At 39.3% G+C, this 144,179-nt stretch overlaps 1 protein-coding gene across 1 annotated transcript; it reads right to left on the minus strand.

The window, feature by feature from the left end:
- Window positions 1–24,954: 24,954 nt before the first annotated feature.
- Window positions 24,955–89,617, minus strand: LOC128941713 (type II inositol 3,4-bisphosphate 4-phosphatase-like; the record flags this gene model as incomplete). Its single annotated transcript, XM_054283598.1, has 14 exons — window positions 24,955–25,162; window positions 47,425–47,579; window positions 49,405–49,517; window positions 53,173–53,270; window positions 55,819–55,959; window positions 57,647–57,755; window positions 58,671–58,804; window positions 59,675–59,865; window positions 67,954–68,073; window positions 72,748–72,960; window positions 77,665–77,842; window positions 83,000–83,108; window positions 86,347–86,451; window positions 89,491–89,617. Coding segments are annotated over 14 exons (1,968 nt in total), but the record flags the coding sequence as incomplete, so codon positions are not given.
- Window positions 89,618–144,179: the final 54,562 nt, after the last annotated feature.

The raw sequence follows: 144,179 nt of genomic DNA on the forward strand, positions 1-144,179 counted from the left end.
AAATAAAACTGGAGGACAATGTCAGGCCACCAGGGCTGACCCCTTCACCTGCCAGAGAGTTACGCAGCGCAGAAATGATCAGTGATCTCCAGCCAAAGCATGTCAGCTCTTTAAAAGAAGGCCTGCCAGTGCTGTTGATAGACCAGGAAAGATGAAACCTGAAAGCCATGGAATACCAGGAGTTCATTTGAGACATGCCAGGATAATCTCGGAAAGGCTACTGCATAAAAACCAAGAGGAAATCAGTAGCTCCCTAGATATTCCAAAGATATTTAGATATTTCTCTGTCGTATTTATTCCTCAGTGTCTGCTCCAGTGTCTTTCACAGAGCAAATTCTCACTGCTGAACACAGCTTGTGCCATGGCATTAACCCTGCTGCCCCAAACCCGTGGAAGATTAATGCCTTTAACGCTACAGTTTTTCCTGCCATTTCAGTAAAATTAGCCAACAGTTTCTGAGATTATTGGAGGGAAAAAACCAGACATGATTATATGAACCTTGCTCTCCTAGGAAAGCGGATTAAAACATTTTTAAAGGTGCCTGACACTCTGACCTGCAGAAAAAAATTATAGCCCAGGCATCCAATATCACCGTGAACATATTAGTAAGGCATGAAAAGCAGTGGAGAGGAGCCTCTGTCCCACCTCCCACCTTGCTTGGGATTCACTGTGTGATCCACAACTCTAAGAAATCTTGAGTGTTTCAGAGAAGGAAAATTATAAATAAAAATGCCAGAAACCAAGTTAGTATGAGAGGAAGGATTGTCTCAGGCATCTGACTGAAGTCCTGATACATGACAATTAATTGTAGCCATTATTTCAATGTGGAGACATCACTCTGCAGCCCCAAGATACTGATAGGCTCTTCTGAGATCAAACCCCCACCATTCTCCCTTGTCCTATTGTAAAATATCTCATATCTTCATAATTAAAGACATCTACCTATATTAAAACTCTCTACAGCCTTATTGACTTATCTATTGAAAAATAATACAAACGGAATTCTATAAATCCACATGGTTTGTTTTCTGCCTAATCTGTGTAGCCCTTTGTTTAAATTCCCTACTTTCTATTAAGTTCCATTTCACACAGAAACCAGAACTCAGCAGTGTTTGTCTCTAAAAATTCCATATGTGTTCATTCCAGGATGGCAACCAATGTTTTTCCCAGAGCATTGATGTGATTACCTACAATTTATTAAAAAAAAAAAAAAATCACCAAAATGCACAGCCTAAACCAGACCAAATATTTCCACACACCCTTTTGCATAGTTTAGCACTGCAGTTTTATAATCTGGTTTAAGTAATTCACGTGAGACATTCTTGTTCAGATAAGCCCTTCTCAGGACCGTGATTTCAGAACAATATAAGTGAAACAAATAACAAACTGAAGCAAGATTTAAACCTGCACAAAGGATGTCTGCTAGCACCAATCCATTTCTCACCACCAGCAGGTTCCCCTCCAAGGCAGCACACCTGATTTTCAGTTATGGAATTCTATAATCTTTACAGCACCCACCAGATTCAAATCCCACTGGAGAGCCTGAACTTTATTCTGCCATGTGTTGTACTGAAATCAATCTGTTTCCAGGACACACACTTTCAAGAAGAAAATGTATGGAAATGAAATTGAACGAATTAAATACATGTTGAATACTTTTGCATTCAACAAAGTATTTCTATATGAGAAAATTTTGTAATATTTTTAAACGTTCATTCCTCTGTTTGGAATCTATCCCAGCTACTTGCACACATTCACTGTGTCAGAATTTCTTGGCTGAGTCATTTCAAATTTCTATATATTTTCCTAGTTGCAGTCACTTGATCTTCTTGACACTTACAGTAAGTACAGCAATCCAGCTACGTGGATTTACTGTCCTAGTTGAATCTAGTTTTCTAAGAATTATCACAACCAATTAAATGTGTCTTCCCCTTAGTCTCAGGGGTTGTCCAGCTTTGGTAGCTGGAATGGAAGGCTAGAAAGAGAGGAGACTGCAAGCTGAGCTCCTTGCTGGTGGAGGGATTTCATGCAGTGAGGCCCAAGAATGTGGTAAAATACAGAGTTATGTATTTTGCTTTAGAAAATGAGGATGTACACATGCCAAATAAATAGAACAGCTCTGCTGTTACCAGTGAAAAGAATGTCTATGCAATCTGAGTTGAATATGTTGTAATAACGTAATAGAGATTTGTTAGTTCATCCAGTGCTGCATTCTCTAACTCACCCACATTCCTCTTTACCCACTTGGAAAATGCAAGTTCTAATGTCAGTGAAAATCCAATATCCTGTCTCATAAGATCATATCCCATCAAACTTTTCAGGTCTTAGTTGATTTTCCCCTTTGTGCAGTTATTTCCTATATCTTCTGTATAGTAGTAGTGATCTTATCCACAACACACAGCACTGCATTGTTAGTTCCATAACATTTCCCTCTTGATTTGGAGAGCATCTAGGGAAACCCTGAACACAGAAAATACCTTTATCTTCATTCTCACTTTTAATCCTACTCAGATCATGGTTCTGCACTGTCTCTGCACCTTCCCCCTCAGTAAAAAGAATAACTACTTAATAATAACATTTCTATATTTTTGCAATGTTAATACAAACTATAAAGACAGAAACTCGTGTAATTTGCATCACAAGAACAATTTTTGGAGTTAGTACATAACTTGCCTTTATTTTATGCTATCCACTACTACTTCCTAATTTTTACCTTTTTTATTTCCTGAATCCTTAATACCTTTTTTCAAAGATGTTATGTTTCCTATAGTCTAATAGCAAGGCTCCATTCCTGCAATTCATCAGCCTCCATCAGACACTCACGATTTGGGCTTCTGGTTTCCTCGCAGGAAGCAGTGATGAAGGAGTAAAACCTCTGAGGAGAAGGAGTAAAACCAAACCCTCGAGCAGGTGCATATAAGGCAGTGCTTCACCCATGTTTATCGAAGCAGCTTTTAAAAATTCACCTGTTGGGCTCTTGCTGTGTATCAGCTTTGACAGAGCAGGCTCTTTGGTTTCTCTGCAGTCTTGTACAATGTCTGAGGAACTTTCCCTGCCTCAGGAATGCCGTTCATCCATTATTTGTCATTTTTAAAATTGAGAAATATGTACTAGGCAATTGCTTCATTTAATTTAAAACCACAATGTTGACAAAGAAAATAAAAGAAAGAAAATAATTAGTCTTAAAAGTGTGAGGTTTTTCATTGAACACCTGTAACCACCACCCCTCCAAAAAAATAAACCTGAACATGAGATCAATCAGAACTTTATTTTATATTTAAGCCAGAGCAGTTGTAGTAGATTGAGAAATTAGTATAAGTGTTGGTTCAAGTCATGTGCAGAAAGTCGACAACAAGCCTAAACACGATTTTCTCCAGCAACATCCCCAGAGATACTCTCAAACAAATGCATTGATTAATCCTTTGTGAATTCTATATGAAAATTAACAGTGGCAGAAGCCTGAAAGAGTCCTATGTGCCACTGATTTTTCATCAAAACAAATGAAGGAATGTAGAAATAATTTCACCTGCTGCTGTGTTGTTGTTTCTCATCATAAAGGTCCAACAAGTAAAAAGAGGTTTCCTGTGAAACAATACAATGTGCAAAAAGGATAATCCACTGAGTGGACACTGCCAACAAAAGCAGTTTGCTGGAAGTAACCACAGCCTCAGGAAACCATAATTAACATAAACTGTCTAGACTTAAATACAGCCTGATCAACTCTGCATCTCCCCACAAATTTAATTTAGAGAAAATACTTGCTCGTTATATTTACTTCAGGTTATTAATTTATGCAGAGCAGCCAGCCAGGAAGTCTAAAGAGCTGCATTTCTCACAAGGAAAAATCCACCTTTTTTATTCTTTCCCCTTGAAGCTCTGTTTCCTTTTTGGTTTAGACAGGCTGGGTAGAGATGGAGGAAACTCCATGAGGAGTGTTATTTCAACCACAGAAATATCCAGAGCTGGAATTTAAACGGGATATTTTAATATCCACCATGTCTTTTCTGCTGGCATTGTCTGTGGGGTGGAAAAGCAATTATTGTTTTATAACTGGCATGGAAAGGCAGTGTTACTGGAATGAAGGCCAGCTCTGACAGCACTTACTGTCAGCTCGACATGAGGCCACAGCCAGCCCTAGGACATCTGCACTCTGACACTCTCAGAGTCTCTAATTCCTGCCTGTACTCCTTAGAGCTCATGGAAGGTCTCAAGCTGCACTCAGGCACTGCATTTTCAGCTCAGACTGAAAAGCTTATTATTTCAAGAGGATTAATTTGGTATTAGGACCACGATTACTCCTTGGATAGTTTTCCTTTTTAGTATGCTGAGTATATTTGTGGATTAACCTGATTCTTTATTATTATTGTTTGCTATGGGCAGCACTATTTAATTATTTTTATTAAGTCTCCACCTGAAAACCTCAGAGAATACTGCAATAAAGAAATGACACAATAATAGTAAATCCATATACAGTTGGGAGTACATGATACAAGTTTGGTTTATGTCAGAACAATTAGTAAGAACAATTCAATTCTGAGCTTCTTTCATAGTAGTTTCAGGAAAACTATTAAAAATGGAGTTAAATTATAAAGACAATTACCACACTTTGTGTATTTCACTTCGTACAAGTTACAGTTGGCATCTCACAGCCCAATCCTGGTTTACACAGTTTGGTGCTCTTTGATGGAGACACTCTCAAATTTATCCTGAAATCATCCTTTCCTGCACGGAAAAGTCATCACCTCACTCTGATGAAAGGACTCCTGAATTTGGTGTACTTATGTCACACCAATTCTCTGTAGTTTTTTAATCTTTTTTTACCTTTCAAAAAATTTTAAGGGAATGGGCAGGGAAAATTCAGCAGTATTAGTTATTTGGGTTATTTATGCTCTTTCTGGGAATTTTTACATCTAGTCAGTCTCTTCACTGTGGAAATCCACCCTGTAAGTGCTTTAAAAAGAAGTGGAAAGCTCTGTGATACCAAAGAAAGTGCCTGTCAAACAATTACCAATTAGTTTGGCTTGTGGCTAGACAGAAAGTCATACACAGGCAGGGTGGTGGTCTTTGCCATGGACTCATTACCATGGTTATATAAAAAAACCCCAAATTCCTTCAATTCCCAACTCACAGATTAGGGAAGCGGTTTTGAGAGGTTAAATCTAATATGTGTCACTTTCAAAACAAATGTTTTGAAAACAAAAACTTACAGAAGAATTGCAATATTTCCTTTTATCACAAAACGTCAAGGCAGACTGGAAAAGAAGATCATCCCAGTTTTGGATATTTTGACCAAACTTCAAACCTGGCCTGAAAATCCATTTTGTTTTAGTATCATTTCTGCAGGCATTTTGGTACAAGGGGTCTCTCTTCAGTGAGCTTAATTTTCATTTGGAATGCAAAGAAAGATCTTAATTTCTGAGCAGTGTCAGCAGGAGTTATCACAATACAAATTAAAGTGTCTGACTTATCTTAGGGGAAGAATGGCGGAATATTCCTCTGGAGTTCACACAATGGTTTATTGAATGCTGGCACATCTGAAACTCAGAACCAAAGAGTTTCCAGCTGGGCACTGCTCAGACCTAGCTACAGAGAGAGGGATTTTTTACAATAGTTCCCTTATGTGGATTCCACAGACACTTGTATCAAACTTGATTGACCATCGTGTAGCCAGTTATCCCATATATCTCCAGAGGTTTGGCTATGGCTTACATTAGCAGAATCTCTATGTCCACAGATTCTGTGATTTCTGAATTTGCTTATTTGACTCCTGAGAAATTACACCATACTCTCAATAAAAATCCTAGTTCCAGAAAAATAAATTAAAGGGAAAATTCTATATGGCAAATGAAAAGCCAGGATTTGCAGCTGATAAAAGACAGAAAATGCTGCCCTGAGGATTGGATGGGACTGCAAGCAGCCTGGTCTAGTAAAATAGATGTCCTTGCCCGTGGCACAGGGATTGGGAGAAGATGGTCTTTAAGGTCCCCTTCCAACCCAGAGCACTCTATGACTCAATGAAGCTGCAGCTGACACAGAACACAAAACACTGTGGGAAATCAAGTGGAGTAAAAGGTCCCAAAGACAGCACTGACATTACAAATTGTCAAAACGTGGCACCCTCACTGCACAAAAGCATTAGTTGCCCAAGTGAAAAACTTTCCCTGCTGGCAGGTGATTTCCTAAAGCACACATTAGCGTCTCATAAAGACAGAGTCCTTTTCCAATCACCTTTCTTATCTTCTTCCCTCTTACTAGAATTCTGCTAAATCACTAAGGGTGTGGGGAGGCAGGAAGAAAACAGTCAAGAGAATGCACTTGTCATATATACCCTTACCTTTCCTTTTTACCTTTGGACAGCACTAATAAAAGAAAGTTTGTCATTGCTGCAATAACAGCAGCACTGCAGAGCAGTATCCAATGGTTCTGCTTAGTCAGGTGGAATGTACTGACATTCTAAAGACTGTCTGGACACAGGTCCCCACATAATCTTTGATAATGCTCTCCATTCCATACAGGCCACTAAGACTTGATTGTTAATGCATAGAATCTTCAAAGACAGTGTTTCTTAACTAAAAATATTTAACCATTTATCTTATTGTGTGGTTTGATCTCTGCTGGTCACTCTTCCCATCCTTACTGCCAAGGAAAGTCATTGAAAGGCATGATAAGTTCACTTTTCAGCTATTAAAGTAAAAGTTTAGATCTTGTTGCCTTTACCAAATTTGTATGCAGATTTTATTCAATAAGGTCACTTATACATTTGTCCACCAGAAGAAAATCTGAAACAAGAATTAAATAGAGCAGAGGATTCCCTGTATAGAAACTCCTACTTCATTGAAAACTGTTCTGCTTTTGCCTGTTTTTTTTTTTTTTGTTTTTTTTTTTTTTTTTTTTGTTTTACTGATTTGAAACAAAAGTGGCTTATAACGAGGATCTGTCACAGCCTTTAAAAAGGCTGTCTGTGTTAGTTAAAGCACTTTTTGAATCATGTCCAGCAATACAACCTGTGCAGGAATAAATGCTTGGGAGGGCTTGTTTGACAGTGAATGTGGCACCTGAGGCCAAGAGCGTATCAGCTATCACACTTTCAGCAGCATCAGGAAGCTGGTTCTGTCTGTGAGCATGCTGAGGCTTGCACTCACATTAACAACATAACTGGTGAGGGAAGTTTTGTTCCACCAACAACTCGCTGCTCTGACAAGCTGGAAGGCTCCTATTTCGTCCTGTCCTGGGATCTGATTTCTTTTCTCTGGCATGCACGGGTGCTAAAAATGCCTTGATTGCTTTGTGCCGTGCTAGGTTTACGCACTGACCTCCCTCAGTGCAGACCAACAGGGAGGGGGAATCAGGGGCATCCACAGAAGAAGTTGCACTTGCATTCTACAAGGAAACATTGCCATTTGCTGATTATAGGGCTTATGCACTGAGGAGTAATAAAAAAACCACATAAAGAATGCAGCAGGATCACATTTAAAACAAAATCCAACTTAAATTGTTTATTCAGAAAAGCTGTCAGGAAATAAAACATTTAGCAGTGTGCACCATTAGCAGATACCTTTTCAGCAGCTCCAGCTGACAGCAGCTATAGAACACCAGGGGTATTTTTGTTGCCATTGTTTACTCCCTTTAGGGAGCCAGTAAGCTCAGAATACACCCTGGCCCAGTCTTTCTCCACTTATCCCCCAGAAAACCAGAGTTTGCAATATATTTTTTTAGCTTTGGGCATCTGTGTAGCAACATGGAATATGACCTCCAGTGATACATTTTCCCCTCCAACATCTTGCCCAGGCCATTCTGCTGTAGCTCATTTGTTTCCTGAGAGATTCGCTGTCCACAGCATTCCAGGAAAATTCAGGCAGATGATATCAGGAAAATCTTTCCAAGATTAAACACTGGAAGTCACAGGGAAAATCTGACTGGATTTTTGGGGGGCAGAGGAAGGATGCATTGTTTTCCCTTCTGTCTGACATCTCAATGGTGTGCCAGCAGGTTAAATATCACTCAGGAGTGAAAGGAGGGAGATGGGCTCTGTAAGCCCCCAGTTTTCTATGGTTCAGTATGCTCCCTCACCAAAATGAGAAGTTATTTAAGGATAATTCACAGCTGCTTAAGAAGAATAAAAATTGGTTCTATCTGCAAAACTCAGATCCACGATTCACATACTAGCAAGAGCTAGAGGTAACATGGACAAAGATTCAGAAATCTTTTCCAGGATCCTGCCCTAAGAAAACTTTGTTGGTATATAATATGAACTCCTACAAATACTGGTGTCAGTTCAGTGAAAAACCTGAAAGTTGCAGGTAGTGGATGTGTATTTATGGCTCAGAACCAAGTAGGCAGAGAAATCAAACTATTCCCAGTGCTCCTAGATATAAACAATGAATGAGCTGTACTAATTAGCTTTCACTTACAAGTGCAAAGCAGGTTAATTAAAAATAAACTTTACTACATTACAGCACTGAAGACATCCCTTACCCTAATTCAAGTACAGATGAATGGATACAGCAAATTGGATCTATATGTGTTCACTGGGTTAATTAAAAGTCACGCACGCATCTGCAGAACCAGACAGAATTTTTTATTTCTACAACGGCTGCTGGCAACTTGGGATTAAGAAAAAGATGAAGAAAAAAAGCATCTGGTATCTGTTGAAGTTGAAAGATCCTTTACAACAGGAAATCTAAAACACTGCTGACATGAGAAATGTTGACTCAAGCAAAGCCTTCCACACCCTATCCTCTGCACTGCCTTTTTTTTCCTATGGAAACTGCTGTGTCTATAGCATGATAAAAGCCTGAAGGCATGAACTCATTCTGAATTAGTTTACTGTCAGCCTCTTATTTAGAAATGTCAGCAGCACTGAAAGCAAAATGACTAAGAAAATCTCTAATCCTTAGGATGATCTTGTTGGCAGAGGCTTTAAATACACCTTCAGCAGTATCGGATTCTCCCTCACCTTTCCTGGAATATTCTTTGAAGAGATCACAAATTACGCATTCCTTAATGTGGTATATAATCTCTTCATATGGGAACCATGTGTCAGAAGAAAGTGTTGAGCAGATCCCTTCTGTGTGGGGAAGCCCATAAATGACCTCATTCATCAAGAATTCAAGCACAGCCGTGTCCCGCCCTGCCTCACAGAGGCAGCAATTTTATTGTACTTAATATTCCTCCTCCATCCCCCTTCAGTGGCACGAAATAATGATTTAGATGCAAGAAAACACAGTGTGTATGAGGAAATTATTGTCAAGAATGCTTCCTTCAAAACACTTTTGGCATACAAATGGTTGTGCTTCCACACCGGTGGCCCCCAAGGCAGCACCAAGCAGGATATTGGAATACCTGCCTTGCAGGACAAGGAGGCTGAAGGTGGGAGGACAAACATTTTTACTGCTCAGGGACCCCTCAGTCACCTTCAGTCCAAGGAACCCAATGCAGCACCAAAATGGCATTCACACACTCACACATAGTCAGTTCTTGCTGGATTTCTGCCATCATAATGTGAAAGGACCATCAATGTCCACGAGAACTGCAGGAGCTGAATCCAGCCCGAGAGTAAGAAGCGGGCACTTGTAAACTCCGTGCCAATCTTGGTTTTTCCAGTGACCTATGAAATACAGATGATGAGGCTTCTCTTCCAACAAAGCTAAAAAGTCTGTGCTGGCTTATTCATAAAGCTGAAGTAATTAAGCAGTAATTCCACTGATATTTCAGCTGCTACTTTTCCTGTAAAACCTGCTGAGAAATATAACATACCCCAGAATGAAAAAAACCCAAACCCGACAGTGAAAATGTGCTTCTTTAAAGTTGCACTCTTCACTTAAAAGAAAACTGTTGGAGAGTATAAAACTAATTCTAAGTACTATCACAAGTATAAGAGAAGAGTAAACTTTATTTATCTCACTGTTATAGTTTTCAATAAAGATTTATTAGCAATCAGTTCCAAATGACAGCAGTTTGAAATCTTCCAATGCTGAACTTAGGAAGAGGAAATATAAAATCTGTTTGATTCCAAGGGAAAGAAGATATTTTTAAACAAAACCACAGGTGCAAAATACCCAGCATAGTCACAAATTGAATCTTTCTGAAATGAAATAATAATAAAAAGGCATGTATAAAACAAAATAATCTAAATAGAGGTGTTACCTCTCAAAGTATCACCAAGGATTTTGCTATTATTAAGGCACTAGAAAAGGGTTCAATAGGATTTCAGATAGCTGGTTCGGAAAAGCAAAAGGAAATTTTTTTTTAACTCCTCCCATTACTGTCTCTTTCCCAAATGGTTTGATCTTAGTGAAATGGTTGGAGTTGTCCTCCTAAATCATATGCTGGGGGCAATGTCATAAGGTCAAATGAGAATCCTCATGGGAAAAAATCTTTCTTCCCCTCAAGTTCCTCTGTGCAGCACACAGACCCACCTGGTACCTCAGCTCTGCTGCAGCACTTGGGGGAAAGAGTGGGGTGTACTTTCAGATGGCAGAACAGCAAAGATTCAGCACAGGCCATCAGAGTGGGGTGTGCTTTCAGATGGCAGAACAGCAAAGATTCAGCACAGGCCATCAGAGTGGGCTGTGCTTTCAGATGCAGAATAGCAAAGATTCAGCACAAGCCATCAGAGTGGGCTGTGCTTTCAGATGGCAGAACAGCAAAGATTCAGCACAGGCCATCAGAGTGGGGTGTGCTTTCAGATGGCAGAACAGCAAAGATTCAGCACAGGCCATCAGAGTGGGCTGTGCTTTCAGATGCAGAATAGCAAAGATTCAGCACAGGCCATCAGAGTGGGCTGTGCTTTCAGATGGCAGAACAGCAAAGATTCAGCACAGGCCATCAGAGTGGGCTGTGCTTTCAGATGGCAGAACAGCAAAGATTCAGCACAAGCCATCCGAATTCCCCTTACAGAGCCACTGCTGGAGCAGAGAGGACAGACAGACGAGCAGCACTGCCCTCCTCTGAAAAGGAAGCAGTCAAGGAAAAGGCAGAGAACAAACAGGCAGCTTGCTTTCGAATGCTCTTTTACATTCTGCAAGTGGATTTTTAAAACAGAAAGAGAATTAAAGGTACTCCCTTTCACATGCTACTAGGTTACAAAATAAAGGATTCTGAAGTTGTGAAGGTCCTGATTTTTCCTCGCAGAGTTGCCATCCCTGGCTGTGCTGCACAAGCAGGTCTGATGCAATCCCTCTTGGAAATAGCAATTCCCTGCTGAAATGATCTATGCTCTGAGGCCATGGGCACAGCACAATCCCCTCAGGGACCCCATCCTGACCTTGCCATGGCTCTGAGGGGAGCCTGTTGTCTTCTCTCCAAATACTCACCACAGCAGTAGTGGGAAGACCCTGTGCAACAAGTTTCACTTGAGAGAGCTGATTTCTTTCCTTTTTATTTTCTTCCTTTTTTAAATGGATCTCCTGTTCAGCTCAGCCTGTCAAGATGGAGCCTTTGCTTAGTGGAGGATTTGCCTCAACTGGCTGATCAATGGCAGCTTCCTCAGGAGGAAAACCACCATCACAACACCAGCTCCTCGAGGAGAAGGCCTCACGCCTGTCTTGGCCTCACTGGGTGTCCCTAGGGCTCCTGCAGCCCCTCCACAGGCCTCTGACACAATTCGGAAGAGCGGCCTTCCTCAAAGATACTCTTCAGAGTTTCCCAAAGGACCCCCTCACACCTTCCAGAGGGTTCTGCTGTCCCTGCAGTGAGACAGCCCCGAGGAGCTGTGGCAGGAGGCTCACAGACACCTGTGCTGGCCTGCAGGGTGCCCCCACCGTGGACAGTAACACAGAACTCTGGAAAACCCTCCCTGGAAATTAACTTACCAAGATTCACCAAACATGCTGGTTTTCTGGATGTTAACAACACTCCTGCCTGCCCATGTGTGATGCTGCTGATGAAGAATGTCTCTGTGAGGAATTGAGGGAAGTGTCTCTGTGAGGAATTGAGGGAAGTGCTTCAACTGACGGTTTTTCTCCATGGTGGTGCTTCCTCTGGCCCCAGACCCAAGGAGATCTGTTGTTCCCCCTGTCAGAGGGTTTACACTCAGGGCTGCTTTCGTTAGTGGTTACACCTGAAATGTGTCTTGAAGGGCTGCCAGAGAAACAAAAACCCCAACCCTACCTCTACGAAACCCAACCCTTCTACAGTCCCAAGATGTTTAATATTCCCAAGGAGAATTGATTTTGTTTGGAATGATTGCTAGACCCGTCTGTTTGAGTAGCTAATTCTGTTGCAATGACTGAGAAGTAGGTGCCATTAAAAGACCTTTTTTGGAAGTGCTGACTATTCACTATTCCACTGACAGGCAGCAACTTCTGAAGAGAGAATCGCCCCATTTATCTTTCTTCCTTCAAGACAAAGGGAAGCCATTTTGGCAAGGAGGAGACCAAGGGGTATTTGGGGCAGCCAATGTATTGCTGTATATTTGAATGCCATTGCTTTTTATAGCCATGCAGATGTGAAAACTGCCAGCAAATTTTTTGTCAGCACTGCTGTGATTATTCTGTGATTTCAGTGCAAGTCGCAGCAACTCCTTACATTTCCTCCAAGCTCAGAGAAGCACGTCTCTGCAGAGAGGAATTCAGGATATGGTATTCAAGCTGCTGCTTTATTTGTCAGCCTAATCTCACAATCCAGATGCTTAAAGCAATGTGGCTGTTGGTTCTTTCCCTTGAAATAGCAGTCTTGCATCCCCCTTCCACTGCTGCTCCAGCCACAGGGCTGCCAGGTATTCCACTGATGGCCATACCTGCTGTGCTGTCAGCCTTGCTTTCAATAACAATGATTTCTAACCTTTCCAAGTTAAAAAGCTTGACCTTATGGCTCAGCACAGGCTTTGCTATTGAATTAGCCCAGAGAGAGAGAGAGAGCACACTAAGCCCCTACATGTAGCTGAAAAGTATTTTATTTACCTTTCATTTCAAAACTTCCTTTCACCAAGTAAAAAACTAGATAAGCAATTTGACCAATAGCCAGCTTTCAATATTACAGTCTTGTCTGCAAATAGATTGAGGGCTACAGTCATAAATTACTTACTTTTAATGTCACTGCAGAGTAAATGTTGCTGCTGGCTAAATTCAAGATGCGCTGCTTGATTATTAAAAAGGATTTTTGGTACTGAATTTTGGCAGACTGGCAACATAGTACAGACATATCGAGACAACCCCATGTTCACTTCCTTAAAACAGCATTTATCTTGCTTTTCCACACCTTGAGCATTCTTGAAAAAGCTTTTCTAACACATCTTAGGCTTCTCTGTATTTTTTTAACAACAGCTTTATTTTCCTTTCCTCAGCTGAACAACACTGACAGCTGGCAGCTGCTGTGACTAGGATTCAGAAATCCTAACTTAGGCTATAGGTGTCTAATTTAAACTGCTTTTCAGAGCTCCCTATTTAGTCCCTTCCTAACTTAGATAAAGACTAATATCTTTAGAGGACAGGTCACACATTCCTTAAAGAATTGGATTGATGATGTTTCTGGCTGTGGCCATTTTTCTCCTGGGAATGTAAATGACAATTAGACTAAATATAGACAACAGAAGTGACATATAAACCAAGTCTCCACTTTAACATAAAATCCTTGATTATATATTTCAACCTGCTGTTTTTGAATTGCCTGTCCTAAAACTAAGGACTACCTGACATGAACCTAGCATGAACTTGTGGGATTCACATTCTCTGAACAGAGAGAGACAATTATCTCTCTCAGGCTTTTTCCTGGAGAAGGACAGAGGGAAAACAGTTCTTATCTCATGTGCTGCTCCTGTTGTTTTGTGAACGTGTGGAATGTGTTGGAAGATTATTTACCTGAAGGAATGTGGTAATAGGATTCTTGTGTGAGTGTTTTGTTTTCTTTACCAATCTTTGCAAGCTGAGTCTGGATGGTTGGTCAGGAGACAGTCACAAGATTTTGCTCCGTGGAGTTCTTGTTCAGTTTCAGTTTAGATGTAGTGTAATATAGTATAGAATAATAGTATAATAAAGTAATTAATTAGCCTGCTGATATCATGGAGTCCCCCTCATCATCCCTCCTGCCAATGGGGAGAAATTTCCCTGATATGAGCTAAGCTGCACAAGTGCTCCTTCCTTTACCTAAAGGCTTCACCCATTTCCCATGCTGTATAGCTTTGGGTTCACTAGGCAGTACTGGATAAAATACCCACTTCTGGTGAAGAAGAGCCCATGAGAAGGCTTGCAGTGATTCCTCCGCATCCTCCTGAGGAGTCTGTATGCACATGTGGGTATCAGTCACAGTCACAGTCTCTGAGAAGGACTGAACATCCAATGGCCTTTGGATTTGTATTGCTCTCAGGTATATGGGGTTATTTGGCCATACTTTATGAAGCATGGAGGAGTTCATTATTTCTTCTGGTCTCAAGTCCTAGGAAACTCTATTGAATAAAGAAATAGGATCTGACATGCCATAGACCGGCACAACTAATTTTTCCCATATCCATCTATTTGGACCATTGTTTCTCTGGTTCTCTTTGTTATAGTAAGTTCAGATATAAATAACTTGTTATAAAAGTCTTTACAGGGAAAAGGAAGTGAATAAGTTATCAACTACCTATAAACATACTAAAAAATGTGAAATTATAATAAAGACCCATCTTAGTAAGAACATGTCATTTTAAAATGTGGTAGTCTTAATGATAGCTAATTTATCAATGAGAGAAATGCAAAGGTTTAATTTTCTTTTGGAAAACATTTTGATGTGGAATTTATCACAATTCCTCCAGCAGGTTAAATGAAATAAGGCAGCATTAAATTCAGATTGCAGTCTCAGAACTGTGATGGCAATGTGTTACATCTTGCATCATTTGCAAAATCTCAATGCAGTTAGCAACTCAGAAAACTGCGATCCGTTCCATTTTCACTGCTGAAGAATGTATCACTACAGTGATGGTAATTTGCTGTAGAATAAAGTAGAGAGACAAAAAGTGTTATGTCTGTATTCCCGCTGGTGCACTATATATATATATATATATATATATATATATATATATATATATATATATATATATATATTTATATATATATATACACACTCATTGTTATGAAGAGAAATACATATTACTGTGCACTACACCTTTTTCCCTTTTGTTTTATGTCCTTTTCTAGACAGTGGAAGAGGATGAAGATTATCAGCCAATAAAAACTGTAGCAAACACCAGGCAAAGAGATAGAGGAGTTTGACATACAGCCAGCATCCCAAGGTCAAACTCCTGGGACATGGATTGCTGCAGGGAAGCACAGAGTAAGAAAATAAGTATGAACATCCAGCTGCCTCAAATAAGAATAGATATAAAACTCTCCTATCTGCTTTGTGTGCTGATCTGGAATTTAAGTTGCCTTAATTGCTATTAGTCTTCATTTTGCTGTTTCAATAACACACTAGAGAAATGGGAGATATTATGACACATTTTCTGTCAAACCTAGTCATGAACTGAGCAGTACACTGGGAGAAAATGATTGAGGAAACTGTTGAAGTGGAATAAAGCTTTTAGTACCATGCAAGAGGGCTGCAACTTCTCAAGTTACCAGATGAGCAATGAAAGCAGGAAGCTAGATTGTAAAACAAAATTCTGGCAGAGGAAAACTAAGTACTAGAAGCTTCCTGTGGTGTCATAGATCTATATTGCTGGTAGTGGCAGGGATTTATTGACACAGAGATGATTCAGATCGAGACTCACCAGAGTATTTAAGCCATAGAAGGAACTTCTCATGTGTCTGGTTATCTTTTGTAGTATCTTCTTTGAGGACATGAACTCATATCTACTTATGTAGGTTATTCATTAAATCATGAATTGCTAATTAGATCATAACTTAAAAAGGAGATAGGAGGTGCTAGAGCAAAACAAAAGGCCAGCATATTTAGTAGGTCACAGGATTATGACAGTATTTATGATCCATGAGAGTGCAATCACAAACCATGAAAATATCTGAAGGCCATTTGATCCACACAGTTCCCTTCTTAGCTAAGGTGCATCCACCCTTCTCCCTAACACTAAGCAGTGCTCAGCTGAAAAAAGAATCCGTAATTCGGAAATGTGCCTTTCAGAACACTAATCATAGAAAAGAGTTTTGAATTAATGTCATATTGTAATGAAAAGAAAAATCAATTTACTCAGCCCCAAAATGTTCCATTTAAAACCTGTCACATCATAGCAGTCTTCTTCTCCAGACACCTAACAGGTATGGGGGCTGCACCTCAAGCACAGAAATTAGTGGGAGTATTCTGTAATGCTGGCTTTGCAAAAGTCAGGATCCTGTGTTTTGTGCGCTTCATGCTCTTGAACATAGCAGCGATATTTTCTTAACTCTACAATTTTCCCTTGTGCAAATGGCTGTTTGCGTGTCTGTTTGTGTGTGTGAGTGCAGACAATTAATAACTTGACAGGAATTTCAGTGCCTTAGTAGCACTAGAAGTTGTCATATTTTCATTTTAATGGTGTCCAAACAAATTATCTGTTAAAAATAAACTGCATGGTAGCACAATGGGAAGCAGAATTTAGCAGGCGGAAGATCAAAAGGAATTAAGTTCCAGAACTCTAGCCTATGTGCTTGTAAAAATTGATTTGACTTAATAAGTTTAATGCAAAAGGGAATTGCATAGTGTGCACTGCTTTCCTGTTGATTTTTAAAAAGTGTGGGATCACATCTCCCCTGCTGATGTCCATTAACCGTGCCATTGAATATGTGAATATAAACTGGGTGCTCCACTTTTTTGTTTTTTGAACTCTTACTCAGTATTTTATACCTAAGTACACTAACTGGATTCACACACAAAAAACCTGCTAACACCTACTACTTCCCACCCATGAAATGATCACTTCTATTTCCCATACTGATATTAAAAAAGCAAAAACCCTGATTTAATTTTTTTTAATTAATTCTTTCTTTCAACAAAGCATGGAGGTGGTGTATCATGAGGAGGTAAAGGTAGTCATTAAAAGTATTCATTTATACTAGATGATGTTATTTTGTGAGTTTGGGAGTTGTTTTTAATTCCTGCTGAAAATTACCTTGATGTGTATCAAATATTCCCGTTGAACAGTGTAAATAATTAACCTATTTAAACTTAATTAAAAGTACTTAGAAGCAAGTAATTTATATTTACATTAGGACTTGCAATCAACCTCTAAAATTCTCTTTATCTTTTCTTTATCTAAAATGCTTTGTAACCTTTGGATGTGACTACAATTTTTATCTATCATAAAAAAAGCATTAAACCTTGATGCATTGTTACACTCCTTACCTCCTCAGCTGAGCACTGTCCTCTTCCCTTGCTGTTGGCAGAATGTGCAAAGTGGAACAACCATTTTTCCCTCAAAATCAAGCTCTTGCCTAGCAGAAGCAGCATTTGTGAACACATTCTGTTACAGGCAGCAATGGTCAGCCCAGTGTGGAACCCTGCAGACTGTGGTTCAGAAATATTATGTCACATACTCAAGCATGCTCTGAAGTAACACTGGAAAGGGAATCAGTGAAAACATATTTTTGCTATCATATTATTCTATCATCTCACTTCAGCTGTAGGTTCTTTCTCCTTTTCTGTCTTACATCGTTGTGAGAAGAAAGCGGCTCCCAGTTTACGAGGAAAATAAAATCCATAAACATGCAAAGTGAGACAAAGTAATTTAAAAATACTTTCACTTTTATTACTAAGAGACAAAACTCCTAGGCTCCTGTTAGCTGAATGCTAACAGCTTTTTAATTTATTTCCAAAGAAGCACCAATTCCCAGTGTTTTCTAAAGGTTATCAAGAACTCTGCAAGTAGTTAAAATCTCACTAAATATATTTTAGTAAAACTAAAAATGCTAACATATAAACAGAGATACTAAATTATGCAACCACCTTCTACTCGTAGTACTGACAGTACAGATGAGCCACATTTTATCATATACCCGAACAGAAGATCTGTTTGCTACATTTCAGCCAGCCATGGGGAACTTACCTTTCATTGTGGTGAGAGATCATATAATAAATCCGGATTCCAACAGAAACTCAAGAAAACAGCACAGAAGCAATCCATAATTATTTCCCAAGGAAATAATTTGCTGAGATGGTGAAGATGTGATACCAGACAAAGCATGACACATCACCTTTTTAAAAGTCTTCATTACGAAAAGCCTTGATCCCACCTGAATTAAAGATCAACAGTTATGTGAAAGGGATCTCCTTATGGGCATTTGAATGTTTTGTTTGCTTTGAACTAGAAAACGCATGACCCACCTGGTTCTGAGATGAAAGTTATGGTAAGACTAAGAAGAATATGAACTATAAATTTTTGCCCATTGCCGGCTTTTAAATGTTATTTCAGAACTTTTCTTAAATCCTTGCTCCTAGAGGTGATGAGACCTGTGAGTGGGCTTCCCCCAACTGCTTCAGGAGGGAACACACTCTCATCAGCATGGACAATCCTCCCTCTGGGCAACGCCACCGCAATGACAATGAAAAATGAATAACGAACAGAAAAGTCAGAAACATAAAAAATAAACATTAAATTTATTTAAATAAAAATATACACATAGTGTACAATGGACATGGCTTACAGACAGCAATGAAACAAAACTGATAAACCCTGAAATATAAAAAGCATTGAATTCCTATAGTTGTGCTTTGTTTCTCTGGACACACACATGCTGCGGACTGAGGTCCTGTTAATGTTACTGATACACAGCCCTGTGTGCTCCAGAATGTAAGACAGGAACATCACAAGGAACAGCTACACAAAAGGAAAACAAGTACCAAAGTAATTTGGGATTTTAGAAGTTTTAAAGTCAGGCCATTCATAAACAGAAGTGCTGAACACTTTCAAGGCATTTTGCATGCAAGGAAGGAGTAACCAAACACCACTGCAGCGTGGTTGAATTCTCACTGCTCTGAACCTGGCATGGCCAGGGCACTCTGTTAGCACAGACTCCAACTGTAACCTTTTTTCCCAGCCAGCACACAAATCCTGTGCCTTATGTTTCAGCTCTTTGGAATAGGGAGACGCTGGTTCACAAGTGTCTTACAGTTCATTTATCCTGAAGTATTTGCTCATATCTGAGCAAATGTAAGTTTTTAACTTGGATCGTGAGTATCATGCTGATAGTCACGGCTGTTATATTACTTATTCAGCAGATGCTATGAAAGAAAGAGAAAATAAATGTTTGAGTCCTGCAGAGTGCAAGCCAAATGCTTGGCAGCACAACAGTTGAGGTGTTGTACGGCTAAGGGAAAACCCCAGTGTTTTAAGGACTGAAATCTGTGATTTTTTTCTCTCTAAAAAAGCATTTGTATGATTTTTTTTTTGTAAACACACAATATACAAGGTAAGTTTGTGTTTTCGAGAACAGCAAATTACTTTAAAGCATTTCCACTGTAAACATCTGCTTTTAAGCTGCAAGGAAGTGAAAAGCAAGATGCAAACATGCCTCATGGCACTACCTATACAGCGCAGTTCTTTATAATAAAAAAGAGCATAAATATAAATATCAATAGTTTCAAGTTTACAACATAACCAACTGGCACAATGTACGTATAAGATTGTTAAGTGATTACATACATTAACTCACACAAGTAATTTTGCTGCATAGTTTTCAATGCAATTCCTTTCTTTATTACACTGGTGGATGTTCAGTGCATTTCATGCTTTTTTTTAAATGGACCAAAGGATTTCTTGGAACTTGTGTTTAATCTAGAAATAAAAATAATTTTTTCCTGAAACTTTTAATAGGCATATTATAGAGTAGGCTTCAGAACGGAGTGTTGCACTTCTTTATACCAAAATTACTAATGAAGATTTAGAATATCATTACAAGTTATTCCACTGCAACTAAGTGAATTTTCATCAGAAGAGATTGATTTAGACACAAAATTGTTTGTTAATTTCCTCATTTCACTTACGTAATGGCAAAATTCAGACAGAAAAAAATTAAAATTGCATTGCAAAGGGCTTCCTTAAGGCTACTTCCCAGTTAATATTTTGTTTCAGCTGTCCTCCTAAATTATTTTTTTTTATAACACAGACATTGCTAGGATTCCATCAAAATACATAGCTTCACATAGACAAAAATCACACAACATGATTAAAAATTTTTCCTTTCTAATTGCTCCATAAAAGCCAAAGTATGAACATTAATCAGAATGCATTTTAAATTCCTCAGAAGACTTCAAAAAAAATACCCTGCCTGCTTAATGTCAGTCATAAACATGTATTATAAACAATAGATAATATAATGTCACTCATAGACATGTATTATAACAATATTACAATCATTTCTGGGGAAAAATACTTTAACATTCCTTTCCTTATGTTTTTAGTTATTTTAGGCTAGCTCTCTATTTAGTCACTACTCTGTGGCACAAAACCCCCATGGAAGTGTGTGATGCATTGTACAAATATTGAAAGCTAGAAGCCCTTATTTCAGGATTCCTCGAGACAGATCCTGATTAGATTTCTACAAATAATATCATCTCTAAGACAAGATTTGGCTTTAGATGCCAGATGTATTTTTGAATTTTCATCTTCTAGCCCTTAAGAACTGCCCTCCTCTAAAAGCAGATTATTTTATACCTTACAAAAGTTTTAAGACAGCAGTTATGGAACAGTTTTTGTGGAGCCACCATCAAAATCACTCTGCTTATGTTATCCCTCTGCAAGACAAAAAATGTAGTTTGCTCATAAAAATTAAGTAGTGCACTGAAATGCACAGTGAGCTAGAAGATAATGTGCAAGACCCCAGGGATGATTTAACTCCTCTGTCAGACACTCAAACAACCCACAGGGCTGGGAGCAGCTGCTACAAAGAGTAAATGTACTCCATGTAACACAACCATCAACCTGCAGCAAGCCCCTCTTTGTTTCTCCATAAAAGGCAAACCAGAAAACCCCAAAATTTTGAATCCATGGCCAGCTGACGGCACAGCCTTTGCCCACAGGGACCACAGTAGCCCCAGCAGGCACTGACCAAACAACAAAATCTTTGGGCCTGTTTTGCTACTGAAGCAACGAGGTTTTTCCAGGACACTTGGAGCACTTGTGCAGGTTTTACAAAGCTCTCCAGACCTACAACAAGATGTTCCAATCCAAATATCAGTGAGAAAAATTTCAGCACTATTTAGCACAGAGCTCAGGCAACTCTTCTGTAATGGCCCAAGTACGAGGCTTCACAGCAGCTGACTGATGTATTTGTGGTTTTGTCTAATTATCTTTAGCAAATAAGGGATTTATTTAATTTCACAAGAACATACTGTGAATGGTTGCTAAAACAAAAAGGATAGCAATCCAGTGCCATTTTTTCTTTCTCCTCATCAAATCCATGGCTTCAGCGTGAAAAACAATTTCAACGCAAAAATAACATGGTAGTGATAACAGCAATTTAGAGCCTGGGCAGGGCTAAAATGCTGAGGCACAATCTTGAAATACTATTTTCCTGGCAAGAAAATCTAGAATAATTTCATATTTTAATGTGACAGAATGCCAATGGGACTCAGATAAAGAAGTCTAGGTACCTATAGCACCCAGCAAAGAGCACCATCTCCACTGAGATTTTTACAGACAGTTTCAGAATTACTGTGCAATGGTTGGCATTCTCTACTGCATGCCTGGAGGTTATTTCAGAGACCCATAAGGAATTTATCACTATCTCTAAACTGCATATGTAGGGGTTCTTTAAGCTAATAATAAACATGTATATAGTGAGCGTTAGTGCAGCAGCCTGACACAAGAAAAATTACTTTTCTAGGAAAGATTATGTTCCATAAATTCAGAAGAAAGTTTCACACAGATCAGCTACATTATATTAATAGACAAACACTAATTTATGCACATATCCAGCCACCCAATGAGTATTGTCCCCTTCTACTGGTACATGACAAGAAGAAATCAAGGCATTATGTTCTCATGAGTCTGAGCTTATCTGTGATGCATTGTCAACTCTTCTAACATATACTGAATACATTCCAAGAAAAAGGAAGCAATTAATGACAGCATATTATATAATAGAAATAAAAAACTAATGCACCAAAACACTACTTACATTATCTACTTTTCTTGGAAAAAATAGTTCCAATTAGCTAATGTATTGTATAGGTGAATTTCTCGCTCCACTGAAGTCAATGAGTATTAGAACAAGAATCTCTTTCTGATGTTTTCCTACAAACTCCAAAGCCTGATCTTGCAAATACACAAGATGGATTTAATTTTAGGCAAATGATAGATCAGTTCCATGGATCACCCAAATAGAATTTGCAGAATCAGGCTCTTAAATTCTATTATAGTTACAGATTTATACCCAGTAATGAATATTAATGGATTAAAAAGAACTAATTAAAAGTCACGGTGTATAGAGATTTCTTTGACTTCCATAGGAGTAAGCAAACGTTTACTTCTTTATCCATGGCAATTACAATTTCCTACAGATGCTCAAATTCCCAGGGTAGTTTCATTAGGCTACATTTCTCATACTTCTGCTCTAGATATAAAAAGAAGGCATTGCATAAAGGTCAGTAACCAGTGAATACTTGGGAATTTTAAATTGTATTCCTCTCTGGGAGGCAGAAGAAGGTAAATAGAAGTAAATAGACACAATTAGAAAACACAAATGTTCTTTGCAAGACAAATTTCAGGATTAACACCAGCTGGCAGAACATTAACATTCATTTTTAAAGCTGATAGCTCTTCATCCTAGAGTGTCTACCTGCAGCATTACAAATTTGATATAAATCAGCTGCTGTGGCTAACTAGTCCTAGTACAGCAGTTTACTCATAACATTTATTTTAGGCTTTCTAATAACATACAAGTTTTCAGAGTCTAAAGATACATTAACTCCTGTATATACAACTTATTTTCCCTAGCACTAAAGAAAATTTGCTTTTAAGGGTTTACACTAAAGAGGAGGTGAAATTCAAGTCACATGACTTGTGGAATTAATCGCCCTGATTTCAGTGTGATCTATGTGAAAGTGAAATAAGTGGTATTTGGCTGAGGTGCAGAAAACCAAGAGTGATACATCCAAATGAACCGCAGGGAATCAAAATGGAATTACTGAAATTACAGTCTGCAATTACTAAAAACACATTATGAAGTTACCACGCTTATGTAAAGAAGCTAATTGTAATTACCAAAATTATATTTAGCCCAGGTATTATCATTAGCATCTTTCATAAACATTTCTGTGAAGGGTTTAATCCTTAGTGATCAAGACCTCAGTGCTCTGCTGGTTACAGAAAACACCTTTTCCAGCAGTAAGATACCCCTTAAATCAAATCTCAGGGTTTGGTTTGGAGTCAGAATGCCACCTTCCAGATTACTAATCTCTGTTCGTACAGCAAATGCCATTTCCCTTTTTAATCTTCAATCAAATGACCCCAGAAACTAATTCCAGCTGGCTTATGAGTCATACTAAGCTTCAATTTCACAAAGATAAGTTGAGTATATTTGATTTTCAGAATATCCAGTCCATTGCTTTTTCATGGTTTTATTTCATAATGACTAATCAGATTCATTTCAGTGTAAAGTGATAAAACCTGCTAAAAATAACACCTCCACTGGTCATACATTCCCAATTCATATGTCATAAACAGCAGTTGTTATATTCACTAATTAGCATGATACATGCTCCTGATTACACTTTTGTTAAACTTAGGTGTCAGCTTTTCCATATGTCCCCTCTGGAGGTCTGTAGTACTTTGGGAAAGCCATCAGCTGCATCATGTTGAATGCATACTTTCTGCATTTGACATTCTTCAGAACATTCTCTATGCGGCATCCTTCTCTAGTGAAAGGGGGAAAAAGTACAACTTCATGAAACATAGAATAAATAAATATGCTTTATTTGTTCATTGCAGAGTTTCAGCAACAGTTGAAGTAAAAATAACAAGGATTCAACTCTACATTTTTGTTTTCCATGAGTGATGATACATCTTACAGAATTAAATCCAAGGCCAGGCCCAGTACACTTATTGCCCTCAGAAATAGGTGATAAGATTTTCCATCCCCCTAATATATCTGCCCTTGAGGTTTAAAGTTCAGTAAAAAAATTTAATAACTTTAATGATACATTTTGTTCTAATTCCAGAAATATATTTGCCTTTTAAACCTTTTCATACCTTTCTTTTTCAAGTGATTTGCTATATATGTGTGAGTATACATTGCCCTAAAATGCGCATTCTAGGAATAAGGAATTTTATTAAGTCTGGCCCTAGAGATTCGTGAAGGAAAGTTTCATCTCTGCTTCATTTGCTGTATGTTCAGCTTTGCAATGAAAAAAAGAGAGAATGGCTTTTCAAACAGCCCAATCCACCTCTCTGCTTTATAAAGGAAGGATGTTCGTTCACATACAGTACAAAAGTCACAAGTGCCAAAGTGGTGCATCAAGACATAAACAGGACTTTGTTAAAAAGAATATAAAAGTGTACTGAAAGCAAAAGCAACTAAAGCAACAATTACAAACAGGCTAATTTCATTACAAAACAGAACTTAGTATATTCTATTTACTCTACAGAAAAGGGTTAGTTGTAGCAAAGTAATAATAATTTATTAAACAAAAACAATCCCGTCAGCTAGTTACAATGAAAAAACACAACGGAAGGTAAGTCTCACAAACCATTGCCCTGCCATATTTGTCTAGGGGTTAGTTTGTGTTGTGCAAATTTTTATTTTATTTTTTTTTTTTTGGTCAGACTAATTACTCTGGAAAGAGGGATTCAAGCATTCAGGATTCCACAACTTCTATACAGTGACAGCATTGTAAGTGGGCTTTCTTTGCGCTAATTACAGTGGGAAAGTTTTACCATGAACAGAAAGAGCAAATCAATTCACTCAATGCATAGTATACTTCTCGGAGTTCAGAAAAAAAGAATGAAAACACAGTACATTTCAGACATGGGAATCTTAAAGATGAATCCTTGGGGTCTGAGACTGTAGAAATATTACAACATGATTCTTTTTTCTAGAGTTAGTTCGTTGCTGTTTGTAGAAAAGAAAGGAACACAAGTAAAGTTTATTGATATTTGGCTAATAGCAAAGCAAGACTTAAAATAAGCCACACAACCAGCAGGTGTGAGCTGACAAGCAGCAAGGCGACAGGATAGAAGTGTCGAGCAGTTGGCTTGTTATCAGTTAGACAGCCTGTTTCGGGATCATCCGAGTCAGTCAGTGCTCCCTGGGTCTGTCTGCTGTTAAACAGGGAAGTTAGGAACAGATAGAACAGCATTTCAGCAGCAAAGAAAGCCAACACGCAGGCATTTTGACAAAATGAAAGTACAGAGCCATTTTGAGGAAATAGATTTATCTAAGTACTTCCAGTATAACTTTTGTGTTCTACAGCTGACACAGGAAGCACCATCACTGGGCGGCTACTAGCATACTAATGCTACTAGGTGCCTTGGAGTAGTATTCACAAGTGAACATTAAATCACTTCCGCAATGAACTACACCATCACTAAAATCAACACACACACTGAACAGAAATGAAATAAGGAGGTTGAAAAAAAAAGTTAAGGAAGCAAAGAAAAAAAGATCATGAGTACGTCATAATGCAACACTGAACAAATGATGTCTCCATGGTGCTCACAGGCTTTTCAGTCCTGCTTCAGTATCTATTAGGAAGTTTATTGGCAGAAATGAAAAGGCCACACACTAACAGCTATTCTAAAATAGTATTAAATGATGGTAAACTGACTTCAAAAATTCATCACTGCTGGTGACTCAAAGTCCATAGCAGTTCTTTTTATTCAAAGGCTCGCACCTGCATTCCTGTAAGTAAATCACCTTGTATCTTTATCAGTCAACACAGGGAGGAGCTAATCTACTTAGAAGGAAGTTCTACTGAATCACGCTGGATTGTGTGGTCCTTGTCCTACCAGAGCAACAGGGACACTTCCACTGCCAGGCTTGCCTTTTGTATTCTTGACAGATTCTCTGTAAGTACAATTACTCACACTGCAACCACACTTCTTCAATTCCTCTGAAGCTTACTTGCATACACTCAGGAGTCCTGTTTATAGACTTCCTTTGGGCAGCAAGGACTGGCAAGATTTTTTTTTTTTTTTCTATTTACTATGAATATCCTGTGATGAAAAGATAACTTGCCATTTTTTAATGTGGACTTGAGAATATCCAAATATATCAGATGACAATGCAGTGCCCTTTCAGAAGGACAGGTCACAAGTATGCTCTTGCTTTCAAGAGAGAAAAAGCTGGCAGACATTATCTTTACTGTCCCACAGCTGCAGGTAAGATGAAGAGGATACTCTGAAAACAGCAGCAGCCACATCACCTTACAGAAAGCCTGCCTTCTGACTCGTGTGTTACATTTCCTAAGCTTGGATAGCAAGAGAGGTGCAAGAGCTGCGTTTGCAGGTGGAACCCTAGGCAAGGGGGGGTTGATCAAAACCTTTCCTTGCCCAATTTCTCTTTTGAACAAGCCTTCCATAATAAGTTCTTAGTCTTAGTCTTTGCTTTGAACTTCAGTCTGTATGTTACACTAATAAAGGGATCAATACATACTATTTTGAATAGCAAAATAAGAGATAAAAAAATAAAACCCCTGCTATTTTCATCTAGGTCAAAGTAATTGCTGGTGGCAGGGTGTTTGCTGCTTTTGTTCTACAGATCTCAAGTGTCCATGGATGGAACTTGGGCAGAACTGAGACTTTGCTGTAGACATTATCTCAGAAACTATCAAGAAATTAAGCTGATTGCATGGTTTATTGGCCTTGTCAGCACTGAAATAAGTAATTCTGTGTTTCTCTATCAGACTGCTCCAGCTATGCCTCTGTCCTAGGGCCCACCTACAGAACTGCCTTCCTCTTCTGCTCACAGTGACATTACTATTTGTGATCAGCTGGGAGGACTAACTTTATTGTTCCCAGTTAATGTTGTCCTCCATTATGTATTTCTATATACTTTTTTAAGAACCTGCTGCTTGCTGGTTTTCCTTTTCTTTTTTTAATCTCCACAGCATCCCACAGGTTTGTCCCTTTGACCCTGTCCCCTTACTCCCTTCCAACTCCTCAAGGTGAGCCTGCAGGTTTCAGCTTACTCCCCTTATGCCCACAACTCATGAGAAGTCCAGCTCAACCCTCCCAGTCCCATCTCTTCCTTCCCAGTCACAGAGTCCAGGTGATTTTTGTTTGCCCTGCATCCCTTCCATCACAGACATCACGTGTGCTCCTATGCACACACCAAACTTTTTTCTTCTGGAGAAATCCATCTGGGCAGCAGTGAAGTTGAGCATTCAGTAGGGTGCACAGCCACTGCATTAATCAGATTGATTGTTTACACCAATCTGGAGAGCCCTGGCTTTGCACACCAATGGTTCATTCCAAGCAGGCTGAGTCACACACTTGCAGGTTGTTCCTACAGGGATGAACCCTCCTGCTTCTGTGGTGTGCCTTGCTCTGTTGGACTCCACATCTCAACAGTGTCTGGCTTTCATCTGCACTGCTACAAGTCACATTAGCTTCAGTGAGATTTATGCGGGAGTAATGATGGAAATACAGATAAAAGCCATTTGTTCTCTTTTTTTTTTTTTTTTTTTCAACAGAAAAGCCTACAGTACATTTGTTCTTTGATATGCTGAAAAGAATGATCGGTGTCTTTTAACATAAAAAGTTTATCTTCCCCCCAGGAAAGCAACCGTGAACAGCTGATGCACAGGCACTCTGTTCCACAAATTAGTCACATCATTCAATGCATGATTCAATAAGATGTCCCCAAAATAGAGCAAGAGGATCCAAGTCCATTATTAGCTTCCTAAGAACAAGCTGAGCAGAATAGCTACGCATGCTTTTAATTGAGGAGGAATATTTGATCAGGGTCAGATGCCTTGCTATAGCGTGTGCCAACATTTCTCAGTGCAGTGCAGTGACAGTGCCTTCCAACACACCCCAAAGTGTCCTCTGCAGTGACTATTGAACAAAGCAAAGACCTACACCCAGCTGTCAGCACCATAACATTGCTTCCCCTGGCTCACCCCACCCTGGAGGAGTTTCACTGCAAACAGCAGAAATCCCACTAGTGCCCTGTCAGCTGGATTCATGTGGCTTCTGACTGACAGCACAACCAGAACAGAGCGCTAAGGGTACTACATGCTCAGGTGTGAAGGTACAGCCATAGTTTCAGACGTTATCTCCATCACAAATTGAACTTTAACAGCAAAAGGAAGGAAGAAAACTTGAAAAATAACCAGCAAGTTTCTATTTTACAAATAATTTAAACAGAAGTAGTGAAACCACCTAAGTTCGCAACATCTGGAGTCATGAACACCCCACTAACCTATCATACAATTTTTATTCATTTACTCTCAAATTGTTCATTTGAGACCTCCGGCACAGCACAAACACATTGTAGCAGCCAAGGGTTCTGTAAGTTAATGACAATATAACCATTTCAGCCTGCCTTCTATCTCATTTGATGTTTTATCATCCTAAACTCCTGTTAGGAGTTGCTACATGCTTATCAAATGAGGCAAAGGCAAAACAGCAGGTATTTTTTGTTCTTTTCAAATTCAGCTGATAAATTATTTGGACCTCAAAGTAGTGAAGCAGAGATGATGAAAATGGTGTGAGGAAAAAGCCTCTCAAGTCCTTAAGAGAGTCAAGCACACACATGAGGGCACATTCTGGCTTTCGATTATCAGTCACACTGATGTCCCTGAGCAACGTTTTTGGAGGAGATGATTTTCACATTTTGGGATGTATGCTTCTTTTTTGGAACTTTTCCAGCTACAGTTATTAGAAACGTTGAACTCTTCTACACGATTTCTTCAGGTGGAATAAACAGGCAGCTTTCTATTAACAGGTGTCCCACGTGCTAGTGGTGACTACCGTTTGAATTCATGTCCTACTGCACTTGTACTTTATGGGAATTTCCCTTTTTTTTTTTGTAGACAGATTCAAGCAAGGTTTTTCTGGTCCTGATGTGTTTTTCTTCTTAAACTTCGGTGCTGACACAGAAAATAGCAAAAGTAAGTTGCTTCTCTAGAGTGCCATCTGGTAATAGTAGAGACATTTCTTCAAATAGAAAGGATGGCTAACAGTTCTCAGTCTTACACAATTTTGATAACTAACCTATTCCTTTTATTTCAAGACAGTCAAGTTCATAAGCAGCTTTCAAGAAGCAGCTTCTCTTAAGAAGTTTTTGGAACGAAAGCATCCTAATTTCTACATGATACATGTTACTGGGATTGACTGAAACACTTCAGAGAATAATCACCTGTATCAATGTACAGCACTACAGTTCAAGAAGGCAGCCTTAACTTTTTCAAAGAGAAAATGTGGGATCCTTGTGAACATCTCCTAGCCATTACCAAGCTGCTGCACTAGCACATCTAGAAGAATAAAACATCATGCAGAAGGAAATAAACAGGTATCAGCCTAGTCCTGAAGGATTTCAGTATCAGAGCAGAACTCAGATAAAACATATAAAGGAATATCGGGAAACAAAATTTTATTTTGAAATATGAAGTTGATGCAATAAACCTCCAACAATTTTTAAGAACAAAAAATGGTTCTGCATTGTTTCAAAATGGAAGCTAAGGGAGGGGAATCAGCAGAGACATCTTTTGTATCAATGATCTTTAAAATTATTCTTTTTCTGATACGCATTTAATAACTTAAATTTTTTCCCTCAAATCCACATGGCACTAAATAAAGTAGAAGATGCTAGAAATCAATTTTTGCTGCTTACATGATCCTATAATCTCAGCTCAAAACAACGAGAATTGCTGAAACTGATAAGCAGTCTTAGATCCAAGAATACTGAGAAATTCAGTCAGTGATTTAGGAAGCTGCTATTTAAACATACACAAAAACCCCAGACTGTTTATCAAATCTGTTTTATCAAATTGTCACACTAAACTCCCTCCTCCTGTTTTAACCTTTTGTAATGCAAGTTTTTCCCTACTCTTGTTGCTAGAATAGAAATCCTCTATTTCCCCACTCCTTTCTTCTCTCCTTGCTTGGTTATAACACACGACTTTTCTAATGCAATATTTAGGAAATAGAAAGGAAAGTAGATCATACAATATGAGGCTTGACCACTGAGTTGGACCATGCAGCAGATTCATGGTGCAGTCATGATGATAGGACACCTAGATCTTGAAAATCAGCTATTGTGAAGTAACTGTGGGGTTTGGGCTCAAAACCATTACGGAGTTTCAGTCTGTACAGAGCTAAAAATTCAATTTTGAGGAGGTGGTCAGAGACAGCAAGCTACTGGAGGCTCAGTGCTGGACAGGGTACAGGTTTTCAGCACTATTATGAACAGGCCTTAACAGTTCAGTACAGAGCAAGAGATTAATAAAGAAACCCTCTTGCAGCAATATTTAATAACAGGCAAGGAGACACTTGGTCCCACAGCCACACAACCACATCCGGGAAAACCCTGTTGTCTTATGTGCTGACATGGACAGGGATCCTTTGGAAGGAATGCTGAAGTCAAAACTCAATTTACACAGTTGCTCTTTTGCTCTGCTGTGTATGTGTTCTCCTTGAAGTCAAAATAATTATAAATGTGCAAATTTATGACCTATTTTATCAGCTTAGCTGTGTTTGGATTTCCCAGAGCAAGTGAAAGAGGCACACACCCTGCACTGCAGGCAACAAAACAGCACAACTCACTCCAGCTTTGGGCCATGGAAACATCTCCCGAATTGCTGGTTCACACAGAGCAACACCCCTATATTTGTCTATGTTTACTTTTTAACATACAATTAACTCCAAAGAATAGACGGGAAAAGGGCAGATTCAAGCTTGATATCTAATATGCATAAAACATGCTACTGGGTAATATACATCTCTACCAGTGTTCATCTTAGCACTTTAGAAATCTCTGCTGATTGCAGAAGAATTAATATTTTCCTTTTTGACTGATACAGAATGCCTTCAAGAATGGTTTTCCCTCAATGTTAAAGAGTATCTATGTGGTAAAAAAGTAACATTGACAAACTTATTATAGTGAAAATACAAGAAACATTAAGAAAAAATTCCAGTTAGAATCACAATTTTTGTCACTGGTGCATTTAGGACACCTCCATTAGCGGCTAAATTCACCCTCAGCATCTGAACAGCAAAGCCAAGTTGACTTTCTGTGCCTGTGTCCCTTAATCTGCCAAAATGGACAGCAGATGCTGCCCCATGGGCACAGTATCCTGGTCATGCCAACTCCCAAAGTGCCCTGGAATCACTTGAGAGCACACTTAATCTGCCAAAACTGCATCCGGAAACATTTAATAATTTCACTGTATAAAATGACTGAGATCATGTTCTAGCATCTGTCCCCAGAGGTTTTCAATTTACAGCTGTGGCCAGAAGCTTCAAGTCCTGCAAAGTCATTGTGGTGACTGTGTGAGAGATTAGCTTCAGAACTGGAAAGTGATGGGTTTGCAGAGGAGATTCTTCTTTACCTGTCGAGACAGCAGAGCAGTTTCTGAAACATGATTTTCACCTCTACTGTACTCCAAGGAAAGGATTTGCTATTTCATTCTGCTTTTTACTGATAGTCCTCTGTAGTATTACACATCAATTTTACAAAGGTTTCTCTGTCTATCAAAAAGTATGGTTCTAATAATCTTCCTAGACACTCTTCTATAAAGTATTAGGATTACATGTGTATGGGAATTTCTCAGGTCAAAGTTGCGAAATCTTTCCTGACAAATTTCTCTTACAAGGTGTCAAATTCAGTCTAATGTACGACCAACACTAAAGCCAATGTGGTCTGCATCTCTGTGCAGGAAAACAACCAAGCAAAACCCCACGGGTTTGACATTCACTTGAGCTCTGAACAGATCCAACATTTCCCTTCCGTAAGGGTAGGGCACTGGCATAATTGGTTAGCGAGTCACACTTGTTTCCAGACTGTTTCTGTCACAGCAAGAGAGTTTTACTGAAGATGTAGTTATACATTTAGCTCACATAGCACAGTGAAACATAAATCCATGATAAATTCTTTCATATGTCTAATCAGGTTTAAATACTTTCTGTTGGCCATGAAAATAAATCTTTGTGAGTCATCCCTTTTCTTTTGGCAAAAATTTTTTTAGTCTTTTTCCCCATGCTGAGGACAAAGTAGCAAAGCTGATTTAAGAGGCAGAAAGGGCTTCCTACACTAGTTAACAGACACGTGTGAAAGATGAAGCTTAAAATCTGTTATTCATTTCGAGATGTCCAAATCTATGGGTAGGATGACAGAATTAAGGTCAGAGAACTGCTGGTGTAAACAGAACATCATTTAATCTATGTTGCATCCCTAATTTAGGTATTTTAAGGGAGGAGGGTGCTGAACAGAAGGAATTCTAAATTTGAATGTTGTGACTTGCTGGGTTTTCACTTTGAGATATATGAAAGGAGGAATGCAACTCCTTTTCATTAATGACACCAAGAGACATAGTCTCTTCATGGGATTAACCAAAGTGTGAGTCATAAACTGCAGACAACTGCTAGTCTCTAAGTAATTCAGCTAAATAATGTCAGTTCATTAAAAAAACTTTCACCTAACACACTGATACATTTTTTAAAAACCACAAAACCAGTTTGAGATTTTATCTGTTCTGATCCCAGCTGTTCTTTCAGCAGCACACAGTCTGGGGGTATATTTATACAAGGTGAATTTGTGCACATATAGATTCCCCAGCCACAAAGAAAAATGCATCTAAATCTGATTTTAGCTGCCACCAGGAAAAAAAATGCAGCCCTGTTTTGGTTAGGTAGGGAGCTAACCAAAACAACCTATCCAAAAAATGCATAGGCTGGGATGCACACTGCAGCAACCTGAAAATTGTGTCCCAACATTACTACCAATAAACCATCTTCTCCTCTCTTCAGCAGGTAGATTGTTAGAGAACTTTGGAAAATGCAAGGAAAACTCCATTTGAATCAGAAACACACAATTTTTCCATGTACTTCCTTCAGGGCAAATGACAAGGCTGGATAAAATTCTAATTTAAATGCCTTGAATGCATTTGTCATCTTTTCTGTTAATAGGTACAATGTGGAGACTTAGAGAAATAAACCTTTCTATGAGAAATTAGGAGTGAATGTAATTCTTTCATCTTACTTGTTTTGTTTCAGTATCTTTTTAGAAGATGGCTGAAATTTTGGAGTCTGTTCTTCACTCAAGTACCAAGGAGGAGAACTGAAACTGAAATCTTTTAAACAATATTGAATACAAGCATTTTCTCTTTGGTTGTTAAGCTGCATTTGTAAGGAAATCTTTATTTGAATGCTACTGCAGATTTGTTAAGAAGTTCATTGTATCTCACAAAGACAATATTAGCACAGATTCACTTTTTAAGCAAAAATACCACTGCACTGAAAGGGAAAATAAAGAGATGAAAGCCCATACTATTTTTCCCCCAGTATCAAGAAAAAAAAAAAGACTTTCAGAAGATTTGAGATCACTAAAGACTAAAAATTCAATAAGCCATTTATTTACCTTCTGCATTTCTAAATCTTTGCTGGCAGAAAGGAGTAAATAATTTATAACACAGGTGCAAATACCTTCCTCTCTGCAATAACACTACATTTTTCTCACTGTTACAAAGAGCTGAAGGACGTGGTTTTGCTCAGTGCAGTAACAGTAATTGTCAGTTTGCCAAAGATCAAAGACGCAGTTCTCAGGATAAGCTCTATGAACTATGCTCAAGACTCCCTGAGCACAAGAGGAGTGCACTGCACTGTCAGCAGCACTTAACCATGAGCTAAGTCTCTGACAGATGAAAAAAATGGCAATTTATTTCCTGACCTGGACTGAACTATCAGATACATATGAAGTTTCTTATAAAGTCAGTCTTTCCTGCGTTGCAGACTGTGTTCCCTCAAGCGCATGACCAGTGGTGCTGAAACATTATCACCAGAGTTTAAACTACAATGCCTTGGGACCTTCTACAGAACCTGCCAATTCCTGAAACTTTGGAGTCTCTGGGTTTGAGATATTTTAAGTATGAATGTTCCCAAGCACATGTTTAGCAAGCCACATATGCAACTGCCAAGCAGAACAGCAATGGGGCTTTCCACATTTGGTGGCAATTGCAATCACGGGGAAAAGAGGGTGTTTTCCTGTGAGAAATCCAAAACATTAAAAAAAAAAAAAAGGAACCATCCAAGATTTTGTGGGAAACATTCATCCATTATTATTTTCTTCTGAAGAAGCAGCATGCCAATAGCAATGTTGGAGTATTCCTTCCTTCCTTCCTTCCTTCCCCAGGATGGGACACAGAAGGTAGCAAGTGGGTACAAATGTCTCACTGGGATGGTGGAGAGTGACCTTTGTCTGCAGTGCATTTTTCTACTCTATTATATGCACTGCTTATTATGTGCACTGGAAGGAAAACAGCTCAAGGTACATTTCAGAGTTTCATCATCTCACGGTGCTCCGACTTTAGCTAAACACTGCTCCAATTTTCCAGAAAAACCCTGTATTTTGAAATAACTACAAAATATTAGACTACACAGATTGAGGTTGTGCTGGAGGCAATGCCAGTGCCTCTGATTTTACACTCTCTTTATAAGAATACAGTTCTCAACTATATTCTTATACGTATATAAGATTACATTCTTATTACATTTGTATTACATTCATATATTCTGGTATGCTTATGTTTCTGGCCATGCCTTCTTCAGTCACTAGGAAAACCAATAACACTTATTCATATGCTTCAGGTGTTTGGATCAAATAAATATGAGCCAGAGGCCAGGTGTTCATACAGAAAAACCTACAGTGCAGCCAAAAAGCACACAGGTTGTTAATGAGAAACATTTCATCCTCTCCAAATGCCTGTAATGTCAGGCCTTAAGGAATTCCGCTTTCTTTTCAATTTCTAATAAATGCTAATGTCCTTCAATTATATTGCAACTCACTCCACATTAACCTCATTAGGAATAATGCTGCCTTTCCAGGTGAGTGAGGGATGTCAGCACTCACAGTCCTCTCTAGCACTTGCTCGTGGCCAGGGGACTACGAAAAAGGGCAGCCACCCTCCAAAAACATCTGAGCAGGCTGATTCTGTCCCTGGTTTTTAGATAATCCTGAGCTTCTATGTCTGTTGGACAGCACTTACAGGCTTCTGGTAACTAAACAATTTCGGTTTGGTTATTTTTTAAAGATCTCAACAATTCTTATAGCTTTATTCTCAATTACCCTTTATTAAAAACTTATTATCAGTTAACATCATCTTGTCAGAGCCTGGTTTACACATGGAAATTAGTCCACTTGTCCCTTTTTATTAATATTCAATTCTGTGTTAAATGCACTATTAATGTACAGCTACTGATAGCTTAAATAAAATCTATAAAACACAAAAGCTGCAATTAAACAGCAAAAGCAATTTTAAAAAAATTATCTTTGCAGAGCTACAGGCATCTCTTGTTATCTCATTAATGTACACATGGGACAGGGCTTGTGCTCTCTTTGTTGTTCATAATATCCTTGCTACTCTCTTAGAACACTGGAGTTGGTTAAAGCAAGCACTCTGGATTCCTTGAACTATTTCCTTTGCTTTTCCTGCTTGCATGAATAGCTAATGATGGCAGATATGAGATTCAAATAAAGCTAAAGATATGTGAGTGCAGGCCAGCAGCTGCACTTGTCAGACAAGAAGGCTCATCAATGCAGACAGAGTATTTTGATGTATGAAATAATAAATGACATTTTCCCATGTATGGTGCACAGTAATGAAGCACATGCAGAACACTACAGAATATGAGAAATATTATAATCCTCCCCAAGATGGAATTGCTCACAGATAATGGAAATTTCAATGGAAAAGTAATGGGTTTAGATTTGACCAATAATGTTCTCTCGAGTGCAGAGGAATTCAACAACTGAAGAAGCAACAGACAACCTGAGGGCAAGGAAAGAGCTCTCTACCAAACACTTGCTTCCATAAACAGGACATACTTTATTTAGAAAGCTTCCTCACCCTCCCATTCATTCAAATTATTAGCTGCATATTTTTATTAAGGAACACTGATTATAAGTTCTTTTTCAAAAATAAACACATCAAATCACAATGGTAGAAAAACTAGAGCAACATCTAACGAAATACTGAAAAAGTGTTCTTCAGTATAGAAGTATAACTTCTGCACATGTATCTACTCAAAATGGCTAAATATCTGCAGAATTTGTAATGTTGCTGAAGTTATGCAAGCTAAAGTAACTTTGTCTGGAAGAGTTATCAAATAAAGTTTTTCTATGAAAATAAACAAGAATTTAGCATAAGGGCACTATAACTACATCACTTGATGGCTACTGCTCTCTATGTAAACAAGGAAAGTAACCAAAGTGGACTTCTACCCTTATTGCAAAGCATGCAGTAGTTATCATATGAATTGAGCAAACAAGCAGCCTATATCTTGTAGCAGCTAAAGTTTAAAGAGTAACTTAACAGTACACATTTCGTTTCTTACCCATTTCTTCTTTCTAATAACTCCTGGCTTCCTTGACCTCATGATAATAAATAAATTAGTGTCTAGTGACAAGCATATGTTTAAAAGCCCATCAGGTTCTGATGTCAGCAAAATTTTCCTCAAGCTAAGTTTTGCCCTCATACCTTTATTTCACCTTCAGGTATTTACCATGACAACTACAGAATACACTTCTGAGACCTGATCCAACTCCTTTAAAAGGCAACATTCCCTAACCATGAGTGGCAAGTCTTTGGGTGCCAAATTTAACAGCCCAGGCTTCCTCTAGTTCTACAGAGCATCCCCAGGATGATTCAGGGCCCCTAAATCAGGCTACTAACCATCCTCCCCAGGACAGTATTGGGAACCTGAGTCCTTAGCTGGGATACAATAGCTATCTAAAGTTTTATGATAGAAATAGCTTGATTATAAGTGTTGCACTGAATTCAGTGGTCTTTGGAAATAACTTCTCCAATGCCAATCGCCCAAATGTTTTTTCCCTCTCATCTTCAAAGAGCTTCATAATCTCCAGTCCATACTTGCACTGCCACTGTATCCCCTAAAAAATGAAGCTCACAAGCCTAGATTTTATCTCCAGCACCATAAACATAGTCAAACATGATGGATAAAAACATAAACTTTCAAGCTCACTTGACGACAGAGTACTTTTGAAGGACAGACTTGATTTTTGTCTGTAGTGTAAATAAAAGAAAAACCAAGAGATTTATGAGCCAGGAATTGTCAGGTTTGGGCTACATTATGATGTGGTACAGAACATTAGGCTTTGCAACAAGATGAAATGTATTATTTCTCTTTTGGCATTCCATACCCAATGGAGTATGGATAGCGAGCTTCAAGTTTTTATTTTTGCCATATAAGATCATTTGACTTTTTCCACTCCATTGTAGTATATTTTTAATTTAATAAAACTTATAATTAAAAAACCCCTTCTAGTTTATTCAAGGATTACAATTCAGAGGGGGTTCATTTAATTCCAATAGTTTTAACATCTGTGGTTTAAGTTGCAGAAAGCTTCAAAAGTAGCTATTGAAGTAATGTATTGCTTCATTTACAAAGGAAATTGGATGCCTAATGCATTTTGTGGTGCAATAATAACGAAGCTGTAGTATTTGCATAAAGCAGCCCACAGTAGTACCAGGTGTAGGTCCTGTCTGAAGAAAGGCTTTTAGACTTTTCCTAGCCCAGTGTGGACACATTATTCCATCGGGTTACACATTAGCATAGAGTTTTGCTTTCCAAATGGCTTTGATTGGTCTGATCAGAGGATCAGCCTCTTCATCTCAACAACCTGTTATTTGCTACAAGGATCTCATCCTGATAATCATGAGCCATACTTCTTCTGGGTATGAATTTATGTAGACCTAATTCAAACCTAGGAGGTGAACTCCAAACGGTGTTACCGTATTCGCTGCAACAACAAGCAAAGCAGAAAATGTCAGGGTTTAATCTGCTCAAGAGAGAAACACTGTCAGAAGAGAACTATGTCTCAAAAATATCTGTCTTGTGTTTGAACATCTGTGTAAGCATGCAGGAGGTAATCTGTACTAAGTTCAAGTTCATTACCACCTCATTGCAAGTTTTTCAGATTGGAATTAAGTTAAGACTGAAATGAGGTTTTTTTAATCCCTATTGTGCTGCACCAAAGAAGATGCTTTGTGATAGCAGGAAGAACGATTGCCTTTAGGATAGAAAATATAAAATTTGAGATACATCTGTCACAAAAAGATTTTTAAATAGTCTGCTAAGCCTACAAATACTTTTCTACACTACTGTACCCAGCATTGTCTTGCCAGTGAATACCCTTGGTGTAAAAGTAAGAAAATGTGTCTGATTTGAAAAATGTTACTGCACTCAAGTTTCTCTGAAAACCAAGAACAAGAGCTTGATCACATTGTATGAAATGCCTACATTTTCCTAGAGGTTCTATCCCACCAAAATTTTCATTTACAAACAAAGATCATCACATGAAGATAATAAATCTGGCAGCACATCTTGGGCTCCTTGCACGGCACAGGAGAGAAAATAAACAGCATCATAGTCGTCTGATATGTGCCAAATTACTTGAAAAATAAATTCAAAAAGCGTCTTCACACGGCAAATGAACGTCAAACTAACTTTAATGTGGTTATCTACAAATTTGCTGATAATATCACTGTGATAGCAAATTTTTACAGAGAAAGGTGACATAGGGAGCAGCCTTCTCCCTGAGGCTACCACACAGCAGGAAAGCCAGAGAGGATTTTATTCAGGATGATGTTGAGGGAAGATTATCCATCAGCACTCAAAAGCTTAAACACCAGTTCAGCAGTGTCCAGAAGGCAGAGAGCCTTGAATTGTGCAGCCAGCATTGCTGCATTTGCTATGTCAGCATGAACCCAAGTAGCAAGGAGGAGTGTGAAAACAGAATTAGTACTATGCAGAAAAGTGAATGTCAGTAAGGTAATGAACATTATTTACAAGCTTTGCTATTGCACACTCAAGTACAGCAACAGGACTCTTATTTAAAGCAAAACAGTCTATGAGAAGAGGCCCTTTTAAAGAAAAAGTAGATTCAAATGAAATTTCAAACAAAGGAAGGACTATGATGTCATAAAGGACTTGGCACCTCTGTACTAGTTTTCTCCCACTTTAAAATTGAAAGAGATCCAAGAGCATTTCTTTCTCTTGCCCTTTGGTTGTCAATTATAAGCTTTTTAAATCAAAAAACATTTGACTTTAAAAAGTGCAAGTGGAATAAATACTCAAACCAGTTATAGCCAATATTATCAAAGCAGTCTCTTGTGGATTTTAAGAATAATTTAATGGATCTTTGAGAATGAGATATTGTTGTAGCTGCTTGCCTCTGCCTGATGCTACTTTGATCACTTCAAAACCAGCCAATAATGCCTCTGCCACAGTGCCAGTTTACCCATTTTCATTTGCTTTCCTGAGGCTTTCAATGTAACAACCATTTAGGAGAAATAAACTTAGAACAGAGACCATGCCAGTCTTGGTTAAACACCATGAGCTAAAACCCTAAAGAAACCAAACCAAAACCATGTGAAAAACACTCCACAACAAACTACTCTGGACCCTCACATATTTTACCTACTACACACCACAAGGCAGTTTGTTGGAAGCTGCAAACCTTTCTGAGCTGATTACTTTGTATTCTGTAGATGCTCTGCTATCAACAGTTATGAAAGAATTATAAAGGAATTTAAATTAAAAAACCACCAACTTTGGAACGATGGTTGCAAATCAAATATAAAAGCCAACACTATTTTGACAGGAATTATGTATTTTCATCAGATTTTCAGTTCACCCAGGACACAAACTATTAACCAGATGATCCTACAACGGGGTTTTATAAAATACATGACTGTGTGATCAGATTGCACCTCAGTCTTTTCAATGTTTCAGTAATCTAAACAAGTTCCTCAAATCAGAAAAATGCTGAGTGGAGAGGGGCTGAAGAGTAAATATATATATTTTTTAAAGTCAGGTGTATCTCAGTGATCTATTGCAGATAATATGATGCCTTTTTAGCCTGTCTTTCTCTAGAAGCAAAGGGCACATGCTAGCTCTCGGTGTGAGGGGAAGGAACAGCAATGTGTACATATTATCCTCTTTGGGCACAAGGACTGAGTTCAGCTAAACTGAAATGTGGGATAAGAAGGCTCACACATTACAGTGTTCCCACAAGGGTAAGGAGACGTGCAGCCAAGGGGAGGCTGTAGCATGAAATTAAAGCTGATGATACATCAGAAAACCCATAGGATGAATGAGAGGGACACAAAGGAAGGTTTCTTATCTATGTACTACACAACAATTTCACGGAGCAGTAAGTGAAGTTCCTGAGCAGCACACACAGAGGCATTGTCTCCCTCAGCAAGAGGCAACCTAACAAAAGAGGCTGGTTCACATACCAAAGGATGTCATCCCTTAACAGAAGAGAGAGGGAGCAGTGATTCCCTTCCCACGCGCTGATCTCCGTGGTCTAAGGGACTGTAGATCTTGGCTAAGCCTTGTCTGGAATCACAAGACTCTGCAGAGGCAGAAATGCGCTCTGGCACCTTCCTGGGGCATTAGGAGCATCTCCAACAGAGCAGAAAAGCCAAGGGCTTTTCCCACTGCTGGAAGACAACACACACATGGCAACTTGCAGGCTGGGGAGAGGAGACAGGCTGGCAGGGAAGTAAACCCAGACCAGGGCACGGGAACAGCACTGCAGATGCACAGCCAAACCAGTGCCCAGGGATTGTGGCATTAGGGGTTTGGTTAGACCCACAGGACAACTGCAGCACCACTAAGTCCCAGGGCTGCAGAAACTACTTTAACTGTTCTATCATTAGGAGTCAGCTGTGGAGCGGGCTGTGCACTTTGGCAGGACTCCAACATTTCCTTTGCATTAACTTCCTTACAAACATGTGCTTTCTATTCATACAAATTATAGCAGAGACCTCCACTACTAAGAATGCAAATTCCCCAAACTATCTCCCAGCTTTATCTCTGGATGATCTAGAGAATAGGATAGCAATATAATACTGCTGTCTCCATTCCTGGGTTTAGTTCCAGCTGACTGCAGACAACATCATGAAAGTAGGAAATACATAATAGGTACATAATGATCCAAATGGAAACTCCTCTGGTCACTGCACTGCAAACAGCTACCAGGACTTGTATTGCAGGTTAATACTGAGAAACAACTTGTTGCTGCCAGGGATTCCAGTGAAAGGTCACCAGTGGCTGCTGTAATGGTAAGGACACGCTTACAAAATGTCACTCACCAAACCAGAGCTGCCACAGAAAGCAACAAGTAGAAACTACTGCTAAAACTAAGCTGAGAAAAGCCACTGTCAGAAGAGTTTCTATAAAAATACCACACACTAAGATGTTACTGCAAGAGAGTAAGAAACAGGGAAATGCTCATTGGAAAAAGAAAAAGCAGCAGGCTGAAGGGAGAAAACCCCCATACATCAAAGACAGTTCCTCAAATTATGGTTATAAAATACGGGGGCTGATGATGACACACAATTACATCTCTCCTTTTATTTTGGTATCCAATATGATTTTAGATTCCTTCCCTAAAGAACCTGAGATAGAAAAATTCAGATCCAGTGTCTGAAGCTGAATAGGACCCTAATTATTTGAAAGCACAATTGTATAACAGAATGTGCCTGGTCACCTTATGAATGCATCATAATAAAAAATGGAAAAAGATAATGTGGAGATTGAATGCTGAATTCTCTCATGTCATGTACATCTTAAGCACTAGGCTAGCCCCCAGAGATGGTGGCTGGCCCTGAGCCAGTGTTCCATCCCAAAGGATGGGACTCAGGGAAAAAAAACCTGAAACCAGGCTGCTGGACAAGAAAAGATGATTATCTGAGCCAGAGAGCATTCCTACAATAGGAAACTAAGTTTATGAAGGGATCAAGGGAGTCTAAAATGAGAGGAAAGATAAACCTAGAAATGTATTTAGCTGCTTCCTTTACAAGGCAGCCAGAGCTATAGCCTGACACTCCGTCACCTTTCTCCTGAAGGAATGCAGGATCTGCTATCACAAAACCACCTTGTCTGGAAGAGCAGCTGGTTGCTTCATCCTTGTGTGCCCCCTCCCACCTTTGGACAGTCTGTAGGTTGCTGGGACTGCAGACAGGAAGTTATGAGCCCTCCCTGTCCAAGTTATATCACTCTGAGAAGAACACTGGTTTAGAGGCCAGTAACTTCTAGAAGAAATTTCATGTTTGATAGCTTTAACTCGCTGTTGTATGCTACTACTGCCCTCTTACTCTCATTTCCTGCTTCTTTCTTATCTACATTTTAGACTTGGCAGTGTTGTTCTTCCTGAGATTTAGCTGAACATGGCCAAAGCCATGGTAATTCAGCTGTAGGAACTGGATTTTCAATAGATAATGAACATGCATACAGGACTTTTCCCACACACTCTTCCAGGAAATCTTAATCAAAGTGAAATATAACAGGAAGAAACCTGGTATTACTCAGTCTGGTGATTATAAACATCTGGTTGTTGATTTCTGCTAAGACCGAGTTTTTCATGGAAGCTCTTAATAAGCAATAAAGCACTAGATGAATGAGAAAATTAATGAAGTTTTCCATAAGCAACTAGAAAAACCTCAAAAGTGAACACCAAACAATATTTTACAATAATCTAACTACTTGCATGCTAGCTTTGTCTAATCACAACAGGTGAATTAACTTTTAGAAAACAAGATGGATGGCAGTTCAAAGCACCAAAACTGGACCTTACTGTTACTTAATGCCCAGGCTCCTATCAGCACATCAGGTGATGCAAATCATCTACAGCTTCCACCTCCAAATAGAGATGTTAAGTTTCTAAAGAGCCATAGAATGATGTAAAAATCTATACTGGAAGTCAGGCTTGCCTTTCGAAAGTTTTGTTTGCACTGTGCTTATACTTTTAAAAGAAAAAAGAAAAGGTGGTGGAGGTCAGATATTCCTCCTCCTCAACTCACTCATTTTTAATGTCCTCAAACAGCTCTTTAAAAAAGGAGATATTTTCTTTATAATTGGCTCATCAAAAGCCCAATACTTGTTGTCCAGATCATTCATTCTTTGAACTCGTGCTTCAGGGAGATTTTTGATAGGCACTTTATCTAAGACACCCTGAAATATCCTTAACCGTTTCAAGTGGAAACAGTGTGTGCCACACTGAGTCAAATTTTGTATTCAATGTCAGAAACACGTGACAGGTGTTGTGCCCAGCTCAGAACGATGATAAGGCTGACAGCATGGAGGATTCACCATAGACAGTGGATTTGTCATGGCCTTTGTTACTGCTTTGAGGCTTTATTGGAAACATGCCCAATGACAGGAGATCCTGAGGTTATTCATGACCCACAGCCTCCAAAAGGGATCCTGTCACTGAAACAATAAAGCTAAATAGAGTCAGAAAAGAAATAAATTTTAAAAAGGGAAAAAAATCTATTTTTTTTTACAGAGCTACTTCATTATGCATTGCCCACCAGTCCATCCTCCCTTAACAGCAGTCAGCTCTAAAGACCAAAAAAATAGAACCATGTGACAGATACTGCAATGAACTCAGGTAAACCAGTTTTGTGCCTCTCTGTCTCTTGGAATAGACTTAACACTGAATGATAGGAAACATTCAGGTATGGGTGAAGGGAAAAATAAGAATATTGATGCCTGCAAAAAGAGACTTGGAAGTGGCAGAGACATTATAAACAGGGTTTTAATACGATGTGAATTACAAGCACTTGATACAGAGGGGATGATATATTGATTTTCCTCATTCTGAACTATGCCTGTCACTAAGATCAATGGAAGTCACAAACCTATATCAAGGAAATTATAATATGTGGAATTATTTATAGAATGGCTGCTCCAGGTACACATCAATTGCAGCATCATAATGGCCCGACTTATGACTGAGGACAAAGCCATCTATTACATATTGTAAATGAGAAAGTGTGCATTGCCATCATTGCTTCATTTTCCACATTTTTCATAAGTGAAAGGAAGAACTAATAGAAGCATTCTTGTACAGCCTTTTTTTATAAAGAAGCAACAAACATTGTAGAGTTTATCACTAAACGACAACAATTCCACTTACAAACTAAGTCATTAAAAGAACAGCTACAGGCAGTATTTTCCAAAACAGAGTTATGCAATGTACACCAAGGCAAATACGCTGAAACTTTGGGAATCACTTCTGGATTGCTCAAAATTCTGGGCACCCTGAAGAAGCTGAAAAGCAGCAGCACACAGGAGGGCAGCATCTCCAAGCTGCTGGTGGCAAGGAAGCATGAACCTGTAAACGCATGCTTCCTTTTTCCACTGCAAAAGCTCTGTCACCACTGGCAGACAAAGAAAAAGTCTAATGGCTACACAGGCAGGCACCTTTATAATTTTCATATCTCAAAATTATGGCATTTCCAATAAAGTCTGCTTTTGAATCACCATTTACTTCTACAGTTCACTTAGTTTCACAGCAGTCTCTACCTCCCACTGTTAACTCTTAAAAGAAGCCTTTCAAAGGTCAACCCAAACTGTTAGGATTCTAGATGGTAAAACTGAATTTTTCATGTCTACTTGTTCTTCTGAAAGGCTTAAAAGCAATTTGTGGCAATCAGCACAAAGGGATTTGATTGACAAACTTTAACAAAGTGATCTAGAGAAGATTCATTGGGAAAAAAACTGCTAAAATTGCAAATTAAATGGCAAATAGTTTTTCTCTGTCTGCCCTTGAAGGAAAATAGGTTCTCTTCTTAGACGTGAAAATTTTGAATTCGGGAGGGAAAAAGAGGAATTTGGCTGGGTTTTTTTTGTATTTTATTTTTAAACCTCTAGTATTGTGTTAGACTGATAGCAACCAGCATAGTTAGAAGATTTATTTCTTTACTATCCTGATGGTGCAAATTATTTTGTATGCTACTGCCACTACTGCAAAGCCTTTGCTTTAGTCCTCAGACAATCCTATTACCCAAGTCAAAGTAACTCATTTTTCACCTACTTTAATTCAGTTCTGAAATTCATATACAGGGCAAGAGCAGGATAAAGCTTTTGTCTGTTTGAAAGTACAGCATAACTGATAGATTTTACATTTTTGTAATGGTGCTTCAACCTCATATACCCATTTGCTTGTTTAATTTTTAAGTATTATTCTGATTTTTTTGCCTTTACAACATTCTTCTGTGACTTCAAATTACTGTTGCCTGCAAATATAACTAATGTGTTAATCTTCTCAACTTTCAAATCACTCACATGACATAAACCCACTCAAAACCATTTATATTTTGATCTACAAAAACCTACTACATTTTTTTACTAACAAGTTCAGGTTTTTTAAAATTATATTTATGTCTGTGAAAATTTTCCAATCTCCTACTCTACTCAAAGCTATTCTAACATTATGGCGATTTTATGTAATTAAATTATTTTCCTGTCTGGTAACTTACTGTAGTTTACATACTTTTGTATTTATTGGAGACATAACAGAAAAAAAAAAAAAAAGCATTTGAAATGCCAAAAAACAAAATTTAACACAGAAAACTCAGAATTCATTAATGATAAAATATGTAGTTATGAAAGACTGCACAAAACTCATTCACTCACTGAATCACTACAGAGACTGAGGGATTTATGCAAGGTGCAATACATCCAAAACAATACAGCTCAGTTCAACACACCACATCTCACTGCATTAGTAGCACTTGTCAACTAAACCTACAGCTAAGCCATCTCAGCTCATTTACTCTTTATAAAATTACCTTTTCTCTTCAGAGCAGCTATCTTTGCCAAAGGACAAAGGGTTTATGTGGGCAAACCTACAGTATTAGTCTACACATTAAGCACCTATTCTGGCAATAATAAATATGAAGGTCCAGAATTACCCATTACAGACCGTAAACATGCTTGTTTACTTATTAGGATCTTTATAAAGCCACCATACAAACAATTTGTGTTTAAGAAAAGTCCAAGATATGATTCAGTTACTTCTTTGCAGGCTGACCAAAATATTTTCTATTAGTTTTGCAGTGACCTTTGTTATATGTTATTCTAGTGTCAGGGATACACATTTTAAAACTCCTCTTGACAATGTGATTAGAACTGTTACTATATGATTAAAACTATATGATTAAGCTCATTAAAACCAATGATGAAAGTTTCTTTAGATAATCTAGCATGTGGATTAATTTTATGATTGACATTTGTTTGCTCAAGAAGGTTTTTTTATTCATCAAAGACTCAGGTAATGAAAAATCTTTACATCTTTTAATTACACATTCCTGATAATATCAGCCTCAATTTCTGCATAGTTGCAATTTAGAATAAAACATGTTTTAATTCACTTCTTCTAAAGCGCAGTAAAGATTTCATCAGGTATTAGTGGCAAACACCACCAGTCCAAACCTACTTGGATGTTTCTTTTCAATAACGTGACTAGTAAGAATTGCCATGCGTAACAAATTTTTCTTTTGCTTTCTCAGTGTTTGTGTAGATGTCGAACAAAAAATTTAATGACTGCGCAAATGGTTTTTAAAATACCCTCAAAATTGAAAGATAACTTTTTTTAAAAGCAACTGCTGCTCAGACTACTGCTCATATTCTACAGTCGGTGAGCTGACCCTTGCAAGATTTCACATATCTGTCTCACAAACTGTTAATGACAGATAAAACACACCGCTGCAAAGAGCCTGCCCTGAGGTGACCCAGCAGCAGTCAGGCTGCTGCTCAGGCAGGCCTGGGCTCTGCTGGGCACTCAGAACCAGCCTCAGACCCTGTGCAGGCAGGCCTGGGCTCTGCTGGACACTCAGAACCAGCCTCAGACCCTGTGCAGGCAGGCCTGGGCTCTGCTGGGCACTCAGCACCAGTCTGGGCTCTGCTGGGCACTCAGAACCAGCCTCAGACCCTGTGCAGGCAGGCCTGGGCTCTGCTGGGCCCTCAGAACCAGCCTCAGACCCTGTGTGCCCGTGGCCCTGGGCTCTGCTGGGCACTCAGCACCAGTCTGGGCTCTGCTGGGCACTCAGAACCAGCCTCAGACCCTGTGTGCCCGTGGCCCTGGGCACTCAGCACCAGCCTGGGCTCTGCTGGGCACTCAGAACCAGCCTCAGACCCTGTGTGCCCGTGGCCCTGGGCTCTGCTGGGCACTCAGCACCAGTCTGGGCTCTGCTGGGCCCTCAGAACCAGCCTCAGACCCTGTGTGCCCGTGGCCCTGGGCTCTGCTGGGCACTCAGCACCAGCCTGGGCTCTGCTGGGCACTCAAAACCAGCCTGGGCTCTGCTGGGCACTCAGAACCAGCCTCAGACCCTGTGTGCCCGTGGCCCTGGGCTCTGCTGGGCACTCAGAACCAGCCTCAGGCTCTGCTGGGCACTCAGAACCAGCCTCAGACCCTGTGTGCCCGTGGCCCTGGGCTCTGCTGGGCACTCAGAACCTGCCTCAGGCTCTGCTGGGCCCTCAGAACCAGCCTCAGGCCCTGTTCGCTGGCAGCCCTGGCCTGGCTCAGAGTTCCATGGAGCCCCACGTACCTCCTCATGCAATCCAGCGCCCGGATGAAGAAGTCTTTGTGCAGCTGGTGCTCGTCCCTCAGGATGGAGCACTGCTCCAGCGTCACTGACATGGATGTCCTGTCTTTGGCACTCTTGCAGCAGGTGAAGCGCACTCCGTTCAGCTTGCGGCAAATCTGAAACACGGGCAGGCCCCACAGGTCAGCCCTTCCTTCCTACCAGGCTGCGCAGCCCTACAGCTCTGCAAGCCCAGCGAGGGCTTCCAGACAGCTACAGCACTTCTCAAGAAGAAAACATCTTCTGGAAGTTAGTACCAGTACACTGAATTCCTGAATTTGACATGAGACTTTCATAACTATAAAAGAAACAGTTCCTTCACCGTTTCCTCACTGAATGCAGCAGCTGCCCTGTTCAATGAAAGCTAAATTGTCTGAATATCTGATGAATGAAGATATGGTGAGTCTTAACTCACAAACATGAATGTAGCAGACTAACTTCTTGTGAAGGTATGGAGTCAGACACATCTAACTTACATAGTTTTTATTTTCAACAGGTGAACTGTTCAATGTATGGCTCACAATTAATAAAGTTTAACAAATTGCTGCCATGGATTGTCTACTTTCACTTATACTTTGAAAAAGTTATAACACATAAAGGAAACATGACATTTTGGAGGATGATTCCTCCTCTTAGGAATCAATCTGTGGTTGTATCATTCCATTAGTTTATACTATGGTTTCAAATGATATTTTACTAGAAAAAGAAAAATTGAAGGAGAGCTTCTGTGCCCAAATCTACCATTTCCCAGATATAACCTGTCCTGAGAAAAGGTAATACTTTGCTTACACCTATCCCTGGGGAATCACAGCTGTAATGGTACAAAACCTCAAAATGTTTGTGAGAATGCAGCAAGGCAATAAACTACAGCAGGAATCACAAAAAGAAACTTCCCGCATTGGCTATCATGGGAGAGCTTGCAGGATGAACTGGAACATGAACTGAAACATGACCAGTGTCAGTCCAGCAAATAAGTGTTTCTTCATCTAATGCTAATTGCATTCTTAGAAATTCTATTAAACAATAAATACTATTAAATTCTATAAAAATCAGAAAATACTTAGAGCCTTTAAGTTCTTTGTGATACCATGGTGAGGACAATCTCAAAAGTTTAATTTAGGGAACCAATTAAGGGAATCTTACTTAGAATCCAAAGAGGTACAGGATAGTGAAGGAGAACCTATGAGTGTTTCTTCCATCATATAATTGAAAATTTTAAAAGTTAAATCTGTTTAAAAATTTGAACAGTTGCACTGGGATTTAAAACAAGTACTATATGATAATCTGCTTAAATAATTATGTGAAAGAACTGTTTCATTGAAGAGATTAATTCTCTTTGCACTAGTATCTTTGGAAGCCCCCGATTCGTTGGGGCTATTCGATGTGAATGAGTCCTAAAAAAATTTTAAAATATTAAAAAATCATTTATAAAATAAAGTAAAAAAATCCCAGGTAATTATTCTGGATGAGTGATGGGCTCATATGTGGAATCTTGTACTTCCACTGCAATAAAAAAGTGATATTGCACAGCTACTGCACTGACAAAGTTTTCTTCTTACATCTTTTTCAATAAATAAATGGAATATAGAATAACAGTGTGTAGATCACTAGGACCAGAAATACACATTTCAGAAAGTTAAAGTAAGGGAACCAAGCAATCGTGTCCCACATCATACCTCAAGGACACTAAAAAATTATTTTGAGTAATTTTATATTATCAAAGAATGGATATCAAACAAATCACTCAAATTCTAGCAGGTTCTACCAGTTAAAAAAGTGAGAAAAAGAAATTGTCTGCAAAAAACTATTACAGCACATCTGCCTCCTTTAACCAGTGAGTTTTCCAGTCATTTCCTTAAAATCCATTGCAGTTACAAAGTCAGCAAGCTTATGAAAATGAGTTTATGGTTAGTTCATCAATTTCTTTGAAACAAGAGAGCTCACCGTTGCAGCCAGCCACATGATTTCTACATTCTTTCTCTTTTTGGCCTGGATATTTTGATGAAGACTTTCTAGCAATCCCTTTAAATCATTTTGTTCTTGAAAATGTGGTAAACCTGGGAAAAAAGGACGAAAAAAGTTGCTCATTTTGATAAGGTTGGTCATATGATTGTCCCGACTAAAGAATGCTCATGGTAAAGAACAGGTCTATTATTTACAGCCTTGTTTTGGAACACAGGATAGAAAATACCAGCTAAATATTTAAGGAATAAGCAAACCTTATGTCTTTTGAGTATTGCCTTGTCCTCCCTAAGATCTTCACGTGGAAATTTGAAGTATCTTCAACCTTTATCTTATAAATGGATGGTGAAAAACAAAACCAAATCTCTGCTGTAGTTCTGTTCATCAGCTATTACAGACATTCAAAAGAAATCAGAAAAATAAAAAAAAAACTGAGTGTATTACAACCTGCTTTGATGGGATGATTATTTTTTAAAATTAAAGTAAAAAATTAGGGTTTTGTTTTCAAATTGAAACATCTAGTTTTTGTTTTAAAATATGCCTTAGATTTTTCTATAATGTAAGATAAGGGTTAAACAGCACTTAGTATCCCCTCTAAAAAGTAACAAAGTATATTTCTCCTGAAATTAAGTGGGGCTTTATTTTGAAGTAGAAAATAATTTCAAGTTTGCTTAAAATCCAAAAATTTACGCTTGTTCTGGGTATGGAATTTAAGTTGAAGTTTAATTTATCCTACATCTCCAGCAAAAATTCAAGAGTAGGCAATTTAATTTCCCCCTCTGTTTCATATGTATATAGAGGAGGGATTTTTCTAATGTTGCATTTATCCTTGCTAGTTCTGAAAATCAATAAAAACATGCAGAATCTGTTTTTTGAAATTATTTCTTCTCATGGTGGCAAAGTAAAAAGAATTTAAATCATAGTTATCACCAAATAAAGGGGCCAGAATCAAGTGGAACAAAGTGAAACTAAATTGATCAATGGATTTCTTCAAGCAGAGAAAGTAAATTATCCATCCAGTGAGGGGAAAAAACCCCACAACCCAAGCCCCAAACCCAAGCCCAAAAACTTATACTCAATTGGAAGAAAAAAAATGAGGGAAGTATTAATGAAGGTCAATATCCATTCTCCTAACGTGATCCAAGTTGGAATGATCCCTCTCATCAACAGGCTTTTACCTTTTACATCTAATAAATTCTGTAGTTTCCCTTATCCATGATTCATAGGAAGAAGTACTTTAAATCTATCCAAAAAGAAGTAAGTTGCTCCAGTCATACTGTGCTGTCTAAAAAAACTCACAAACAAACAAGAAAAAAAGAAAAAGGGAGGAAAACGTACATCCAGAATCTGTTTTGCAATAATTTTAATGTGGATTGTTTTACCTCTGTATCACAAGCTCTGATTGTACATTAGATAATGTAGAGCACATAAAACCACATCACACTCTGCTAGACTATTACACTTATGGGTGCATCTGTTTCTTTAAAACAGAGAGCACAAAATGGCAAAGATGCTTTGAGAAGATGCAAATGTATCACTAAACATTCTATTGCTCCCAGTAGCTTTCCTTTGGGTCACAGCAGAAAACGTGACATCTCAGAGGGATGACTTCAGCACAGGTACAGCAAGAGTCTCCTAATTCACAGTACTGCCAAAGGGGTTGCACCTTGACTGGAAATGATCAATGGCCTAAACTCCTTGGGTCCCCCACAGTACCAAACCACCAAATCAGGCTGATAAGGGGGAGAAGCCTGGAAATACCAAACAGCCTTTTTGTTTTCAGGTACTTACGTACTACTAAACAACTATCTTACGTTTTTGGACCCTTACTGTCTTAGTATTTCTATAAAAGCAGTACCATTTTGAGCTATATTTGGTCAGCATTTTTGGTAGGAACCTTGCTGGAAACATGCTCTTATTTTCAGTTTCTGCTAAAAGAATTTAAGAAGTTAACAAATGGGTAAATGACGAAGTGTATGTTCATCCTAAAGACAGAAAGTCAGTGGATGCTTAGTTACAAGCAAGACTATTATTGCCAAGGAGAAATACAGACACAAGAGGAAAACTAACAGCGAAGGTGGCAATACCTTTCAGGGAGTGGGAAATTGAATTCTTTGAAAGGGAATATATGAATGAGGCAGCAGGCCAGGGAGGCTACCAAGGGTGGATCCAACAGCCTGGCAAATAGGGCTGCAAATGCTCAAATTCTGTTGGGCTTTTTGAGCACTGTTTGGAACTGACAGCTTTGGGAACACAGTCCTGCATTGATTTTGTAGCACAGATTTGGCATTATAGGAAATTATCTGGATAGGTGGGACAAAACCATCAAAAAGCCATCAATATTGAATGCCTCTCACGTGGCCCCAGCACCAGGGTTGCTGCCAGCCTTGTATGGAGGTTTGTCTTCCAGACGAGGGGGAACAGGAGTGGGATTAAGTCCTGCCACAAATGAACAAGTTTGAGAGCTTCCCTTTTTTCCCAGGGGGCTGGTTTAAAAGGCACATTTCTCCAAGGCAAAAGACTGACTCTGTATACTGGCAGGAAGCTACTGGGAAGGGCAGTGGAACCAAAAGATGCTTTATGTTCCACAAAAAATTGTATAAAGAAGAGACTGAGTTCTTAAAGGTAAAGAAAAAAAGCAAGAAAGTTATAATAACCAGAAAATACACGATGAACTAGACACAATTAGTTCTCAAAAGCCTTCACAGTCTGAAAGAAGTCCAGGAACTGTGTGGCTCACTAATAATCCTTCAGGAAGGCAGTACAAGTTTAAATTGTGTTAATGAAAAGCAGGCAATACTGTCTGCATGCAGTATTTTATAAAATAAAATCCATTTATGAGGTAGCAGATCTACCTTAGTCCTAACCTGCATGAGGTTAGTTTTTCGAGGATGTTTTCTTAGCAACATTCCCCTCAATTAATCACCCAACTTATTGTATGAGTTTCTCTGTAGACATCCTGGAAATAAATACTAGGTCTGTGGGGGGATGGATGGGCATCCTGCCCATCATTTAGGAAGGGCTTTTGTTTCTGTCAAAATGATTAACAAATTAAAATCATCCTGATATAAGAGATAAACATGTATACATACGCATGTGATGTATTAAAGTTTTACATAGCATTTAAACATCAGGCAGTTAAATCTCCCACATTTGGGACTATAGTTTGGGCATTAAAACTAACAGGATTCGATTGATGCAGATGTTTTCTTCAGTCCTTGCTTCTGGCAATCAGAGTAACAGCATAGTAATGCTTATGTTTATAATACAGAAGTTCTACAGAAGCGGAATACAGGGCCTATTCCAATGAAACCTTGTCGTTCATATAATGATGATGTGGCTCATTGCTTGTATTTGATCTGCAGATTTCTCCATGGTTCACCAAACCTCAACATATTTTCAGAATAAGAACAGAGGGTATGACTGAAGCTGATGAAATTGCCCACCAAGTATTTATGTAAAAATACAGTAGGTACAGACTGTCCTCTACATGAAATATTAACAAACTTATTATTTTAATAACTTAAAATAGCTGTTCAGTTCATCATTCCTCTGTTTCATTTTCTCTGTAGTTTCTGCTGTGGCACAAGGCCTGCAATCACTCCTGAGACCAGCAGGGTCATGTACAGGTACAAAATGTTTAAATTTATGGAACAAGTTATGGGATTCTGCTAATATTACTGTCTTATAACCTTCTACCTACTCAAAGCTTTTCAAACCGATTTGGACATTGCATTATTTTGTACTCACAATCAGGAGGCATTTTTTCTGTAAATAACTTGTAATATTCTTTGAGAAGCTCTAAGTTTTCCTGGTTAATGTTTTCCTGCAAAGTGGTATCTCCAAACCTATGAAAATACACAATAAATTATGAAAAAAACCCAAAACCCACAAACAACAACAAAAGATAAATTATCCTTCATAGTTATTTCTTTGCATAAAGAAATAACTTTGGTGCTAAATGCATTAGATTTTGTCAAACATGCAGTAGTTAAGTTCTTGTATGCTTTGGAATTAATTTTTGGAAACGAGATCATCGCTGATGCATACTTCTTCCAAAAGTTTATTAACAAAGCAATCTATTTACAAACATGCAATAAGGCACTTATTCTTTTCCCCTCACAAATCGTGAATAAATGGAAAGGCACTTTGGGGGAATTCCAATTCCAAAAATTGGGTACCACAGGCAGAGAACACCAACTCTCCATCTCTTAGTGCTGCTACTGCTTAAGCATACCAATTTCTGTAAGAGCTGGATAATATGGAAGTGACACAAGATGGAAGAGAAGCTTATCTACAAAATAACTGTAGCTATAAAAACAAATATCTTTCTCTCTGAGACCAAGATTTCTACAACAGCCACATTTCACATGCCAAGAAACTAAATCTCACGGTACTACAAGAGATATGATTGTAAAGACACGAATGTCCCCATGACAATTAGGGCCAAAGTTTTGAAATTCATCTTCAGAATAGATTTGAAACGGGAATGGAGGAGTACAGGAAGAGAGGCATGGGCAGCTAAGTGAGAAACTCAGAGAGAAGGGGACACAGATCAGAAGATACCAAATATGCTGCTAAATTGGGAACAAGGGAAGCAAATATTTCAACAGGCCACAGGGAGAAGATGTAACTACTTCCTTAGTAGCCATTGCTGCACTGTCACATGAGAACATTTCTTTTAAATCGGAAACATTCTCAAGTGTATTCTATCAAAAAACAAATTAAAAGATTTTTTTTCTAATACAGTAACATTTCCTAGAAATTTGCCACGAAAGTGTTTTTATATTCTCAGGTTCTTTATCCCACAAACCCCTCCATGTTTTTAGCCATAAATCGTGTGTGGTGTTTTCAGTCTCAAAAACAAATGTACAACTTTAGGAGTTAAGCAGCATTTTGAATTAAGACAAAAGCAGACTGTAACTGCATGCATTAAAGCTGCTTCTGCATTGAACTTATTTTCTTGGCAGATATTAGTACATATCCATATTTATAAATATGCAGTTATTTTGTTTTCTCCTATGGCTTTCTTTGCACACAATGTAAAATGACCACTGGGAACAACACTTCCTGCCACTTCACTTGCAAGCCAGGCATCTTTTCATACCAACTCCTCTACAAGCCCCCAGGTAATCAGGCTATTTCTAAATGTTGTCAAATTTTTCCTCAGACTATTCATAACTCAGTCCTTCCTGCCTATCTCACTCGTGTAAGCTCCCACCAGCCTGCTTCTTGCTTACCACATCATGTCTTACCTCTTATTTTTTGAGTGTCCCACTCAGAACTGTCATGACTGATTTTGTTGGTTTTGCACATTATGAGTTTGGCCACGTCACTCCTCTCAGCACTTTTCTCTTTATGTCATCAGAATAACCTATTTTCATTTTCAAGAAGTTTCCAAGTTCTCTAACCAGCTATCCAGCTCTTTCACAGTAAAATGCCAGATTTTACTGTCTTTAGATTCAGTCTATGTCTCCCATTTCAACTTTCTGCCTAAATTTTCTCACATACCACCACTCAACTTGGAGAAGTGTCCCATAAACATTCACAAAGCTACCTGATGACATTCTTTAGTAGACTTCTTTAAAAGACTGGGTTTACTTGGCTGTCTACAGTGAACAGGAGATAAAATCCTGTGGTGTTTAACTTCTTGCCTATTACCCAGGTTAAGGATTTTCACTGTCTCCCTCCATTACTCCAGCTACAGCTTTGCTATAAGCTTTTGGCTTAGAGCAAATGCAACCTCAAGATAAGCATTAGGTATTTTGGACGCTCTGTTAATAAAAGCAGCTAAAAGAAAAGAAGTTTTAACAAAGTAGCTGTCTGTATTGACATCTTGACTTCTACTTTGCAGTTTTAGCCCTGCACAAATGTGGTAATTTAACATGACTGACAGATACCCTTCTCTTGGAAGAGAAAATTAATACGTTGGTGAATCCATGACTATTTTTATACTAATTAATTAGTTTCCAGCAATCTGTTGCAGAGGAGTACTAATTTCTCTAGCTTATCACTTGTTTGGTCTCTTCAAACCCATCTTCAAGATGTAAGAATTTTGAATTTTCAAACTTGTGTGAGAATTTCAGAGTACTGCATACAACCAAAATTCTGCATCTGAAATAGAAATCCATTTTGCACCTGTATCCAAGAGAAACATGGCACCAACTCTGTGAAACGGAGCCCTGCTTATGATCTTATCTTCATCTGGACTTTTTCACTGTTCTACATTGCTTCATAGCTTGTGTTTATTTCCTTTAATACCTTTGAAAATACACACTGAGTCAATGTGAGATTGTCTAAGAGCAAATAACAAAGAAGATTTGTTTCTAATCCTGAGAGACAGCCTGTACCAGCATGGAGTACTTGGACAGAAAATGCAACGTGACTTTTCCTTACCTCTCTGCCAGTGTTTGCTGCTCATTGATTCCAACATTAAAGAGCACTGGATACATGCGAAGCAGCTTTCCCTCTTTAATCTCTTGTGGCAGCAGCTCAAACATCTTTGCTGGGAGCTGGACCTCTATAATGTAATGTTCACTAGCAACAATGAAAACAAGAGTGAGGATGGGGTTCTTGAATGTCAGGAAAAGTTTCTTCAGCCAGAGAATGGTTGAGCAGGTTGAACTGGCTCCCCTGGGAAGTGTCACAGCACCAAGCCTCACAGAGTTCAAGAAGCATCTGAACTCTCAGGCACGGGGTGTGATTCTTGGGAAGCCCTGTGCAAGGCCAGGAGTTGCACTTGATGATGCATATGGGTCCCTTCTAACTCAAAATATTCTGTGATTCTGTAAAGAATGTTCCAAAAGCGCCTCTAATAAAAGAATGGCCTCTAATAAAAGCATGTGAGCTCCTGAACAGAATTTCACCTCCCCTGGGTGGCTGGTGTCTACCACCCACACCAGATGATCAGTGCACTGCTAGACAGTGCCACACACTTTGGATTGATTTGTTTGTGCACACAGAATGTCAGGTTTAAGCACTTTCCTAGAAAAAACAATTACAAGTAAATATGCTGACTCTTCAAGATAAGAATTTGTAGTTTGATTTTTCTGTCTTGCATTTCTACAGTCTTTCACTCTCATTTATTGAGCCATACCATATAACAACCAAAATAAAAATGGAGGGTTTCTAAAAAAATTATTAGAAAATAACTAGATTTTCACCTTTTCATCTTTTCTTTTTACGGTTCACTTCCAATGCTGTTTGATAGGAGCAGTCTTATCACAGCTCTAAGAGGAATGGCACTCCTCCACATAAACCTTGTAGATTTTATTTTTAAAATTTTTTTAATTTTAATTATTCCCATTGTATTGCCTATCATATTCCAGCCTTCCTGTTATTTATTCAATCCCTTCTCAGAAAGCCCATATGATGAGAGTGAATCATCCAGATTAATTAAGTAAATCAGTGGTGAAAGCCCCCTTCAGAGGAAACATATATTTTCTAAAAGTTCCTGCTTTTAGCTGAATTTAATTTACAGTCATCTTAAGAGCAATGATACTATTAAGGAAGTGATTTTTGCAAAATAAAACTATTTGGAGCTTCAGACTAGAATAATAATAAAGATGAAAAATCCATTCCAATCTTGTTAACCCTCAAATAGCCAAAATAAACGGAGTATTGCAGTATATGTCCTGACATTCAGCAGTACTCACGTGAGATTCATAAAGGATAAGTGATTTTGTGCAAGGATTTCTGAGACTGCCTATGTCCTGTGTGATTTTCAGCAGCTAAAAAAGGCTTCCATTTTTAAAAGTGACTACTAAGTTTTTAATACTAAGTGGCATCGGAGTTTTTTGGTTTCCATCTTAAAAACAATCAAGGCCTAACTCTTGGAACTGCAGTTTCATTTCTCATGCTGAAATACAAATTCAGGACATTCAAAAGCAAAGTTTCTCAGTTAGAGACCACATTTGTAAACAATGGCCTTGTCACTTGTCCAGGGTTCAGTATCCATGTGTGAATAATGCACCAGCAGCTCTGCACAACACAGACGCTGCTCAGATTAATCTGTATTAGTAACTGGAACTTCAGCTTTTTATCAGGAGAGTAACCCAGAGCCTACTGGCTTTTAGAATCCCTACTAACTCACCTTCTAAAAAGGAAAACAATGCACTTTCAATAAAACAGAACTCAGCAACAAGAAAACCATTAGACGGGTTTCATGGGCTACAGATTAAAACTGCAGCTCAGTTTCCTGGGCTCCAAGAAACAAAGTTCTTACCGCCTTCCACTTATAATAGGCAAAAAATCTTCTGACTTGGCTTCAATTACTCTAAACATTACTTTCTGCAAATCTGAAATGCCCACGGCCATGTCTTCGAGCATCCCTGCTTCTTCACGTACATGAAAAGATTAAAGAGACTATTAACAGAGTTGGCAGATCAGTCACTGTATAGGTCAGGGCAAAGCAATATATTTTCCAGTCTGTGCATCTAAAAATCACAGTTCTAAATCCACATTACAGTAACCTACATAAAACCAGACTCATTTCTTGAACTGCTGACAATTCTGTGCCCTAAATGGTAACCATGAGTATTAAGCAATTCTGAAAATCAGCCTGCTCTATATAGACATAAAATAACCTCAGAAAAGCCATTTTTGTCTATTCTGAAAATTTTCAAAAGGCTTTCCTGCTGATGGAGGACAAAGGTTTTGAGAATAAAAACAAGCATCATGTAAAATGAAGAAGACAGCTATCTCCAAATGAGCAACTGCATAATAAAGCTGCACAAATGCTAAATTCCTCTACTTTAGTCAAAGTCTCTGATTCAGGGAATGATTCCAATAGATCTAGTTCAAAGTTTGAAAGATAAGGCAATTTCTCCCTCCAAATTTCCTTTTTAATACATATCAAATAATGGCATGTGTAACAAACTATGAAACTGTTTTCAGGCTATCTTCACATTATCAGCACTGGGGATCAGGGCCGAGGCTGATAAAAGCAGTAAGTGTTTAAATCTTCCGTTTGCATTAGTTTTATAAACCTGCTATTTTGGGTCAGGTCTGCATGGAACAATAAGCAGGCCGTGTTCTCTGAGGAACTCAGAATGAAACAGATTAATAACTTTTGCTGCAGAATTAACAACACAGTGTCAATGACTTCAGCTGTGCTATTATGTGCAAGTCTACTGTCTTGTAAGGACAAGATTTGATTCAGCAAGCCAAATAAGAGGCTTGCTGAGGTTAAAATAAGAACTTCCTGGGTAACTTCTGGGCAGGGAACATAAGGAACTTTGTCCAAGAGCAATACTTACTGTATGTGCTAAGGAGTCCTTCATACTGCACCAGCAATCCAACAGTGTGAAGCTGTTGTAAAAATCCTTGATCATGTAAACCTGTGTGCAATTTGATTGCAAAACCACAGACCAATCCAGCGAGTTGTAAAGATAATTAAAACATGTGCAAGAGTGTTACAAGACAAACAGATACAAGACATTTCAACTGTTACAAGACAAACAGTTAAAATGAGGCTTGCCATCATTATACACAACAGAGGTAGCACCTACATATTTGAGAAATCAGCATAGGTATTTCTGTTTAGTGACTAAGTACATGATTTCATAATAATGTATTTTGATGGGTTTTTTGGGGGTGTATAAAGTAGTGAAATATTCTGTTAAGGTATATTAGATAAGCTTAATTTGTTTTGTATCATTGTGTGTTATTTACACTGACATAAATAAGACCAGAACCTCACTTGTCAGGCTTCAAACATGCAAGACTGTGAATTAAACATGTGAATTCTGATGGATTTGAAAGTGGTTCAACATCTAATGTAACTGAATCTCCTAGGCAGCTGCCAACTTAAGAGAGAAATTAAGTGAAATGTTTAGAAAAAAATCTATCTGAAAAAAACATGATATACAGGAGAAGACATAAAGAGCTTCAGTTATTTGCCAAGAAAAGACAGTTCTAAGGAAAGACATGCTAATAGTATTTAAACACTTAAAACACTGCCACAAACTGAAAACAAATTGTCTTCTCCCTATTTCCAAGGTGACCAGGAGAAAAAAATCTCCCTGGCTTGGATGCTGCCTAGCCAGTACCATGGATTTCTACTTCCTATTTAATTTCTTACCACATTATAAATTATTTAGGTGAATATAATGGAAAATAAATGAAAAAGCTGTATCAAATTGTAAGGGAAAAAAAAAAAAACCAATGAGAAAGAAACCCACAAACACTGGCATGAAGAGTATGCTTATAATTAGAGCAAGAGAAGGAAGTGAGCGACACAAGACAACCTACTGCTTGGCTGAAGACGATGTCTCTCCTCAGGGTCAGCATCAGGCACTGGGGCAAGCCACAGGCAAGTTCCTGGAGCAGGACAAAGGCCATGGACTGCTTGGCCCTGGTCACCACCTCTGCCATGCAGTCCTTCAGCGTGACTACCAGTGGGTACAGCTGCTCGTACCAGTCACCTACAACACGACAGGTCATCTGCTCCAGACTGGAAAACTCGCAGTGAAAAACCCTTCTTCACTAGGAAGGATGGCAGGAGCAGCTGTGCACATCACCCTTCCCTTTAAAACAACCCCTGCAGCTCTCCCCAGACCACTGTGGGACCACAAATGCCACTGGAGAACATACTTATAAGCAGGATTCCATCTTACCACTGGGAATGGGGTTAAATCCCTGGCCTGAATCCAACTGCACTCTGAAACAATGGCCTTTTCCAACAGTCCCAGCATCCCTGTAAAACTGGTATTCAAGTGTCACAAACAGAGTACACAGGGAAACACATAAAACCTCATTTAGCACACAGAGATTAATACAGTGGCGATGGAGTCTCCTTTCAGGACTCAGAACTGGCTATGTAAGAAATGAAATAGCATCAAAAATGCAAAACCAGAGAGAATAACCAAATATTTAAGAAAAGGTGGGTGCTGGAGGGTAAAACACAATAACAAATAGGTATCTGGAAGGGTATCACCTACTTAATCTACAGGCTGGAAATATAAAAAGCTTCAGACCATATTCCTTTTTTTTTAGATTCTATGTTGTTCTCTTTAAACATTTAGAGATTTTGAACTCATTTTAGCTATTTCTATCAGAGAGATGCAGAGTATTTTGAAACATGTTTTTCTCTATGAAAATACACGCTAGGCATATTAAAAAAAACACTCATGAAATGATTGAAAAATGTGATTCCTTAATACATTACAAATGAAACAGTGATAACTAGGAATGGAGGAGAATTGGAACACCTTACACAAACTTGCCCAATAATCCCAGCTACTCCTGAATTTTATATGATTTAATAAAATCAGACCTGCCTGGTAGTTGCATATGGCTTTGCCTACCCCTAAGTTGAGCAAATAATAAAAACAAATAAATAAATCCCCCTCCTTCAGAATCTACATCTCAGTTTGATTGTACAGTTTGAAATGAGGGAAATCAACACTCTAGAAGAATCTATATAAAAGTTGGGAATGCAACTGACAATGCAACAGTCTATAATTGGCTCATATTTTCTGTAGGTCAGTGTAATTAAGAATCAATGATAATTAAAATCTGTTGTAATTAGGTGCAAGACAGCAGCGTGTTGTTTCAGGTAACATTCTGAGTCAGGCCAGTAAAACCTCATTAGAACTGAGGAAGTTCTTGAGGCAGAAGACAGCTGCCTGTTGCCAGTCAATTTGGCTGAGCTCCAGAAAAACACACAAATTAATAAAACTGCAGCCAAGAAGACTGCAGAGAGCTTTGAAAGCTGGGAGAAATTAGAGAAAGCAAGGAGCAGGAAAGGGGAACAAGGACAGAGCATGCACAGAGAATCGGATGAGCTCTTTGTTAACTTTGTGGTCAGACAACATGAGTTTTACCACAGTCATACATATTTAACCATGAGTAAGTAACACAGACTGAGGAAGCATTCCCTGGAAAAAAGCAGTTCTGAAGCGAGTGTCATCCTGACAAAACAGACCATGAGCCACCCCCAGGCACAAGCTCCAGGTGATTTTATACATGTCATTGGCTAACAGAGTGATGACACGCTGTGTGCCAAACGCTGGTGTACACGTTTTAGAGAGGCTGCTGGAAAAATGGAGAGCTTGCAGCGCAGAGCTACCAAGATTTAATCTCCTTAAGCTGATGAAAAAGACTGAGCAGCAACTTGATTTCCCCTCTTCCTGAGGAGAAAATAACAAGAACTAACTGTGGTGTTTATTCCAGGGAATAAAAGCAAAAGAACAACCAGAGGCTGCTGCAAAACACAGACGAGTTTAGAAATAAGGTAGACAAAAAAGTGTAATGTACTGGAAGCCAGTGTAGACAGATCAGGCAATCTAAAGTCTCAGTCAAATTGCAATCCTTTATTAATTTAAGCAATATACATATGCCAATAAAAGCATCAGCAGCAAAGTAAGCTCAAAGTCTAAAGTCTAAGAGTTCTCTTAGAGTGACTCAGTAAATCATATTGTATACATTTTAGAATAAGATATTTTTCAGAATACCTTTGTAGAATCACTTCAGGAAAGGAATAATACAAATTATTGCTTTTAACACATTCATGGACTCACACACATTGAGCCTTCGGATCTCAACTTTCTTTTAAATTAAAATCACAGCGGAAAATTGTTTGAAGAAGGGGTGAAGAATTAACTGAATGAGTGACCATCTAAAAAAAGGAGATTAGAAGCAAGAACAGAAGCGACAAGGAGACTCCGGGATGACTGGCAGGTTGCTAAAATGACATGGGCAGCCTGTCAGTTTGGAGCACTTAGCATCCAGAAGAACTGTCAGAGTCTCCGGATAAAGCAAAGAAACTCAGCACAAAAATAGAGCTAGTCAGCCACGGGAAACTAAAACAAGGCATGAAAACCAAACATATTAAATTAAAAAATTAAAGGATGAAACTAAAAGGACAGTACCACCGCTATGCAGTTAGAATGAGATTAAAACAAAAGTGCATGTTCCACAAAGCACTGAGTAAATATTCCATGTTCATTGCCAAGAGAGTGATGGCAGCTCAGTCTGTGACAGGATTTGCCCTTTGGTTACTGGAAAACGCCCTTCAGCCCCATGTTCCTGTAATCAACAGGCTGTGCAGGCAAATGACCTGCTTAGCACCCAGCTAGTCAGTTCTGCGTGCTCATATCCAAGTTGCAATATGTCAAACCACATGTTAAATTTTATAAACTTTGGCAGAAAAGCAAGCTTCTGGTCTTTTCAAAGTCAGGCCCACTGAAATGCTCATTAAAATATGCTGGTAACCAAAAAGGATGCTTCAGCATAGTACTCCTATCTCCTTTAGCCCTAGCAACAGATTAAAAAAGCCAATTTTGTCACTGCTATTTGTGCCACCTAAAATCCATAAATTGCTTTAAGTCACTTCAAAACTTGAATGGTATGAAGTTAAAAAACCAAACCTTAAAGAAAAAGCAGAAGAATGCATAATGTTGTGCCCTTAAAGCAAAGGGGGGCACTACAGCCACACAAATGTAAGAAATACAAATATAAATGTGACGTATAAATGTAACAGCAGATACCCACGAGGTAACGTTTCACTTAAATTAATCACTCGCTACCTGATCATAAAAATATTCCATGACAGAATTGAAATAATTAGAGGTAAAAAAACATAAATGAGTTGTCTTTATATCACAAAGTGATCATTAGACAAACTCTGTTTTAATGAAAAAGGCAGGCAAATCAAACCAACCAACCAACACAGCAGCAGTAAATCCCTAAAATCAGCATGAAATAATTAACCCAGAATTTGATTTTACTGACTTAGGAAAGGAACAGTCTTTGAATTAATGGTTTTTTTTTTTTAAAAGGGAGGTTTAAAAAGACAGAAGATTGCACATATTCAACTTTGCACCATAAAAAGGTCAGTGCCTTATTTCTTTATTTTGCCACGCAGCTCTTGGAGCTCAGCTGAACTGCAGCTGAGGGCTAAGCTCTTTGAAAAAGGAGGAGGCTTTGTACTCATAATGCTGCAGCAGTTCTTGCAGGAACAATAAAAACCTGAATAAGATTTCCTGGTGTTCCTGCACTTGAAGGTAGCAGTTTGCTTTGCACAGTTTGGGTGTCCAGAAATTTGGAATTCTTGGGATTTATTATTCCACTGCAACCATCCAAGATTTTCTCCACTGTCACATGGATTAATAGCTAAACCCAAAACCATCCAATAATACCTACATGAGCATCTCAGCATGCTTAGTCAGAGTGAAAACAGAAAGAGAGGACAAAGGTAATAAAAGACAAAGCTAAGAAAATCTAATACACTTTAAGCATAGGAAGGTTCTGTGAATGCTGTGCAACTAAATATTCTTATATCTTGTTTTAGTTTGTTGATTCAGTTAAACAGTCTTTCCCTTACATATTTTTCAGCTTCTGTTTTTAGCCAAAGTACTTAGAGAAAGTACTGCTGAAGGGGATTGTCTTGTATTCCTGGGCTACATTCAGCCCAGATAAGGATCCTATCAAAAAGAAAAGGATGACACAGAAGAGAGGGGAAAAGGGGAAAAAAAAGCATAAGTAAAACTTTTGTAAATACAAGCTTCAAAGAAAAGGAAGGAAAAATGTGAGGAAGAGGAAGGAAAGAGAAAGCTTTTCACATGTGACTGCTCTAAATAAATTATGTCTGCTGCTCAAGGACACAGACCACAGAAAAATTTTTCATCTTCATGACTAAACAATATTTTATAATAAAAGCTTTTCTGAAGATTCCAATAAAACTAGAGCACGGCTTTATTTCCCACAGAACATAGCTTTATTTCCCACTTCTACCAGCCTGCATTGGAAGGGATGCAACGAAAGATGTAGTCCCCATCCCCAGGGCAATGAAAGTCCAAAATTTTGAATCTAAACTTATATAGTCCCCAACAGGTATGAGATAATACAAGAAAAATAAACCCACATGTGTCTGTAGCAATGTGAGTATGAACAGAGGTCTCCTGTAATTCCAGCTAGGAAATGTGGCAATGTTCCCCAGGTGCTCTTTGCAAACCTATGCTGAAGGTTATCAAGGGCCAGTTCACGGAGCTCATGATTCCATAATTCACTTAAAGGCAAAATCCAGGTGCAATCACACTGGCAACTCAAATTGTTTGTGATGCTAGGTGGATCCTGTGTGTATCAAATGGGGGAGTCCTCACGCAGAGGCAGCGAGGGAACGGCTGGGTGGGAGCTCTGACAGGAGGCACGAGCAGCAGACAGAAACAGCAGCCACATGCAGCAGCCAAGCACAGACATCTGTCGGGGCTGTGCCAGCACCAGAGCCAACGCTGTGTTCCACTGGCACCTCTAATGCTGCAGGACAGGCTTTCACATCACAACTCTCACGGAAAACGAAAAGGCAAAAGTGAAAAGAATTTAATGTTGTCACATATTTCTCCAAGGCAAACCAGACTAGAGTCAGAAGAACAACAAAAAAGCCCTCTCCTTAAAAATCCTTCTACTCTTCCTGATTTATCCTGCAGAGGATTCATAATCCTGCGACTGATGAAACCATAGCATGTTACCTTGGTAACTGTAACTCAAATTCAGTCTTTAGAATACACTCAAAGGTCAGACTGCATGAAAAGTTAAGGCTAAGGAAGGTATAATTCACATTGAAAGGCAGAGTACAGCAAAAAAAAGTGCTCCAGTATCTCCAATTACAAAGATTCCAAACAACAAATATAAACATGTTTGAAAAAAGAGAGTAAGATCACACAATGCCATAGTCACTGAGACTGCAAATATCAACCTACTTTAGGAAACTCTGAATATATGTTACAACAATATCTAAATTTATATGAAAATGCTATTGCATCAAAATATTGTCATAATATTTTCTATCATCTAAAATGAACAGATGTGCATTTTTTGAAAGGTCTTTCATTGCTATATGCTACAAAAAACCAGTCAGGTTCACTAAATAAGCAAAAATTTAATCTCATACTTCAAGGCTTATTTGTTATTATTTTGTTCAAAACTCTGCATTCTTTTTCTTACAAAAGCAGCCCAATTTCTCTGAGTATCAACTAAAGCAGTTTCAGACTTAAAGATCAACCTGTGCCATATATTTGCAGTATTAATGAAATACATTATGCTCAAATATGCTCAAATTATGTATAATATATAAGCAAGATGTGGCAAGCTTTTCATTTATGTCACGTTTGTGAATTTTAAGTAGTGCAAAAGTCTGTTATTTTAGAAATGTATCTATGGGCGTACACAGTGTGATTTTGTATCTAGGAAAATGCTGTGAACTCATAATCAGGCTTCAAGTTTAAAATGAAGCAGAATTAAAGCCAAATTTGTAACTGTAAACTTGGAATCTCAACCTCTGTGTAGTTGCTTCACAGTGCAGCCTTAGGGTTTCACGTTAAATTTCAGAGAGGGAGATGCAGAGAAAAACAAACATCTACACCCACACTCTCATAGAGAAGTCAAGCATGAAAAATTCTGGCCCCAAAGTTTTGAAAATCATTAGGGAACCAACTTTGGCACACACCTGGAAAGCTCTTCGGAAAGCTCCATCTTTCAAGTTAGTCCTATAAAAGAAAGCAATTTTAAAACGTCTCCATCTCTATGTGACCTTGAAAGTCCTATAAACTGTCCAAGGCATTCCTAAAACGATGTCTTACTCAAAAAGGACATGAAAACACAGCAGTTTGCCCCACAGATCTCTGCAGCTCTCATGTGAGGGAGTGTTAGAGAACTTTCAGGACAGCTCAACAAAAGCACTGCTCTCACTGAAGGACACCTGTACTTATTCAAGAGAAATAGGGATAGCTCTGAAATGAAGAAAAAAGCAAGGATTTATTCCAGCATCATAGCAGTTGGATATTTTTTGTGTCTTTGGCCCACCAGCTCCAGAAGACAACCTCTCAGCTGGATGAAGCTCATCTAAAATTTTCTAACCATCACTATTATCATTATTGCTAAGCAAGAGCTACCTTTCATTCTACTTGATGACTTGATGGCTGCCTTATTACAGTACTTTAAATGATGCAACTTTGCTTTTTCCTTTTTTGTTTTTGGCTTGTGACCTAAAAGTTGTAACCAATATTTCATTTGCCTGTGCTGGTTAAATCCATAACACGGCGTATAGCAGAGGAGATACTCAGGGGGTTGAAGAGAGTGAAGGAAATTAGGGAAAAGTCTGTAAAAGTCTGTAAAAGGCCCACCATCTAAGGATTCTCCCAAGTTCAAAACTACACCTACCTAGCTGTTGAATATTTGTACTTTCTCTGAGGAAGGCGGGAAAGGTGTAGAAAGCTGTGTTGATATTTTTCACCTGCAAGCCTTCACTAGAGAGCAGAGATTATATCACCCTCCTGTCTAACATTACATGCCTGGTAGACAGAAACTTAGAGAACCAAACAGATAAGGAATAAGCTGCTCTCTGAACAAATCACACAAAATCAAGTCCAACACATCTTGCACTGAAAACAAGGATGCCAGGACTCCAGCATAAACCTCTCACACTGGTAAAATGCAGATGTTACAGCTGCATTAAAAATCAATACTACAACCAGAATTCACAGATCTCACCAGTACTACACAAATGACATAAAACTTTAAAAGTGATTTTAATTCTTGTTGTGTAAGAAATAAATTACAAGTGAGTACTGATAACTTTAAAAGTCTTTATATAAAATGATGTAATTAAATTCCGTGGAGAACATGTAAGGGAAGACACAGGATAAAATGCACAATGAAAAAAAAGAAAATTGAAACTATACAAAACTGTACAAAATAAAGCAGTTGTGTTGGTTTGTTGTTTTGTATGGGGAGTTGATTTATTTAGCCAAAGAGTGGCACAAAGGTTGGCTCTGATGTCCTTCCATTAGGACTACTACCACCATCACTAAGGATCTGTTTCATTTATTGCAACACACTTTCAGACTAGAAAATCCCATTAGACTTATTAAGCAGATATAATCTATGCATCAAGAATGCAAACATGAATCATAGGAGAAGATCAGAAGAAGATCAGAAGATGAGAAGGAGAAGATCAGAAGGTGACAAGGACCCTTGTCACAAAATTTTCTTTACATCATCCCACTGAATTATTCCATTTGACCTTTTGACACAGGCTGACAGGTATATCCAGGTAAACATGAATTTTATCAAATCAGAAAATAAAACTCAGTATATCACCTCAGAAAAGCAGAAGCATTTGCAGGAGAATGACACTGATTCAGAATGTTCACCTTTCCTTACAAATTTTCTATGGGGTAAGACACAGTCCAATTTTTTTTTTCCTCAAAATACTACAAGCAAGTAAAATCTAGAGTAAATTAAATTACATCAGCCTACAAAAAGAAAAGACTGTAGTTTCAAAAGGTTTACACTCTAGCACAAACAACTGCACATGGCAAGCAGTCTGAGCACACATTAAAGCTGTACTTTGATAAATAACCTCCCACAAATGTGTAAACCTTGCCATTAGCACTCTCATCAAAGATACTATGGAGTCTTCTCTAGATGACTTTTCTGTAGCTGTGCAAATTTTTCTTTACTCTTGTCAATGACTAAAAAAAAAAAAATTAGGGGAGGTTGCTTACCGCCTGTATGCAACACCTTGCAATCTTCTGCTGAAGGCTCATTTTCACCCTCTTTGATGTTGCTGATGTTGTCCTTTTCAAGCAGCCTGTCCACCATGGCAATAAGGCAGTTCAAACTCTTTGCCACGTTGGCCCAGACCCTGTCCTGAAAAGACCAGAATTATCACTGCATGTTACTGCAGAAAAAAAACCAAAAAGGGACAATAGTAAGTTATTCATGATGTTAGCATACGACTGCTCCTCTCATCCTTCAGCCTATTACCAACCTGAGCCTTTTTCATGGAGATTCTCTTGCAGCGTAAATGAACCCAAACTTTTATGGTTTTAGACACTGTGCACAAGCGCTTCAAACTCGACATAATGCAGACAAAGTTTCAGGTCTAATAGCAAGGAACTGAGCAGCTTGTCTATTTAAATGATACCTTAAGAGTACAGACACACTCAAAGCTTGACAAATGAAACCTTGTGTGGGCCAGTTTTGTCACAGTGTTTAATAACCTCTTTTTGATAATTTAACATATCCTGTATTTTATCACATCAGTTACTCTGCTGAAGAAAATGTTAATTCAAGGACTAAAATGAGAAACTTGCTGTCATGGCATATTTATTAGCTAACACAATTTCAGTTTTGTTCCTCACCTCTCACACAAACTGCAACCATCACACTTAACTGAGTTTACAATAGGAGAATTAGGGAAGTAATAGACAGGTACAAAAAGTTCTGTACAAGCAGAGAGGAAAAGAAATCATGTGGAGCATAAGAAAGAGCTGTTATGGATCAGAGATATAGGGAGGGTCCTTCAGGTGCTGGATGCTGCAGAAATCAAAGCTTTTGCACCTACTTTTGCAGCACTGAATAAGAAGGAAGAAACCAAGCCATACAAGTAATGAGGCTGTTCACAAGACAAGCAATCAGACTAAAACCAAACCATAACAAACCCACAGAAACCACCCTTCCCTCTCCAAGTATATGTTTCAATGCTGAGTCATTCTGAAAGTATTGCAGAGCAACCAGAGTTTGCTTGAGGGTTAAAAATGGGAATTTAACATCACTGCTTTGTTTTGTATTTTACAGAGCCAGAAGCATTATGTATTTGTCAGGTCTTCAGGCAGAAAAATGAAGTTGCAAAAATACCAAGAGAGAAGGTTAAAGAAAACTGAGAACTCAGAGAAATAGCATAGTTCCATTTAAATGGCAACCCTTGGATTTTGAGTGGAGGCAAATCTAGAGCCACTGCTAAGGCAAACATTTAAATCTAATGTCGCTTTTCAACTATATGCCTCACTTCAGCCTGACTAGAGGGATCTTATCTTATGCCCTGCTCCCTCCTCCTGAGGACACAAAAGACTGAGGGCAGGTATAGATTCCTTCAAAAGTTTCCTCCTCTATGCACTTCAAGCAATCCTGAAAAAACATTTACAATATGTGTGAAACTACTGATTTTTACCGCCCACAAGCATAATTCTGGGGAGAAGGATTCTATGAAGAATCCTCCAGAGTATAAGGGAGCTTCAGAGCTTTCAGTCACTGAAGTTGCTGAGGAATATGCAAGTGAGGTTGCTCAGAGAAGTTGGAGCAATCTAATTTCCCTTTTCTTTTGTGTGATGGGGGAACTTAATTCCTGCACAAAAAAAGCATTAAGCTCTTAAAGAGCATCTGGAGTTATTGCACAAGCAACACAAATATGAGCCCTTGTTTCACATCGGAAAGAGCACTTTTTTCAAACCAACTATTAACCCAGCATTGAGATGATTTCTATACAATATTCCCACAAACGTTCCCTGAGGGTTTAGAAGCGAAATTCATAAACATCTGTTGACAGAAAGCTCACTCTTATTATCATGTATCTGGCTTTTTTATATACAAGCAACTGAGAGGGAGCAAGGGCCTGTTTCACAGCCCCTTTTCTCCACACAGGAGGCTCCTGGGATTGTGGGCAGATAGAAAATGTAGAGGCATCTATTTATCATTCATTGAGATGTTATTCTGTCTGCACCAAAGGCAGTCACGTTTATCTAAGAAGGCTGTTGAAATTCTGCAGTTTGGCAGGAACAATTTTCAAGTAAAACTGCAGTTTCCCATCACTGAAAATCAAGTGGCTTCTATGATTCTCCATGAGAAGAAATTAATCCGTTTCTTTGTTGGAGAATTTTGCTCAGACATGGCTTGAAGGAAAAAAGGCCATGAAAATATACAGCTGATTGAAAAGTAAAAGGCAGCTGTAAACAGCAAAGTTCTCAGGCTTGTTTTTAATAACAAGTAAATACCTTGTCCTTGGGTAGTGATGGGAAAGCAGTGACAAACATGGAGGCCTTGAGAACAGTTAATAACAGGATGAGAAACACAAGTTTTGGTCTCAATAACAAACCACAGGTATTGAAAACAAGAGGAGGGGTTGCTGTGTAATCTGTAGCCAATGATGAGCTCGGGTTTTGCAATATGTATGAACTTAATTAACACGGTTATAAAAATGTGCATGTTAGATCAATAAATTGGAGTTCGATGCTGATCAATTAAGATGGGCCGTCTCCCTTCACTTCGTCACTTCTTATTGTCATCTTTTACTACTTCCAGAATATTTTCCTGTAGCCTAGCACTGACCTTTCATCTTCTTAAGCAGATGAAAAGATGGAAAGGCAGGCCTTGGCATCAGTGAAAGCTGGGCACCTCTCCTAGGACAATTAAAAATGAGCCTGTAAAATAATTCTCTTTCATTCATCCAACTGAAAAAATTGTAATTAAGTTCCATCTGATCAGAAAGTATCATTAAAAACTAAGACACCTTCCTCATTTCAGAGAGCAGGAATGGACACTCCTTTCTGTCACTGCACCTGACTGGATGTCTTCCTTCTAAACAATGCCAGACAGTGGAGTCCCAGAGGCTGTTTCTGTTTTTAAAGGATTCTCAGCCTTTCCGAATTCACCACAGAGCTCCTCAGTCACTTCTTGTCCCTCCATACACACCACTTCAGCTGTGTGCTTTGCTTGTGCCATGTATGGCACAGCATCTGCACGTCCAAGCACTCTGAAGATGCTGTGTCGCCTTCATTTCAGTGGATATTCAGATAATTCCTTAAGGCCTTTTTGAGCTCTGCTCAGAGATTAACACCCTCGTGGGCTGCTTCAAGGGTCAGCTTAAAGAGTTGTTTAAGGATGTAGATTTCAGGCAAAACTAAAGTTCCAACTGCAAAATGTAACACTAGTACTTATAATAGTACTTATAACACTTAGTACTGATAATAGTGAGGAAAAAACCTACAACAGCAAAGGAGGATAGAGCATTGTGCATACAAAGCAACATATATTAAAGTTTTTCCCTTTATAGTTGTGTTTCACAGTGGATTAAGTGTTTTTTCAAATTTTACATGCCTTTATTCTTTCTCTTTCCATCGTGCTAATCACAATTTGATTATTAAAACTCATATCACCTCTACTGACAGAAATAACTGAAAAGTTTAACCATTCAAATCCAGAAAAAATCACAAAATTTCTCCAAAATTTATACTGTCTCAAGTTTGACAATGACTCTGACTCAGCTCAATTCAGAAAACAGTGAAAGATACATTTAATTTGAATCAAGATTACTAATTCAGCAGAAAAAAATGAATGCTGTTTAAAATGACCCACTTATGCAGTTTAATAGGTGAGGACCAAGCACCTGGCGGCTTTTAGTTATGAATTACAGCAAAGCTATCTTCTCTTCAGAGATGCTGAACTGCAGTACTAAATTAAAATGCAGCTTTCACAAATGCCACTTTTTCCAGTGCAAAATTTATCTCTTTTACAAAAACTATTGTGTTATTTATATCTCTAAATGTTTCAACAGCTAAAAACAAACATTTTGGCTTTAGTTCAAGCAAAGAGCACCATTCCAGCCCCTCAGGTTGTTGAGAAAACAAGAAAAAGTGAATTAAAGGCTCTAAAACTGGAGGACAAATGAAATAATGAGTTATTTATTGTTTAAATCTCACGAATACTTAATGCATGGGGCTGGAAATAATTGCCTTTCTTCTAGAAGAAATATATTCTTCTTCCTTTATTTTTGGTGTGGAAAAAATTACAGGTTAGGTGGAATACCATAGCTCACACAAGTTATTAATTATTTACAATAGAGATGAATATGCTGACATCCTTTACGTCTATGAGAATACAGTGATGAACTCAAAGCATGAGCCTGGACTGAATAAAAATAGCTTGAGTACGTATGTAATAAAGTAACAGACCTATTAAAGAAGACATCCACCAAAATAATTGATTTATAACATTTCAGCCATATAAATAATACATATCTTTGAAAGATATGCTAAGAATGTTAAAATCCAAACACTGTATTTAATTCTTTTACAGAACCTCAGACAGTTTCTAAGAACAGAGTCTAGGGGCAATGGGCTGAGGGTTAATTCAGTGTATTTAAAATGATTACAGCCTGAGGGCTGGAGAGGGGTGTTGCAGGGGGTGGGGAAGAAAAAAACCATTTCCCTGTGAACAGCATATACTGTTCCAGTCCTTAAATCTGCCCAACTAGCAAAACCAACCCAAGTAAGAACAAAGACTATTCTTGTGTCTGGGCAAGAATACACTCAACACCTTCACTGTTCTATGCACAACTAGGCAGTCTCAGAGCAGCACACTGTACTTAGGCAAAGCCTTGCAATTTAGCTTCAAAATCTGCATATCTGCGATGCATCTGAGAAGCACAATTTTACAGTTTTGCACCCCTTTGCCCCCTGCAACGGCATGTGACAAGGACACTGAGGGCTTGAGGTGGCTTATGCTAATTTTTAGGGTTTCACTGGCCAAGGGTTTCTGTCCACTTACCCACTCCTCCTCATCATACTCAGAATGATGGGGTATGGAGTCCTGCCTTTTGACGTGAGCAGGATGGTCCTGGTGCTGTGCATCAGCCCCTTCCTCTGCACTGCTCCTGGGCACAGCTGGTTTCTTGAGCACACAGCCAGGCCGGGCCGTGTACAGCGCTAGAAGGGCACTTCTCACCAGCTGGTCCTTGAACGTGTGCACAAATAACTCCGTCTAGGGAAAAAACCAAACCAATGGAAAGGTTAGAGCAAAGAATGTGGTATGGCAGCAAAGCTGTGTAACACTGAATTATCCTTAGGCAGAGCGGCTATTTGTTTCAGGCCTGCCTGGGAGGCAGAAAACAAAGTAGGCCAACAAATAATGAGGAAAATTTCAAGAGTTTTAGAGATCACATTCTACAATCCCAGTGTTCTAAGCATTAACACAGGAGCACATTATCTGTCAGAGATCACAATCTTTTCACATTTTATTTGAATTCCAAATTTCACCTCAGAGGCAAGCCTTAACAAGAACCACTTCCAAGAGTAACCAACCACAGCACAATGATTTCTGAATAAGTGTAAGATAAAACACAATTAACCAGTTCAATAATCTCTCTAAATAAAACCCACCACTCTACAATGCTGAAATAGCAGTATCTGCAAAAGCAGTATTTCCACAGATAAATTTTACTACTGGTAGGTGTCAACCCAGATATCATGGTAGGTGACACCTGATTTCAAGCTTGATTTTTTTGTATATTTTAAAGAAAGGAAACTCTGAAGTTGTCTTCTCGGGTCTTCTGAAGATGCTATTCAATCTCTGCATCATTTTTCTATGTTGACTGTTACAGCTGGCATTTTACCGTATTTTTTAAATCCTTCAACCTCCCTGCATTATTCATCTCCCTTCCACCTCAACAAGGAAAGTATGCCTTTGTGCAGACAATCTTAATTAAACAGGGATGTGGGAAGGTATGTAGATAAGAGTCAGAGGATCCAGCCTCAACCAGCAGGAAATGCCAAAAATGAGGGCTGCCCAGCCAAGCTCTCTTCAGCCCTTATGTGCTGCTTATGCAAAAACTGGAGGGAAAAGTAGCCAAAAAAACCCCAAAACAAACAAGTGCCAAGTGCCAGCACCTCCCTGGAACTCCTGAGAAGATTCCTGGAAGTCTTTTCTCCCAGTTTCTGCATTTCTTATCCTATCCCTTTCTTCATGCTACCTGTTCCTCTTTTGCACCCACTCCTACTCAACTTCTTTTTCTTGCCTTCCTGTCTCAAGACCCTCTCAAAAGTTTACAGATATTTAAGACAGAAAGGCTCTAAAAAATTAATGGTTTTCTTAAGGCTCCAGCTGCTAGGTGAGGTACTTAAATGAGAAGTTTCTGTCTTTCCCATTTTCATTATGTTTACCAAAAAAATGCTTTCTGAATTGTTTCACATGGACGGGCTGAAAATTTTACTCCAAATAAATCTCTACAGTTCTAAAAATAAGAACTGCAGGCACATCTAAGAAAAATTATTGATTTTTTAAAACCAAAATCAGACCTGACTTGGGATTCTTTAGACTTGGCAACGCTACTCATCTCCCTGGCGATATTACCAGACCCATTCCTTCTCCTCATTACCAACTTGGTGCCTGAGGGAAAGGCCATTTTTTAACAGTTTTCTCAGGACTGTCTCCTCGTTGTCCTGAATTGCTCTGCAGGACAATTGCAGTTTTCTACATTTCCAACCCAGATGGTGCATGCCTGGAGAATGACTTAGTCTCTGGGGAATAGTGCTATCACACCCCACCATTCTTTGCCTTACCATGGCACAATGAGATTTGAGGGGTTGTGTGGTAACAGCAAAGCTCCTCTTCAACACTTCTACAGTTCCATAGCAAGAGAGTTGAAACTCCATTACTTGTCTACCCTTAAAAACAGCAATATCATGGTTTTGCTGAGGTTTAATATCTACCTTCCCCACAATGTCTGTTTGAGAAAATTTCACGTTTCTGGTTCAGAATAACGCTCAAAAAAACTTTACATTTCAAAAAATTAGGAGAATTGGATAGCTTGATGTAAATAATGCCCACTAGGACTGCAAAGTTTAAGTAATATAATTGAATAGAAATATTTTATAGGGAAATTTAGTTTTTAAAAGAAAATCAGTACAGAAGTGTGACTCCATTTTTCATGCAGCAACTCAAATAATTCTGTAATTAAATTCCATTCAGAGATCCCATTGGTTTTACAGCAGTCTATGTTTTAACTTCACTTTTTAACAGCTCAGTACAGCTAAATTTGCAGAACATCACTATTTATGAAACTGCACTGAAATCACAAAACCAGTCTATACAAAGAAATAAAAACTCTGCAAATTCTTTCAGATACTCTACTAAAGAGTATTTCTGCAAACAAAGATAGGCATAGCTGGAAAATTAATTTATCAAGCCTGCTGCAAGCTGCAAATGCTGATACACTTGTCGATAGCTAAAGGCTTCCTTAATCAACTAACAAAAAGGGATGATAAAAGGTTAGTCTCAGGAAAACACTACAGGAAACTGTAAATTATATATGGAGATGCTTAACAGGAGAAAATAAGCTCCTTTTAAGAAGCAGCAGTGGAATTATTTGATTTAATTTTCCACTTTCAATCCATGCAGCCAGTCCTTCCATTTCCAACATGAACACTTTAATGTAATTCACATTATTGATAATTCAGATTTACTCACTGCTACCTAATAATTATAGAAAGAATTCTTATATATACCAAGTGATATGTTTTTTAATAAACTTGCAGAATTTAATCACCAGGCAAATAATTTTTATGGCTTCAAACAGATGTTTACTTTCTAAATATCTATCCAGTTAAAACATCAGAGCATTTATTTTTTACATACAAAAAGTGCAGGAAAGATGGAATAGCAAAGCACTACATATGCCTCAGGAGCACAAGCAGATATCATGTCATTATACTCAGCAGAGCATGTGCTACTCTGTGTTAAATGCAAGCAGGAACACTCTGGTAGTCTTGGTTCTCCAGTACTGTACCAGACTATACAGACAGAATATTTCAAGACAGCAATATAAGGCTTTGAATTAACCATGAGGGATCTAATTTCAGTATTGTGTGGGTTCACTGAGTTTAGGGCTTTGAAATTGTATTTCTCTTTCCTGAAGCTGTTTCTTGGTCTCTCTTCCCCATCTCTCCTCCCCTCTTTACAAGCAGCTGTCCCAGCACACTTGCTTCCTCAGCAATCCACCCTATTTCTCTATTGTCCACCTTTTCCTAGGAGTGCATTTGGTAATAGACAGGGAAGCAGGTATTGAACCACTCCTGCTGCAGTTGTTCAGACAACTGGATTTGTCTCTTCCAAGCAAAAGGTGGAGGCTAGACAGACATCCAAGGAGTACATGGGGTGAGACTCCTTCTTCTGGGAACCTGAGCTCATGCACTAACAGCAATTTAATCCTGGTCCTGAAAAGCTGATATGAACACACTCAACTAAGCCACCAGCTATAAATGTAAAATACCTAAGGCTTTAGCAAACTGAATGAATTGTCTTTTTTGTCCCCTTTTTATAGCCAGAGTCTCTAGCGAGCCATGGTTCAAGCAGTACTTTAGTACCATGGCTCCTGCCTCTGAAATCATCCCCTCCTCCTGTCCAGAGGCCAATGGCAGAGAAAATGCACATTGCTCAGCAACCACCCCTTGGATCTTCAGAACAAACCCTTCTTTGCCTGATTGGCTTTGCCTGTGCATACAGATTTCTTTGAACTAACCTCTAACAGAGCAGCTTCACTCTTCTATGCACAGCTAAAAATGCCCTCCTGCATCCAGAGGTACACCATAATCACTACAGTCCCCCTCCTTAAATTCCTCTGTTTCATTTCCAGGCTGAATTCTGCCTTCTTCCATCACCCCTGACGCTCAGAGCGACTCCACATTCTCAGAGCGAGTGTGGATTCACACATCTGCCGCTGAGAGCGATGTTCCTCTCCCTAGTGCTCTTCTGGAATGCCTTCCCAGCAAGTGGCCAAGCTCAATATCAATATTTGAAACCCTCCTATGGCACGAGGAGCTGCTGGGGTAATGGTGCTCAACAGACCAACAGGGCTGTCACTTCCCAATAGCTGAAGATGCATGGAAATGGTTACTGATCGTGTTATTGAGCCATACTGGGATCATACTGCTGAAGGGATGGCCCGTGGAGAAATGGGAAACTCTTCACAAGCTCTCGGGTCACAGGGTTCATATTGTTATTCATATAAGGGCTCATATTTTTATAGGGTAACATATGCTGGGAAGCACTACAGGCTTCAGCTAATCTCCATTATCAGTCTGTGAGACCAGCGGCGAACATTATCTTCTCTAATTTAGAACTAAAGGAACTAAAATGAGGAAGAGGTTACAGCTACAGACAGATATAATAGGAAAAAGAGAAATAAACTTTGAGATCTCCTAGAGCAAATTTCCCAGCTTCTCCTTCCAGGCTGCATCACCATTTCTGATCATGCTGTTATTCTAAACCTTATACACCAACCTGGCTTGAACTACCTCCCATAACCAGCAGCTTGAAATATCATAGAAAGAGAATGAAAAAAAAAGACTTCTCATACTACAAAATTATTTATAATTGTTGATATTTTCATAAACTCCACTATGTAGCCACTAGAGGATGAAGAAGCTACATGAAATTAAATTAATTACACTTTTTAATAAAGCAATCTTTATAGATTTCATTAATTTTCTATACGGAAGGCCTACAGAAATGCTAAATAACATTATTTTTCTAATAACAACATTTTGATGCTTATTTTAGCTGAGTTTATTTAACATTTCCTGATGCTGTGAAAGTCAAATGATGCAGAAACCCCCCCCCCCTTCCTCCCCAGCAGTTAGAGAGACTTGGTTACTCCATTTTCCATTGCAGTGAGGATTTGAATCTTACTTTTTCTGAAAGCATCTTTAAAGAGTTCTTCAAGCTGTCTGGAGAACGCTGGCTTGCAGAACTGAGCAGCAGGTCTGCATGGCTTGATATGAGAGGCTGCAGATGACTGATGTTGCTGAGAACTTCTTTTGCCTTGGCTGTGTTTTCAGGTGAATAGTAAATACACTGGTATCCAGTGCTGTGATAACAGAGAGTCACATCATGTCAAATTCATTTCTGCCATTAACAGCAATGCTTATGGTGCTAAAAATCTTACCACTACTTTTGCAAAAAAAAAAAAAAGCCAGATGCCTGAACTTCACAGACACCACTGATCCTGCATTTAAGGGTAAAAACAAACCTTTCCTTGAACAGTAAAAGCATAAACGGCATGAAACAGCCCACCACCACATGCTCCAAGTAATACAGTGCAAAATTCCTTTGAGTGGGTGATCTGAACATAAACCCCCATGTTTTTATGTGTTTCTTTTAAACACTGTAATTCTAGAGACAGAAAATATTTGACAAAGTCAGGTAATAATATCAAAGAGCATAAGGCTCCTTATTCTTCCAACTGAGCTCCCCAAAAGAGAATTGACTGCCTCACCGAGTCTTTCCAAGTGGGCCATTAAGGTTGAATTGATCAGTGGCCCGCACTGTGTTTTGATTGGCCTCAATGATGTCCAGGAAGAGACGATAAACAGAGTTATCTCCAATAAAGAACAGGCATCTGATTTGCAAGAAGAGACCCAGCAATGGGTGCGGAAGTGAATTACTTCAAAACCACACAAATGCACACTGCAAACTTCCTACTGTCCACTGTTCAAACTACTGCAATTATTTTGCAGGACTTCTCCTATCCCTCTTTCTTCTTTTCCTCCCTACAAATTATGCAATATCCTCTTACACCACTGTTCTCAAACACCACTTCAGACAGCATGCACACACCCACTGGCTCTTGCCTGCAGCCCACAGCTCCTCACCTGAACCTCTGGTACGTAACCCTTCCTTTTATAAAGCCCTGGTTTAGTCTTTCAGAGAAACTAACCAAAATCTTCTGCAGCTTCAGATTAAAACAGGAAAAAAAGAACCCAAGCCCCTCCTGGCACATCACCAATGCCAGAGGAATGTACATGCTACTCCCAGCTGGTACTGTTTGTATCTCCCTTCTCTCCTTTTTGTCTGAAGTATTTCAGTCCCTTCAGCCATTTCACCACTTTCTTTCTTTCTTAATTTGGCATACCAAGACCAAATACTGACACTTGTTCAATCCTCTGAACTTTATGCATTCGCTTTCATTTCAGTCTTTGTCCAGATCTCTTCCCTACCCCCAGTTCCCCTTTGTGCCTTTTATTGAGTGAATTCTAGTTCCTTCTCTTTAGTTTTCTACAAATTAGAAACTAAATCTTGATCAGTCCCTTCCAATTCAGCATTTTCTATGATTCTGGCAAATAAGGATAGCTTCAAGCAGTTTTAAAATGAAGGCTCTTGCTTACATATTTTGCTGAGGTATACTCTCAATACCCAATTCTAATTTTCTATTCCCCAATATCCATTCTATTTTTCTGTCTTTCACCAATGTCTTCATTCCTAGATACAATTCTTTGTAGAAGCAATCAGGATTAATGGCATATAGCTGCCATTACTACCAGCCACATCTAAATTACGACGCATCTCCAACTTACATGCGCTACTCATGTCTACTAGACCCATGTCTAGTAGAAGTCATAATTCTGAGTATTTCAGCAAAGTGAATAATATAAACTGTCCCTCCTAATGAATTAGGAAAAACAAGCAAACCTCTGTCCCTCTGAGTAATCAAGAAACTGCCACAGTTCTGCCTTTGAGGTGGAGAGCCTGTTAGTGAGATGACTTCCAGAGTCAGATCTGGCACTACATCCACTGGAACCCTCAAGCAGCAGGCTCAGTGGATAGGGCAGGGACAAAGAGCAACAGTCTATGTTAATTGCAGTGAAGACATAGTCTTAAAAGTCTTGACACTTCTCTAATTCCCCATCAGGCTTTTCCCTCCCTTTATCAAAAAGTCCTTTTTGCAGGCTGAATCTGGCTAATGCTGTTATCAAGTTCACTCCTTTCTGGGATTTCCCTCAGTCTTTAAATCCTAGATAGTTTTCACTGATCTCCCACAGCTCTAGGCTTCACTGAATATTGCAGCAGAAAAGCTACAGACACCACTTGTAAGAAAGAGGGCAGTGACACCAAAGGTGTGGGCAGTTCTCATTGCAATTAAGTAAATCATAGCTTTTAAGTAAAGGAATTAGTGAAGAGAGAATGACTCTTCAGAATGAAGTGCACTACCAGACTGGTAATTATTTGGACAATTTAAACATTTTCAGAACCCTAGAAAGCACGACACAACTTCAAATATTTAGTTCCTCTCATAATTTGAGAGCAACTTTCTCAATCCCCCTAGAAGAATGTGTAATTATTTTTCAGAAACAACACGTTTGAAGTTTCTAACTGTTGTGTTCACACTGCTGCATGTATGACTAGCTGAGGTTTTCTCTGGCCTTAGCCTTCACAAACAGATATTCCCACTCACAAGTAAGCGACATTCCCTCCTCTGCAGCTACTTTTAAAGCTTAGTGCTGCATGCAGCTCTGGTATGTAAGCACTGTTAGGCAGAAGAGAAACTTTTCACAGGTGTCCTAAGGCACAAACTGCATGAAACTTCTGCATTAGGGTAAAGGCCGCATGGGTAGGTCCAGTGCAGAATAGCAGCAGCATAATGAAAACATACCTCTCATATGTAAATTATGACTCAGGTACCTTTTGAAAACTGTATTATAATGCTTTCTGGGAAAAGTTTGAAAGCTTTCACTAAGCATATAAAACCACACTTGACCATTTCCATATATTGGCGCCATCATTAACCATAACCACATGACTGTCAGCGGTCATTTCAGTCCTAAACTTGCTTTATGGACATTCTTCAGATCACATACCAGAAACTTTTCACTTAAAAGAAAAGCCTTTCTTGCTCTCATTTCAGGTCCTATTTTTTTTTTATAATGTGCCTTTTATAAAAATTGGATATGACATTCCTGATGGTAATAAATGAGAGAAGAATTGCAAAGCCACTGTATTTTTGTAAATATTATTATACAGGACTTTCCCTTTGTGTCTGCACAAAGATTGATATTCTGTGTAATAGAAAAGACGCCAGAACTATCTTCACATACACATTTTCCACATTCTTCTGCTTGATAAACTTTCACAAAACATATGTCTCAGTCTTGTTTTTGTTTTGCAACTGCAAATGCTACCAGATAACTGTTTCTCTTTGTCTGCAAATTCCACAAGTCTAAGACTGCGCAAGAAATATATTGCAATATGCTGACACTGTTGAATATTTTGATAAACTGCTCTAATAATCAGACTGAAGGTCAAAAACACGCAAGGCAATTCTGTCACATCTAGACAGCTGCTAGGATTGGCTGAGAACTAGTCTCTTCCCACGTCCTGCATTAGGTCTTCAGCTCAGTTAGCCTAGAGAAAACGGCTGCTGAATCTGCATTTTTCCTGTTCGTTCTGTATTCTGACTGACATCGCAAGGTGTCACTTCTTCCTTCAACAAAATCTTCAGAAAATCTAGCCCCATCATAAAACAGGAAATTCAAATTGCAGAAGGTGCCCCGGGGGACACAAGGTGTCCTCAAAACACCTTTATCCAGCAAAATAAACAGGTGCATGCAAAGTAGCACTGTTGTCGCCAGAGTGAAATAAATTTGTCCATTATAAGATTGAGAATGTAGTAAGAAATGGTTCATTTTCTGAAAGGTGAGCACTGTGAGAACTGTAATGCTACTTTATATCATATAACTTTAAAGGATTATGTCTATTATATTATTTATATCTAGCGGCTTCAGTTATAAATTTTTATGATAAAAACCCACAAATCACTATTGCAACTGCATTAATCAGATAGTAAAGGAGAAAATACTTTAAGAAGTGTCTTCAGACATTTTCTTCAACAGAAAACATGTACTTTGTAGGCCCTCATATGATGGGGATGAGGCTGCCCATACCAGTTTGCTGACAGCAGAATATTAACACCGAGTTTCTCGATGCGTCTTATGTGATCAACATGATGTACGTGTTTCATTGGCAGGTTTCAGCATCAGAGGTGGTCAGGGAAATGAAAGCTTTTTGAAGATTTAACAGGGTTTTTATACTGTGTAGGGCAAGCAAGACCCCCTCAATAATACAGCTTTCAAAGCAACTAGATCTGCTGGGTTTTGTTTGATGTTAATATTAATGCCAGCTCCTATTCAACCTAGAAGTCAACAGAAGAATTGAATAATTTCCCTTTTATTCTCTATGATATTTTATCCATGAAACTTTTTTGAGCATTGACTATAATGGAATTAATTTGCTGTGGACTGTCATGGTAATTTAGATCAGAGCACTCCCTCCCTGCTTTCCCTTTGGAATGCTGTAACACTGCAGTTGGCACCATCAGCTGGAGCACTGAGCAGTCACAACTACTGAAAAAATCTGAACAGCCACAGCAACAAACACAAATACATCCAATTCTTAGGAAAAGATGTGACTAACACTTTGGCGCATGTTCAACAGTGAACAAAGCATTTGAGCTCCACAATAAACTGAAACCTTTATTTTTGATTAGTCTTATTTTGGCTTTCTGAAGAATAAGAGTAGTTTGTTTTTTCACAGCGTACTAAAAATACTTCTACCTTAGCATACACCCAGGCCTGTCAGAAATAAAGCTGCTACCTTAAGTTACAATTTCTGTATTTAAAAATTGTCTACAGATACATTCCTCTTAGCACAAGAATTGCCAAAGAGATCGCTCATTCTGAACAGCAGGTTTTCAAGTACTGATATACCTCCAGCTTCCTAAAATACAAGGAAAAAAAATCATAATTTTGAACCATTAAGGTTGCAGAGGACCTCCAAGATCATCGAGTCCAACCTTTGACAGAACAACCCCCATATCAACTAAACCGCAGCACCGAGTGCCGAGTCCTGCCTTTTCTTGAGCACTTCCAGGGATGATGACTCCACCACAAGTCCCAATGCACAAAAACCCTTTACATGAAGAAATCCTCCCAACCTGAACACCCTGCAGCACAGCTTGAGGTAATTTCCTGTGTTTACTCAAAATTGGTCTTAACACAAGAAGTAGAGCGTGTTTCAATTTTCATCAAAGCAGGGGAAAAAAGGGGAATATTTTATGAATGCAGTGTTCAATCCTACCAGATTTTAATCTTCCATTCATTCAGCAGGATAAACTGTTTTGTTATTCAGTGACCTTATAGCATTTTAATGCAACCTTAATGGTATTTTCCCAGCTGCTGGAAAGAATACTTACTTTCGTCTTTCAGCCTCAAATTTACTCAGCAGTTTCCGGAGACCACCATTCTTAAATCCTTGGAAATGTGCTTCTGGGGCTCCCACAGTGATAACATCATACAGAGCATCTGGAATGGGAACAGAGGAACACAGACATCTGAATGCTTCTATCCCTAAATCATGGAAACACTATGACATCTATTCCACAAAAAGTAAGGACAAGTCTATATAATTTCCAGGGAATAATTGATAATCCATGTCCCAAGAAGGCCCAAGAGCTAATCAATCTTTCTATACAGCCACTGCACACTTTAAAAAGTTCATTTGATTTATGGCTATATGTAAATTATGTGCCACTGAATAGAAGAATATTCCAGCTCTGCAGTTTACAAAGCTGACAAGTAAATTGGCCCATTGCGTATTCCACTCTATTGCCCCTTTCATTATTTAACTTGTAGTCATGTTCAAGCATTTTAGAGTCAAAAGAGACCATTTTGATGGAATAGTCTGACTGAATAATAGAGACTACTGAATCACAGCTAATAATTCCTGCATCAAGCTTGTCTCTTGGTTGAGTGAAGGCATCTCTTTGTTTAGGCATCTAATCTTGATTAAAAGATTTCAAATGACAACAAACTCACTGCATTCCCAGAGAAGTCAATTAGGCTAGTAAAAATCCCTATTCCTTTTCTAGCTTGAATTTGTTCGGATGTAATGCTACTGTACTTTCAGATATAATGGTGTTTAATGCTGAATTGGTGAGCCCTGCTCTAGGATATACACTTCTTATATATGTTTATAAACACAAAGTCAGTTGAGAAGCTACCAGAATAGGAAATAAATCATACTAATGAAATGCTTGCTGAGAAAACAATCTGTTGTCTCTTTCTGTATATACCTGGTGCCTTATGACATAGGGGATGAATTCTTTTTGTGGATATATGCTTACAGAACTGGAGGTGAAACATCATTTTTCAAAGAGCTCGTGATTGATTCTCAGGGTGGAGATGAAGATTTAATTACATCCCACACCACATAACTATTTTTTTCTAAGTTTAAAAATTTACATTTACAGTAAGTACCTGTTTTGTACCTGAACTTACTGGAGGTACAAAAGTGCAGTTCCGAATGCCTCATCTTTAAAATGCATTTCTAAAGGAAACGTTACAGGATGTTTTTTGAGAACTGTTTTATTCCTCAAAGAAGTTTCCCATGTAAATTAAAATCTAGACCTCTCCTAAAATAGAACTTGCATTGTGATGATAAATATGCCCAGAAGCATGAGCACTGTACAAATGATTCACATTTTGGCACATTCACATATGCCTTACTTCCTGAGCTGAATCTCAGAACACATTTGCTCAAATTGATTTGAGCTCTAATGAGTTGGTGACTCTTCAATATCCACTTAAAAGGAGAAGTGACATAATTTCATTTGCCTAAGGTGAGCCTCAAGGTTCTTAAATAGCCCATTCTTTTAGGTCTTTATACAGATTATCACTAATACATATTCTTCAGCTATTAGGACTCCACTGATACTTGACAATAAGGAGGAGGAGGAGGCAGTCAGTGTCTTAAACTGGCCAGATGCAAAACAAAAACCACTTCAGTTCACCAAATCTATTTAAAACAAGCACATATTGCAAACAGAAACAAAAGCAAAGCTATGTCAATATACAGATTTAAGTTCTCTAGTATGATGAACAGAGCACAATGTGGGGTTTATCAAATGGATAAGGATACCATTGACCCATAGGAAAACAGTATTTTTCCTCAAAGCTACTCCTACTGAAAACTTAAGCACACTTTCTCTTCCATTTCAGTACTCAATGACAACCCAAACAAAAGTTCAGGAAAAGCAAACCTATTATTATACATGTCAAACACAAAAAAACCCACATACCAATGTGTATATACAATAGATGGGATAAAAACCTATCTTGCATTCCCAAAATTAAGATATCTGATAGTGTAAGGGCTAATGACACCTCCATGGATCATTAGCTTGTTTAAATGCCACCTCCATGAATTTTTATTCTTCCCCTTCCAGTATCATTCTCCTGGTTATATTCCAGGTGTCCTTTGATATATGCCAAGCAAAGCATGAGCTGAGAAAGACCAACTTCATATCGAAGTGCTGCCTATTCCAGATCAATTAGCAATTGCTGCAAACTGCTTAGCCTGCATATATCTAATACAAGACACAGGGAAGAACATCAGTTAACTAACAGAGGCAGAGTTTTATAATTTGAAGATCCAAATTTGGAAGACAACTAGAACAATTCTAACATTTATCTCTTCCTGTACTCTTTTTGATTATCAATTAATGATGTGTGCAAAGCAAAATGGTTTTGGAGAAGAAGGGAGAAAATTCATTAAAAAGCAAAACAAAACTCCAGTACTGTAAAAGTTGTGGGTGCTTAAGTAAGTCACAGATTTCACTCAAATTCTCTTTTTATTTAGCAAATAGAACAGTGTCCTGTTCATAAAGAGGTTTTGTTGAAAAGACAACGTTAAGCTTCTGGCCCCCATTACAAACCTAAAAATCCTTTTCAGTTAATTAATTAACTTGAAAACATTAAATTAAAATCTGTGTTATCACATTATGTCACTATAAATCCCCATCTTGTTGAAATATTTGGAGGCACAGTTTTTTAGTAAAACAAATAACAAAATATTGAACCAACAAGTATCTAACAGATAATTGGAAGCCCCTGTGTCCCAATTTAGAAGTGGATGTATACTCACACAGTACAAAACAGAAAATTTACCACTGTTTTTATTTCCTGTTTTACAATCTTAGATGCAGAGTGTATTAATAAGGCAAAAACCGTATCAGAATGTAATATCTGTGTTTGTAGTTACAGCAAATTTATCAGATCTCAATTGATCAACAAATTATTCACTGTGCCATTTGGTCATATATATGTATCAATATGATCTTTGATCTGTAAAGGAAGCTGCTAAAATCATATGCAAGTGGCAACAACAGAATTCTGTGTTAAAAAGAACCACAGACCATGTTAGAGAAAGTTATCCCCCTTTCCAGGAGATGTTGGAAGCTTGCAGTATTTTCACTCAACACTGAGCCAAAATAGCACATATTCTCCATTTACTTATTTGCTTGAAGTGTCATAGGAACAACATGAGCACATTCTTGGAATCTGTTTTTAGAAAAGAACTTGGAAGAAATTTAGTTAACCAGCCCCTAGTTTTCCAAGATGTGCAGTAATTGTCCAAAACTTGTGCCATCAGAAGACGAGGCAGGGAAATTCCTTGCAGAGCTTTGACTTTGGATGTGATTTCTAGATTTCAGTGAAACTGTGTTTCAAAGCACACTTAGTCATACTTGGGGAATTTCTTTACCTTTCAATCGAGGACTATGCACATGCATTCTTTGCAGATGAAGATTTATTGGGATGAATTCTAGTGTTTTTTCTCCTTTGCTACAGCTTGATTTAAAGGAAGAACCTGAAAAACAAAAGTTTAAAGAATCATTGTCTTAACCACCCAGATGTTTTTGTATTCCTTTTAAAGGGAGACAATACTTGTATGTGAGGAGTTGTCTTTAATTTACCTTCAATGGATAATTATATATTAGGAGATGAAATGTTCACTGAGTCTCAGCATGTATCCATACTGGAAGCAGCAAAGCAGCATTTAATTCACAGAGCAATCTAACTGTTTTATTCTGGGAGACAGATACTCTTCCCTGCTGTCTGAAATCAGTCTGTAGTCTGCTGGAGACAACGCAGCAGTTAATGTGCATTGTGTATATTCTGTGCTAAAACTGCGAGGTTACAGAGCTATGATGGCACTGCATTTTTCCAAGTAAGATTATTTTCTTTGAAGAAAAGTATTGTATTGAATAGGCTATGCGTTCTTCCTAGAAAGGTCAAATAAAGAAACACAAACTATCTTAAGAAAAGCTATATATTTGTTCAGAGGAGGCATGATGCCTTGGAAAAACAAAACAAAACAAATTAATATGGCTGTATATTTCCAAAACATTAGAATTTGAGTAGTTTTTTGGTAGCGTAAAGAAAAATAATTAAAGTCCGACAGCATTAAAATATAATTTACCTGAACACATTTAATACAGAATCTGTATAAAATAAAAGGGTGTAGATTAGGAAAGAGAGGTGGCCTTGTCTTCTAACTCAGGCAGCCCAACGTTCACCTAGGCCACTTTTCCAACATTCTATCATTTCGCCAACTATTAATTACTAGAACTAAAATTCCTCTCGCTCAGATGGAATTTTTAAATAAGTTTTGCCAAGGTTCAGCCTTTTTTTGAAGCAAACACATAAAAAGATAAAGAAAATATTTTAAATTGTTTTTTGCTTGCCCAATCAAGACTTGCTAGTGTTTATCTGTTGAAACTGCCACAGGACTGAGCACTGAGCCTCCCAATATAAACCACTCTGCCAGAGGGCACCAACGATGCTCCAGACCAGCCAAGCATGCTCAGGCTGCTCCCTAAGTTAGGAACTTAAAATTATAATTTAATACAGATGAAGAGCACAGCCAGGAGTCAAAATTTTAGATTAGACAGGAAATCCCATGATGCAGATTGAAACAAACAAATAATTTTCAAAGTTCCACTCCCTCCCAATATCACCAAATCTGTGCTTTAGAGTTACCTGAAATTACTGGGCTTTTTGTTTCCTAACACTTATATCTTCCTGGTATATTTCCTTACAATAAAATGCTTTACATTCTCTCAAATTCTCCCATAACTGAGGATAAAAGTGTTTGCCAAAACAACTCAAATCTGAAATAGTTTTAACTTTCTTAAACATCCATTTTCAATAAATATGCTGGTAAACCAAAATTGCTGTCTAGCACTAATGTGGCTTCCTCATACTTCCACAGCAATCTCTCAACTTCAAAAAGAAATTAGGTGGTCTCCTAACAGCCTTCTCCACTAAATTCCCAAATAGTTTGGTTGAGTTCAAGTGGGTATCACTCAAAAAGCCCAACGTGAGATTATTGTGCTGGGGAAGCATGAGCATATTTTGGAGAAATTTTATTTGCAGGTGCCATCTGCCCTTCTGAACAATTCAACACAAACTCAGGCGATGTTTTAGGATGAAGAAAGACACCTGCACTGGCTACACTGAACAGCAAAATGGTTTTTGGCATGCCTTGAAATATGTTGACCTGAAAAGTCTGAATTAAAATTGTACTCACATCCCTAATCTTAGCAATTTCTACTTCAGAAGTACTTGAATTTCAACGTGCTCCCAACGTAACTATTTGTTCAACTACAGTATTAAATCAAATCTATGTCTGGCTCGCTTTTCTGATCTTGTATACAATCTTGTATTAGACTGCTTTGTTTTCTGATTAATGTCCCTTTCTCTTTTACATGTGCTGATTTGCTCCTCCCGGATGACCTCAGTTTCCCAGGACCACATTATTTCTCTCAAGACCCAATTAAGATGGGTCCTTTAACATTATAAACCCTTTAGAAAGCCACTTTGCACAACACAGGTCTTGCAGGGTTTATGTTTAAGAGATTATATTGTCTGTTTTTTAAAATCTCAAAATGTCCCCTCAATATCTTCCTGAATGTTATAATTATTACATTGGATCTGTCATTATCTGTATTTATTGGCTTGTTTACGACACTTTATGGAGCGCTTTCAAGATTAATTAGGCAAAGATTGAAAATACATATAGATACTATTTAAAACAGAATCAGGAAGTGCCATACTGGGCTAGACAGTAGATGCCAAAATTGGAACTGGGATATTCTGATGATGGCAAACAATCATAAATACAAGAAACATCACTTCTGCCAACAAAATGGAAATAATTATACAACATTTAGTGCAACACAAGAGCTTTTTCCCCCACCAAATATTTAAGCAGCTGACCGACTGCTTTCAAAAAGGTGACTTTCAGTTAGAGACTGGTTTTTTTTAATACACTCAAATCGGATTTCTCCTTTTCTGTGACCAAGATCTCTGCATCCAGCTCTGGGCTCCCAGCGCAGGAGGGACACACACCTGCTCGAGTGAGTCCAGAGGAGGCCACAGAGATGCTGATTGGAACAGTTCAGCTTGGGAAAGAGATTTCAGGCTGATGCAATTGCAACCTTACTGCCTCAGTACCTGAAGGGAGCTTACAATAAAAGCTGGAGCGGGACTTTCTACAAGATCATGTGATGACAGGACAAGGGGATTCAAACTTAAACGAGGAGATCTGGATTAGACATTAGGAAGAAATTCTTTAATGTGGAGGGAGGTGAGACACTGGAACAGGCTGCCCAGAGGAGCTGGGGATGCCCCATTGCTGGAAGTATTCAAGGCCAGGCTGGATGGGAGTTTGAGTAACCTGGTCCAGGTGAGCTAGAACTTGATAATCTTTAAGGTCCCTTCCAATCCAAACCATCCTTTGATTCTAAGATTTTTATGTATTTTATTCCCACTGAATATGCCAGTATTTTATAGCTAACAATCTAGTAAGCTCTGAAAGGTTCCAGATAAAATCACAGATTCCCACCTGTATGCTTCCCAAGCTCTGCCAGAGTGTCCTGGTACATGCTCAGCAACTGATCACAGTGAGCAATTACACTTTTGCGCATGTTGTCCCAGCGAGGAGCAAGCTCTCCCAGGTCTTTAAGCTCCTGATTCCTGTACCAAAAAGCAAAAAGGGAAGGCGCTAATTAACTCATTAATCTATCAAGGTTCATCCAAATTAATCTAAAACAAGTTTGCTACAAAACATCAGAAAGATTTCTAATTGAAATAAAATCCGTTTTCGGACTGCTTGTGAGATCTGCTTTTCATCTCTCTTTTACAAGTAAACAATAAATTATGTCAGTAGATAATGCAGTAACTTTTGTGCTCAAAACTCATCTGGTATAAATGCAGTAACCTTCAAAATGAAATACCACTTCTTTCATGAAGGAAAGAAGGCTTCCAGGCTCCAGAGAGTTGTGCTCAGAACAAGTAACTTTATGTCAAGAGATATTAAACAACATTGGAAAGAATATAAAGTTTCTTTTTCCTGCAAAACTTTCAGTATGGTTGTTTTGATGCACTACTCTTTGTATACTTTCATAAACATTTCATAAGCACATATTTCTAGCAGTGTTTCTACAAATTCAGTTTAATCAACACATCAGCTCTCACCACATTTCTTCAGGATTCAAAACAAAATATACACAAAAAATCCCAACACCTGCTCCCTAAAATGTCATGTCCAGTGTTCATCAGGTCAAAAAAGTACTGCTGTGGTAACCAAACAGGTCACTGGAAATCCAAAAGGAAATCCTTTAGTAAATTATCAGTTTTCCTGTACACTCCTGAGAGCTGACCTGAGTGAAATAGAGATCATCTGAATTTCCTGCACAAACAAGCTTAGTATTTTGGGCTTTCTGTTTGGTTTTTCCTCTTGCAGAGGAAGTTTCTCCTGTATCTCTCCCAAAGCCATTTTGTGGGACCTGCTTTTAAGGAAAATAAAAGATCTTCAGTCAGTCTTCAAACACCTGGAATTTAACAGGAGAAAATGTTTGCAACACAACCAGTTTTCATTATTTTCCTTGGAGCATCAAGAGTGTTCCACTGTAATTCTTGGAAGTCTCCAAAAAGTCTTCCAGAAGACAGTTCTTGCATACAGAAAAATTATGTAAGAAAAAGCAAAAATGCGGTAGAAGAGGTGGAAAGAGGGAGGAAAGGACCAGTGAGCTTGCAGCGCAGGAACACAGAGCTCACTTATGTGAGCAGCAGATCTGACCATTAGTCAAAAAAGCCTTAAAATGACTTCTTAAATGGAACAGCAACACACTGGTGGTGCTTTCCCCATCATTATTAGCTTTGCATTAGTGTGAGCAGTGCAGTCAGAACAAGCTCCATAGGCAGACCTCTGCTCCTGGTGTAGGTGACAATCAAAACCAGAGAGACTGCACTGGAAGCGGAATTAAAGCATTGCATTTGTACATGTTCTTGAAAATATCAACATGGAAACAAAGACACAACACGTGGACTTGCTGACAGTCTATGTTAACGATATTATTACTTTCTGCCATTTAATTGCTCCTGAAGCTGAACCAATTAAACTTTCCTCCAGCAATACAAACTGGTAATGCTGTAGCATAAGAACAATCTGTCACGAAGGGATTTGAGAGGATAAACCAAACATTCTCGGGGACCATTTTCTTTGCCAGTTTTTAGCAGTATAACATGAGGTTCCCTTTCAATTAAAATCTTAGGGCTTCCTTCTCAGCAAAGTGTGTAAAATTTGTCAAGGTATGCAATTTTGTTTATGTGCAGCGATAATGTTTTGGCCCTTAATATTTATGGTGTCTGATTTAATAGTTTTAGCAACAATGTTTGGACCTGGCTGGCTTCCAAAACTTCACTACTCCTTCTGTATAGGAATAGAGTATTCTATCCAAGAACTACATCCCTGCCTCCATCTAAGCTCATGCCTGGAGCTGCTGGTCTCAAACTGAAGTTTGAGAGTTAACTCCACTGACATCAATAGCAATGGGAATATTAATTTTAATAGGTCTTCAAGAAATATCAAATCCTGTCCCCATTACTGGTGACAAGGTTGGTATTTGTTTCTCCTCAGAAACATGTACAAATCAATGAAGTAAAAATTCAGTCTTCAATATGTGGCAAAAAAAGACACATCAACAATGCTTAAAGTGAGAGTACAGCGCTATAGCAATCTAGAGCATACACAGCGTGGAAATTTTAAAGACTACGATTTCTCAATTTATTTGCATTTTAAACTCCAGCAAAATCAAAACCATTAGAAAACAGGATTATATGGCAGACACTTCCATAGAAAACAGTCTCATAGCCTCACTTTATATCTATTTCTTTTTCTAATGAAATTATAGAAGACAGAGCATTTAAATTGGATTTATGTCTCGTGGTCTTTTTACAGTTTATCACTGCTGTTGTTGACTCCATAAAATTCTGAGTTATGAATGAAAAAAGAGTTGTCTTTTCTATATCTAAACTCCATCAACAATACTCCACAGTACCAAGCTTTATTATTATTACATGAAAGGCTTTTTCTAAAAGTACACAGAGTGGAAAAACCATAATATTTTCCATTTTTGAAAAAGTTTACAGTTCACACTAATACAATTGTTGAAATTTTTAATAATATTCTAATACTTTAATGTTAACTTATTTCATTGAATAACTTTAAAAATCCACTTCAACCAGTAACTGTGTCAAACAACAATTGTGCTATTAAAAAGCACATAAGCTGAAAATGCTGTATGAAGGCCAAGTAGCAATTTTTTATACATACAGCTTCAAAAATCTAATGATGTGTTTCCTAGTAAAGCAAACATGACAAATTCAAAACCTAGAAGACTAAGTGATTTTGGCCTCCGCTAAGCAAAATGAGCTTCTGAAATCTACTTTTGCAAAACATCAGTGCGCGAGGGCGTACACGGCCCTAAGTCCGGCTAGCTGAAGGGGTAAAGCGGCCGACGCCCCTGCGCATCTGAGGCCAGCCCCCCTTGGCGTCCTGGCCTCGGGCTGGGCTGGATTGCGGACTTGGGTTCGCGCTGGACGAGACGAGAGAGGAGGCGACCACTTGCTGGGGGTAAAACGTCGGTTTATTGAAGAGCCCACAGGCAGCACAGGGCAAACCAACAGGTGGAAAAACCCACAGCAAAATGACCCCGAACACGGGGGGAGACAGAGTTTTACAGGGAAGGGGTGGAGACGGGAGGGGAAGCCCAGCTAACCAATAGGGGAACATGTGGGGAGGTACATAAGAAAACTGACACAAGAACTTATCCAATAAACATAGAACAAAGGAGGGGCCCTGGGACACCAGCCAACTATGACCCCCAGAGAGAAGAATGTTCTCGAAAGCAGGGAGGAGTGGGGGGTGATTGACTGGGCCCAGGGAGGAGGAAAACTTTACTTATATGGTGGGATAAGGGAGGAGCAGTTATGTAACTTGAGAGATTGACAAATAAGGGGGGCAGGGGTAACCGTGGTAACATAACTGCCAAAGACTCTGTGGCGGGAAAACTGGAGGGGGAAGAACCATCTTACAAAGAACAGGGAGAGAATAATACCTAAAATGGGGGAACAAAACAAGAAACTTAAAAACACACTACAACATCTCCCCGTTTCTTAACAAATAAAATAAAAAGAACGGGAAGTCCACAGAAACTTAAAATTCAGGATCTTGCGGCTGGTCCGGCCAGGCCTCGCTTTCTTCGAGCTGGAATCCGCCCGCCCCTGGGTGGTCGAAGGACGGTGCGGTCGCCCCTTCCTCATCTGTAGCTTCTTCGGCCTCCGAGGAGAGGTCTTCCAGCTCGATGGGCTTGTCCGACGGGACTGCGGCATGGTTGACAGATACTGAGGTATCTCTGACCATTAGTCTCTGGACCAAACCGCGGATCAAAATAATGAAAACTAAAAGTACTAATTAACTCAGAACAACCTTGCAAACAGATTCTATTATGGAACCGGCCCACCCGCTGAGGCCCCAACCCTTGAAAATGTCCCCCAGCCAGTCAGAGGTTTCTTGCTTGACCTGATGGACAAGGTCTTGCAGCCTCTTGATGGAATGTCTGGCGTCCTCGGCTCGAGAGGATAGGTTCAGGCAGCAGAGGCCCTCAAACTCCTCACAGTGATGATGATGGAGCAGCAATAGAAAATCTATTGCTGCTGTTTTGGAGTGTCGCCTTCCTTGTTATTTCCTCGTCTGTGAGGAGGTCGTAGAGCGCGGCCGAAGTAAAATTTGCTTGTTTAGCCACCCAACACTCTAGACAGCCCAATTCACCTAGAGCCTTCGCCACCGATACCCAAGGCAACAAGATGGTAAAGGCGATGGATTTTGAGTGTGACTAATGAGTAATTTCATCATCACAATCCTCAGTGAGATCCTTGAGATCTCTTTTAGGTCTAGCCAATTTAGATGTGATGTTTGTCTTCTTCCAATTGATAATTTGAGTGACGTTGGCGGTAAACAGTGTCAGCCGGCCAAAAGTGCACGGCCCTTCCGACCAGGCCAGAGGGGATGCCTGCCCACGCCCGGTCGCCACAATTAAAAACACGCCTCGGGGAAGGGAGTAAGGGGTCCGTCTGGTAGTGGTGGGGCCGAGGATCTTTAGGACAGCCTTACACCACTGCTTAGCTTGGTATTCTAACTTGGACTGTAGCACTACCTCACTACCCCTCTCGACGGGGGTGATTGTATAATCAAACTGAAAGCAAATTGATGCATTGGTCGAGCCGAGGAGATGTAACTCTGTGGGCTCGGAGGGTGCAGGATCTAGCCTGCTCACTCCGTCTCTCCAGGCGTTGGAGGAATCAAAACTGGGGAGGATAGTGAGGCTCTGGGCTAGGATAGCATTAAAGGCACTTTAGAAGGCAGGGAGAAACTCGCCTGGAGAGAAAGGGATCCCCACAAGGCGACATCGGGTTCTCTGCTGCGCCGGTGTCTAGGCATACACTGTCCTGTCCTAACGATTGAGCCAAGGCACGCCAGACGTTGACTTTCGGCTGGGGGATGACCCACGGCTCCGAAGGTGGCAAAAGGAGTCCGCAGGTTGTCATGATCGCCATTAGCAGGCTAGGGTTGGGAGTCAGCGATGTTGAAACGGGGGCCATGGGGGAGATGTAACTGAAATGAGATAAGATAGTAAAAGTATGACGAATTCACAAAAATGGTTCTTCTCCAAACAACCAGTTTAAGTAAAACATACAGGGGGTAAGAGCTGGAGCAGGGGGTGAATGGGAGGAAACATGACATAGGAGGTCAAGGGGTGGAGGAGAAGCTGGAGGAGAGGGCTCTTCTGTAACTGGGAGAAGATCCGGAAAGAAAGACAAAGATTGATGATGTGGTTTCCTCCGCCAACGCCAACAAGCTTGCCGGACTTGTGGTACTGCCTCCTTCTTAGTCCTCTGTTTCGGGACGAAGGGCCTGACCCACTTAGATGGAATCCACCTGGGGCCTGAGGGAGTGGACACGCAGGCATATCCCCTCCCCCAGGTCACCAGGTCAAAGGGGCCCTCCGTCCGCCAGGTCTCCGGATCTTTTACAAGAACCGGTGGCCTGGCTTTAGGCTGCAGCTGCTGGTGACTGCCAAAGTGCCGGACCACTGGAGGATTTTGGCTGTCAAAAGAGCAATTTAGAAAGTTAAGCGTGTACAATGCCCTTGACAGCCGGACGTGGGGGGTTCTCCACCTTCATCGCCGGTTGTTGCCGGGATAAGATCTTCTTAAAGCTCTGGTGGGCCCTCTCCACCATGGCTTGGCCTGTTGGGGAATAAGGGATGCCAGTCGTATGGACTACTCCCCATTGCTGCAGGAAGCTCTGCAGCTCCTTGGAGGTATACGCAGGGCCATTATCTGTTTTTAGGGCCCTAGGGATGCCCAAGACAGCGAATGCCTGAAGCAGATGCTTCTGCACATCCGCTGCCTTTTCACCTGTGTGGGCAGAAGCATAGATAGCCCCAGAGAAGGTATCAACTGAGACATGGACGTAACACAATCGACCAAAAGATGGGACATGCGTCACATCCATCTGCCACACTTCGCAGCTCGCCAAACCTCGGGGATTGGCCCCTGAGGCCACAGTAGGCATCTGATCTTGTTGGCATTGGAGACATGTGGCCACTATCGCCTTGGCCTGATCCTGTGTCAGACTGAACTGCCGGACCAGGCCAGGCGCATTCTGATGGAAAAGTTGGTGACTGATCTTAGCCTGGCCGAACACGTCTGGGAGAGGGGCCTGCGTAACAGCAGCCGCGGCCAGAGAGTCGGCACAACGGTTGCCTTCCGCAATAAACCCGGGCAGATCAGTATGTGATCTCACATGCATAACATAAAAAGGGTGCTCGCGGTGGGAGACTAGCTCGACGAGCCTGTTAAGCAACTCAAATAATCTTTTGCTGGTGACCTCTCGAAGAACCGCAGACTCAGCTTGAGACACTACACCTGCGACATATGCAGAATCTGTAACCAAATTAGAAGGCCCAGGGAACCTCTGGAATGCCCTGACGACTGCGTCCAACTCAGCAACTTGTGGAGAGCCCTCCACAACAACAACATCAGTCTCCCACTGCTGAGTCTGAGGATCTTTCCAAGTCATTACTGACTTGTGGGATGCTCCAGACGCGTCTGTGAAAACTGTCAAGGCATCCAGCAGCTTCCTGCTCTGAACCTTTTTCAGCGATAATTTAAACTCCGAATTGAATAATTTGTGGGCCGGCCGATCTACTGCCATGCGCCCGGTGTAGCTGTCGAGTGCAAACTGAAGATATTCATTAGTTTGCAGCAGTTCTTCAAAGGTCTTTAATTTGAGTTGTCCTGATTCTAATTTAATTGGGATATGTATGCATGTGAAATCACACCCCGCCAGCTCCCTGATCCTCGATCTTGCTTTGAGGATCAGTTCGGCTACCAACTCCTGTGGCCGTGTCATTCTTTTGGACCGATGGTGGCTGAGAAACACCCACTCTATAATTAAGAGGGGGTCACCCAGCCCCTGGTCCTTTACACTGGTGTCCCACTGGTGTATCATGCCATGGAGATGTGGCAATTTTCTCAGTATAATGAATTTGAAGGGCAGGCCCGGATGGTAACGGTGGGCCTGCCTGGCCAAAATAACTTTCTGTATCTTCTCCAAAGCCACCCCTGCCTCTGGGGTGAGAGCCCTAGGGGAACTCAGCCCCTCTCCCCCTTTCAACAAATTGAAAAGGGGGGCTAGGTCTTCAGTTGAAATGCCTAGCCAGGGTCTCACCCAATTTAAAGACCCACACAGCTGATAGACATCTGCTAGGGTCTGGACTTTTGTCCTAATAGCCAATTCCTGCGGAACAATGGTCCGCTTTGTGATTTCGAGGCCCAGGTATTTCCAAGGTGGCATCCGCTGAATTTTGTCCTGCTGGAGCTCGAACCCTGCAGCAATCAACGCATTGGTTGTCAGGTCAAGCGCATGGGCAAGCAGACTGTGGTCGGGTGCACACACGAGGATGTCGTCCATGTAATGGTGAATGATGACGGCATCCCCGAGGGCTGTACGTATGGGTGACAGCAGCAAAGCGACATACCATTGGCAGATCACAGGGCTGTTCTTTAGGCCTTGCGGAAGCATTCGCCAATGATAGCGCTTGGCTGGGGACTCACGGTTGATGGATGGAACCGTGAACGCAAAGCGCGGGGCATCGTCTGGGTGCAAGGGAATCTGGAAAAAACCATCTTTTATATCTATAACTGCCAAATTCCAGTTTTGGGGGAGCATTGCTGGGGAAGGCATCCCTGGCTGAAGAGGACCCATGTCCATTATTTGTTCGTTAATTTGGCGGAGGTCGGTCAGGAGCCCCCACTTGTCCTTATTAGGCTTCTTAATGACAAACACTGGGGAGTTCCAAGGTGACATTGTCTCCACCAGGTGGCCTTTCAGTAACTGCTCCTGAACGAGCTCATTGAGCGCTTTTAATTTTTGCTTGTTGAGTGGCCACTGCAAGACCGGTACTGGTTTATCTGACAGCCAATTCAGCTTCCAGGTCTGGCGCTCCTCAGTGGCCACTGCCCGAAAAACCTGGGGAGCCTTTGGGAGGTCAATTCTGGCTCCCCACTGGGCTAGTAGGTCCCTTCCCCAGAGAGGCTCGGTGTAATCTAAAACGAACAGGCGTATAGAGGCCAATTGCCCGTCGGGCCCCTTAATTTGCACAATGCTCTTAGATTGATTGGCCAATTGAAGGCCCCCAACACCTGAGATTGTGCCCGCAGCGCTTTGCAAGTCCCAATGTGACGGCCACTCCCGAGAGGGAATGATCGTCACATCCGCACCTGTGTCCAAAAGACCCCTCACGATCTTTCTGTCCCCTCCCAACGAGAGCTGACAAGTCAGGCGGGGCTTCTCCCTCCCCACCAGCTGTGCCCAGGCTACTGTCGGAGGCGATCTCCTCTCCACGGAGTTCTTCCAATTATCTTTATCTGGAACCGGAATAGCCTGGGCAATGATCTGTCCCTTAGGGAGGAAGAGTGGGGGTCGGACACAGTACAGCCCTACCGCGAAACGGTCCCGGTCGGTAGTTACTAGACCAGGGACGATGTGAATGTCTCGCGGTGTGTGCTTTGTGTCCCCGACGACTGTCCACCTGCAACGTCCAAGTTTCCTCCAGCGACCCGGGTGTTGCAGGTCGACAGACACCAGCTGGATGTCACTACTAGGGAAATAGAAGTCCCTAGTTAGCTGCAGCCTGTAGGGACAGAGGACATGGTGTCAAGCGCAGGTGTAGGCTGAATACCACAGGTATGTATCAAGTCTGGTACTAAGTAAGACAAATCCGGCAGTGTGTACGGCAGCTCTCTGTCGTCTCCTCCCTCCCCGCTTGTTGTTAAGTGGCCTGCCGCATTTTTGTCTTCGCGCAGGGAGGGGCTGCGCTCCAGGCCTAGTTTTTTGTGCCCTTACTCTCCTCCTTTTCCCGCTTCCTTCTATACTCCAAATAATCTAATCGCATCTGGCATTGAGGCATCCAATGCCCTGTCTTGCCACAGAGGTGGCAGGGGTGGGTGGCTGTTGATCTTCTGCCGGACCCGGGTGTTGGGGGCCCGGCAACGGGGGCAGCTTCTATATCAAAGAAGTCCGGTTCGGGGTCCTCCGCAAAAGCCACTGAGGCTCTTTTAGGCCGCGATGGTAAGGATACCTGGCCTACCACGGCCTCTATCATGGCCTCCACCGTGGGCCGGGGACTTCGAGGGAGCCTCCTGATGGCCTTCCGACACTCTAGGTTGGCTGGCGTTGCTATACGCCATCCTCCAGAGCATCTTCTCCCTGTCGTCGTCCCCGGTCGCCTGCGCCTCCACGTATCTGTAGAGGCGCTCGATAAAAACCATGTAAGGCTCTTGCGGCCCCTGCCGGACTTCATCGTCCTCCCATTGGGAGGTCATCACCTCTAGCTTATAAAAGGCCCGCTCTGCTGCCTTAGCGGTCTCTACAAGCTAAGACGAGAACAAGGTCTTTGCTTGAGCTATCCCCTCTGCCCACTGTCCCTCGCCTAAAAGATATTCTTGGGAAATTGCCAAACCGTCCGCGTCATGAGACACTGAAGAATTCCCCCAAAGAATCGGGAGAACCTCCACTATCTCCCTCCTCCATTCCCCCACCCAGACCCTAAACTCCATGGGTCTTGTTAAACTAGAGAAAAGGGCCCTCAGGTCCGCCGGCACCAGATCTCCCTGTGCAAGGGCATTCCGGAGCATACCCCGGAAGTATTCAGACCCGCGGGAGTAGTCCTTCTGCGCCTTGCACAGTTTCTTAATCCGGGCCTGTGCTAAAGGCACCCACTGGGCCTGAGAGCTCCCCTCCCCGCTGAGGTGGTACGTAACCGGAGCGGCTTCCAATAAAGGCGCCTGCCCCGGCTTCCAGTCATCCATCCCCCCCCACCCCGAACACAAGGCGTGAGAACCGGAAGGGGGAGCGTGGGAACCGGAGTTGGAGGAGGTTGAGGCGGAGTCTGGCAATGGGGCAGGGCGAGGGAGTGGGCGCGGCACACCGCCCCTCTCCGCCCCCTGGGTGGAGTTCGGAGGCGGAGCAGAGTATGAAGGTGGAGCAGGGGAGGAGTAAACAGGGGGCTGAACTGGGGGAGGAACCTGGGGAGGAGCCGACGGAGGATCGGAGGGCGGAGAAATGGAAGGAGCAGAGGAAAGAGATGGGGGAGGGACAACCGAAAAAGAGGTTCGGTCCAGGGGAAGGAAAGGGTTAGCATTAGGGAGGAAAGGGTTAGGAGGAGAAGAAAGAGCCCTGGCGGGAGCGGCCGCGTGGCCGCCGCCATCTCGGGCACCAAGGGACCCCTTTTGAGGGTCGTCGCAAAACCGAACAACTTTGGGGTTTGGAACTGGGGACTTGGGGACCGGGGTAGAGGGTAAGGGAAGAGAAGGAGCCTGGCCAGGGCTCCTCGAAGGGGGAGGCCGAGCCGGTCGAGGGGGAGCAGGGGCAGGATGGACCCCCTGCCTCTGGTCGGCCCTCAAAATCCCCCTCGAGGGCTCATGCCTACGGGACGAGGGAAAGGTTTGGGGGACAAGGGCAACTGAACGAGGAGAACGAGGGGACAAACCAGAAACCGCGGGACATTTCTTAGGCTCCACAGGCGCGCCGAGTGTCGCATGAACGCTGCGCGCGCAATACGCCACGGTGGCTAGTTTTGTCTCCCCGGAATTTATGGCCTCTTCTAATTTTGCCACAACGGCTGCCCAAAACCGCGGCTCTTTTACGCGTTCCGGGGAGACCTCGGGAAACCTAGAAAATACCCACTTAACTAAACATTTTAACTCCTGCTCGCGGGCTTTTTGACCACCCCCAAGCAACAAACCCTTCACAACATAATAAACCTCCTTCTGGGATTTTCCCAAGCCGGCACCCATTGCGCCTTTCTAGAGCAGAAACTGCTACCGCTAGAAAGCGGGAAAATCCTCTGATGACGCAACCGCACGCCTGGGAAACAACGAGAACTTAAACAATGAGCCGCCCGCCGCCGGCCCCTGCCCCCCCCACAGCCCCAAAGTCTGGGTAAACAGCCGGAGGGAAAAAGAGATTGGGTGATGGGTGCGGCCCCACGTCTGGGGAAATCCGGCACCCAAAGGCAAGAGAAAACAAAAACGGCGCGGGGGCCAGGAAAAACCTCAAGGAGAGAAGGCGGGGGGGTAGGTCCCCAACGCAGGGCATATACCCCTAGGGAAAGTTAAAAAGGCAGAGGGGAAGCCGGAGAGTCCCCAGGACGGGGCCCGAACTCACCAATCCTGCTGCGGCGACAAAGAAAAAACCAGGCGAAGGTCACTCGTCTCGGGGAGTCGTCCTCTGAGGGTGCGAGGAGTCCCGACTCCCTTCCGCCGGGGAGCGCTGCTTCTAAAACGAAGCCTGCTACTACCCGGGGTAGTCTGGCGTCCAGAGGGTAAGTAAATCCCAACTCCGCAGGGTCCAGTCCGTGGTCAAAAGTCCACTTCGTCGGCCCCCACGTTGGACGGCAAACTGCGCGAGGGCGTACACGGCCCTAAGTCCGGCTAGCTGAAGGGGTAAAGCGGCCGACGCCCCTGCGCATCTGAGGCCAGCCCCCCTTGGCGTCCTGGCCTCGGGCTGGGCTGGATTGCGGACTTGGGTTCGCGCTGGACGAGACGAGAGAGGAGGCGACCACTTGCTGGGGGTAAAACGTCGGTTTATTGAAGAGCCCACAGGCAGCACAGGGCAAACCAACAGGTGGAAAAACCCACAGCAAAATGGCCCCGAACACGGTGGGAGACAGAGTTTTACAGGGAAGGGGTGGAGACGGGAGGGGAAGCCCAGCTAACCAATAGGGGAACATGTGGGGAGGTACATAAGAAAACTGACACAAGAACTTATCCAATAAACATAGAACAAAGGAGGGGCCCTGGGACGCCAGCCAACTATGACCCCCAGAGAGAAGAATGTTCTCGAAAGCAGGGAGGAGTGGGGGGTGATTGACTGGGCCCAGGGAGGAGGAAAACTTTACTTATATGGTGGGATAAGGGAGGAGCAGTTATGTAACTTGGGAGATTGACAAATAAGGGGGGCAGGGGTAACCGTGGTAACATAACTGCCAAAGACTCTGTGGCGGGAAAACTGGAGGGGGAAGAACCATCTTACAAAGAACAGGGGGAGAATAATACCTAAAATGGGGAACAAAACAAGAAACTTAAAAACACACTACAACACATCAGAAGCAAAGAGCTTAGCAGGATTCAAAACAAGAGGGGACATTTCTGCAGATTATATTTGCAAAACTTCTGTAATATTGTAACAGCTTAAAAATTCTGAATATTTATCAAACAGGAGCTTTGGAGTAAATATAAACTATAGCTTTGGGATATGACTCAATCATTCATACATAATGGAAGTTTAGAAGCTTCTAAGGAAAGGAGCACAGGAATTATTCTTCCTAACAAAGTTCACTTTAAAATGTATGGATAACCGCTTCAATTTTTTTTTTTTTTTTTAAAGAACAGAATCAGATAAAATTACTCTCATTTTTCTTTGCTACAAGATATGCTTCTGTGATATATAGGCAATAAACTCCAGACAAACAATATAACATTCCCTCCAGAAATAAAATACTCATAGCTTTTTCACTCTGTTGTTTCCAAACCAGGCAAATAATTATTACGGAGGAGTCAATAAGGAAAAAAAAAGAAAAAAAAGAAAAAAAAAAAGGCATGTTTTTCTTTCTCTACTAATAATCTCATTTTAGACTCTCTTGAAAACAGTTGCAATTTTTGTCTCCTTACAGAATTTTCCAAAATTATTTCAAGTTTTGGTGAGCCTGACCCGACAGGCAACTAAAAACTTCAATGTGAGTTGTGCTTACCTTTGCGTGCCCTGAACAGTTGTTTAGAAACAGAAAAAGAGAAAACAAAGCAGAAAAAAGAGACAAAAGAAACCCCACCAGAACCCCATGAGCAAACTACCCACCCCAAAAATGGCAACAAATACATTTAAAATTATTTTAAAGCCTCTTTTCCTATGCATGTGAGGAGAATAGACTGGGGTTTGCAAAGCCATGATACGATTTTATATGGTTCCTAAGAGATGAAAACTTTAAGTTCCTTTTAAATTTCTATCCACTACACTTTTTATTACACAAAAGTGTAGACAATTATAAGCTAAATTTAACTTGTTTCTCCCTTCCTACTTTAAGATCATTTTGCTTCCATTCCTGCTTTAAATTCTTTCCCTTAAAGTTAAAATAAAGTCAAATACTGTTAGAAGTTACAAATTTCAAAGCATCATGTCAATAAATGAAAGGGTTTGGTTAACAATGAACACTGAAGTTTTATCAAGAGACAATCAATCTCAAGATGGCGAGAAAAGGGAATTTAAACTACAATTTTTAATGAATACTGAATAGCATTAACACTTACTGGCACATTTTTATAGGTAATTGCTTCAGGCCTGACTATATTGAAGCCACAATAAAAAAAATGAAACAGGCTGAGTATGATAAGTGGCTTCTGAGACAGAAATATTTATCCTTTTATACTAACAGAGGGGAAAAGACACAGAGAAGAATACTTGAGCCCACACCGAATATAGCAGCATCCTCCTCACACGTTCTACTAGACTACAAGTGTAAGGACTCCACAAGAACACACATCTCCACAATTGCTTTTCTTGAAAAAGAAAGGCCAGACAAAGCAGAAGCTCCAACCCACACTCTTATATGATGGTAGATGACACAGATGCTCCTGTTCCCACCATCTGCTGGTATTCTACATAGTGTTGCTCATTTTGGTTAGTCTTATCTCCTCCTCCAGACTGCATCAATCACTTGGTCTCTTTCTTTCACACCCACACTTTCAACTAGGCTTGAACAGCTCAACCACACCGGCAGTCAGGAAAATCAGAGGCACTTATCTCAATCTTTGTGCCACTGTTACTTCTGTTTCTTTTTCAAATCTTTATTTTGGTGAAGAGAAAACCCCACCATGGTGAATTCTTACTAGGAGTTTGTCCAGGGAGGTGAATTCTATAATATGATACAACAACAAGGGCTATTACTTGTATTATGCCTTTGGAGAGAATAATGCAGAAGTAGTAAAAGTGGTTCAAGTAATCCTCTAACATTTAAAAGGCACTTACCCATGAGGCAAATGAAAATATGGGAAGTGCATGAACTGTGAGACTCAGTATAATCTATTTTTATTGCTTACTGCAAAAACCTTGCCCATAAGTATTCTCAAACAAGATGAGGCCATAAATGCCTAAACACAGTACTAAATGAATAAAATAAACTATTATAACAATTCATAGGAATTTTATAACCCATCATCACCATGCATAAGGATGTATCAGTCCAGTGACTTTATTAAAATCAAGATTCCAGCCTCCCACATGCTGTTCTATTGGCATATAAACATCACAGGGAAGCAACAGATGGGGTAAATAAAAAAAGGAAAAGAAGCTTGATACTGCAGAACAAACAGCCACAACAGGTTGTTTTGGGATGTGACACAACAGGAAGGAATTGCCTCAAAGCGCACAGGATGGCTTTGGAATGCAGCACTGGGTCCCAGCATCACTCTTACACATGAGACCAGCTGCCCATCTATGTGTTAAGTAACTTGCATGAGGAAGGAGGCAATATCTTCTACATCATCCATTATCGCTGGAAGAAGAAGGAGGCACTGTCTTCAGGGTAGCCCTGGGTTACTTAAAAAGATGTTTCCCCAAATTTTATCAGCACAGCTTACAAGGGTTCAAGGACAGGCTCCATTTTAATCACTGCAATGGCAAATTGGACATTCAAAGGCTTTTGGGACACCTGTGTTCTCTATTCTCCTTTTTCTCCAGGCCATACACATTGTTATGATTCTCAGATATCTCTCTGGGTTATGAGGCCAAACGTTAGGGTTTCAAACAAACATTACTTTGGAATCCTTTTCTTATGCCAACTAATTTAGATTAGCTAAAGGAATGTCCATTTTATCCTCATTGCTCCTTTATTCACTATAAACTTGTCATTTTTCATGGCATAATGTTTGTCTATGTTATTAACTCTACCCAGACACATAGCCAAACACAGCACAATGTTGCTCAGCCCCCTGTCATTTTCTGATCCTTTATAAAATGCTAATGTTCCAGAATATTTAAATTGTTAATCAAACGGTGGTGCTAACAGGTTTAAAGCCATGACTGCACTTTAGCACAGTTCATTGCTCAGAACTTATGAGGTCACTGGAGTCCTATTGAGCAATCAATTCTGTTCAGTTACAGCTGTAAATTCTTAGCAGCTATAAAAGTGCCCATTTCATACTACAAATAAATATATTTTAGCTCCTCGTCTGCATGATTCAAAGTCAGAAAAATATAATTTATATTGCTGCCTCTTCCTTACCTTCTCATGTCCTCCTTTATGTGCAGATTTATTAGTTCTTTAGGAACGTGGAAGGAGAGGGTGGTCTCAGCCATCTGCTCCCGGATCCGCATCCACTTGTTGTCAGAAGTAGGGAATCTATACAACTTACAAACAGGGTTTCTCAACACTGCAAAGAGCAAAAATAATATCATTGCTTTCATGTGCTTATATGAGTCCAAACATTTATGACAATAACCTGCATAATTATTATATTATTTCCCCCTAGCTTACAAAATTAATTTTAGTATCATTAAAATTCCACTAAAAACATTTAATATCTATTTCATTTTTATACCAGCATGTGGAGGGCAAAGTATTACTAGTACATCAATAAATCGCATTTTACCAGCAGAGTAGCTAACTTTTGAATTTAGGTCTTCAAAGTAGTGAGAATGTCAATCAGACTCTCTTTTCTTGCATTTCAGCTGAAGTTAGGAAAACCAGAGAGCACAAATGAACAATGAACTCAGTACAGCCACCACCACAGCTTGCCAGCACCACTCACAATTCCAATAAATTGCACAGGACTCAGGGTTCAGCTGCATCTTCCCCTGGACATGCACACACAAATCATTAATGCAAATTGGAGGTGTGCTTCTGCATTAAAGGAAACTTGAACATATTAGAGTTACCTGGAACTTTGATGGGGTCAAGACACTGCCACTACATAGAAATAAATATAACAGCCCTGTCGATATGTTACACACACAGTTTTCAGATCACTATTGCAATGTGACATAAGAAAATCACATTTCTTTGTATTTTGGAAGATTATGCTTAAAACCCATCACATTTTTTATTTTACAGTTTTCACGTGTTGGCTACATTTCCATTCAGATCTTAAAACGATGCCATACAATCTACTCTCTCCTTTCCATCTTTTTATTTTCTTTTTTTACCCCGCTCTTATTTTCCAGAAAGATCAAAAAGGGGAAAAGCTGAGGAAGAAAAAGTTCTGTTTCACTAGTTTGGTAAGTTTACTTGGAGACAAATGATTGCCATTTAACACACACATCCACAATATCTTGACTTGGAATGAGTGACAGCTACTAACAGTGACAGCTACTAACAGACATTTCACAGACACCATTAATGTTTATGTAGTCTGATTTATAGAGAATTAAAAATAAAAGGTACCCAAACTGCCTTGTCTATCTAAGCAATCAGGATTTTTAACAAATATCCTTTAGGAAAGGCCTAAAAGAAGACCAGAGATTTAAATACACTGATAATAAACCCACTGCTTGCAACCCGAAGAAAGGAGCAATGTTTAAGTGGTCGCACTGCTCTATATTCCCATCACTCCACTGAGATGTCTTTCATCAGCAATCTTGGATGAAAAACTGTTGTTGGATTATGCCCTTTTCTGATCCAGAGATGGAGCAACCGAGTCTTAAAAAACTTTTATTCTATTTTCAATCTCTTGGGAAGGGTAAGACAATACAGATGTTATAATTTACGCCTTTACAATCAGAAGCCAACTATTTCTTAATTACAGTACATTATAAGCACTTCTTGCCATTTTATTGTCATTTTATGAGCCTTTTTAGAGTAATTTTGCCTTTAGTTCTTAGTGATTTTACTTTCAAAAACTAAATTTTCACTCAGTATTGTGAAATAAGCGAAAGAGATGCTTAATTTCTCTGACATATTAAAAAGAGCAATTTTTCTTTACTATCAATACCCAAAATATCTCAATGTTCAAACCTCAGGAAACTAAGGGCTAATTCAAGGGCTAATTCAAGTCTGGCCTTAAACAGAAAACTGCCAAACCAGATGATAATTTTGAGTTGGTACTGTTTTTTCTGTTGTGCCCCCCGATCAGCATATTACCTGGACATTTTAAATGATGATGCCCCTGACACAAAAGATTCTTTATTTTACCTTTTTATATCTACTTCCTAAGGAGTTTATCAAGGGATTTTTTCCAAGAGCAGCCCTTAAATTCACACTCAGAATCGACTACACTGAAAAATGCACATTAATCTGTGAGAACCTAATGCAAATATGTATCTGAAAAATTTCTTTCCTCCCATCTCCCCAATGTTGCCACCATCACAAAGTAAAACAAAGCCCAGAAAACCCATCACAACTGCACCAAGGGACAAAGAACACTAAAAATATGGATTCAAAGTTGTGACTTTTATTGTGGCTAGAATTATTAAACTCCTCTCCAGGTACTGGCTTCATCTTCAGGTCTTTGATTCAGGTCTGAATTTTCAGATGGGGATAATCTCAAGTGTGTTGTAAGTTTTTTAAATGGTCAAATCCATGGGTTTAAGAAGAAAATTTCATTTACAAAGTCAAAAAAAGCCTGGGCATTTTTCCCAAATAATCCCAATATGCAGTATTGCTAAAGCTTAAGATTTAAGGCCAATAAAAGCTGCATAAGTACTTGATGTTTTTTCCTTATAAACAGAACTACTGAAGGCATGCAACTCCATAAAAATCTCAGAAGTATCTTCCCCTCCAACTGCAACAATAATTAATTTCTACCTGTAACAAGTTGTCTAGAACCAAATTCTAGAGGGCATGTACAATAAGAAGGGTGAGACTAGAATTGGTTTTCATAAAAAGTAGTGATTAAAATGAGTGGAAGTTTCATAAAGATAATCCTTGCTGTACTCAGACAGTGATCATGAGAGGCATTGAAGAAAACCCAAAATCCACATGAACTGCAGTGGTTAAAAAAGAGAAAACTCTGTTTTAAAAGCTTTTCTCCACAGCATCAAGCCTGAAAGCCAATGCCATATATTTACCCATGAATATTTTTGGACATTGTCATTTTTAATATGAAGAACCTCTGTGCTTTTTATTCCATGCAATATCCTTCACATTGCTTCCCCTGAAAGTACAATAAAAATAATAAAAGATTGAATACTCTGGTTTTATTTTCATTCCCTATTGAACACAGATCAAAGCATATCTTTGCCATATATTAATTTGCTAACAGTGTTCCTATTTATATCTTTCTTTGTAGCATAGGAATATGATGTGTATTACCTCAGGAATAATAATTAAAGCTTTCCTAATTTTGCTTAATTTCAATTACTTTTCTTATCTTTCTTTTTTAATTTAGAATGCAATTTGTTTACATGTAAACAACTGGCAAACTCTCCAGCATTATAAATAAGTAACTGAATTTTGAGACGTAAATTCAGTCTCTGGAGGTATAGAAGCAATAGTGATAAGGCTCTGAAACACACTGCTTATTCCCACTCGCTCAACAAGCATCTCATAACTCACTGGAGGGCTGAGAGTTCCCTATCCTAGGATTTAAATTTCACAAGAATGCCAGCATGCTTCTATGCCTACAAGCTTAAGGATTCACAGAGGCAGCTTTTTTTTTCAGTTTCATCATTTTGAAGGCCTGATAAACAACAAGAAAATACCAGAAAGCTTTACAGCAGCATACACGTCAACTAAATATGAATGTATATGGAAAACATACTGTTCTGGGGGCAGTTCTGTATGAGCACAGCATGTCAGCAGGAAAGTGGAGGTGATGCTGCACGAGAAGAGAAAGTCACAAATACAGGAAACAGACTGAAGACTAATTATTTATCTGAGAAAAACTTCCTGTGAGTGCAAACTCTTCCCAATAGCCTGCATGCTGTCATTTCTTGCATATGCACCTCTTTCCCCTCAATTCTTTAAAAAAAGCCTGACAACCCAAAAAATGACAAAAAAAAAAAAAAAAAAAAAGCTCTTCAAGGTGTGTTTGACTTTATAACTTTATAAACCCGAGTAGTGTTGGGTGGGCTTTGGTTTTATATGGTGTTTGTATATGACAATAACAAATGTGAAAACGCTGCCTAGATACACTGTAGAATCACATGGAAATATTCTTGACAAATTGATCGAGACTTCAATATTCCTAAAACTGACATCTACCTTGGAAGTTCCAACAAAACATATTCACAACCTACAGCATTTTCCTATACAAAAGAAGTCAACAAAAAACCCCAATCAGACCTATACAAGGGAGGCAACAAACAGAAAACAATCTGTTGTGAATCAGCATCGTTCTCTGGCAGAAATGTCATTTCTTCAAGTCTCACTAATCTGGATGACATACAGAATCACAACCAAAGAACTGCACTGGGCTAGATGAAATCCTTCACCTGGCCTCTGTATCTTGTGCCCAAGAAAAGCCATAAATACACACCTGGAGACACAGGATACCCTCCATGCCTCCAGCTATTTCCAGTTCAGGAATTTCTGGAGCCGGATGTAGCTCCGGCACATTCAGAAATTCTCAATTAACATCTTTCTCACTTTGAATTGATGAAAATAAATGGTATTTCTCTAGAACATATTTTTTCTGATTCTGATCTAATCTCAACAACTCACAGAAAAAAAATGCAATATTCACACACATATGGAAGAACTTAATTTTTGGCAGTTTTTAGGGCTTCCTTCAGACTGCAAAGCAGATTCAGAAAGTCTGCCCTATCAGAGAAATCAGATTAAAAAGTTTCAAGAAAGATTTTAAAAAGTTGTAAAAGTTTGGTAACATTCCTCCTCAACGGTATGTAGCAAACACAGAATTCTTGACAGTGCTGTGGTTTTAGATGACCCATATAACTTATTTGTGACATTGTTATTGCCGAGTAATGGAGATTCATAAACTCGGGCTAATAAAGGTTTTATGGCACAGCACATCAGCATGTAATACTCCTCAGATAATGAAAGAAAAACAGATCTAGTTTAACACCATGCACTCAAGCCCAAGCTGGCCTAGAATTGAGAATGCCTTGCCAACAGCTCCCTTCATTCTAGGACAGACAGTTTCCAGATCAATCTGAAACTGCCACTTCACCAGTTATGAATGAGAGAGATTGATTGTCCTGGGTATTCACTTACAAATAATGCAGAATTATTTTACAGAATGCCGTGCAATGACACAACAGAAACTAATGATGGTAATTCCATGCCCATGGAAGTCACTGACAGTGATTTTTAGTCACTGAAAATCACTGAACAGTAAAGATGCAGGAGATGGAGATTTCAGCACTGCTTCAGAAAGCGCAATTGACACACACTTATTCAAACTTCTCCGTGAAATGATAATGCCAAACATGTATAAAACACTAAAATATTGAACTTGAACATCTGTGCAGCATTTGAAGAGACATTGATGAGCTCTGCCACGAATCTGTGTGATTTCTACAGGACCAGAGGTGGAGTTGCAAGAGCTGTCTCTTACAGATATTGGAATTCTTACCTGCATTTAAGGAAGGCAGGTTGTCCTTCCCACTTATGCCCTCAGTGGCTGTACACTCACGAACCAATGCACACTGCAAAAAAATACAATACAGATGTGACACATTCAGGGGGTCTGAGATAAATCCATGGCAGTTTATAAAAGGTAGGCTGAAAACCATGAGTGATAATAATACAAACTTCCAAAGTCTTACTTAGAATTTACATTTTTCTTTATATTTCTGTTCCAAGATACTGAAACACAATCAGAATTATAGCCAAGAAAATGAAAAAAATATGATCAGCTGTTCCATAACAAAACAGAAATGTTTCCTACCAGTATTATGGCAGAAATGTTGAGAGATAGTAATAGTTTAGCTTAATACGTTTTACTATAAAAATAAGGCACTTTAGTTTAAAACCATTTTTGACAAGTTCCATACTTTCGAAGAGGTTTCTTTAGACAAAGCAGTTTTCACATGCACAGTGCAAGAAAACCCTTCATTAATTTTTAAACAAGGGAAAAGCAGGAAGCACAAAAAAGTCCTTAAAATGTGCTCAGATTTTGTGATTCACCAGTTCAAAACTTATTTATTTTTTATTAATTCAATGACTCACCATTCTCACAATTGCATCCTCACTATCAACATATAATCCAAGACTGTGTTGCCACTGATTTGTACAAACCAAGGACTCCTTTAAAGACCATACATTGGTCATGAGTCTGGTCTCTCTTTACAAGTATTAGAAACCCCTAGAAAGCTGCTATTAAAGCCTTCTGTGTCCCCCAGGCCCAACAGAGCTCAGTAACTACATCTCCAATAACTGCAAGGAGTCTCATTCCACATTCTGCAGTGGAAGAAAAGCCAAATAAAAGAGAAGGCTGAAAAAAACAGCTCATGTTGCCTATATTGTGCAAGTTTTACGGGTCAAAGTCAGGAAGATTTCACAGCATTTGTTGCTTTTTTGGAACTGGTCACACTCATCTAAGGCATTGAAGTTCTCTGAGATAAGCAGTGAAAAAAAAGTGTGAAATTTACCCTCAGACTGATTTTGCTATGCAGAAAAGATACTGAAAATAATGTCCTCTGCTCAAAAAATAGTTTTATATGTAACTTCCAAACAAAAAAATCCTGCATTCCCTGTAGCAATATTTCCTTTTATTCAGGAAGAACAGGATACACCACAGTGTTAAGCAGTGAACTGTTGTATTCTGGCTGCAAAAATTGTGTGCTCCCATTTAATGCAGATGAACCTGCCCCTTTGCAAGGGAATTTACCTCTTCTTTGCTTTGCCTGTCTGTCATTCTTCCAGCTTTTCAGTATTGTGGGCACAGATTGCACATAAAAATCAACATAAACAGGACTTCAAGGGCAGAAACCAGACCAGCTGTCCAAGGAAAAAAGAAGCTGTATTTATGGCATCGCTCTGGACAGTTTTTATCAGAAGTGATCAAATATATTCAGTTGAGATAAAAATAAGCTATTTTTTTCTTCAAGAAGGAAAGGGCCTAGGAAACTCAGGTTAGGATATTACTCTGTACATCTTCATGAATTTGGTTTTTTTGGATGAGGGAGATAAGTTTACACAGCACTTGCGCCACAAATTTTGTTTTAAGTTCTTAACCCAATTTGGTAATTAGTATTTTAGACATCTGGTACAACAGATCATTCTAATTAACTTGGTGCAATAAACTGAGTTTCTACCTTTTGATCCTGAGCATCTGCTGTGATGTGGTCTGTTTCCCCCTCATCCAGCTCTCCCATCTTCATAAGATTGACTTCAATGGTACCAACTGTCTTTCCACCATCAGATGTCCTGGGAAAAAAACCAACCCATGACACCGGGTCACTTGCAGCATCAAATCCTTTCAATTAGAATAACATCAGTAAATATTTAGTGCCCTCTCCATTCTGTAAAGTGCAGCCACCGCTACTGAGCTGGCTATTTACCATCACAAACCAAATGTTAACAACAATGAGGCAACTTCTTCAGGACAATGAAAGCTCTCATCACAACACTGAGGACAGTTAAGTGCTATGAATGGTGCATGAATCCATGAACACTGCCAGGTTCTCATTCTAGACCTTATCCTCTTTGTGGACCATTGGATAAAGGGCTGTAACACTGCACCAATATTCCACTTAGGATCTGCAATCCCAATGCAGAGTACATGGCTTTGTTTCCTAACAATCTGCAAAGAAAGGACAGAGTGTATTAACAGAATCCCTGCAAAACCAAAACAGTGAAGCTAATCTGAATATCACGTTTCCCTTTGTAATCCCTCCACAGAGAAATTATTCAGAATCCATCCCATTTCTTGAACTATATGGGAATGGTAGTATAGTTACAGGTGAATTCCTTCATTATCATCCCCATAAATAGTTTACTTTCAATTAATCAAAAACAAATAATTTAGATGTACATCACCGAGAGAAGAGCATTGCTGACTTCCTTTAGGAAGAAACAAGGATTTAAACTCCTGAAAGATACCAAATGCTTTTTCAGCTTTCACTGGCAGCACAGCACCAAGTTTATCTCACTGGCTTCTTCTGAACAGCTAGATTTTTTTTTTTAAAGGAAGGAAAGAAGAGTAACTGATAGTTTCATAATAATGAGGAAAGGGTAACAAAAGGCACCAAGCAAAAATAGGCAAAAAGGAAATGACGAGAATAAGTTCAGCACAATTACAAAAACACAGCGAGGAAGGAGAATCAAAACAAATACGTGTGGGGCAATACTGTATCTTTTCTGAGCAGTGGAAATGAAGAGTGATGAATCAAGAAAAAAGAATACATAGAAAACTTCAATGTCATAAAATCATTAAACCACAGAATTATTGAATATGCTGAGTTGGAAGGGACCCATTAAACAAGTTCAGCTCGTACAGTAAAGTCTCAAAAAATAGTTACCCCCAAGCTTTCAAATTAAATAATTATCTTCCTTGAAAACCATTAGGCTTTACTATGCACTCAGTAGAATACACTCATCTTGCAACTACACAAATCTGGTCTTCTATAAAACCTTGCAAAATAAACATAATTCTTCATATTTTACATGTGTAAAACTTCATCTGCTCTAAGCCAAATTAATTACTGACAATAAAGAGACTATTAAAAATGAACCAGTTCCAGATATTTTTGCAATTGAAGAAGCCTGTATTAATTTAAGAAGTATCCAGAAGAAAAGCAGTAAGGGTTCAGTGTCCAAATTATGAGCAGAAATACATAATAATATTGAAAGGGCCTTCTGAATGAAGAACTTTCCCTGGAGTTGCTACAGCCGTGTGGCTTGACTGTTCCTTCTTGTGTCAAACCAGCACCCAAACTAGGCTCTGTCAACAAATGCACTGCAGCATCCCCAGCAGAAAGGGAATACAGCAGATGTCATCAAATCACATATCTTTAGAAGCCAAAGTGTGTGGTTATGAGACTGACAATTTTTCAGGAGCTTAAGGTGTTCCGATCAAAGTGCCAAGCAAATGAACTGATCCAAACCAACAGGGCCTGTTGCTCCAGTAAAATGGAAATGCTAACTACACTTTCTCATCCTTGTCTCCTGTTCTTTAGAATCCTCAATATTTCCCTTGGTGCTATTATTAAAAGCTTGGCCTCAGTATGATAGCGAGCATTGCACTGTTTGCCTGCACAAGGAGCAATATGTATTTTGTATGGGTTTAAAAACAGTGATTGATATAATTCCACTTTTATATATTTTTTAATTATTATTTTCTTCTCAAAATCACTCCTGTTCTGGTCTAATACATATTTAATACTACAATCTGTTACAGGTGTTACCTGTAAGAGAAGGTAATGCAACACAATAAAACTAAACAGTGGGACTTGTTGCACTGTAGTTGCACTCCTTTCTCCAGTTCTTATCTTCCCACACAGAAATACGAAGACACATTTTAACGAAAAAGGCAACAACAACAAAATCAACAAATCCCAAACCCAAAGTTTCTTTTGAATGCTACAGGCATACAAATCAACAAAGAGCTCTGTAAATGCCCAGGGTAAAACTGTCAGACTGATTTTAAAACACCAGCAGTGCTTGAGAGTCTTCAGCTACTTGAAAACACGCATTTCAAACTTTCCAGCAATACCATGAGATTAAAATTTCATTTGAAAGAAAATTTAAAAAGAGAAACAGAAGTGACGGAGTGGGAAAAAAAAAAAAAAAGCTTAGTGATCATACCTTAGTAGGATAAAACCCTGCATAATTTTACTTTGCACTAACAGTATTGAGCACACACACACATTATGTATACACCTCATGTCCTTTGCTTGTAGAGATGTAAAAAGTCTCACACAGACACACTGTTCAACACAGCACCAGATAAGGAATCAATTGGTTTTAGGATACTTCACAATGCATTAGAATGAGATCAGCTTATTTGCTGTAGTTTAATAAAGCTGAGAAGGGCACTCTGCACTCACACGGTGCAGTGAAGACGGTCCCTGCACCAAATTGCTTTCAGTCATGAGTGAGGAGACACATCCCCACAAAACAAAGGACTGCACCTTGACAACCTGCTTAGGGCGAGTTGGGATGGGGAATCTGGCCAAGAGAATAAACTCAGCATCAACATAAGAAGCCCATACACGGGACAAAACCCACCTGGCTTATGGAGATGGAAAATTGCTGATATTTTTTGGCACCCTGGGACAAGGATCAGCACTCATCTGATACCTGTCAGCAGAGCACCTGCATTTGAAACAGATTTCTCTACTATCCCAGGTCCTTAAGGATCCCCAGGTCAGTATTAGTTCCCCCAAATGTGAGGGAAGGAGATAGCCAGTAACACCACGAGCAGCAGGAATCTGTGCCCACCTTACTCCTTCTGGCCATAAAATGCTGACCAAGGCATCCAGGGAGAAAAAAGGTAACAAGCTAGTGATGGAAAAGTAAGTGAACAAGATGGACTGAGAACAGCAGGCATTTGCCTCCAATCTTCTAAAAAAAAAATAAATAAAAAAAATCAGCTTTTATTGCTAAATTAGCAACCAGTATACCTAGCTCTTATTTAGAAAGGAAAAAAAAAAGTGTGATTTTATTTTTTTCATCAGACACACTGTATCATACACTCAATATTAAGAAACATTCTCCTACTGAAAAATACTTCTGTTGCATTCAACAGCCCATTTTTTGCCATTCATCATCACAACTGTATGAGAAAGCTGGAAGCAAGTGACATTGCGTTATCACTGCAAAATGAAACATGCAAGTCTATAGAAAACCTCTCTCTTCTTATAAATTCCATATTGAAAACTGCAATCCCAAATCTCTAATAACTAAATTCCTCTCCCAACACCTGTTGTGTACACTGAAGTAATTCTGCAAATCAATCTTTTTGTGTTTTGATGATTACTGCATAGATCTACCAGAAACACTCAGCCACCAGTTTAGGACACCTTTATGGAGAAGAAAGGACAATCAAAATAAAAACTTCTTTTGCAGAGGTTTTGTAACTTGTGTCCCTAATCACTATTAGGGCACAATGGTAGGAAAACAGAGAAGTAGAGCACTGTGTGTCAGCAGTAAGAATTTGTAGACACGAGCCAGCTCTCCACAAAATAACAGAAAAACACAAGAATGCTCCTTTGAAAACACTTTTATATTGTTCCATTGTACCTCAGAAAGATAAAGGAAAAACATAACTAAAAAAAAGGAAAAGAAAAAGAAAACTCAGTTAAAAATTAAGCAGATTCTATAATTACACCAATCTTTACAGGGCACACCACAGAGCTATTTCTGGGTCCTTAAATCTCTACTTTAAATCTAACAAAGGAGTATCTCAATCACAGGCATGCCCTGATAAACTCCTATCCAAAGAATATCAACAAGAATTAAATAGAATTTATTGCTCTGACAAGTCCCTTGATATATCCTCTATCCTCCTGAGAGGTACTAATATTGCAGGGTAATTAGAGGAAAGCAAGCTTAAATAAGTAGACTGCTCTGGTTAAATTGCCATCAAAGAAATGTGGATCATTTCTACTGACATTCTGCTGCCCAATAGTCATAACCAGAAAACAAACCCACTTTTGAAAGGTTAGGATGTTTTTCTTAAAAAATATCCAACTGACTAAACCCTACCATTTAATGTGTCTGCAAATTAAATTTCATTGGTACATTTGTATTTTAGTGTTAGCTGAACAAAGAGGGCAACCAAGACTAAAAATATTAATGAAAAACAATTTTTTCATCTATTTCTTATGAGTTTTCCATCTTAACTTTTTGCTTACAAATTGGATGGCTGAGATACAAAATATTTACTCTGAAACCGAAGCTTTCCGTTCTGTCAATTACTGTGCCACCTGTTGGAGACAATCTTCCAGATCAAATTTTCAATATGTCAGTTAGGGAAACCAAATTTATCCCAAAGAGCTGAAGACAACTTGAATTCCTGTAAGAACAGATTCTTACGATCACTAAGCTGGAGTTCATCAACCTAGGTCTGTACCCTGTCACTGATTAGAGTTCTGTATCACACCCCCTGCAGTCTCAGTGTAGCTGCATACAACGAGTTCAGGAGACCACAAGCATTTTCATGTGGGAGACACCTTCAATAATTAGGACCACCTTCTTTAAACGTGCCTAAAAAAACCTGTACACTGCTAATTCTTTAAACCACACACACCAAACAAAACTGACAATTTTATGCTCCTTTCTAAAGGAAACTTTGAATGAATATTCCCTATGCCAAGTTCTCTACAATTCTTCCATAGGTTATCATGGTATAAAATGACCTTTTCTAATCTGGCACATGGGAAGCTCACTTGCTACCTCTTGGGAGAAGAGACCAACCTGCATTTCTCAACATGGCCTTTCAGTTAACTGTGGAGGGTGACAGGGTCTGGCTGAGCCTCCTTTTCTGCAGGATGAACATGCCAGCTCCCTCAGCCATTCCTTGTTCGACTCGTGCTGCAGACCCTTCCCTATCTCTGCTGCCATTCTTTGGATGAGAAATGCCAAAGGTTAGTACTTAGAAAAACCCTGATTTACAACACTTACCTGAGGGTGAGGGTCAACTGCTGCTCCTTTGACTTTACCAGATCACCCACTCTAAAAGTTGCACAGCCCAGGAAGCTTCGCTACAAATCAAAGCAGAAAGAAAAGATAACATATTCATTCATTTTTGTTATTTCTTTTGCTCACACACTTGAAAATCTTTCTTTGCTACAAAGAAAAATATTGCATTTCAATATAACAGTTTGATACTTAATCCTCTAGAATTTTTTTTGTGCAGCATGATTATCAGTAAACTGTTAAAAACTTTGGTTTTATGGGCAGGAACCTTTCTCATTTCCATTAAGAACAGTCTAACAACCTGACAAAATAACAGGTTGTAAGATGTACAGCCACAGGAAGATTTTCATTCAGTACCAGTATTTGCATTTTGCATCTGTTCCTTCCTATTTTTCTAATTTCTGGATTACAAGAAGTGCTAAGTTTTCAGTGTTTTACCAAAGTTGTTCTTGTTATGGTTTTTCCTCAAGCCATTGGCACTACCATCCACGTATTCAAAATATGAATGTATGTGCTAGGAAGGCATTCTTAAATTGAGTTCAGCACAAGTTTATTAATAGAAATGTTTTATTTCTCTAGTTCTTGGCAATGTTTTAAGTAGTGTTTTCCTCTATTTCCATTGTAAGGTGAACTTATTTACTGCATTAAAATTGCAGAGAAATGTGGTAATGTAACTAGAATGCCTAAAGTTAAATTAGGCTACACCACTGTATCTTTTTCTTCTATAAAAATCACTCTTCACGCATAACAAAGTACAAAGAGGAAAAAGGGTTAAATCTTCTCTTGCACTTGGGCTATTTTTTAACCTCTGCTCATATCCTGCTGAGATCCCATTTTGTCAATTTGGCCAGCAGTAGTATTCTTGCCTTGGGAACAATGGGCAAGAAACTAACAGCCATCTTCTACCAATTTATCTTTCAAATGTACAACACAACATCACTTGCTCTAAATAAATTGTAAGAAGATCATGACATTATGTTTAATTTTTAGCAAAAAAACAATAAGAAGGGCACAAAGTTTGGTTTTTCTTACATAACACTAAGTTTACTGTTGGAATGGCAAATTAGAATTCCAGGCTAAATTATATACATTCTTGGCTATACAAATGAAAGAAGAATCAAGTTGCTCTGAGTCAACAGAGGCTGCCTACAGAGAGCAATGTTCTCTTCAAGGAAAACAGAAAAGAATTTGTCACTGCTGAGAAGAGTTACTTCTCTGGTAAAAAAAAAAACAAACCTTCAGCCTGCTTTCTTTCAGGAAAGCCAGCAGGATGTTGTGTGCTTGAATGCAAACAATAAAGCTTTACACTAAGATAAGTTTTCTTCCATACACAACGTACAGTTCAAACACCAACTCTGAAATTGGGCAAGCACCCACAGTGCAGTTAGTAAACTGCAAACTGCATGTCTGCAGTTCAATAAACTGAGTCATGAGGTAAGGCTTGTTCCCATAAATGGCACAGCCTTAGATTTCCTAAGCAGCATGTAAGCAGCAATGGAACAAGGACACGAGTGTCTAGGGCAGGCTGGAAAAACATTGAATTTGGGAAGCGATGAACAGGAAGAAAGGAAGAAAAATAACACAGCCACACAAGCAAAGAGCACAGTTAGTTTTCAATGCCAAAATTAAAGGCACTTCTACAAAAAAAGACATCCAGGTGCAACACATGGTGATGCACAGCCTTGCTGGAGTGAACACACAGGTGGTTCTGTCTTCCTTTGGATGAGTCAGTGTGAGAGTGTTTCCGCACTAAAACTCTGTGGTCACACACACTTAGCCCAGATTATTCATCTTCTTCCAAGAGCATATCCTTCTCCATGCTGCAAGAACGCATTCCACAGCACTGTCTCTCCACAGCAGCCTTTATTCTGGCATTTCATGACATTTGAGTGTTTGTATTTGAAACCTGACCGCTTGGAAAGGGGAAGAGGGCTATTTGGAATGAAACTGATATAAGGTTTGGTCACCTGGGGCTTCTTTCTGCAGCAAAATAGAACCATAAATATATTTAAGAATCCTAAGTCAGAATCCTCAAGTGACCAGGGCCAAGAGACAACTACACTGCTCTCTCATAAAGCCAAAGAGCTTTGGTCATTGTACCCACTAAACATGTCTGAGCATCAGATCTACTTCTTCTGTGTCATGAAATTAAAGGTGAATGATTTTATCGGCTTAAAATGTTCTACTTAGTTCTCTGTTTCATATTCATATGCTTATTTAGAAAAAAAGAAATTCTTTGCTTGACAGCACAGAGCTATGTGCAAAATCAAATAAAATTTCAAATGATCCCATGACCCAAATTAAGAGAGTTATGCTAATGTTCAAGGGGTCTAATATCAAACTGGAGAATACTTTTTCTATACTGATTCAGATACCAATAGTCCACCCTGGGGCCTGAACTGGCAGTCTACAAACCAATTTAACTTTGCCCACATGACTTGGAAAGGCTTGAAAAGTAGGCTTTAGAACAAAATTTGTGCTGTAATCCTAATCGCAGAGTAATGCTCCTTCGGAATTTTGCTAGTGTTCCAGACACAAATCTAAAGACACTCGCCTTGAGTAGTTTGATGAATAATCTCAACTAGTCAAAGAGAAAAGTCTCTATAATAGCTATATGGAAAGCTAAAACACACTGATTATTTCACTAAGATTGAACTTGCTGCCAAGCTACAGGTTTTTCAAACACTAGCTGAAGTCTTGAAAACCATGCCAAGGAAGCCCTTGTAAGGCAGGAAAGTCAAACCCTTAGGCTAAAAAATTGAAGCCTCCAGGCATTTTCCATATTTGCAGACAGATCTGACACCTGCACCAGGTGAGCTTTGTTCTTCTACTCAGCTCGAGCAGGACCAACCTTTCCCACTCCCACCAGGGGCCCATAATATCCATGAGGTTTTAGCCCTCTCAGAAAATGACTTCCCATCCAGACTGCTTGCTTGATATTAGCAAGGACTTTACAGGGTTATGCTGGTCTCAGGATAGCTTCAGTTGAAAGAGGTTTTCAAAAAGATGTGAATGGGATTACATCAATCCATGAGACTGCCACTCCTGCCTTGATTATTTTATTCATTCCACCAAAAACTTTCGCTATTAAAAAAGCTTTTCAGCTCCTGTTGAGCACTGAGTGTTAGTGCCTTCCAATGAGATGGAAAAAAAAAAAATCAATTACTGAAAATGATTTCTTACCCCAACATCTGCTCTTGGTTCCTTGTGGTCAGGTAGGACACTGGTGTGGACCTGAGAGAAGGGAGGGGGAAAAAAGGCAAGAAATAATCAAACTCCTTCTGTAAATCTCTCTGCAAAAGACTCATTTTTTTTCCCATGCCCTCAAAAGTGACCCTCAATTCTTCTATTCTAGCTGCAACTTAGTGCACAAAAAGAAACACTCCTTTAATGTAAAGATAATTTAATTGTCTGTTTGTTATTCTAAATACATGTTGTTATAAAGCACCAATATAAAGGCTACCACAAAGACTTGACAAAGCAGAACCACAGCTTTTCTCAGCCAGCTCTTATCCCTTGATTTCCTACAGTGAGAACTTTGATTTTTCCACAAAAGCCTGGAGATAGTAAAAAAAAATGCTATAATTAATTTATTAAGGGACAGCATACTTTAGAAATCTGTGGGAGTCCTCATATGGATGCAATTTTACATTTCGATTTTCCACACTAATACATTAGCAACTCCAAAGCATTTGGAAATCTACAGAAAGCTAGTATAAAATGTTCAATCATGATATTTTTATCTAAAATTAACCTTTAAATGCTTCACGCCCTGAATGAAAATGAAATTACTGGCATTTTCTTGTTGGTGATACCCGTCTTTCCCTTTTGAAGCTGAGGAAATAACTTAGAGCAATCTGTTTCTTAAAAGAAAGATGGAGTATCAACACCAAACCAAAAATGCTGTGTCATTTTAAGATGCTAAAAAGCTGCTCTATGTGCCAGCCTCAAAGAAGTGACATCTGGCCCAACAACTGAGGTATTTATATTTTCTAATTATTATTATGGCTGTTTATTCAAGAGAAATAAACTAATAATGTAAGAATTAACACTCCTTTTCATAATTTACTTACGTATTTGTAACCCAACAGCAGTTCATATTTTTAACAGTGTATGCGTTTTTATATGATACTATGTTGTATTTCACAGCAAGAGAAAGCTAATGTTTCTTTTACACATACTGAAATCAAGGAAATTCAACCTTAATTTAGAATCAAAGAATATTAATTCCTTCTTTTGCTGGATAAAATATCAATTCAGGAGAACATATTTCACCTTTTCTGACCCAACACAGGAGCAGAAAGGGATGTCAACACCTGACTAACCTAGAGTCTTCCATATAATAAAAGCATATTCCCAAATTTCAAATGGACTTAAAATACAGAAAAAACTTCTGCTGCATTTTGCAATACTTTTTGGTTCAGCTATGTTTATTTGTTTTCATTGGGTTTTAACCCCTTTAAATTAGACTGTACATTAGACCGTACCTCTCTTCTTCCCAAAGTATATTTTGTTTGAAATTAAATCTAGTGCCTTGATCCAAGTGTGTGCAAATATCTGCAATTTCAGAAGCAGTTTTACTATTTGACATTTATCAAAAGAGAAGCCACATATGTGTATGTAAATACATACATGGGTGGTACAGGCTGAACACTATCAGGCTGTCTGTTGGTTGAGTTCCCGAACAAACTCTCTGAATGCTGCAATTACTGGGGTATCATTATGGGGTGTTCACACAGGCCTCATTATAAACATCAGGTCAGCTCATAAAAACTTATAAAACATAAGAAACGAGTCAGTTTTAGTCCCAGTCCACAAAATGGAAGAGAAAAAATGGGAGATAAATACAGAGGATTTGACAGGTCAAATATCCTCCCAGCGCATTTCTTGATTAAACAAACTGCCACACTTTTTAAAACCACGTCATAAATCAACTTTTCCCCTCTGGCCCCATCCAGAACAACTATAAAATCTAAAAGCAAACAGAAAGTCAGATTTTATTCCCAAACCTCCACTACTCTGTTAGAATTTCAGTTTTCCCATTACTCTCTCTAGGTTTTCCTGTGCAAAATGCAAACCTCTGAGTGGGGAGGTCATTCACAACCGGGGTAAGCCCATGCCTGCAGGGAATAGCACCACTACTGCTTTACCTTTGTGACACAAAGAGATCACAAAGGCACACAAGAAACACAGCTTGTGACCTGGACTAAATGCAGCAAAGGTTTTGGCATCTATCCATTCCTGTAATTTTGTGTGTAGAACAACACAGTTACCTTTTTACACCACAGTGGAGGCCTGTGAACCCACTGGGAAAAGGGCAGTGTGATGAAGGTTCGTGCAAGTGAAAGATGCACAAGAGTAGAGTTAGTTTTCAATGCCAAACACATCAGAGTCCAGGAGTTACGACTCCCTGGAATTTCCCAGTCAAACAAATTGCAGCTTTGTGTGTTTGTGCTGGGTGAGCCTAAAATGCCAAAACTGTTATGGGGTTCTGCCACAAAACCAATCAGTTTTTCCTACAGTCCATATAAAACAAAAGAGAAAATCTTTTCAAAATGGACATGCACGTGGTATTGCGGGATTCTACAGTTCCAATGGAAAACCTGATAGGCAGCGAAACTAATAAATGTTAAAACTTCATTAAAGATGAAAACTAATAAAGGGAATATAAGATTTATCAAATTACTGCAACATTGCATAATAACTGCATGATTTTTATTATATATTAATTAGTTTAAACTTACAAAATATTTATATATATATGTGCCTGTGTGTGTATATATATATATATATATATATTTCCTACTACAGATAGTAGGGAAAATATGTATGCCCCTATCACTTGCTGTATAGCAACTGATATGGCACGAGAGAAGAATCACGAGATCCCCCAAGCAAAGACTGAGTTTAACATAAATCTAAATAATTTTAATATGTTTTTAGTATATGCAACGAAAAAAATGGAAGGAAGGAAGAGTTTATTTACCTTCTTAACACAGCACACAGCGTGAGACTGGATTCAATTTTTTTAACCAATTTGAAACAGCATTTTTTCTGCAGAGAAAGCTTTGTCACGTAAGGTTATGCCACAGATAAAAAGTGACAAAGAAAAACGTGTATAACTGTGACAGGGACACTCAGGCATCCCAGTGCCCCACAGTGATGAGTGCTGACTGGCACAGACCCACTGGGGTTTTTTTAAGCAGTTGAATTTTTGCAATCCATGACCACTGGTAGCAAGCTAATGAGCCACAGGCTTTTTCTGCCATTTTTCAGGCTTTTTTGAACAAAGCCCAATGATGCAAAGTAGCCTTCTAAAGTCTTAATAGGTACTGAATATTCTAAGCATTTGGTCAGTTATAATTTTAATGAAATAGAGCAGAAAATCACATTTAAGTCTGTAGCTGTTACAATCAGCCAGTTAGCCTTGCCTCCTCCCCATAATAATTCCCAGGAATGAACCTGTTGAAGTCTGTTTTATGCTAGGAACAATCTGCAAAATTTGAAGAGTAAAAATACCCTTCAAAGTGCTTGCGGTGCCTCCTCTTTCCAGCTTTCTTCCACTGTGAAATAAAATTCACAAAAAGCAAATTCTGGCTTCTGTCAGCAAGCTACAGCTGGAGCATTCCTAAGCTCTTCTGGCTCTTCATTTACATGGAGCAGGCAATGGGGACCTGTGTTCCCAGATCCAAACACCTCAGCCTAGTCACTGCAATGGCACTATTCAAAAATCCCCGAGACAGACTCCACAGTCCAAACAAGGCAGCAGCTAATGGCAGCCAAAGAAATCCAGATGTTCTGACAAATTATATCCCAAAAAATACTCACTCTAGTGCGATGAAGGAAATAGGAAACTTGAGAGGATGCAAGCCCAAGCTGGTAAAAAGCTCCTACAGTTGTCTGATGAACACTCAGGTCAGCTCCACCTCGCTTCAGTGTATGGCAGACAACATGAATTAAAGCAAGTATTACTGGAGTGATCAGATGAGCTCAATGGCATAACAAAATTTCCAGAACATGATCTTCTGCCTCAAAACTTCAGCAAAATTTAAAATTTGACTGTGAATATCTGACAAAATAAACTGAAATCCTATATTTTGATTTACCGAATAAACAGCCTTTTTTGAATATGCTAAAGTCCACGTTTCATAATTTGCATCTATTACCATAGAAGCTGCAGTAAGAAATCTTAGTATAAATTAAGCATGATGCCATTTCCACTGACGAACCAGTTACAAGAAACAAGATTGATTTTATTCATTTTTTAGAGGTATATCCAAGTGTTCCAGTTCCTTACCAGATTGCAACATCTACTCAAGTGACAAAAGATTATTCACATATTAAACACAGAAAAAAAGTCTTGCTGCCTTAAACAAGTCCAGACCCTTCAAGACTCCACACAAAATACCCCTGTCTTCTGACTCATGGCAGAAGCTGAAATGAAGAACTCAGAATTTAACTTGCTGGAGCAGTCCATGAACCTCCAAAGTTCCCTTGAGGAGCTTGTATTATCCCTCTGCCAAGAAGACCTAAGTGCATTTCCAGCTGGGGGCCTTGAGTTCAATATTTTGAAAGAGTTATTTTCATGTGAGGTACCAAACTAACCAAATATAGAAGCAAACAGTGGTTTTAAGATCACCCCCAAAAAACAGTGAAGATTTTATCCCCCACTCCATGTTTTATGGTAACTTTTTAACATAAATTTTTAGATTCTAAAGTGAACACTTTCTAACTACACATTGAAATTATTTTAATTTCCTATTTCCTCTGCCTCTCTTCTGACTGGAAGGTCATTCAAAACACAGGATTGCAATGATAGCTCAGAGTCCTTTCCTAATCTACAGCCCATCATTATTCATGGCAAGTTTATACTCCTTTGCTCTTCTGCCAACATGGTGTCTTAGATAAGTAATTCTTTTCTGTTCCTCATACTGGTCTCCTGATGAATCAATGAGAAAGGAATCATATGCCCTCTTGTACTTCATTTTGTTAGGATAATAAGCCAATCTTTTCCAGTACACTGTCATACCATAAGCTCTGCATTCCCCAAATCACATCATCTGCTCCAGTCCTATGTCACACTTTGAACAACTAATTTACCTTTTTTTTTCCTTCACACCATTTGTTTCTGATGTATTAAGTCTTTGTTCACCCAAAAAACTTCATGTTATTAGAAAAGCACAGAGGCATGTACTGAGAGTCTACTTTATTTCATCCTGTTTGCATTGTTCCAGCTGGCAAACGCTTTTTTTTTAGGAGAACTAAGGGAAATTTCTGCACACACCAAACTTTTCTCTAACACATAGAAGCTGAAGGACTCTCGCACAAACATCCACAAAAGCAAAGAAAATTATATTTGCCAAGAAGGATTTTTCTTTTCTTCTCCTGACAGTTTGTGATAATGTTTAAAAAACAGCTGAGGCTGAGGTCTGGTGCTAGCATTACCTAATGGATAGGATTTCACTTCTCCTTTACAGAATTAGGGGTAAAATTGCTCATCAGATTTACTGTGGCAGAAGGTGTATTTTAGACAGATGAGAGGGAGTAGGAAAATATTCGGGGCTTCCTAGAAGCTCTGGTTTTTTTTGCCTTCATAGACAGGATCTATTTATTCACAAAAGTCTGTTCTAGCAAGATTATAGCTGCACTTCCATAGTGAATGTCCCTTCCAGCCTGTGGAACTGCAGCATGAGAATTCATGAGAATTACTGCTCTGTCCAGGGCTCCCACATGCTCCGTCCACATTTCTAACAATCCGCGCTCGAGGGGAGCAAGGAATTTTCTCTAAAGAGCCTCCAGAAGATCCTGGGAAAATAAATGTTGCCAGCTATCCAAATATAAACACTCCCAACTACCCAAATATAAACATTTCTAAAGCTATCTAAAAAGAAAAAATGTACAATTGTTTTTTTTCATTTGAGAAAGCATTTTTTCTTGGGTTAAAACAGTTAAACCTGCATAGCAAGAATTAAATTCTTAAGTACACAAACACTAAAACCCATAACCTCCTGATCAGCTATCTTTAAATAGTTTTTGCTAGTGCTCTGCCCTTTGCTCCCTGTCTTCTGAGATGAGAAACTGAAAGGAGTTTTATTTATTTATTTATCAAATAAATTCACTGCTGGCTTTGGAAGAAGTTTCCAGACAAATGTGTCATCTGTCCCACAATCTAAATTAGTTTCTGCTTTAAAGGAAGGAGGAGGTATCACTGGGAACAAGTATCTCTGTGGGACTATTTCACTATGCAGCAACCCAAAAGAAACTTTGTGCCTACAAGCGAAGGTAAAAAGCAGTTTTCACACAGCACCTTCTCTCTCCTGTACCAGACACAGGTTTGTGTGAAGAGAAGTTCATTTTCCCATCAGTGATACTGTATTCATGGCTACATCCCCATTAAACACACGTGATTTTGCTCTCCAAACCATTTCACAGGAAGAGCAGCTTTCCTCACCAGAGTGTGCGTCATTGTGCCTGACTGCCACACAAAGATAAACCCTTTCCCTCCTCTACAGCGTCAATTCTACTTTTTTTAAAGCACAACTGCAATCTGCAAGACATGGTAATCCTCTTCTGCAAGCATGATCAAGCTCTTGCAGAGATGTTACTTAAAACCAGGTAAGAAATGAGCTCCCTACTTTCAGACTGATAAGCAGGCTCAGGAAAGTTCATAGTCACAGCTGCCTGAGATAAGTAATTAAACTCTGATTCTTACGAAGCACAAGGTGTGAATAAAGACATTAGGTGTATGTTTTTAAGCAATCATTTTGCCTCTTTCAGAATTAATGCAGAAAGATGCTAAGGCTCAGAGAGCCAAATATATTTCAATATTTTCACTGCTTAGAAAAAACAAAATAAGAGTTTTTTCAGAACCTGAAAAGTGGCCTTTTTTTGGGGAACTGTTTCAGTGATGCTTTTTCTGCAAATAAAAGGATCTATTAGGAACAATATTGTTGGCAAAGCTGCTTAGGTCTGAAATTTGACCACCACACTTCTATTTCTAGAAATTACTTACAGATTCTTTCTTCTTTTTTATATTGCATCTTCTTATTTGGAAATTCAGCATGACATTGTTTTCTGGGAAAGATAGGATCTGTTATCAGACAAGCTGATGTAAGATGGAAACAGGCACTTTTTTCTTGGCCCAAGGTTCCTTCAGGAACTAAAGAAAGCTCGTGCTTCTGAAAATTTCTGTGTTTTCTCCATCATACCGCAAGAATAGGGGTTGAAAAAAGCACGTGCACATTTCCACAGCAAGGATTTTATGTAATCTAAATTAGATGACAGAGTTGATTTCTCTCTAAATAAAGTGAAAGGAACAGATACATTTTGCCGTAGACAAATCTAAATTTACATAACTTGAAATGGGTCACTACAGATAATGCAACATCTTGAGGAGGGACTTCTGAAAAACAGTGAGAGATTCTATCCGTTTAATAAACCACATAGTCTGTGCTTCCAAAAATGTGTTGGTGGCCTCATGTATCATAAGGCCACAGGCCACAAGTTGTAGGTATCATAATTCAGCCAAGTACAGAGCAGCTTCACTCCTTCCACATGGAGCAGAACCTCCTTCCCTGACAAAGGGAGTCATTATTTGTAAAAGAAAACCATTTTAACACATGATGGATGATATGAACAGTAACTTTACATGTGAAAATATGGTAACCTCCTCAGCCTGAGGACAGCTGGTGATATAGCATCCCCAATAGCACAGCATCCCATGTGCTGGCAGGATAATGGTAGTTCTGGAAAATTAATGTTTAAAGGCTTCCCCTTCCACAACTCAACTAAAAGGGAAAAAGATATATGCAACAAGGAAGAGCTTATATCTGAAATAATGTTGTATTCACAGAACATCGCACAACTCATGCCATAAATTCTCTGTAAATTATTGCAGACCCACATTGCATCCAATATTACTATTATGGTGGAATCATAGAATCATCAGTGTTGGAAAAGCCCTCCAAAAGGAGTCCTCCAACTCAACCATCTTACAGATGGGTCCTTCTGACAAAAATCAAAAGCAAGACAAAACTCCATTAGATAAAAATGCATTCATTTTTATCTAATTAATTCCAGGAAACATTTCAAGATATTAACTAAGCTAGCATGAATGCCAAGGGTCACGTGCCCAGTTTTCTAATAAAACCCATTCAATTTCCAATGTTAAAAAAGCCATATCCAGCAGCTGAATTGTCCAAGTTAATTCAGAATCAAACCCCAAAAATACAACCCCAAAAACACAACCCAAAACACCTCCTACACACAGATTTATGACTTTTATTTGTCATACCACAAATAAAGAGTCCAAGTCCTCATCCACAACAGCAACAGCCACACTGAAAAATGACAAACAAAACATGAGGATGTAATGAGGTCAATGAACATTGGAGATGAGTAGAGAGTCTAACCTTAAAGGGAGACAGACAGTGTCTGTTTCACACACATCATTTGAAACACCCCATATAAAAGTTTATCACATCTTTCTGAAGACAGAAAAATCCCATTCTCACATATATGCCCCAACTTAGTCATTATTTTGTACAGTACCAGTATCATCAGAATTATTTTGAAATTAATCCTGAGTCTTCTCTCCATCTTTAAAACTTCCATAAAGTTGGCCAAAATTAATTTTGTCACTTCTAGCTTATTTCACAAAGGAAAGAATAAAAAGGCTCAAAATGCTTTTCAATATTTTGGCTAGCAAATCAAAAAAATATTTTTAAAATCTAAGAAGCTAATAATTTAACTTTAAAAAGAACCAAACACCAGCAAAATCACAATAAGTATTTCCATACACATCTCCTAGAATTCGCTACAATTTCCTCTATTTGCACATAAATATTAGCACCATTAAAAACCATCTTTATTCAGATGTACAAGAACGAAAATGGGCAGTTAAACCAAAGTATACCAATTGTTTATTTATGCACCTTCAATAGACATGGCCTAAACGAGAATAATTTCTTTTTGTTGCAGTCTGTGATTTCATTAAGTCACTCTGCTCAGCTTTAAGCACTAAAGATCTTGAAATAATACCTAATTTAATACTGCTGCAAGAACCTTAACTCCAAAGCTATCAGCACAGACCTCATCAGAGAGCCATTAATAAAATGCTCTTTATTGAAGTCTATCTCTTGGTTTTGAAAAGATCAGAGTGGAATAAAACCCACATTAATGATCTTCAGTAATCATTCCCTGCAAAAACTAAAACATGCTTGGACTTGAAAGCACACATTTAAAAATAATAGCTGAGCATTCTTTTAAAAGGAAGGCCCAGCACTGATCTAAATTTCATGTGAGGCTTCAGCTCAAGATTATGTTAGGATTAACAAAGTGTGCATGACAGGTGTGATTTAAAGACCGCAGCTTAAAATTCTCCTCCTTCCACACAAATCTCATGGCACAGAAAGGCAGTGATTTATGTACCACTCTCTACCACAAACCTTTGAGCAATCCACAATTGCAAATACCTTGAGAGGGACAGTTTCAGGGCATGTGAAGGTCCTCAAAAACGCCAAGAATTCTCAAGGTTGGTCTGAGTTAACAATACTTCCCTTTTCCCTTGTGCATGTAAGAATAAACCAAGAGCCCTTGAATGAAGCCCATGAAGAACGTTTTGCAAACACAAGAGTGACAGACTTGCAGACCTCTGCAGGAAGGTTGATTGTGTGAAATAGCAAGCTCAAAAGCTAGACATTTATGGAAGCTGTTTTCTGGTCAATATTCATCTCATAAAAGCCATCCATGTCTATGTAAAACTAAATGCCTTTGTCCTGCAGAATGGAGGACCTAAGATGCTGGAGCCAGGACATCAATTCTCTGCTCCACCTGTCCTCTCGTTTCTGTCATGGTAGTTTTTGTTTCCCCTACCCCAATTTAATTCAACTGTTAATTTATTTTCTACCTAGCATCTTTGTCCTTAGCACACAGCAATTCCTTCCATGCTGCCACAGTGAAACACGTCCTTCCTGAGGCAGCACTTCCCTTAATTCCTCACCATGACTCACAACAGGACAAAGAATGACATTTTCAGCCTCTGTCAGAGGGAAGTCAGACTGCACAGCACTCAGCACCCAGACCCTTCTTTTCTTCAAAAGCCATGTGCCAACCCAGGCGTATTTTCTCCTGAGATATTTCTCTCCTGGAAGAGAGAATTGCTTTTCCTGCCTAACAGTGAGCTGAACACAGTGATCTACAAAGCCCTGCTGAGGAAAGCTGGTATTTAACACCTCAACCTGGACAGCACCAGGATGGATCACATGTCATAAGCATCCTTCCAGGATTCCTGGACTCCCATGATCAGAAACTTCTCTTTGCTGGTAGGCCAAACTTCTACTCTTTTCCATTCTTCACTACCAAGAATTTGATAATAAAGTTTGCTGCAGAAGTTTCCTTTTCATGTAAGTCATTATGACGTTTTACCACTGGCATATGAAACAAAAGTTAAGTTGGTTACTCTTTTTTATTTTATGGACATAAAAAGGAAACTCATGCAAATAAATGCCTTCATTTAAAAAAATTACCATTCCCTCTTTTTAAGTTTTATTTGTGAACACAGCTGGTAGAAGCCTTGGGAAAAGGCACACAGCTGCTGAAGGACTACTTTTTGGCACATGTCTCTTCCAAGTTCTTCCAAATGACAGAACCCATTTTACTCCTAACTTCAGTTTCTACTTAAAAATACCATACCAGTTATCCATAACATATAATCACAGAAACTTGGTTCTTCCAAAGACAACATTAAGAAGCAGCAACTGGAAATGTCAGCATCATGAGAAGTATTATTAGTCTCACGGCCAAAAAATTCCTGTTGGTTCTTCTGGTTTGCCATGTATTGATGATCATTTTACAATCATGCACTTCACCTGCCTACACACAAGAGAGCTCCTGCCAGTACTATAGCTACCATAACCCCACAAATCCAAGTGAAGTCTGGAAGATATTTTTTTTTTCCCTGCTAAAAAGTGATCTTCAAATGACAAAGAATTATTCAAGGTTTAACCTTTTTGTTCATCTACTGTGTTGTGGATGCTAAAGATCTCTCAAGGGCAGAGCTACTGTTCTTGTTCCATTTCACCAAAGACATAAGCACAGTGTTATCCCAGCAAACTACACTTTCCAGGAAAGAACGTCTGTAGGCTGGCTTCCATTTTGTCTTGCATATTTCTCTGTAAAGATAAGCACCAGTGCCTGGTGAACATCGTTTAAGAACACCAAACTTCCTGAGCAGATGCTCAGTTTGCTTCCAGCACTGCCTCCATATAGCAAAGCAACGACAAAAGCCACTTCCAGTTATGCAGCTCAATTGTATTAACAGCAGTATTTTTTCCTCTCCCTTTTTTTCTCCCCTAAATTTCCCACATCCTGTGCTGATAATAAACAGCTCCAATGCATTCTGTATAAATCCTGCTCTGTTGGCAACCCATGAATCATGTGGCAGTATAATTCCTCGTGCCTGCAGGGCACAGATAAAGGCTGCCCCGTGGCACGGGGCCAGTGCAGCACATTCACTGGTTCCAGACACCAGGAGTCGGCATGGTCACGCTGAACCCAGAAAAGGGTTTTACTCTTTTCTCTGTATATCTTATTCTTTTGTTAGTAACCACAAATCAAACTAGGCTCTGTGCTTGACTCGGAGCAACCAGCTCACTGGCCACCAAGTTTGCATCACAAAGGAAAGTCATCTCTGCTTTTCTAAACTCCCACATTCACAGCCTTTTTATATTAAGGCCTTAACAAACTCCATCTGCAAAGTTTCAAATTCAAAATTATCAAAGTTCGCATACATGTCTTTTAACTTTCACTTACATGTCTTTTAACTTTCTTTTAATCCTTACCGTAACATTGGCAAATATATTCCTGGGTGTGATCTACTAGCATTTATAATAGGATTTCACAGAAATTTTTTCTTGTACAAATATTTTAATATACACCACTTTCCATGAGGAGACACACACACATTAGACTGCACTAAACAACTGTTCGGTTATCTACTCCTGACTTTCCTGCTCTTTATTTTCTGAGAATAAGATTTGCTCTCTCCATATATGAAAGAAAATTATTCATAAACGGTCTCATGCTCCTGCAAACTTCAGTAATTTCTGTACAACAGTAGATCAGTAGATCAGAAAAACCTGACACCCACATTTCAAATTTTAAAGAAACAAACAAAAAACCTCTCCACTTGTTTGCATATTAAAACAAGCAACACCACCATACTCAAAATAAGTGAAAACAAGCTGCAGTGAATAGTCAGGGTGAAGCCCCCAGAGGCTGACTGGCAGCCAAGCAGGACAACACAAAATATTTCAGCAAAGGTTACACACAGTAACATTTAAGTTAAAGGCAGCTCAGTCGGGTAACTAAACGAAATGCCAGCTCAAATCACATTCCTGACCATCACACACAGTAATATTCCATGGAACTCACTCCAGTGTATCTGCAGCTGCAAAAAAGGGTTAATAAACCAAGAAGCTATGGAAAAGCTTTGGATCCCTATTCATTTCAGGTAGACAGATGAACTCTAGCTACAAAAGCATTAAAAGAAAAAAATCTGTTTCTATTACCTTGATTGCTGTGTATTTATATACCTTTGTGAAAGAAAAAGAAGGAAAAAAGAAACACACTATAGGTTTTTTACTTGGTTTAGCTGTTCAGAAACTGTTTTAAATTATGGCACTCTTCCTCCATTCTGGTCAGAATTCACCACACAAAAGAGTTTGGGCTGAAATGAGTAACTTTGCCTTCTCCCACAGCCCAAGACCCCCAGAGATAAAATGAATTACTTATGAGGAATTTACCTGCAGAAAACTAAAACCATTCCTCTCCACGAGTGATACTTTCACAAGGGGCATGAATAATACTGCTTCAGAACTCCTCACTGGAGTCAGGAACTGCCTTTGGCAGTGGAATGCACGCTGGTTTGGGGAAGAGGTGAAAAAATTATGCGCAAACAAGTTGTTGCACCAGGATGGAAAATAAATTCTAAAGCCGCTGGTAGCCCCCTGGCATCCCAAGGAAGAAACTCAACTTTTCTACTTAGTTAGAATGCAGATGGCTAATATCAGTAGAGTCTAAAAGCTGGGGTAGTCTTTAACCAAAAGCAAAGAACTGAAGCTTTTGGAACATCCCAAACACTATGCCACAGCACGTGGGGACACCCAAACCAGACAGATAGCAGTGTATTAAAGACTCCAAGCAGGTCTAAGTTTCTCAGCATCCCTCTATTTAGAACTAGTGACAAGAAAAGTGGCAGAACCTTACTAGAAAAAGTGAACTTCCTTGCATCCAAATGCAAATAGATAAAAATAGATACAAGTCACTGTTTAAAGACTGAATAATACCAAAATAATTTAAACAAGAGATCCCCTTGTGACTCAGCATAATTATTTTTCTTTCAGAAAAGATTCGTTTTCAACCTAACTGAATCCTATCTTCCAAATGACCATATCTTCAAATGTAATTGAAAAATTGCAAATTCCCTTTGGGCTGTACTCCTCTTGAATTCTTTTGGGCACTCCATGACTGCTGCTATGCTTGCACTGCCCTGGGGACCATGACTGCTATTCTGGGCCACAGCAGACACACTCAGCTATGAATCTGGCACAGTTTTAACCACCTGGCCTGGATTCAGTGGCACAGGCTCAAAGCACCCAAAATTCCTGTTTTGTCCTGAGGTGTGTAAAAGAGTAAGAGCATTGCCTTGCTTAAAATAGTGACAGTATTGTTGTGCTAATTACATACATCCACATAAGCACAGGATCGGTACTGTAGCCCCCAACACAACCTTCCTCATTCCTCCTTACCCTATTCTCGCTAATTACTTAAAATGAACAATAAAAAAACCCAAATAACAAAACCCCCCACAAAACTAACCCAGCCGAAGAACCTCTTCCAAACCAAACCATCACACTCAAGCACCTCAAACCAATTACTTTTAAAATTAATTTTAAAAATAATAAGCATTACATATATTCACACTGTCAGAATAAGAGGTGCCTGTATCAAAATCTTCTTTGACAAAAAACCCTGCAAGAGAATAGGAATTTCAGAAAGGACTTGCTGACAGAGCTGAAATTTCCTAAATGCATTCTTGTTGCTGTTTTAAACACTTACTTTCCTTTCCAGTGGTCCTTTATAACAAAGATTTAGAAGCAAAAGGCATCACAGCCTTCATGGACCTTCCTGTGACTGTAAGAACAGGAGTAATGAACACACGTTCATATTTCAGTTTAAGAGTTTTATTGCTAAGTTTTTTCACTAAAAAAGGATGGAGAGGGAAGCAAAATGTGTTTGTTTTTTGACTCCCAGGAATGTGTTTCATCCAGACCCCTGATTAATGAATTCTTGGAAAGGTGCTTGGTCTTCCTCTCTGAAGTAAATGGAGCATACTGCTTTGTGTAGGTAGGCTGAACTCTGCATTCTAACAGAGATGCTCTGTTGGGCACCACTCTGGAGAAGTCAGGGTCACATTTTTCAAATGCACACGGAGTCTGAAAATGGTGCTGACACATTTCTTCAAGCAGTTTTAAAAGTGCCTGAGGAGATACATGGGGCTAAAAAAAAAAAAAAAAAAAGGATCTCAAATACCTAAAAAAAATGGGAAATTGGATGTCTAATTTGATTCAAATCCATTGAGCAGCCCATTGACATCTCCAGGTGTATAAGTATCTCCCATCAGAATACCTTTATAAAATCTACCCATAAGAGTTAACATACTCTTCAGCTACAGCAGAAGTTCTAACATGAAGGAAAAAAATGAAAAAACATTAAAAACTCATGTTTCCTTCTTAAAAAGCACCTTAGACAATCCAGTCCCATTCCAGACCTTTCAGTCTTTTTCCAGCCCAGTGTATAAGCTATGATTTCCCCAAAGGCTATACAGCACATAAATAGTAACATCTACAGTCTTAGTAGGTTACGTGCAAACTCTGTGTGTTAGGGGAGTAACTTTGTCATGCAGGATAAACTGCCTTTTTTCTTTGCACTGCTGTGGTAAATCCATGCTAAAAGGTAAAAAAGTAACAAATAGTGACATGCAGCAGAGCCTATCACAAATTACATAAATCTAATTCTACAGGTGAATGAAAATTATATAAGAATCAACTGCCTTTGCAGCAGCCAACTGAATGAAAAATATTCAGTGAAATTTATGTCAGAAATCTCCCTTTTGTTCAAGGGTATGATGTGTTGTGCTTTAAAAGACAAACAAGGTAGGACCGTGAAACAGAGGATGCCACAAATCATAAAGCCATTGAAAAGAAACTGTTATTTTTTAGGGCACTTTTCAGAAATCTGTAAGTTTGTCAGCAGAACTGGTTTCATTTGCTACTGACCTGACTCTTCAACTTTCTGAAATTAACAGAAGGGAACTACAGCAGCAAGCACCATGAGCAACATAAAAAGTTCATGGCAAATTTAACAATTTCCATGAAGATCAGTGAGGAATCTACTCTTCCCTTTTTCTCTTTGCTTTTTTCAACAAATTTCCTTTCAGTTCCAAATAAGGACAGACTGATTAAGAATCCCATTATATCTGAAAAGACTGGATTCAAATACAAGTTCTGGAGCTGAAAGTAGGTAAATTTTCATGTACATTTACTGCAAAGAAAATTTTCATTAGCAAGAAATTTTCAGAGTTATGTGAACAGTAACACTTTTAACAGAACCCTCAGAAGAAAGACGTGGGAGCACTCAGTACATGTTGCAAACAACTCTGTGTTTGAAGTGATATCACCAGGGAAATCCTGCAGTCACACATCACTTCAACTTCCAGAGAGACACTAGAGAAAAGGATTTATTAACAGAACTCGTACATTTCCAGCTCTGGATCTGAAGCTAATCAAATGTAGCAACACAAGCACTACTTCAGCTCCCTTCCCTAAAAACTGAAAGGTTAAGGAGAGACAGTGAACTTGATCAGCAGTAACAAGGACTATCTAGATTTAGAAAGAGGAAAACACAAACAAACAAACAAAAAATGTAAATAAAGATACCTGATACCGTAGCCTACATTCCAGCCTTTTCCTTTAAACATCTTGAAGAAACTATACCTCAAAAAGTAGCATCTTTTCTAAGACTGCATGTCTCTAAATACAGGTATACAAATTCCTCCTGCATGAATACGAACTGCTCTATTAACATGCAGCAGACCTTCAATGCTATTCATTGTTTTATCATAGACTGTTTTCATTTTTCATAGGACTTTGTTAATATTGACTCTAGAAGCAGCACACAGGAAAAAGAGCACTAAGCAGCACACTCTGCTCTTGGGTACAAACTCCAGTCTTTACACCTAGCTTAGAAAATAATCCACCTATATGTGACCTCCTTACTGCTCTGAAAACCAGGAGGAGGAGTAAGAGATTAAAGGAAACAACTTAAGCTGCCTTCCAGAAATGAATGTAGAAACCTTCATGTAAGGACATGCACCTTTTAGAATCCTAGCCCTGTCTCCTGCAAATGCCACTGTGGCTGAGACACTAACCTACATTCCAGGCTGCAAGCAGCACCCTGCCCGCAAACTCCGAGCCAGCTCAAGCTCCAGCAGTTACACCACGTGGAAATTCTGACTCATCCAGCCAGCTAGGCCTACGAGGTTTAAAGCACTATCAGGCCAAGGATCTTGACAGAAACAGTCCCTTTCCCCCCTAAAAGTATCTCCCAATCAAACCAAACAAAACCTAATTCAAGGGAAATCAAACACACCAGGTGAACATTCTTGGAATTTTATTTCAAACATTTAAAGGGTACTTTGTCTAATATCAGCTTTTAGAACAGTTTAAATTTCATGGAGGACAAGAAAATGAAAGCATTTTAGAAATATGAGCCAAACCAAACGTCCCCATTAACCACTGTGTTCTTCAGGAAGGTGAGGTGTTATTAGAAGTGAATGGCCTCACAGTAACAGGAGAGGCTAATTTAAGATAAAGTGATGATCTGCTTAAAATAACTGCTAATAATAATGCAATATTATTACATTAGTTTAATGGTAATGACAACGTTTCCTTCTTTGGAAAAGCCAACTTACATATTTCATTGAAAAATTAAATTATTTTAATAAAGTATTGAAGGCTTTTTCTCATATGTTACAGGGCTAATCCTGAACAAGACATGAATACATCACATAAATGAGCAACCACAATAAAATGAAATAAAGTACTTGAATCACTATTTTGGTATAGGCAAGCACACTAGACAATTTGATATTCTCTGAACATGTTTTTAAGATATTAAGAAAAATACTTGCAAAATTCATCACATATAGACACCTGTAGTCAATGGTTACATCCAATTTGTCTTAAAATAAAAGTGAAAAAAAATCAGGTAACTCTAAAAGCAGCTTCATCTAGGAGTTTCAGAAATATCAAATAAACAGCGTGGTCCATGCTGAGCATACAGAACAGGCTGCACACGTAGCAGGGAAACCAAACTGCAAATCTGGAAAAAAAAATGAACTGGCAGGAAAAGGGGGGAAACAAACCAAACCCAGGGCAAATAATGCTTTGCTTTTTCAAACTGCATAACACCCCTTCACTTCTTGATACCGTCTCTTCAACTCCTTCAAAAGATAGCTCATGGATTATGAGGAACAATAGTTCAGATGTTAAGAATGCCAGTGTCCTATTCCTGTGGAGTTTATGCCACTGGAGTCAACAGGCTTTTTGTCTTCATACTGAATACCCTGCTCATTATGAGTTTTGCCTGCCTGAGAACAGACATGAACACTTCACTTCACCCTGTGGTCCCTCCGAGAGGAGCCTTTTCCAGGGGCCACTGAGATGCTGCCTAAGGAACTTCAGAAAGCAGTAGAGAAAAGGAATACATCCCTGCCCTACTATCAAATACTCTGTACAGGGCTAATTCTAAGTCCAGACAGAGTTATTCACCACGAGAGGACTGCAGGCTGATAATGCCAAGGTCGTCTTAATGGGCAATGAAACTTTGGACATGACTATTTTGGGTCAGAGAGAAAAGTCTCTCGGGAAGCCTCTCAATGAAATTGGGTCTATGTGCCTATACTTTAATTTATACTGCAAAGACAGTCTTCTGTCATACCCAAGCCTGAAAGCCATTTGGACCCAGCTAATTATTCAGAACCTTCCTTGTCTCACAGGGATGACGTTATTTCAAAACAGGGTAGCAATAATTGGGCAGTAACCATCCAGAGCTTCCACGTTCAGAGATAATTTCTTTAGCAAGAGTCTAGCAATTACTTCTTTTTGAAAAGCTGCCAAGTTATTCAGCAGGAACAGAGGCAATGAGAATCTACAGCTATAACAATCAAAGACCTCAGTGTTCGATTTCGCTGAGGCAGCTGTGTGCCAAAATCCAAGCCTTCCAAGGATCTCAAAAACATACTAACCGCTGCCTTCTACAGGCAAAAAATCACATTTGTCCCTCATGACACAGACCTTCTGTTCAGAAGCAAACAAACCTGTCTGAAGGGTTCTCAACAGAGAAATTATTTTTCCAACACAAACTCATGGATCTGCATTTTAAGACAAAACATACCTACACACAACTACTCACAGTGTAGATGCTGTTGCAATGAAAGGAAATAGCTTGTAACTCTGGATGCACTTCTAATACACCCAGTAAAACTTCTGTAAAGTAGGGAAAAAAACCCTGAAGCGCTGTGATACAATGCTGCTCCAACTGCTGCTGCCAGATTTTGATGGAAATAGTAGAGACCAATTTCTAAGACACTTACACCTGCACAATTTGTTTTTGCTAAAAGACCCAGACTTCTACTCCACGGAGAGATCTAGAAATTTTCTTTCTTTCACTAAAAATACAGTAACAAATGCCCACGGTCTTGCCTTAGAACCAAAAAGCTGAGCAATGTAGACAACCATAGGCAACAGTGAGATACATGAAGTAAAATGATTTCAGATTCCACCAGAAAGGGTTGTCAAGGCAGATATCAAGTCAGACTAACATATAACATAGACACACTCAAAACCTTCATTTTATCTCACAAGAATACATATGCTAGGAATGTTCTGCTTACTTACTATTCCTGATGTGTGTGACAACATGTCTGCTTAGCAACTTGCAGACGAAATACATTCCTCTACTTCCTCTCCAGTGAGAGACCTCTGAATTTCGTTGACGTTAGTGAGACTGTGTATACAGCAAGGGATTTAAGGATGATAAGCCTGCAAGAATAAAGATCAACAGCTGCATGGTACTCTAAAAGTATTCAACTATTCTTGCTTTAAAAATACCATGATTGCAATGAGAAGAACTCAGGAGGGTGGTGGAGGGTGAGGTGGGAAGGGAGGACAGAAGGGAGGGGGAACAAAATGCACTGAATTCTCATCACTGAAGAATGGTGAAAAAAACCACCAAAAAAAGAATAAATAGAAACATAACCAATGTCCCTGTGTCAGTGAATCCTTGGTTATAACCCAAGATCTCACCTAAAAGTAATAAATTCAAGGTGAAAGGACATCTCAGACACCACAAATTGCCAGAACACTACAAAGCAGCTGATGCTCTGCTGAATGCAGTAACTGCTTTGCACACTGAAACCTTGGGCCCACAATTGTTGCTGTTGATAGTGCTCATTCACATTTATGCTGCTGAGATTTTGACAGGACCACATGCACTAAATTCTGACCATGCTACAAGACTGCATTTTTTTCGTTTGTTCTCCTGGCTTTCTGGTCATCACTACGCAAGCTGCATTGTTTAAAAACGATGCATGTTAGAAGGCAGGGATTCTTGCCCTCTCTTTGAGATCACACAATCTGTGACGAACAGGACAAAACAAAGAACAGATCAAAACAAAATCCTCATTTTTGGCATGAAAAAAGACAAGCATGGAGAATTTCAGCCACATGGGAATTTAGCTCTGTAAAATACTGCATAATGATTACATCAAGAGGCTTTGATTACTGTAAAATACAATGATACGTGCACTTCTAACAGCATTGGAAATCCTAAATGATTACACAAGCCTTTCATGTTTATTCATCAAATATTTAAAATACAGCATAGTACAAAACGTTGAACTAGTTTGCTTTGAGAGCAATTTACTGTGCTCTTCCAGCAAAAATTTGCTCAAGAAGATAAAGTCTCACGTTACGTCCAGTGCATATGTTTCTAACGTTATTTTTTAATAGAATTATTTCCTCAGCTTTAGTTTTTAGGTACAAATTTTCAAATGTAAACATTTACTGGTACAAGCATGGCTGTAACTGTAAAAGACACTTTTATGAGGCACACGGCAGAGGAAGAAAAATCTGTTCTAACAGATTGAATTTGCTGCTTTCAATTTCACAGAGCACACACTCCAAAACCTCCAAAGAAAAATCTGGTTCCAACCTCTGAGTACCTGCTCTCATAGCACAGAAGCAAGGGCAGACTTACCACTGCTCCACACACCTTTCTTTTCATCTTTTCAATCCTGATGGGATACTTTGCTCTGTTTGACATCAATCTCTACAAAGGGTGCAATGTCTACAAACCCTTCAGAAGGGGTAAGCAAGGAAGGAGATAGGAGGTGGGGTAGCCCCACATGTTAGGAAGGGCTCTGATTGTCTAGAGCTGGGACTCAAGGAGAAAAAGAGAGTTTGTGGCCCTTGGAAGAAAGGGAAAGCAATGCAGGAGGACTACAAGGATTCCATTCGCTTATACAGGGAGAAAATTAGAAAGACCAAAGGCTAGCTGACATTTCATTTGGCGTCTGCCATCAAAGACAGTAACAAATGTTTCTATAAATACGTTAGCTACAAAAGGAGGGCTAAGGAGAACCTCATCTTTAATGGATGCAGAGACACACAGAGACAAAAGACGAGGGAAAGGCTGAGGTACTTCAAATGCCTTCTTTGCTCCAGACTTTAAGAGCAAGGCCAGCTGTTGTCTGGCTACCCGTGCATCTGAGCTGGAAGAACTGATCAAGAAATGAAAAACTGACAACAAATAAAAAATGACCAATGAGAACAAACAAATCTCATCCTTGAAGTGACTCTAACATTTCCATGTTGCTGCATTTAGCTCAAGGAAATCCTTCACCCCTGTGGTGCCTGGGCTCCCTAGGAGGGCTTCAGTATCCAGCACCAGCCATCCCTCCTGAGGGATGAGCAGCTCCTCCAGTGCCTTGTCCAGTAAAATTTACAGGAAAATGCAATCATTTACTAATTCGTTCTTTTCTTCCTAAGCAATTTTCAAGGCAACCCTTTAAACTCTCAGAGAATACCATTAGTCTCATTGCTAGGTACTTGTACAAACCTTTGCCCAAATGTCAGCTCTTAGAACAAACCTTTGCCTGATGTGAGGCAGCAAATAACATTTGATTGGCAGAGCAGGTGGAAAAGGAAAAGAAAATAGAAAATTAACAAACAGTAGGTTACAATTTTCCCTGAAGATACAGGAAGAGGGAGGAGTTTTCCTCAATAAGAAAAGAAAAAAAAGTAATAAAAGGGTAGGAGAAAAAGTAGTAGATAGTTTCAAAGGGAGAAAGATTTTTGCAAAACCAAATCCTCCCACTAAATTTTCAAAGGTGAGGTGCAAAGAGCAGTAAGGCTACAAATGGACTTTAAGCCTATAACTGTAACTTGACCAGTCTTGACACTTCTCCTCAATTCTCTTACAGATAGACTAAGATATATGAAACCTATTTGTAGCTCAGCCACTTCAAAGAAAGAATTTATATCAATATAAACCCAAAGAAAAGTCAGTAGTTTGACTTTCCCTTTTTGCATCCAAGACTTTTAAAAAATACGGAAACAACTGACAATACTTTAGAGGGATTCAACATGCAGGTGCCTCGAAGAATCAAAAGACGTTCCTCTCCTCCTCCTAATAATGATGTTTAGTAAGAACATCCAGCCTGATGCAAAAGGAAAACTAAATCTATCATCAAATATATATTTATGAAAAAAATAGATGATTTTGCAGAGAAAGATGAACATCTAAAGCTTTAATGCAAGTACTTCTGTGGGTAGGACTGTAGCAGACTACAGTACTGCTCTATTACGGAGAATGAGATAATAGGAGTTTCTAGTTTAAGGCAATATTTCTCTGCAAATCCTGCAGAGACAGCAGGGAACACAACTGATAAAGGGAAGACTTAGGTGTTTTTGTCTTTAAACAAAGTATACCACTTTGCTTCAGCTTTTGAAGATAAACTGTTTCGGTATTTTTAGCATTCGCAGGAATGAGGGACTGTGTGCACTGTGGTGCAGGCAGAGAACGGGAAGGCGAGGTAGAGATTTCACATTGATCTCTGCCAATGCATTTTACACACTGCCCTGCAGCACTCCTGGTGCTCCAGTGTCCCCTCAGCAGAGATGGCAAAGGCACAAGGACCAAACTGCATGGTGGTGGTGGTGTAACAGGGATCAGTGCCCACAAGGGAACACAGAACGCTGTCACTTCAGATTTGGCTTAACTCAAAACGCCTCTGTCGTGATGGACAGGCCTCATTTTCCAGCTCACCCCAGCAGGATTCAATTTTAACAGGGGCGCTTGCAAAATCAAGAAACACACAAAGCAAAGCCTTTTGCAAAATATCATTCCCAGTGAACAGGTTTAATAGAAAATTTAAACCCCAAGAGTTAGAAGACAAGTTATTTAAAGCCTGAGTAATCTTAAATTGCCACTTTACAAGATCTATTCCCATATCAAAAACAGAACTTCTAGCCCCACTACTTCTAAGATTATCAAATGAGTCGACTTTTATTCTGAGTGATTAAGATGAAATTTGGGGAGTAAAAAAAGGGAGACCGGACTGTCAAATGCAATATTTTAACAGCATTTTATACATCCAGTTTCTCCTTGCCCTCAGGAGATAACACTGGAGTGGCTGTGTGTAACTTTCAGTACCGCACATGAATTCCAATAGTAATATCCATCCAAAGGAGATTATCTTTGAAGGGATGACGCAAAGATCAGATATAGAAAGTTCCCAGCAGGTTCAGAAAGTTGCTCCTGCCTCTGTTCCCAGCACTTGTCCATGTGTGGATGAAAAAGAAGTGGCCAACTCACTGGGTATGAGGTTAATTCTTGCTGCAGGATAGACATATTCCAAACAAAGAACAACACCCACTGCCTCCCAGATGAGGAGCAGAGGAGGAGGAGGAGTCCACACTGAGTAGACTTCTCTCAGTGGAACACAAAACCATCAGCTTTGTATTCTCTGTGGCTCTGCCATGCAGCAGTGGTACCTGACTCGTGCTATGCAGTATTGTCCCAGAGAATGAGCCCAGCTTCAGCTCTAAATCTTGCCAGACCAAACTGGGCTAACCTACATGCCTATAAGAAAGGTAAGAACAGCATGCCTGTGCAAAAGTGGGACAGAGGTAATTTTTCAACGATTTATAAGCCTATAATTCTGATCTTATTTGACAATGACATAGAACAGGTACAGCCCCAGCATTACAAAAAACCCAACTTTATAAAATCCTAAAGACAGTGTAGCTCAAGCCAGCAAAACATAAATTTGCCCACGGCAATATGAGAAGAAAAATCTTTGTGATGTAGAAACAGATGTCACTATGCATTTCTCACAATATGGCATTACCCACCGATCTGTATGCGTGGCTTCGCTGGAAATATTTAAAGGATATTTCATAAGCGTTTCAGCTACGTTGTTCTGAGTATATCTAAGTGAACTGGGAATACCATAGTCTTTCTTAAAATTTCTATTTACGTGAAAACTTACAGTAACAAATCACTTAGAAAGACTAGTCAAAACAAACAAAAACCCCCCTTTCATCAACCTAAAAAGCCGCAATAACAGAAAATCTGACACAGCCAAGATATAATTATGATCAACATCAGACAGAGAAGCATAAAAAGTGAGAAGTGCAGTCTGAACATTCCGGGTGTCAAGCAGAGTGAATGTGATCCCAGCTGCACAGTATTTCAATATAATTAAACCATACTTCTTACATAATGGAAGTGAAGTGACAGTCAAGAGTGAAGCAACTAAAAGCTTCCTGGTACAGGAATACTAGCATTGAAAGGTAATTTTCAAGATTTTTTTTTTTTTTAAAGAGCAGGCCAAAAATAAATTCTGGTTGTTTCTCAATGAGGAGCATCTTCTTTCACTTTAATGTTATCACTTGTGTGCACA

The sequence above is a fragment of the Melozone crissalis genome, unplaced genomic scaffold (genome assembly GCF_028551555.1).
Source record: "Melozone crissalis strain CALT ecotype California unplaced genomic scaffold, PUWL_Pcris_2 ptg000037l_1, whole genome shotgun sequence".
Taxonomy (NCBI): Eukaryota; Metazoa; Chordata; class Aves; order Passeriformes; family Passerellidae; genus Melozone; species Melozone crissalis.